The sequence below is a fragment of the Aotus nancymaae genome, unplaced genomic scaffold, assembly GCF_030222135.1.
Source record: "Aotus nancymaae isolate 86718 unplaced genomic scaffold, 86718_ANA_hifiasm-v0.15.2.pri h1tg000058l, whole genome shotgun sequence".
Lineage (NCBI taxonomy): Eukaryota > Metazoa > Chordata > Mammalia > Primates > Aotidae > Aotus > Aotus nancymaae.
In genome coordinates this window covers 7,915,427-8,059,605 of record NW_026988472.1, presented here as the reverse complement: position 1 = coordinate 8,059,605, position 144,179 = coordinate 7,915,427, and the positions used below count along the sequence as shown (strand labels likewise).

The window sequence follows — 144,179 nt, the reverse complement described above, 5'->3', positions numbered from 1 at the left end:
GTTGATAGCGTTCGGATCATAAATTCCATGAAACTGTGTCGGAGAGAATGTTGGTGGATAATTAAGCTGACAATGGCCTATGCTGCTTACTCAGCAGTCTTTGTGGGCTTTGGCATCATATGACTGTGGGTGTCCATCCTAAATCTGTGGCAGAGCAGATTTGGGCTATCTTTTCTAACTTCCCTGGTCTCAGTTTTCTCATCTTGAAAAATGGAAATGCTATTATGCATTCTGAGTTGCTTTACGAGGACTGGATGAGAGAATACATATGAAGTGTTTAGTAGTGTGGAAATCTAGTATTTATTTCATTCTTATTTCATTTTAATAAAAAGAATGAAGAATAAATAAAATAATTATTTGAAGTGAATTGATTTAAGTAATTTAAGGAAATTTTTCAATGAAAAATGTAAAAAAAAAACCTTTTAAACATTTTTATTTATTTATTTATTTTTGAGATGGAGTTTCACTCTTGTTGCCCAGGCTGGAGTGCAATGGTGCAATCTTGGCTCACTACAACCTCTGCCTCCTGGGTTCAAGCGATTCTCCTGCCTCAGCCTCCCGACTAGCTGGGATTACAGGCGTCTGCCACCACGCATGGCTAATTTTTTGTATTTTTAATAGAGATGGGGTTTCACCATGTTGGCCAGGCTGGTCTCAAACCCCTGACCTCAGGTGATCTGCCCACCTCGGCCTCCTACAGTGTTGGGATTACAGGCGTGAGCCACTGCGCCGGGTCTGTATTTCTTTATGAAGTTATCTTTCCTACCCTGATTTTCCACTTTTATAGTTACATATGTTATTTTAAATTAATTTCAATTTTATGTAATTCTGTTTCACAGAAAATATTTAAAAAAAAACAGCACAGTCTATGGCCACACCACCCTGAACATGCCTGATCTCGTCTGATCTCGGGAGCTTAGCAGGGTCGGGCCTGGTTAGTACTTGGATGGGAGACCACCTGGGAATACTGGGTGCCGTAGGCTTATATAAAAAATAAATAAATAAAAAATATTTAAAAAGAAAAAAGAAAAAAACAGCACAATGATATCTATAATTGTAAAAAGTCTTAAAAGTGGTGAATGCATTACTGAGTTCTGAGAAATGTTAACCCAAGTTATGTCCTGTGGTTTAGACTGTGCTAGCTACGATGAGGGGTGACACTGAAAAAATGAATCAGAATTCCCTGCTCCCTCAGTACCTCATATGCAATGGAAAACTTTACTTGGCATCTAATACAAAATATTGAAATTATGGTACCTACTGTACTAATCCCATATTGGAAGATAGTTTTCTTTTGCTATGAGTAGCACAGTAAAATATCAATTAATTCAATAAACACTCAATAATGCTTACTGTATTTCAGTCTAGATCTCCTGAGGTCTAGTGGGTAAAGGCCGATGCATACCCAGAACATAAAAATGGCTCTATACGTGATGAATTACAAGTCTTTGCCAGCCGGGCCCAGTGGCTTATGCCTATAATCCCAGCACTTTGGGAGGCCAAGGCAGGTGGATCACCTGCAGTCAGGAGTTCAAGACCAGCGTGGACAACATGGCAAAACCCTGTCTCTACTAAAAATACAAAAATTAGCTGGGTGTGGTGGCACGTGCCTGTAATCCCAGCTATTCAGGAGGCTGATGCAGGAGAATCCCTTGAACCAGGGAGGCAGAGGTTGCAGTGAGCCGAGATTGTGCCATTGCACTCCAGCCTGGGCGACAAAGCGAGACTCTGTCTCAAAAAAAAAAAAAGTCTTTGTCTGGCACATCAAGAAGACAACTACCAAGGAGAAGAAAAATTCAAATAGATTGAAAAGGAGTTACTGCAGGAGTATGAGGAAAATCAGGAAAATCATCTCCTTGTGAGTGTGAAAATGTTCACTTATGTTGGCAGTTTCACCAGTCATTGGATTCACATATTTAATTCTGTCAAAATGATATCTACGAATTTAAACTCTGACATAAATTAATACAATTGCTAGGCTTGTATTAACTCAACATGTTTGTCTCTTCCAACAATATTTATTAAAGACTCATTGTGTATCACAGTTTGTATTTGAGAAAGTTTTAGTAAATCATCTAATGGGCTCTCACCCTAAGGCCAGATCAGGAGTAAGATAATAATGAGTTGACCAAGATTCATTAAGAGGCACATACGTTAGGTGTGGAAGGTCTGGAGGGTTCTAAACACGGGGTATGGACGAAAGGCCCAAATCCCCCTCTAAGTGAAGAAAAGTTTGAATGTGGTGGTGGAATACTAGTTATCCTTTACTGAGGAGTGGGTCACACAATAAACATTTACTGAACATGACGGCTTTTTGGACACGGGGAAGATCCAAGCCAAGGCTACAAAGCGCTTTTAGTCTAGTGGGCAGACAGTTATTCAGAAATGTAATTGCCAAACATTTTGATGTGAATGCTGACAGAGCTGAGAAGATGAGTCACTGGAAACACAGAGGAAGGCCTCTAAAAACCAGGGTGAGGGTGCGTGGGTGTGATCAAGCTGTACAAAAGCTTAACTTGGTCAGGGACACAGAGCTAGGTAGCAGTGTGATCAGTTTTTATCACTGGATCAGCCTGAATCCAATGCTCTGTGCCCTTTCTTCCAATTTCATGCCTACAACAAACCCGTCTGTTTTCTTTTGGAACTTAAAGGTGCACTTCCCCTGGCTCTGCTTTCACTTTCCGTCATGATTCCTTCTTCTTTCAGACTCGCTATAAAGTGAAATAGTTGACCCCAGGCTGCTGGCTTCAGAGCAGCAATTTTGAGTTCTATCCTAGCACTTTACGGATGCTCTTTTCTGCTGGGTGCTGAGATTTTTCAGGCATGAACCCTATTGGAAGCATCACACATGTCTCATCAGGAAGGGCAGGTATATTTCAGCAAGAACAATATACGTGAAGTGTTGTCATAGTGACTGGATAGAGATCTGGCTTTGGAGACAGACAGATCTGGATGCAAAACCCAGCTCCATACCTACTACCCAAGTTACTGAAGAGGGTAGTTACTGAAACTACCCTGTTTCCTCATCTGTAGAAAGCAGAGAAGGTAGGAATTGATAAATGTCTCTCAGGGTAGGTTGGGAAAGAAAAATATGCACTCGTTGAAATTATCTGTTTATGTTTCTGCCTGTTAGAGTATAAACTCCCAGAGGACAGGGATACTGTCTGAGTCATCTCTGTACCTTGAAAACTCCAGAACCACGTCCAGCCAGAGCAACCTCAGCACACTTTTCTTGTGTAGAGCTGAATCAGGCCTCAGCTGCTTCTGCTCCAAAGTGATGGGGCTTATTCTGAAGATCCTTTCTTGCATCCTACAGGTCTATGGATACTACTCGTGTGCCAAAGTTGATGGGAATCTCCACAGAGGAAGGTAGATTTTGCTCCATTGTGACTTTTGCCATGTCTGTTTCCATTTGAATTTTTGAGCTACACTTGGATGCTGCTGAACCAGAAATAATCCCTTGCTCTCTCTACCATGTTAAATTTTATACACAAACAATTCAAGAGCCAGGTCTCGGGCCTTTTAAAGGTATAAGGTTTTATTGGCAGAAAGACTGGAATGTGAACAACAAAAGCTTTCCTTACTGTATGTACAAATAGCAAGCCATAATATGTCTATTTTAGCCCTAATCCCATTGTGCTGTAAACAGTGGTAACATGTTTGTCTTATTAACTGAACTGTGAGCTTCCGGAGGCCAGGAAATGTATTTATTCTTGTTTATTCCTCTTTTTATTCCCAGCACCCATGCCAGTGCCAGGCACATAGAGGACATTCGATAAATGCTTCTTGAGTAAATGAATGACAGCATTTGTGACTTTTATATAAGAAACGTACAGAGGAGGTGGCAGGCTAAGAGTGGTTCTAATGCAATCCTGATGTCACAAACTTGCAAGTGAGGGAGGCAGAAGCCTCTAGATCTGCTTGAATCCAGACGCCTGCAGTCTTAGTCATATTGGCCTTACTAGACTCTGGGACTCCCCGCAGCTTACCTTGGCTACTTTCCATGGTACTCAGAATTCAGAAAGGAGCCCTGTTTAGGATGGACTTTGTGTCCAAGTCTGGTTCGTAGATTAGATTATTCCTGCAAGTAGTTACTATTCACTTAATATGATTAGCTATCCCTCTAGGTGCTGGGGATTCAGCAGTGAGGAAAACCGACAGTGTTCCTTGAGTAAATGTCCCTGCTCCATGACAGCCTGCATTCTAGTTCAAAGAAACAGAAAACAAACAAACAAATGCACGACAAGGCTCACTAAACAATGTTGTATGAGAATTAATTATTGTAAGATAAGAGCTTAGCAAATTGAAGAGGAATTAAATACATGAAAGTAAACAACATAATATCCTCTTATTTATCTTATGCATGTAATTAATAGCAAGTGGTATTTTGGAATTAAATATGTGATTATATAAGTAAAACAGTATAAAGATTATTGAGTTTTCGGAACAAATATCTGATTAAATAGCTATTGCTTCAAGTCTCTTTCACCAACTCACACAGCTTCTGACAACAGAAAAATACTTCAATGGCAAGAACGTCTGAGTGACACATTCCTTCTCTAGCTGTGATATCATTACAGATTCAGCCTTCTTCAATTATATAGAATTTTAAATGCAAACTGAGTCCTTGTAAACTAGTCACCAGGTATTTTATGCATACTTATTATGGGGTTAACATTAAATTGGGTACCAGAGGTACGAGAGAATGCTAAATCATTCTCTGCCTTCAATGATCGTGTAGCTCTTTTGGGAAGATGAAAAGTATTGACCTTTCGTACTGGTAGAACTCAAGACAGTTTGAATTACAGTGAAGGGAATGGGATCTAGACTCATAAATACCCTCGATCATAACTTACTGGTTTTGTGACTCTGGATATGATCTTGCACTCCTCTGAGCTTACTTACTCTTGTGTAAATTAGAGATAATGAAATCCATCTTTTGGGGTTACCAGGAAGATGATAAATGACTGCCGTACACAGTAGAATCACAGTATTATTAATCTTGTACATTGTGTGAGCATCAAAGATTAGCATAGAGCTATTGGTATAGATTAGGCATTATTACTCATCTATACTTTTATGGTCAGAAAATCGGAGTGGAAAATAATTAAATGCAACCTGATCCACACAAACAAGACAAACAGAAATCCTTACAGTACGTTAAATAGTGGTCTAACAATGTGATGGTCTAGCTAGCACCGGGAAACATGCAGTCTAGCAACACAGTAGATTGGGAAGGTGTTAGCTGCTAGCGTCAGAAATAATCTTTGTTAGGATGACAGGCGTGTGTCTGAGGGATGGCTATGTTTCAACACCTATTTTAATGCATAGAACAACATTATAAGGTAGATAGTGTTTTATGCGCCATTTACATAGAAAGTAACCTGAGACTCAGAGGCTAATGAAATTGCCGAGAAATACCCAGCCAGAAAGAAAGAGGTTATGATTCAAATTTAGGCACTCTGATTCCAATACTTAAGACCTACCTGGGGCTACTTTCCTAAATGTTTCACATGTACTATCTAATGTAATCCTTACAGTTACATAATTCTTTATTAAAAAGTACAGTTTGCACTGAGAAAGAAGGAAGGATTTGCATACAAAAAATTTCAAGTCCAGAAATGCTAATATTACAGGTGCCGGGAATAGTAACATCCAGCCCTACTTCCAGCCTTTATCTCTCTCTCTCCTTCTTTCCTTTTGTTTCTCTCTACCTCCGTCTCGCTGTCTCCCTCTCCTACCCTGCCTCTTTTTTTCTCTTCCCTTCCCTCCCTCTCCATTCCTCCCCATTCAAATCCAGGCAATAGAATATTACCAAGGGCTCCTTTAACATTCTTCTGCCATGAAGTTAAAAAAAACTGCTCCTGCAGAGGAAAGGGTTAATTAAGACCACAGAGAAGAACAGTTCACCAAGCATACTAGAATTTCTGCCCTGGTAAAACATACCCAAAGATGATGGTGACTGGCTGGAGCCAGGGATTCCTGGAAACTAAGAACTTTACGTTTAGGGCAAGAGTCTTGAGATTTAAAGGAAAGGAAATGTTAGGGAAACTGAGCTGTAATTTTAGTCCTGAGGTCAGTTGGAAAAGGAGTAGAGAAGGTAGGGTCATCTTTGTGATGGACTGGTTCGGTTCTGTCTCAGGGTTACATGAATCTGTGGAGAGAAGGGATCAGGACCAGCAGTGTGCTGTAGGCAGCTCATACCAACTCGCTAGAGCTAATGATTAAAAATAAAATTATAAACTGGGTGCGGTGGATCACGCCTGTAATCCCAGCACTTGGGAGGCCAAGGTGGGGGGATCGCCTAAGGTCGGGAGTTTGAGACCAGCCTGACCAACATGGCAAAACCCCGTCTCTACTAAAAATACAAAATTAGCCGGGCGTGGCAGCGCATGCCTGTAATCCCAGGTACTCGGGAAGCTGAGGCAGGAGAATCTCTTGAACCCGGGAGGCGGAGGTTGTGGTGAGTGGAGATCGCGCCACTGCACTCCAGCCTGGGCAACAAGAGTGAAACTCCAGCTGTCATAGTGCCTTTTCTCACACTAGTATGCCAGGTACTTAAGTAGGCTCCTGGATATAGACATGAGCAAGGCGTCGCTGACCTCAGTCCTTGTGGAGCTCACGGTGTGTTGAGGAAGACAACGAAACAAGGAACTACAGCAAACATGATCAGTGCTCACAGCAGTAGGGAGATTCTAGATGTCCTGACAATGTATATCAAGACGGGGCAAGATATAGCCTTTCAAAGGAAGAGACACACCATCTAAGATATAACAAATAAATAGGACTTAGTGAAAAGCAGAATTAAAATTTTCCAGAGAGTGGAATAACATATATGAGGTCTTAGAAGCTGGAGAGAGTGTGACATAGATGAGGATCAGACCTCTATCCTGGCCCCAATATTAGATCATAAATTATATTTCTTTAATTTCTGTTTTCTGTGAGATATTTGAGGGTAAGGACACTACCCAATTCTTTCAAAATCCCAAGTGCCCTGTACATCATCTGACGTATTATTATCCAAAAAATACTCACTATGCACCAGTCACTGAAGTAGAACTGCTATTGGGTTTTAATAACATCCAGAATTATACTTATTTAGAAAGCATGTAACATAAAACTATTTCCTGCCAATAGTAGGAAATGCTGACCAAAACGTATTTATGGTTTGAGAAAAAAGAAGTGGGGTAAACTGTTAGCCAGTGTTTTTGAAATATTTGGAACATCCATTACACATACACGTTAATATGTCTATGAATTAACCTGTTTAAAAATGAATAAATAAAATTGATTAAATCGATTGTAGTTATGTGCTTTGCCTATTTGTGTACATACACGTACAAATGTATAACCTTGAATATGCATGGATTTTGCATTGAGGTTTGTAAAGAAACACATTCTAAGTAAACATTAGCTATATATTCTCACACATGTGTACCCATAGAAATGGCCTAGCTCCTCCACCCCTTCATCACATCCCCAGTTTGCCCTTTCCCATTCCCTGCTTCAAGGCCTTATGTCCCATTTTCTCTAACCATCCCTTCCGATGTCACTTGCAAAGTTCACTGCTCTGGAACCACTTGTCGGTGCTAGGAGACCAGGTCATTTGACGTACGTGGGATGCGGGGGGAGTTGAAGGTATTGGCCAGATATATACTGATAAATACCTAGCAAGTATCTCTCCGAGTGGAGTTCTAACATGAATTTTGGGTTTTAACTTGTTTATGTTAACAAATAAAGACTCAAACAACAAAGAACCATACAGAACTTCATTTATTCATCAACAACTTCACTTATTCAACAATGACTCTAGTGACTTCCTTGGCAAATTGAACAATGGTCTTTAAATACAAAAATAATAGTTTCTCAATTTTGTATGCTAATCTATTCACAATGTAATGGCTACAGACACAAAACACATGAAAGTTTAATCAGTATTATTAACATTTCCTACATAATTTCATGAATTCTAGCCAATCAACATAACAACAAATGAAGGCCTGACTTCTGGGTGCTGTAAATTCCCCCACCATGGTTTACTTCAAGCTACCAATGTGAAGTCACTGAATACACGCCTGAGAAGAGATGAGCAGGGCCACGCTATTCCACAAGACTTCCACAGTACAGATGAAAAACACAGATACCTTCAAGAACATAGATAATAGTAAAATGTAACAAGAGAAATAGGAATCCATTTGTTTTGAGTATTTTATCTTTGTTGTTAATATAATTTATTTTATTGTAAGTTCATCTATCACAGTCAAAGCTGCATGATTGGACACGACTAGACGCTGGAAATTCACTGATGTAGGTTCTATTGTTAATATTCTAAATAGTCCAAGATGTCATTTAGCACAAGAAAAGAAAACTGGAAATAAAACTTGGGAGCAATGATTTTATGAAAGATGTCCTATTTCATAAAAAGGGCACAGGAAAAAACAGTGACTCTTCCTCTCCTTGATTCTATTCTTCCTGGTTGTAATTCCTAGAATGCTTATTATAGAGGAAAGCATCCTAACTACTGGGCTTCTTTCCCAGAGACTCTGAGGAAGCAAGCGTCACCCCATTCCCTTTGAATTTCTCAAGTGTTAACAGTAAATCATCCAACAATGTGCCATTACTTATAACGTCCACTGGAGGGCGATATACTACTGCTGGTACCACCTTCTATAGCCTAGCCTGCGAGGACTAACTTTAGTTACCTAATAATGTAATTATAGGTCTTCATAGCGCGGAACACCTAACACATAAAAGAAGCCTTTTCAGTAGATGTGAAGAGATTGTGGAGAAGATGGAAATGGCACCAACCCTGCCTCCACCTCCCATTTCCTTACCTATGGCCCCAGGGCAGACCAGATTCCCAGGGTTCCTGTGATGCTTCCCCTCCGTGCTGACATGTGACTAACACAGGACACAGAGCTAACGGTTTCACCTAGAACGTGGCTGGCCTCTTTTATTTTTATTTTTATTTTTATTGAGATGGAGTCTCACTCTTTCGCCCAGGCTGGAGTGCAATGGCGTGATCTTGACTCACTGCAACCTCTGCCACCCGGGTTCAAGCAATTCTCCTGCCTCAGCCTCCCAAGTAGCTGGGATGATACGTGCCTGCCATGGCGCCCGGCTAATTTTTGTAGTTTTTAGTAGAGACAGCGTTTCACCATCTTGGCCAGGCTGGTCTTGAACTCCTGACCTTGTGATCCACCCGCCTCCTCCTCCCAAAGTGCTGGGATTACAGGCGTGAGCCACCATGCCGGGCCATGGCTGGTCTCTTTAGGTTCCTGTGTATCTCATCCTGGAGAGACGACAAGATTAGGAGATGAGTGTTATTATCGTAACAATTTTAGAGAGGAGGACACCAAAACTGAGGCCCAAATAAGTTTATTAACTGGCAAGAGAATAAACTTATTAACTGGCCTCTCCTCTGTGCTCCCACGGCACCCCACTTTTTCCTAGTCACACTGTTTGGAGGCTGACAGTTCTCTTTCTCATCCACTAAATGGAAGTGATAAGGGCCTAGAGACTGTGTTTTTTGTTGGCCGCTCTATCTTATCATGAAAACCAGTGCCAGGCACCTGGGATGCATAAAGTGGAGGAAAGCTGGGCAGAGAACAGGGTATGAGGTGGGAGAGGATGAGGTTCCCCTTCATCACCAGCAAGGATGAATGAGGACAGGCAAGAAAGAGTGGATGTTGTCTGATATATCAGTTAGGAGGAGAAAGATCATGCAGCACCCTATGGACTTACTTCCTGTTACTCCTACCCTGCCACTGGATTGATCTAACTCTCACTTTAAGTGCCAAAAAAATAGCACCTGAGAGGATATCCATGAAAGTGTCTAAATCCTAGGATTGAGTTCAATCATGACCCTTGGTTCTATTCCTCAGTGTCCTCACCTAATAAGAGCAACCATCATAGGAAATTCTTGAGTGTCTGCTGGGCGCCAGCCACTGTGCCAGCAGATTGCACACACATCCTCATTTCATTCTCACAATGAAGATGAGGGTGGTGTTTTACAGATTTTTTTTTTTTTTTTGAGACAGAGTCTCGCTCAGTTGCCCAGGCTGGAGTGCAGTGGCGCCATCTTGGCTCACTGCAACCTCCACCTCTAGGGTTCAAGCAATTCTCCTGCCTCAGCCGCCTGAGTAGCTGGGATTATAGGCGCCCACCACCACACCTGGCTAATTTTTGTATTTTTACAGATTTTACAAAACTGGACAGCAGTATGTAGAAGAGTTGGGTTTTCAGCCCAGGCTCAAATGCCAAGCCCTTGCTCTTTCCTTGAAGTAAGAGATGCCTGAAGCATGGCTCACTGGCCACTGTCATTCATGACTCACAAATATTCATTTACAACTTTGAAGTGTAGAACATACTTTGGTGCAATAGAAAAAGGACAGCTAACACATAAAGTAACATTAACTTTAAAGCCTCCTTTGGAAATAGCAGGAAAAACACTACTTCCTGCAGCCTGCGATAAAACCCCGCAAAGACTCCCTTAAACACCTCTTCCTTTCCCCTATATTCCTTGCTGGATCCAAGGTGTTCGTTGCTTTTCTTTCTCTTCATTTCTTTCTCAGTCATCCCCTTCACCAACAGCTTGTTCTTCCTCAGGGTTTAGCCCCCCTCCCAGTCCTCCTCACCAGTATGGCACTTAATTGATCTGTTTTCACTTTGTTGACAAGGTTAACCAAGTTCAACAATTCTAATGAAACATGTACCGAGGAGACACAGACAGCAAATAAAATATGGAAAGATTATCCAGGCAGTTTTACCCGAGTGTTACAACAATGCAGACATTTATTTGAAGTTTGGGCCTTTGAACTATTATTATTACACTGAAAGTTGGAAAAAAGCTAAACATCCATTGGAGAAGGTTGATGACATAAATTATGAAAGATCCATATTTTTTAATTCTATGAAGTCATAAAATGATAATATTGATATGTATCATTGAACCCACCACTGAGGTTTGATAAAAATTTCAGATATCAAGAATTACATATAAATTAGAGCTGATTTTGTAATATACAGCATAGAAATACATACTTTTCTATTTATTAAATGTTTACTAATTTCTGAATATTTAACACATGTATAAGATAGGCATTTAGAAAGATTAAAGAGGGCATACAGCACATAGACGTTTCTCATTCCTGTCTCCCACCTCCCTTCCCAGAGACAGTTTCTAAAACAAAACAGAGGAAAACACTAACATCATTTGTTTAATAAGAGCAATGAGGTATGCAATACTAATGAATCTTAAAACATATCATGTTAAAAACACTAAATAACTGGATGTCTAAGTAGTGAAAACGTGAATGTCTGTCTAAAACACACACAGACGTCCTGGCAACATGTTTACAAACTGTTTGTGTGTTGCTGTCCTACACACCAGACGCAAAGCGCTGAAAACAAGAAGCCTGTTCACAATAGCACCAGGAACGTACAGTACACGGGAATCATCTGCAGGTGATTTGTGACAACTGTATGCAGAACAGTAAAAGCGAGAGATACAATCAACGGATGGCTGGAAAAAGCAGAGACACTCTTCTTGCTTACGGGATTGCAAGGTTAATGTTGTATACAAGATTAACGCTGGGTTCAAGGTTTGGAACGTAAGCGAGTTCACTGAAAACTAGCGGAGGGGAAGGGCAAACCCTGGAAGAGAAACCACGGTTTGCCCAGGCCAGAAACACCTCGTTCACAGCGTGTGATCTGTGCAGGTAGTCGGAGGCTCCGCGCAGGGCCACCCGGCCGGTTTCGGGCGTGCTTGCGCTGTTCCTCTCTGCGCGGACAGTCACTGTCACTGTTCGCGGGGACGGGCAGGGGCTGACTGGGAGGACGTCTTGCGGATGGCCTTATGCTCCTCGGCGTCCTCCTTCCCCGGGTCGCCACCGCCGACCTCTTCGATGACCACGCTGCGCACAGTGCCCTCGTCCAGGCAGTGCGGGGCGACGCCGTACACGCGGGGGTCAGAGACGGCGGCGTGGAAGCTCTGCACCCCGCACCTGCTGCAGAAGCTGTGCAGCGCCGGGTGCGTGTCGGAGCGGTAGGTGACGATGCTGTCCGCGCCCTGGAGCAGCGTGAAGCGCGAGGCCGGGACGAGGAAGTGGCGGTGCTGCTTCTTCCTGCACAGCCTGCAGCTGCAATCCACGACGCGCAGATCTGCGGGCGCCCAGACCGCAAAGCGGACCGCGCCGCAGTGGCAGCCCCCGGTGTGATGCACGAGGCCCGGGTACTCGAAGGTGTCCAGCAGGACCTTGGCGGCGCCCTCGCAGCTGAGGCCCCACAGCTTCCTGAACTTCTCCCAGCGCTCCCGCTGCGCGCCCAGGTCCAGGTCCTGGGGGGACGCGGCTGGCGCCGGCCGGTCCGACGGTGGCATGGAGGGCAGCGGGTCTCTGGGGCGCTTCTCCCGGACCTGACGCCACCGGCGCCTCCGCCGCGATCTTCCCAGCCACTTCCTGGCCGCCAAGTGACTCACGACTCCGAATCTGACACGGGGGCACTGCGAGCGGCTGGCGCCCATGACAGCGACGGCCGCGCAGGCGGCGGGAGGATGCCCGGGCCGCTTTCGCCTCCGCTGCTGAGCGCGGTTCCTGACTCTGCCCATGGCGCCTGCAGCCTCCGGAGCGCGTGCCCACTCCCCTACCCCCATTTCCTCGTCAGTCACTGAGCAGCCTCCTTCTCTGCGCCAGCAGGATTGGCCACTTGTTGAATGTGATGTAAAGAGACCCTTCCCTTGACCCTATCACAACAGCCTTTGCTGGCCTGAAATTCTGACTGAGCCTATCGGTCGCCCCTTCTCCTAAATGTTATTTTCTATTGTTGATTCAAATCATCAGCCTAATCTTAACATATTGAATACACTGAAAATACAGTAGATCTTTTAGCTAGCATGCAGCAGTAGGTAGATCAGCTTAAGAAAAAAGAATTATTCATCTACTATAGAAGAGGCAGAGTCATACATAAAGCCTTGGGAGGTGAGAATGTGTGGTGTGTAAGTAGTTGTACCAAAGTTGAGTGTAGTAAAGATGACGACCCACAGTAGTATGTTCCATCAGTGAACCCAACCAGAAAAACTGAGTGTTAACCTCAATACAGACGAAAAAAGTCACGTGTTTAAATCCATCTTCTAAGGACAAGAGGTAAAAGAAGAAACCGTACATTTATTTTTGCATCTGTGCCAAGAGCAAATTAATAGCTCTGGTAGGTATGAATATGAAGGGGAGACTTTGTTCTTTGGAGTTTGATTTGGTTGATCGATGGGCACGGTCAGAAGAGAGACCCCACAAAATGAGCACAGATCCTCTTTTCTAGGGTGCAATGACCACCTTGGAAAACAGTGAAGAGTCTTAGGAAAGCTGCTTCTTGTCAGCTAAGTAGTAACATCCACACACATGGGCTTTAAGCAGAGATACATCCATCTACCCACAACCTAGATTCAATGATGTCGTATGTATCTATATGCATGCATATGTGCATACATTTGTTCAAAAACATTTAAAGTAAGATACTTACATTAATGTCATGTCTCAATTTTTCAGCACTCACATTCTAGGAATAAAGACATTATTTCTCTTTTTTGAAGCTCAAGATGATTTATTTACCTATTTTGATAAGTTCGGTGGTACATGTGCAGATTTGTTACATGGATATATTTGTGTAATAGTGAGGTGTGGGGTTCTAGTGTATCCATCTCCCAAAGAGTGAACATCATACTCAGATGGTACTTTTTCAACTCTCATTTCTCTTCCACCCTCTCTGCTTTTGTAGTCCCCATGTCTGTTATTTCCTTCTGTGTGTGCATGTGTCCCCATTGTTCAGCTCCCACTTAACGGTGAGAATTTAATTTTCTGTTTTTGAGTATTTTATTCAGGATAATAGCTTCGCGCTCCATCTATGTTGCTGCAAAATGCATGATGTCATTCTTTTTTTATGGCTGTGTAGTATTCCATGGTATATATGTAGCCTATTTTTCTTTCTTCAATCATCTGTCAATGGACACAAAGTCCATGACTTCACTATTGTGAATAGTGCTGCAGTAAACATATCAGTGCAGGTGTCTTTTTGATGTAACCATTTCTTTTCCTGTGGGTAAATACCCAGTAGTCAGATCGCTGGGTCAGACGGTAGTTCTATTTCTAATTCTTTAAGAATCTCCATACTGCTTTCCATAGAAGTTGTACTAATTTCCACCAAAAGGATATAAACGTTTTCTTTTATCTGCATCCTTGCCAACGTCTGTTATTTTTTGGCTTTTCAATAGCCTTTCTGACTGCTGCGAAATAGTCTCTCTCTCCTTGTGGTTTTAACTTACATTTCTCCCATGATTAGCAGTGCTGAGCATTTTTCAAGTATTTCTTGGTCATTTATATGTCTTCTTTTGAGAAATGTCTGTTCATGTCCTTTGCCCACTTTATAAATGGGGTTATTTGAGTATTTTTTTCTTGTTGATTTGTTTCAGTTCCTAATAGATTCTGGATATTGGTCCTTTGTCAGATGCACTGTTTGTGAATATTTTCTCCTATTCTCTAGGTTGTCTGTTTACTCTGTTGATTGCTTCTTTTCCTGTGCAGAAGCTCTGGAGTTTAATTAAGTCCCATTTGTCTATTTTTCTTTTTCCTGCATTTGCTTTTCAGGTCTCAGTCATAAATTCTTTGCCTAGGCCAGTGTCCAGAAATGTTTTTCCTAGGCTTTCTTCTAGGATTTTTATAGTTTCAGGTATTATGTTTAGGTCTTTTAATCTATCTTGAGTAATTTTTGTGTGTGGTGAGAGATAGGGGTCCATATTCTTCTGTGTATGGTGCTAATTTTCCCAGCATCGTTTATTGAAGAGGGTGTCTTTTCCCCATTGTTTATTTTTCTTGCTTTTGTTGGAGATCAGTTGGTTATAGCTATGTAGCTTTACTTCTGAGTTCTCTGCTCTGTTTCGTTGATATGTCTATTTTTGTACCCGTATCATGCTGTTTTAGTTACTATAGCTTTGTAGTTGTAGTTTGAAGTCAGGTAATGTGATGCCTTTGGCTTTCATCTTTTTGTTTGTGACTGCTTTGGCCATTCAAACTCTTTTTTGGTTCCGTATGAACTTCAGAATTTTTTTCAAATTCTGTGAAAAATGATATTGGTAATTTGATAGGAATTACATTGAATCTGTAGATTACTTTGGGCAGTATGGTCATTTTCATGGTATTAATTCTTCTAATCCATAAGCATGGGATGTTTTTCATTTGCTGTGTCATCTGCAATTTCTTTCAACAGTATTTTGTAGTTCTCTTTGTAGAGCTCTTTCATTTCTTTGCTTAAATGTATTTCTAGGTGTTTTATTTGTGTGTGTGGATATTGTTAATGGAATTGAGTTCTTGATTTTATTCTTAGCTTGAACACTATCGGTGTACAGAACTGCAACTGATTTTTGTATGTTAATTTTGTAACCTGAAACTTTACTGAAGTCCTTTATAAAATCTAGAAGTTTTTTGAAACAATCTTCAGGGTTTTCTGGGTACAAATATCAAGACACAATTTGTTATATAGCCACAATATTATTTTCACACGTACAAATCAATAATGATTTCCTGATATTATCTAACTCCCAATAGATGTTTAAATTTCCCCAATTGTTTTCTAAATGTGTTTTATAAGATGATTCTTCCCCAAACACAGAGTCTAATTAGTATTTACACATCAGATTCAGTTGATACGTCTTTTTAGTCTCTTCAATCTAGAATAATCTCACCAACATTTATTTTAATAGACCAGGCCAGTTATCTACTGATTTTGTCTGATTGTTTCCTGTGTCATTAGATTACTCTCCTATTTCCTATACAACTAAAAGTCACATCTAAAGGCTTACTTAAATTCAAGTTACACAGTTTGGCAAGTATGCCTCATAGGTGGTATTGCATACTTCACATTTCATCACATCAGAGGTTTGTGATATCAAATTATCCCAGTAGTAATAAAACTAAATGTTATCTCTTAACTAAAGTGGTGATTGGTATATTTTTCTATTATGAAAGCATGGTCTTCCCTTTGCAATAAGCAAGTAATCTTGTTGCAGGACAGGCAAACCCCAAATTGGGACTTAACCAAAAAGGGTTCTTGGCTTCACCCAGGAAAGATTTCAAGGGTTGGCTGGTAGTGTTACCTAGCAATCTTCTATTGAACATACTGCTCCTCTCAGAGAATAGCTATCTCATAGGCAGTGCACTCAGAGTCAGCAAAGTATGATGCTCTTGGCAACTGTATTTATACTTACACGAACCCACTTTCAATTACCTGCAAATTAAGGGGCAAGTCAATGCAAACTGAGGGGTGAGTTATTTAAAACTTTCTAGGGAAGAGGTGATAACTTCTGGATTGTTGCCATGGCAAGTGTAAACTGTCATGGTGCTGGTGGGAAGGTCTTATGCTAATGAGTAGTGAGGGCAGCCAGGGATTGCTTTCTTCGCTTCATCCCATCTGGAGCAGATCCTGTTTTGGTCAGCAGGATTGTGACCAGAAAACAAGCCCTATTGGTCTCCCATCTCAATCTGAGGGATGTTATTTTAACACAGTGTAAGTATCTTGTTCCTTTACGATATTTTTCCTGCTGGTTTTGGAATCTGTCAGTAATCTTTGACGACTCCAATTATTTCACTGTTGTTACATTATGAAATGATGCTTTTCTAATTCTGAATTTTCTTATATTTTATTAGCTGGTATTCACCCATAAAGATGAGCTTTTCCTCATCAACTGTGGATGGACTATTTTTTCTCCCCTAAAGGCCGGGTATGTGCTTAATTATTTCCCTTTAATTATCAGTTTGCTAAGAGTTGGAGTAATAGAAATCTCAGATTATGAAACATTATTATGAAACATTATTCTCCCTCTATCTTTATTTTTCTCTGGGTATAACTTTGGATTCATGGATTTTTATTCATTTAATAATTTGCAATCATTAAGTAATCAAATTATCCCAATTTTGACCCATGGGATTTCTTTCAAACTGATTCCTGTATCCATTTGCATTTCTCCATTAATCTTTGGGCACATCTTTGTTTCCTGGAACAACTGGATGCCCCAGTATCTCCTTGTACTTTTTACTCTTGCCATCTGATTCCTGGAATCACATATTCCTCCAAAGACCTCTGGCTCCTTTTAGTGGAGCATGATATTTAGAACCATACCTGGGCACATCATGACACATTATTTATTATCAAAATTTTTATTGAATAATTGTAGACATGCATACTGTCGTAATATATAATACAGAGAGATCTCTTGTACCCTTTACCCAGTTTCCTCAATAGTAGCATTTTGACAAACTATAGTAAGGCAACTTGTATATTTTTATTGATAAAATCCACCAATTTTTTCAAACTTCCCCAGTTTTAAATATATTAATCTGTATGTGTGTGTGTGTTTGTTCTATGAAATATATGTGATATACATGTAATACATATATGTATATATGTGATACATATATATGTGTATCAGATGTATATCATATTTCATAGAACACACACACATACATAGAGATATGTGTATCACATGTGTGTGTATATACACATATATATATATATATATATATATTGCTTTTATAGGTTCATGTCCCATCATTACAATCACTAATCACTGCTACCACAAATCTGTCCAACATTTCCAATATTTTGTCATTTCTAAAATTTTATATAAATGAAATCAAACAGTAGGTAACTGTTTGGAATTGGCTTTTTTCTCTCTGGGTATCATCCAAGTCGTTGAGTGTATTGATAGTTCGTTCTTTTTTATTGTTGAGCGGTGTATGTGTACTATAGTTTGCTTAAACATTTACCTGTTTAAGGATATGTCCCAGATTTTTAGCTATGACAAATAAATATTCCACGGACATTTGTGTACAGGTTTCTGTGTGAACATAAGTCTTCATTTTGCTAAGATGAAGAATGTGATTGCTAGTGCATATCATAATTGCATATCTTGTTTTATAAGAAACTGCCAAACTATTTTTCAGAGTGACTGTACAATTATACATTCTCACCAGCAATGCATGAGTGAGCCAATGTCTCCATATTCTTCTCAGCATTTGGTGTTGTCACTAATTTTTATTTTAGCAATTCTGATAAGTATGTAGTTGAAATCTCATTGTGAGTTTAATTTGCATCTTTCTCATTGTTAAGGATGTTGGGTACCTTTTCACTTGTTTACATGCCATCTGTGTAGCCCCATGTCTTTGCCCATTTTCTTTCTTTTTTTTATTGCATTTTAGGTTTTGGGGTACATGTGAAGAACATGCAAGATCGTTGCATAGGTACACACATGTGGCAATGTGATTTGCTGCCTTCCTCCCCTTCACCTACATCTGGCATTTCTCCCCATGATATCTCTCCCCGACTCCCCACCCCCTGCTGTCCCCCCCACTGCCCCCCAACAGACCCCAGTGTATAGTGCTCCCCTCCCTGTGTCCATGTGTTCTCATTGTTCAACACCCGTCTATGAGTGAGAACATGCGATGTTTGATTTTGTGTTCTTGTGTCAGTTTGCTGAGAAAGATGATTTCCAGGTTCACCCATGTCCCTACAAAGGATGCGAACTCATCGTTTTTGATGGCTGCATAATATTCCATGGTGCATATGTGCCACATTTTCCCTGTCCAGTCTATCATCGATGGTCTTTGCCCATTTTCTAATTGGATTTTTGTTGGCTTTTATTTGTTTATTTGCATTTTTACTGTTGAGTTTGAGAGTTATTTATATTCTGAATTGTATTTCTTTGTTAGATACATGGTTTGTAAATATTTCCTTCTAGTCTGTACTTAGTTTTTCATCCTCTTCACAATGGTCTGAGAACTTTTTGAAATCATACAGATTTTCTCATTTTTTTTTCTCAAAGTTTTAACATGATCCACTTTCAATTAATTATTATTATTATTACTTTTTTGAGACAGGGTCTGGCTCTGTCACCCAGGCTCGAGGGCAGTGGCCCAATCTCTGCTCACTGCAACCTCAGCCTTCTGGGGCTCAAGTGATTCTTCCACCTCAGCCTCCCAAGTAGCTGGGATTACAGATACACACCACCATGCCTGGCTAATTTTTGTATTTTTTATAGAGGCAGGGTTTCACCATGTCACCCAGGCTGGTCTTGAACTCGTGAGCTCAAGCAATCCACCTGCCTCAGCCTCTGAAATTGCTGGGATTATAGGCGTTAGCCACTGCACCCAGCCCAGTTTCAGTTAATTTTTATATAAGGTGTTAGGTTTAGATCAAGCCTTTTTTTTTCTCTTCTTACTTCCTGGATTTTTCCCCATAGGAATGTCCAATTTCCCCAGCACCATTTTATTGAAAGAGTTATCCTTTCTTCACTCTTGTAATTGCTTTTCCACCATTGTAAAAAAATCAGTTGAGCATATTTATGTCAGTCTATTTCTGGATTCTCTATTCTGTTTCATTGATCTGTGCATCCATACCTGTACCAATACCACACTATCTTGACTAATGTAGCTATATAGCAAGGCTTATTATGAGATAGCATAATTCCTCAAATTTTGTTCTTTTTCAAGATTATTTAAGCTATTCTAGGACCTGTGTCTTTCCATGCAAATTTTAGAATAAGCTTTTCTGTGTCTCCAAAAACTTCGCTGGGATTTAGATAGGAATTGCATTAAACCTATAGATCAATTTGTGGAGAACTGACGTCTGTACTGTATTGAGTCTTCCAATCAATGAACAAGTGTACTTTGCCATTTATTTACTTCTTCTTTGATTGTTTTCATCAGTATATTGTAATAATGTTCAGCATACAAATACTATTCATGCTTTGTTAAATTCATACAAAATCACATAGCCTCGGTGGCTTAAACAATAGAAATTTATCTTCTCACAGTTCTAGAGACTGGAAATCAGAGATCATGGTACCAGCATTGCCAGGTTCTGGTGAGAGCTCTCTTTCTGTGCTCAGATGACTTTCTCTGTGCATGCACAGAGAAAAGGTGGGAGAGTGTGTGTGTGTGTGTGTGTGTGTGTGTGTGTGAGAGAGAGAGAGAGAGAAACAGAGAGAGAAAGAAAGAGAGAGAGAGAGATCCCTTTCTATTCCCATAAACCCACGAATCCTATCAAATTAGGAACCCATCATTATGACCTCATTTAACCTTAATTATCTCCTAAAGGCCTCATCTCTAAATATACTTGCATTGGGGATTAGGGCTTCAACATATGAATCTGGTGGGGAGATGACAGAATTCAGTCCATAGCACGAAGTAATTTGTTTTCTTTACAGTAATTGTAAATGATACTGTGTTTTTAATTTGCTTTCCTCATGTTCACTGTTACTATAAAGAAATAGGATTAATTTTAATGTGTCGATCTTTTATCCTGTGACATGGCTGAATTCACTTACGCTAAGTACTAGAATTTTTCTCTTTATTGATCCTAGGACTTCTTGCTAGACTCCTTGGAAATTTATACATAGACAATCATGTCATCTGCAAATAGAGGTAGTTTTATTTTTTTCCTAATTTGTATAACTTTTTTAAAATCTTGCTGAGTAAAAGTGGTGAGATCTTAAACCCTTGCCCTGTTCCCAATCTTAGGGGAAAACATTTAGTCTTCATCGTTAAGTGTATTAGCAGTTTTCTTGTAGATGTTCTTTAGCAAGTTTCAGTACTTTTGGCTTTTGTCAAACTTTCTTCATCTATTGACAGGATTTTTCTTTATTTGCTTTGGTGTGTTGAATAACACTGATTGACTTTTGAATGTTGATCCAGTAGCCTTGAAACCCTGGAATAAATCTCACTTTGTCATAGGCATATTTTTAAATATATTTTTGGGTTCATTTCGTTAGTGTTTGTTGAGGACTTTTGTATCTAAATTCATGAGAGATATTAATCTATAGTTTTCTCTTTGCATTGACTTTGTATGGTTTTGGTATCAGGGTAATACTGGCCTCATAAAATGTTTGGGGAGTTTTTCTTCCTTTTCTATTTTCTCCAGGAGATTGTGTAAAATTGGTATTAATTTTTTTTAAGATTCATAATATTCCAGTGAATGTTGATTATAAGAAAATGAAACAATATGGCTTTGGAGATTCCTTTTTATCAGGAGCTTTTAATAAAAGATACTTCTTTTTAATTGTTAGGGCCCTTCAGATGATCAATGGCACACTGGCGAGTGTTGGTAATTTGTGTTTGAGGAATTTGTCATAAATTACTTAATTATCATAATATCCATTAATTATACTCTTTGTATAGTTTGCAAAGTGGTTACTCTGGATTTGCATGCTTTATAGTGATACTCCTATTTAATTATTGATATTGGTAATTTGTGTGTTTTTTTTTAGTTTTTCATTCAGTCTGCTAAAGGTTTATCAATGTCGGTGATTTTTTTGAAGAACCAACTTTTTGTTTCATTGATTTTCTCTATATTTTTATGTTTTCAGTTTCATTTACTTGTGTTCTTGTCTTTATTTTTTGTTTATTTATTTATTTATTTGAGACAGAGTCTCCACCACCCAGGCTGGAGTGCAGTGGTGTGATCTTGGCTCACTGCAACCTCTGCCGCCCAGGTTCAAGCAATTCTTCTGCCTCAGTTTCCCAAGTAGCTGGGATTACAGGCACATGCCACCATGCCTAGCTGATTTTTGTATTTTTAGTAGAGAAGGGGTTTCAACATGTTGGTGAAGCTGGTCTCAAACTCCTGACCTCAGGTGATCTTCCCGCCTTGGCCTCCCAAAGTGCTGAGATTACAGGTGTGAGCCACCATGCCAGGCTGGTGTTCTTGTCTTTATTATTCCTTTCCTTCTGCTCATATTTTAAATTATACTTTGCTCTTGTTTTTTTACTTTCTTGATGTGAGATCTTAGGTTATTTTAAAAAACATTTTCTTATTTACTGCTATAGATTTTCTCAGCATTTCTTTGGCTGCATCCTACATATATTCCTATGTTGTCTTTTATTTTCATTGGTTGTATGTATTTTATTTTTAATTTTGAGGCTTCTCTTTGGCCCATTTAATACTTAGTAGTGTGTTGTTTAATTTCTACATATGTAGAGATATACCTGTTTCAAAAAATTGGTTTGATGATTGATTCCCTTATGGTTGCCTATTCATTCTGTTGACTGTTTCCTGGGTTTTTTTTTTTTTTTTTTTTTGGCTGTGATTTTGGTGTCATACCTATGAAATCATTGCCAAAATCAACAGTATAAAGCTTTTTCCTTATGTTTTCGTCTAGAAGTCTTAAAGTTTGGGGTCTTATGTTTAAGTCTTTAATCCATTTTGAGTTTATTTTTGTACATATTGTGAGATAAGAGCCCAATTTCATTCTTTTGTATGTGAATAGCTGGTTTTCCCAGTACTGCTTTTTGAAGAGATCATCATTTCCCCATTGTGTATTCCTGGCACTCTTGTTGAAGATCACTTGACCATATATGTCTGGTACTATTTTCGGGTTCTCGATCCTGTCCCTTTGGCCAAATTTGTCTGTTTTTTTATGTCTGGTTTTGGGTTTCATTCTGATTTCCAAACAGGGTCTCACTCTGATGACAAGGCTAAAGTGCAGTGGCATAATCACAGCTCATTACAGTCTTGACTTCCCAGGCTCAAGCGATCACCGCACCTCAGCCTCCAGAGTAGCTGAGACCAAAGGTGCATGCCACCACACCTGGCTAATTTTTTTACTTTTTGTAGAGATGAGGGTCTCTCTATGTTGCCCAGGCTAGTCTTGAATTCGTGGGCTCAAGTGATTCCCCCTGCTTTGGCCTCCCAAAGTGCTGAGATTACTGGCATGAGCCTCCACACCTGACCTATATGTCTGTTTTTATGCCAGTACCATACTGTTTTGATTACTGTTGCTTTATAGTACATTATGAAATCAGTTTTGTTCTTCCTTCTCAAGATTGATTTGGATATTTATGGTCTTCTGTGGTTCCAGATGAAGTTTAGAATTATTTTTTCTATTTCTGTAAACAAACATGCCATTAGGATTTTGATAGTGTTTACACTGAATCTATAGATCGCTCTGTGTATTAGGGATATTTTAACACTATTAAGTCTTCAGATCCATGAACACTTGTATTTGTTTGTTTCTTGTTTAATTTTCTTCGTCAATATTTTGTAATTTTCTGTATACAAGTGTTTCACCTCCTTCGGTAAGTTTATGTATTTTATTGTTTCTGGTGTTCTTGTAAATAGGTTTGTTTTCCTAATTTCCTTTTTAGATAATTTGTTATTAGTGTATAGGAATGCAATTGATTTTTATATGTTGATTTGTATCCTGCAATTTTGTTGAATATATTTATTAGTTCCAACAGTTTTTTAATGAATCTTTAGGGTTTTCTAAATATAAGAGTATATCGTCTGCAAAAGGGACAAATTTACTTTTACTTTCTGATTTGGTTCCCTTAAATCATGATTATTATTATTTTTTGCCTGATTGCTCTGAATAGGACTACTAGTGTTATGTTGAATAGAAGTGGTGAAAGGGGCATCCTTATCTTGTCCTGATCTTAGAGGAAAAGCCTTCATTTATTCACTATTCAGTATGATGTTAGCTCTGGACTTTTCATATATGACCTTTATTTGTTGAGATAATTTCCTTCTGGAATGCCCATAAGTCATATATTGGATTGCTTGACGGTGTTCTATGTGTCTCTTAAGCTTTCTTTACTATTTCATTACTCTTCTGTCTCTGCTTGAGCTCCTGCTAAGCAGGAAAAAAGAAGGTGCTTCCTTTTGCCTTTCAAGTGTCATAAAGCGAGTTATGGAGAATCCAGAGCAATGGGGCAGAAATTGTTTCTCCTGATTGTTTTCCAGCCACTCCCGCCCCGCCCCATCGCTAGTGAAACTTTCCACTTTATCTCTGGCAGTGCAGACAGGATTGGGCTGCCTTCTGCCATTGTGTAGAGGAGCAGGAGCCATGAATCTGGGTGGAAGGGCAGCAGACCCCAGCCCAGTTCACATACTGCCACTGGGTAAACAGGAGACACCAGGCCTGGATTGCCTTAAGCCTTTGGGATAAGGCCAGGACTCACTGGATGTAGGTAGCTGTCTGTCAATGGGTAGAAGATCAGGATACGCTGGCCTTAGGCTGCCTTCTGCAGTTGAGTGGAGTGCTGGAAGACACTGGGCCAGCTGGCATTAGCATTTTAGATAGAAGGGCTCATCTCTGGCCTCCTGGTATGGGGCAGAGAGTATGTTGACCTACCTGGGTCCCGCTGTTACCGCTGTGGGCAGGTCTGATCCTGTCATTGCTGCTGGCTGGGGTAGGTGTGGGGGATGGGTTGGTCTTCTCTCCCCCAGCTTTGCTGGTACAGCTACTGCCAGCAGATCAGCCAGCTGCTGCCACTGGATATGAATCTCCCTGCTAAGCACCTGCTAAGCTTTCCCTTTCCTGAACCTTTGTTCAGAGAAAGCAGGCTTTTCTTTTGCATTTCTTTATTTGTTTGTTTATCTATTTGTGGTCTAACCTATTGACAGTTTCCGGGTTGCACACCTCCCAGACACCCAGTCTGGGATATACGAGTACTATAAAGAAAACCTGGGGAACTCATTGTGGCTCCTATCCAGTCTACCTTCTTCTTCCTATATTTGAGAAGCTGTTAAATTACTTTCAAGATATTTAGTTATATTTAAAGGGAAGGTACAAGGAAAAGGAAACCTACGCCATTGTCCCAGAGCCAGACTAAAACAACTAAGTTTTGACATACTACAATTTAAATATCTTTATTTTTTCCCCTCTATGTTACATTTCTGGTTACAGCTAAGAAAGTTTTGAAAAACTGCTTTTTAGACAAAATAAGCTCTTACCCTCAAAGGCAACTTGCTCCTGAAATGCAAGCAGAAATCAGTGGTAAGTCATACAGCAAATATCTAAAGCATTTTAGATATTTGGTTTTAGATAGTTGTCCAGGGTCTGCTCTACTCACCTGCAAGAAAGAAGGTGTTTCCTTTTGCCTTCCATTTTAGCCAATTGTCTAGGGTCTGCTCTACTCATTCCAGAAAAATTGGAAGCCAAGGTTCTACTAGTTCTTTAAGTATTATTCTGGAGCTAGTAGATTTTTTTTTTTTTTTTTTTTTTTTTTGAGATGGAGTTTCGCTGTTGTTACCCAGGCTGGAGTGCAATGGCACGATCTCGGCTCACTGCAACCTCCGCCTCCTGGGTTCAGGCAATTCTCCTGCCTCAGCCTCCTGACTAGCTGGGATTACAGGCATGCGTCACCGTGCCCAGCTAATTTTTTGTATTTTTAGTAGAGACGGGGTTTCACCATGTTGACCAGGATGGTCTCGATCTCTTGAGTTCGTGATCCACCCGCCTCGACCTCCCAAAGTGCTGGGATTACAGGCGTGAGGGAGCTAGTAGATTTTTATTCAAACACTTACAGTTCCAGGACATAGTAAGGCAAGAAACACAGAACATAGTAAAATGTGTTATCTCAGTTGCAATGAGAATTTCTAACACCCAGATAATTGTTTCTAAGTATCATTTCACGATGAAAGGAGCCAGGGGTCCTTGGACAAACTATTGATTCCAGGGATAAGGTATGGAAAGCGTTAAGGTTAATGTGGAACATCTTTATGGGATAGAAAGTAAGGCAGCACTCAAAAAATTGCATAGACTTGTCAAAAGGATATAGAACCAGCTTGAATGGGGCTCACGTTGCCTAGGAAATTTAAGCTTTAGAATAAATAATTGTAACAATGAGTTATAAAAAACTGAATAAAATAAGAATCCACTAATCTGCACTATAAGTGAACGAAGGAAAAGCTCTTGCTTACAGTAGAATCCCATCTAGTAAGTGTAGAAGAAATGATGCAGTTAGAAAAACACTGTTTTACAACTATCATATAATAAGTGTCTAAGACCAGAATCATTATTGGACACTAAAATTAGTGGATGGAATCTTTGTGATTAATGGGATATTTACACATTCTCAATGCATCTTCCACAAAATAGTTAATAATTACAAAGGAAAAATAATCAATTTGCATTGGAGTAAGCTGGTAGACACCACTTTAACCACGTGATCAGGTTGCCAGAATCAATATTGGGACAATCCATATCATAATCTGGCCTTTATGATGTAACGAGAAGGACATGTGTGGTGTTCATGCCATATAGCCTAACTTAAATAAAATCACGACAAAACAATCAGATAAACCCCAAATGAAGGGCACTCTACAATATAATTAGCCAAAACTAGCAGAGTGTCGTGGCTCATGCCTGTCATCTTAGCATTTTGGAAGGCCAAGGCGTAGGATTGCTTGAGCCCAGGAGTTTGAGACCAGCCTGGGCAGCATAGTGAGACCCTGTTTCTTAAAAAAAAAAAAAAAAAAGAAATACAAAACTTAGCCTGGTGTGGTGGCATATGCCTGTCATCTCAGCTGCTTGGGAGGCTGAGGTGGGAGGATTGCTTGAGCTCAAGAGGTTGAGGCTTCAGTGAGCTATGTTCATACCACTGCACTCCAGCCTGAGTGACAGAGTAAGACTCTGTCTCAAAAAAAAAACTTATCCCAAACTGTTGAAAAACAACCAGATGTAAAAGAATAAGAAACCTGAGAAACTGTTTTGGAATGAAATAGACAATAGTGACATGACAATTACATACAAGGCATGATGCCGAAATAGACCTTTCATCAGGAGAAAAACGCTATAAAAGGCACTATTAGGAAAATTGGTGAAGTTCATATAAACCCTGTAACTTAGATTTTTCATCAATGCAAATTTTCTCATTTTGATAATTATATTTATCCTTAAGAACCATAATGAAGTATTTAGGAGTGAGACTTAAAGTCTGCAGCTTATTCTCAAATGGTTCAGGAAAAAGTTACATGAGTGCTTATTTGTGTGTATATATGTGTGTATGGAGAGAGAGGGAGAGAGAAAAGGAGAGATAAGATAATAAATCAGAGGTAAAATGTTAGCAACTAAGGAATTTGAGTGAAGGAGTAAAGGGTGAATGTGAATTTCTTGTATTATCCTTATAACATTTTTATGTTTGAAGTCACCCCAACATAGAAAGTTCAAATTTTTTTTTTCTAATCATACATCAGAGACCGCCTGGATGGAGCATATGTGTACACAGACATGTGTGCGCTTGCACACCCACGTGCGTGCACGTACACACACACACACACACATGCACAGGAGTTTCAGGTAATTAAATGCTGGAACTATGAGTTCCAATTTGGTGATGCTATGCCAAGTAAACCATGATGTCTGAAACTTCTGAGCACAGATTTCAAACCAATTAGCTCCAAACCTATATACACATGAATTTAAATAATAACATCACCATTTTTGAGCACGTATAATATCCTTGGCACTGTTTTAAGTGCCTAAAATGAATTATCTTAGTTTTTACAAGACCATTACGAGGTATCCTCTGACATGAGATAGTTGATATGATTTTCCTAATTCCACAATAGAAGAAGTAGAAGCACTTGCTGAGGCATTTCAAGTAATGTGTTGAAGGTCATATTGCCAGCAAGGGGTGTGGTGGGATTTGAACCCAGGTGGCCTGACACTGTGCCTGTGCTCTTTACCTTACACTAAGCGCATGGTGCCCTCATACTTTTGAAGTGGGGTGAGGCAGGTAAATCCATATCCTTTGCAATCTGCTATGGGGGCCAGGTGAGAAACCAGTTCCTTGAATGCCCCATGCGCTCTCTGGCCCACAGGACCTCATCATGCATGCTGTTCCTCTGCCTGGACAACTCTTCATACACCTTCCACTCAGCTAACTGCTGCTCACCCTTCACATCCGAACTTACTGGTCAGTCACTTGGGGAAAGTGTATCCCATAAATAAGATTACAATTTCCTGCCACATCCATCAGAGTCCACTGAATTCTGCCTGTTGCACAACATATCCTTCACAGTTGAAGATTTATTTGCTCATCAGTCTCCCCGAGCAGACTGTGAATTCTCTGAAATCAGGGTCCATGTCTGCCTTGCTCAGCCCTGAAACCCCAAATCCCCACTGCACAGAAGTGTGAGGCCCACAGATCTGAGAGATGAAACCAGGGAGTTATTATGGGAATACTGGGGTATATAGGAGTAATTCATCGACATCCTTTTTCTATTCATTCAAGTCAGGCTAAAATGGATGAAAAGGATTTTCATTGCCCTGGAATGAAAAATGATAGAGGATAAGATTAATTAGCCTGAATGAATCAAGATCATATTCAGTATTAGGGAAAAGTAAGGGAAAACAAAATTTAAGGGCAAGGTGTTTATGGGAAATGTTTCCTCATTCTTAAAAACAAAAACAAAAACAAAAACAAACTGCACTAAAGAGAATACCAGCCACTCATTCTGTTGGACTCTGCTGTGCCTGGATATGGTATCTGAAACTGTTACTATAGATGAAAGTATCAACCAGATGCCAAGGACTTTCTTCCTGTGCCATATGGAGAAAAGAATCCGCTGCCTGCTGACTTCTGATCCTTCTCCCTGATTCTCATCCATGCCTTTGGTGTCTGCAAAAGATTCAAAACTGCAAAGAGCTATGTTTGTTCCTACGAAGTTCTACTGGAGGGCGCAATATTATTAATGCAACCCACTAATAGAACGTGTCCTGTTAGGGCTAACATGAATAATTTACAGCTCATTTTTATAAGCTCTCTTAGGCCACCCAAGAGAGAAAACAGTTTTGTGCCGTAGATGAAAGGACAACACATGAAATTATAAAAATTGCAACAATCCTTTTGTTCACCATCCCCCACGAGTCCTGGTTGCTTCTTCTGCAAATCAGTGATGGCTTATACAAAGAACGGTATTAAAGATTCTGCGGTCGTGAGCGGTGGCTCATGCCTGTAATCCCAGCACTTTGGGAGGCCGCAGCGGGTGGATCACCTGAGGTAGGGAGTTCAAGACCAGACTGGCCAACATGGTGAAAAATACAAAAACTACAAAAAATTACCCGGACGTTGTCGCTACTAAAAACACAAAAAATTACCCGGGTGTGGTGGTGGACACCTGTAATCCCAGCTATTCAGGAGGCTGAGGCAGAGAATCGCTTGAACCCCAGAGGCAGAGGTTGCACTGAGCTGAGATCAGGCCAATGCACTCCAGCCTGGGTGACAAGAGCGAAACTCCGTCTCAAAAAAAAAAAAAAAAAAAAGATCTTGCTAACCTGTGGCAGATCTGTTTGAGTCTTTCTGTATTCTTTCCTAGGAAAAGCATGAGGATTAAGGTTGGGTCATAGGGCCTCATTCCTCCAGGAGTAATGGAACACCAGCTGCAGCGGCTCCGGTGTGTAGCAAGGGCTCAGAACTTGTCCGTAACAAGGTCTCGAAACCCGTCTTTCAAGAAAAGCCAGGCTTGGCTTGTGGCTCTGCCTGCCCATGAATTATTATCATCTGCCAAATACCATCTAGTAGTTGATCAGGGGACAACTTCCAGGAAAACACAGCTGCAAGTCTCTCTGGTATTTCATGGTTCTTCACCCAGAGGTGAAAGACAGCCCTAGAGGTGAAAGTTCGGAGGCAGGCTTCCCCCGTTTCCAGGTAACTGTTATTTCTGGGGAACTCTTAGTATACTCCACCTAGTGTGCAGGAACACATAGGGAAGCAGCAACCTTGAGCAAAGCATCCCGGAGTACGGGGCTCTGATGTAGCTGCCACTTTCTAATATGTCTGATGTAATTACGTGTATACATTATTCTTCTTTACAATAACCAGTATAATACAGTATGCTTTCTTTTGCTTCACTCTGAGCTTGGGCAAGTCACTCACCCTCTTTGAGTCAGTTTCCTCATTGCATAGTGCGTGGAAATGTCACCTATCTCACAGTCTACTGGAATTTGCCACGGTACCTACACATTTGTAATAGTCATATTTTATTTCTCTCAACAATATCTTTCAGGTACCAACTATGTGCAGGACACTATTCTATGCACTTGAGATACAGCCGCAAATAAGAAAGACAAGATTCCTGTGCCCATATAGCATACATTTTAAGGGGAAGAAAGAGAGACATCACATAGTTTAAATATATGTATATTTCAGACATCGATAAATGTTAGGCAGAAACTGAAGTCACATAGCAGAATGGACTGTGAGAAGGTGTGAAAAGAGCTGCTTGAGATAGAATGTCCTTTAAAGACCTGTCCAAAGAAGTGACACTGAATGATAAGGATCCAGTATGTGAAAATTTGAGAGATCCATGTTTCAGCAAGTATAATGGCCCTGAAGTGATTTGATTGGTGTGTTTTAGGGACTAAAAGAATTTCAGGCTGATTGGAGAATGTTGGATGAGAGGAAGACTAGTAGGAGAGGAAGCTGGAAAGCTAATGAGTGGCCAGTTCACATAGTATTGTAAGGACATTTGAATTGTATTTTATTTTCAATACTTTGAGGAACCGTTAGAGGAGTTTGAAACAACAGAGGGATGTGATTTGATTTTCATTCTAAGAATCTCATGGGTGGATGAAACTGAAGGGTCAAAACTATTTTCTGAAAATACTAAAACATGATTTGCCATTTTCTTTATGTTGTCATTTGCACTAATGGTGCAAAAGCAATGGTGGGTAAAACTGCTAGGGTCAGCACAAATCAAGGTAGTGGCAGTGGCTGAGCCCCACCCTACTGTACTAGTTGTCAAATTCCTCATTGCCACATGAAAAGAAACACACACACACATACACACACACCCCATCTATACATATATATGTAATCAAATCTCAACCCTTGAGTACACATCTTTTTTTTTTAATTTTATGCAGTGCCTTTTTTTAATTGCATTTTAGGTTTTGGGGTACATGTGAAGAACATGCAAGATTGTTGCATAGGTACACACATGGCAGTATGATTTGCTGCCTTCCTCCCCATCATCTATATCTGGCATTTCTCCCCATGCTATCTCTCCCCACCTCCCCACCCCCCACTCTCCCTCCCCTATTTCCCCCCAACAGACCCCAGTGTGTGATGCTCCCCTCCCTGTGTCCATGTGTTCTCATTGTTCAATACCCACCTATCAGTGAGAACATGTGGTGTTTGATTTTCTGTTCTTGTGTCAGTTTGCTGAGAATGATGGTTTCCAGGTTCATCCATGTCCCTACAAAGGACACAAACTCATCATTTTTGATGGCTGCATAATATTCCATGGTGTATATGTGCCACATTTTTCCTGTCCAGTCTATCATCGATGGGCATTTGGGTTGGTTCCAGGTCTTTGCTATTGTAAACTGTGCTGCAATGAACATTCGTGTGCATGTGTCCTTATAGTAGAATGATTTATAATCCTTTGGCTATATACCCAGTAATGGGATTGCTGGGTCAAATGGAATTTCTATTTCTAGGTCCTTGAGGAATCGCCACACTGCCTTCCACAATGGTTAAACTAATTTACACTCCCACCAACAGGGTAAAAGTGTTCCTATTTCTCCACATCCTCTCCAGCATCTGTTGTCTCCAGATTTTTTAATGATCGCCATTCTAACTGGCATGAGATGGTATCTCAATGTGGTTTTGATTTGCATTTCTCTAATGACCAGTGATGATGAGCATTTTTTCATATATTTGTTGGCCTCATGCATGTCTTCTTTTTTAAAGTGTCTGTTCATGTCCTTCGCCCACTTTTGAATGGGTTTGTTTGCTTTTTTCTTGTAAATCTGTTTTAGTTCTTTGTAAATTCTGGATCTCAGCCCTTTGTCAGATGGGTAGATTGCAAAAATTTTTTCCCATTCTGTTGTTTGCCAATTCACTCTAATGACTGTTTCTTTTGCCATGCAGAAGCTGTGGAGTTTGATTAGGTCCTGTTTGTCTATTTTGGCTTTTGTTGCCATTGCTTTTGGTGTTTTGGTCATGAAGTCCTTGCCTACACCTATGTCCTGAATGGTTTTGCCTAGGTTTTCTTCTAGGGTTTTTATGGTGTTAGGTCTTATGTTTATGTCTTTAATCCATCTGGAGTTAATTTTAGTGTAAGGTGTCAGGAAGGGGTCCAGTATTTCTGCTTTCTGCACATGGCTAGCCAGTTTTCCCAACACCATTTATTAAACAGGGAATCCTTTCCCCATTGCTTGTTTTTGTCAGGTTTGTCAAAGATCGGATGGTTGTAGATATGTTGTGTTGCCTCCGAGGCCTCTGTTCTGCTCCATTGGTCTATATCTCTGTTTTGGTACCAGTACCATGCTGTTTTGATTACTGTACTCTTTTAGTGTAGTTTGAAGTCTGGTAGTGTGATGCCTCCTGCTTTGTTTTTTTTTTTTTTTTTTGCTTAGAATTGACTTGGCTATGCGGGCACTCTTTTGGTTCCATATGAAGTTTAAGGTGTTTTTTTCCAGTTCTGTGAAGAAGGTCATTGGTAGCTTGATGAGGATAGCGTTGAATCTGTAAATTACTTTGGGCAGTATGGCCATTTTCAAGATATTGATTCTTCTTAACCATGAACATGGAATGTTTCTCCATCTGTTTGTGTCCTCTCTTATTTCATTGACCAGTGGTTTGTAGTTCTCCTTGAAGGGGTCCTTTACATCCTTTGTTAGTTGTATTCCTAGGTATTTTATAATCTTTGTAGCAATTGTGAATGGCAGTTCGTTCTTGATGTGGCTCTCTTTAAGTCTGTTATTGGTGTATTGGAATGCTTGTGATTTTTGCACATTGATTTTGTATCCTGAGACTTTGCTGAAGTCGCTTATCAGTTTCAGGAGTTTTTGGGCTGAGACGATGGGGTCTTCTGGATATACAATCATGTCATCTGCAAATAAAGTTAATTTGACTTCCTCCTTTCCTATTTGAATACCCTTTATTTCTTTTTCTTGCCTGATTGCTCTGGCTAGAACTTCCAGTACTATATTGAATAGGAGTGGTGAGAGAGGGCATCCTTGTCTAGTGCCAGATTTTAAAGGGAATGCTTCCAGTTTTTGCCCACTCAGTATGATATTGGCTGTTGGTTTGTCGTAAACAGCTTTTATTATTTTGAGATACGTTCCATCAATACCTAGTTTATTGAGAATTTTTAGCATAAAGGGCTGTTGAATTTTGTCAAAGTCCTTCTCTGCATCGAGATAATCATGTGGTTTTTGTCTTTGGTTCTGTTTATGTGGTGAATTACGTTTATAGACTTGCATATGTTGAACCAGCCTTGAATCCCTGGGATGAATCCTACTTGATCATGGAGGATAAGCTTTTTGATGTGCTGTTGTAATCAGCTTGCCAGTATTTTATTGAAGATTTTTGCATCTATATTCATCACGGATATTGGCCTGAAGTTTCCTTTTCTTGCTGAGTCTCTGCCAGGTTTTGGTATCAGGATGATGTTGGTCTCATAAAATGATTTGGGAAGGATCCTCTCTTTTTGGATTGTTTGGAATAGTTTCAGAAGGAATGGTACCAATTCCTCTTTGTATGTCTGGTAGAATTCGGCTGTGAATCCATCTGGACCTGGGTTTTTTTTGGATGGTAGGCTCTTAATTGCTGCCTCAACTTCAGACCTTGTTATTGGTCTATTCAGGGTTTCAGCTTCTTCCTGGTTTAGGCTTGGGAGGATGCAAGGAGTACACATATTTTTAGTGTCCTTTAGGATGAACAAAAAAGTGAGAACCTACTTGTAAAGGCCTTCTGTTCATTACCAAACTCAGATGATTGTCTCAAGGAAAAGAACTTATGTGATTATTTGAGTTGCTAGCTTAACCAGGGGTCCCTAACTCCGAGGCAGCGGACTGGTACTGGTCTGTGGCCTGTTAGGAACTGGGCCACACAGCAGGAGGTGAGTGTAGGGCAAGCAAGCATTATGGCTGAGCTCCACCTTCTGTTAGGTCAGTGGCTGTGTTAGATTCTTACAGGGGCGAGAACCTTATTGTGAACTGAGCATGTGAGGGACCTAGGTTGCGTGCTCCTTATGAGAATCTAATGCCTGATAATCTGAAGTGGAAGAGTTTCATCTTGATACCATCCTTCTCCCACAACCCCATCCATGGAAAAATTGTCTTCCACGAAACCAGTCCCCAGTACCAAAAAGGTTGGGGACCACTGAGCCAAACTAGCTGGGCTTTTTCTTTTTGGAATTGCATTTTTACTTGAAAGGACCAATGGCAGACAAACTGGTTATTCAGATGTGAGTATCTGAAAGATGTTGTCTTGAAAATAAACAAAGGGAGCTTTGTTTCAACAAAAACACAACTTACAGCATTTACTGCCAATGATAAAACTGGAACTTGAGCAAAAATTAGAATTTTTGGAAAACATGAATCTGCCGTCATAAGCTTGATACCTGCACAATACTAGAGACTATTCTGATGATATCAGGGCTATTGTTAATGAATGTGATTTTAAATTAGCTTGTATAATTCTTTTTAGATTTTTATTGTGGTAAAATATATATAACATACAGTTTACCATTTTAACCATGTTAAGTGTAGAATTCAGTGGCATTACGTACACTCCTGTTGTTGTGCACCATCACCTCTATCAATACCCAGAATATTTTATCAAACCAAACTGAAACTCTGTTCCCATTAAACAGTATCTCCCCATTACCCCAGCTCCTGGTAGCCACTATGCTGTATTCTATCTCTATGAATTTGATTGCTCGAGGTGACTCACATAAGGTAAATCATACAATTTTTTGTGACTACTTCCTTTCATTACGTTTTAAAGGTTCATCCATGTTGTAGTATGCATCAGAATTTCATTCCTTCCTAAGGCAGAATAATATTCTATTGTATGTATAAACTACGTTTGATTTGATTTTTATTCTAAGAATTCATGGGTGAATAAAAATAAAGGTCCTATTTTTTTCCTTATTACTCAATTTTTAAGTTGTGTTTTATGGTTTTTGGTTTGTTTGTTTTTTTGAGACAGGGTCCTGTTGGCTCTGTCACCTCAGGCTGGAGTGCAGTGGAGCAATCGCAGCTCACTGCAACCTCTGCCCCCTGGGGTCAAGTGATCCTCCCACCTCAGCCTCCCGAGTAGCTGGGACTACAGGTGCACACCACCATGCACGGCTAATTTTTGTATTTTTTTCTTGTAGAGACAGGGATTCATCATGTTTCCCATGGTGGTCTCGAACTCCTGGACTCAAGCGATCTGCTGGGATCTCAATCCTCCCAAAGTGCTGGGATTACAGGCATGAGCGACTGGGTCTGGCTGCTTATGGGTTTTTAAAATTCAATTTTTCTTTTGGATACAGGGAGTAGATGCACACATTTGTTACATGGGTATATTGCACCCAGTTAGTGAGCATATTACTCAATAGATAGTTTTTCAACTCACAGTCTTCCTCTGACCTTCCCCATCTAGTAGTTGGTGGTGTCTACTTTTCTCACATTTATGTCCATGTGTGCTCAATGTTTAGCTTCTACTTATGAGAACATGCAGTATTTGGTTTTCCGTTCCTGCATTAATGTGCTTAGGATTATGGCCTCCAGCTCCATTCATGTTGCTGCAAAGGACATGAGACATGACTTCATTCTTTTTATTACTGCATAGCATTTCATGGTGTATATGCACCATATTTTCTTTCTTTAATCCAGCATTGATGGGCCCCAGGGTTGATTCTACATCTTTGCTATTGTGAATAGCACAGCAATGAACACATGAATACATGTGTCTTTTTTGTATAATAATCTGTTTTCCTTTGGATACCATATTAGTCTGTTCTTACATTGCTATAAAGAAATACTCGAGACTGGGTAATTTATAAAGAAAGGAGTTTTATTTGGCTCATGTTTCGGCAGGCTGTACAAGAAGCATAACACTGGCATCTGCTTCTGGGGAGGCCTCCAGATCTTACAAGAACTCCCTCACTATCTCAAGGACAGTACCAAGAGGGATGGTGCCAAACCATTCAGGAGAGGTCCACCGCCATGATCCAATTACCTCCCATCAGGATCCAGCTCAAACATTGCGGATCGCATTTCAATATGACATTTTGGTAGGGACACATTCAAACTATATCAGCTATATTCCCAGTAATGGGATTACTGAGTCGAATGGTAGCTCTGTTTTAAGTTCTTTGAGAAGAGATCCTGTTTTTTAATCTATCTGCTGAAGCAGGAGGGGCAGGGAACAACCACCGAACTGAAGAAGGAAGTGGCTTTTTATTTGGCCGGGACCTGTGGGGGGCTAGAGCCTTATTCACCGAGTTCCCCAAGCTGCAGCTTCTCTCCCCCTTTATAGGCTTACAACGCTAAAGGAGAAACTGAGGCGGAACTATGTCATTGTCCATTTGCTGGACATACGACCTTGCAATCTTTTGGCTTCATTGATTTGCTAATTCATATGCAGAGTGAGCGGGGACCAGCAGGGGAGGGTGCTTACAGAGACAAGACAAAAGCAACAAGCTGTTTGTTGGCAGAGGTGTTTCCAGGAGGGAGCCTGGTCTGTGGAGATGTGGGAGTATGAACCAGTGCCAGGATTCAGCCAGCAGGGATAACATTCATTTGCAGCTCTTTCAAGGTTAACAGATAGCAGAGACGCTGGGAACTAAAAAGGGAGTCATTTTCCCAGCTCTTTGGTATTTTACTTGTTTTTTTTTCTTCTTCACCCTCCTTCCCATCTGGAAGGGAGGGGAGGGAGGAGGTGAAATTGAGGGAGGCGAGGGGGTCCCCCTCTCACTGCCAGTCTAAGTCCTTTCCTTGACAAGTTTGATCCACTTACATTTTAGGTAATTACTGATAGGGAAAGATTTAGTAATTCAATTTTTACCTGTTTTCGTATGTCTTACAGCTTTCTGGTCTCTCATTTCTGCCCTTACTGCCTTTTTGTGTGTTTAATTGATTTTTTTTGTAGTGATACATTTTGATTTCCTTCTGACTTTCATTTGTGCATATTTTGTAGATATTTTCTTGGTGGTTATTAGGGGAATTACATAAAACATCCTAAAACTATAGCAATCTATTTTACATTTATGACAATTATTTTAAATAGAAGTGTGTTAAATCCCACGAATTTGCCCCCTGGAGATGCAGCCTTGTGACTTTTCACATTTATTTTTACTGGCTTCAACTGTTATCAGAAATGTTCTCAGTAGTCTATCAATTCTCATTTTCTACCAAATATAAGAAAGACTTTAGCTTACTGTTTTTAAAGTGGTCAGCTAGATTTTGAAAATACTGCCTTACAGGACAGCTCAGTGAAATGGTAAGAGTGTAGCTACTATGGCTTAAAATTCTCTGGGTGTATTATTAAAATCCTAACCAGGATAGGATTCATTTGAACCGAGTGCTCATTGTGTGCCAATTTTAGAAGCATAGAAAATATATTGATGGTAATGGTGGCCATGTCGGTGTTGATTCAATTATTTCTGAAGCAATAGATGTTATTTTTTATTTATTTATTTTTTTTGAGATAGAGTCTCCCTCTGTCACCCAGGCTGGAGTGCAATGATGCAGTCTCTGCTCACTGCAACCTCCACCTCCCAGGCTCAAGCGATTCTCCTGTCTCAGCCTCCCAAGTATCTGGGGTTACAGGTATGTGCCACCACGCACAGCTAATTTTTTTTTTTTTTGTATTTTTAGTAGAGACAGGGTTTTATTGTGTTGGCCAGGCTGATCTTGAACCCCTGACCTCAGGTGATCCACCTGCTTCAGCCTCCCAAAGTGTTGGGATTAGAGGTGTGAGCCACTGCGCCCAGCTGTGTTAAAATTTTATGCAAACAGGTTTTTTATTAAACTATCTGACACATATATATTGTTTAAATATAGTTAGTGAATGGACAATTTTATGCAGGATTTGCTTATTGAGTCAGCATTTATGAAACATATAATATGTGCCTGAAACTGTCCTGGGCACGCAGAATTCACAAATTATATTAGACAGGTTTATTACTTTTCATAGGCTTATAGTCCAAAGGCAAGGTCAGCCATCTAAACACATATAATCATTCCTTCATGTTCACTGTAGTACCCAGGATATCATACGTGTTGTTCCTATTTCTTCTGTGACAATTCTTACCCCTTCTCTACACAGATAACTTCTTCTGATTCTTAGGTTACAGCTTACAAATCACTACCTCCATGAGGCTTTAAAATCTTCCCCATTACCAAACCAGAAGAAATTTTCATCCTGTCAACTGTCAGGAGATCCTGAATTCCCCTATCATAATCATTTATATCAGTTTGTTGCAATTTCTTATGTTGCTTCGAATACATAGTGAGCTCCAGAACATTCTACCTCACTCATTATCTTATCTTACTACTTATCTCAGACCTTAGTACAGAACCTAATATAACAGGTGTGAGGAAAGACACTACCATAGCTAGATTTTTCAGGCCATAGAATGGGAAATAAAATAGATCCAAAATAATCTGCCAATATCATCTAATCATAGATGAGAAGGCACAGTTAAAGATTTTGCACTTTTACTGAATGGAATATATTTTAAATACCTTTACTGAGATATAATTGACATACCATAAACTTTACATGTTTAAGTTGTCAATTTGAGAAGTTTTGAAGTTTGAATGCATGTGTGAAAACATCACCAAAATAAAGGTAATAAAGACATCGATCATCACCAAGAGTTTCCTCATGGTTCTCTACAGTCTATACCCCTCACCTCTATTTCTAGCCGGCTCTGATCCGAGCCTTAGATAATTGCTTACAGGCTCTTCGTCTGTATAAATTGGTTGGCATTTTCTAGAATTTTATATAAATGGAATCAAGTAGTGTGTCCTCATTTATCTGGCATCTTTTCCTCACCATAATTATTTTAATGATGTTGTTCCATGTAACAAAAGTGTATTCATTTTATTTTTGAGTAGTATTTAATTGTACAGATGTACTACATTTTCCTCCCTCATCTATTGCTGTTTCTAGTTTGCGGCTACTAAAAAGAAGCTGGTATGAGTATTTAAATATACATGCTCTGTTCTCACTCATAGACGGGTGTTGAATAATGGGAACACATGGACACAGGGAGGGGAGCACTATACACTGGGGTCTGTTGGGGTGTAGTGGGGGGGACAGTGTGGGGTGAGGAGTTGGGGAGAGACAGCATGGGGAGAAATGCCACACATAGGTGAAGGGGAGGAAGGCAGCAAATCACACTGCCACGTATGCACCTATGCAACAATCTTGCATGTTTTTCACATGTACCCCAAAACCTAAAATGCAATTAAAAAAATAAATAAAATAAATAAAATATATAAAATAAATAAATATACATGCTCATTCACATAGTGAATATGTGCTTTCATTACACTCGCATAAATACCCAGAGTTGTAAAGACTGGATCATATGATAGATATTTGTATAACTTTAAAAAAAACTGCCAAACTGTTCATCAAAGTGGTTGTAGCATTTTACATTTCATCAACAATGTATGAGAGTTCCTGTTTCTTCACATCCTCAAGAACACTTGGTGTGGTCAGGATTTTTAGTTTGAGATATTCAAATAAATATAGAATTGTATATCTTTGTGTTGTAATTTCCATTTTCCTAATGACTAATGATGTTGAGCATTTTATGGGCTCATTTGCCATTCACATATCTTCTTATGTAAAGCATCTGTTCATTTTTTTCCCCATTTAAAAATTGGCTTGCTTGTTCTCTTGTTATTGAGTTTTGAGAGTTCCTTATGCATACTAGACACAAGCCATTTGTTAGGTATGTGATTTTCTAATATTTCCTCTAGTTCTGTGGGTTACCCCTTCTTTCATTTATTGATGTCTTTTGAAGGACAGAAATTTTTAGTTTTAATGAATTCCAATTTATCACTTTTCTTTTATCAAGTTTTTTGAGTTTCATATAAGAAATTGTCGCCTACTGTATGGTCACAAAGATTTTTCTGCATTTTCTTCTAAAAGTTGTATAGTTTTGTGTTTTCATTTACATCTGTGACCCAATTAATTTTTGGATAGGATGTGCTGCATAGGTACAGATAGCCAGTTCTTCCAGCACTGCTTATTGAAGAGACTATCCTTTTTCACTGAATTACCTTTGCACCTTTGTTGAAATACAATTGAACATATATGTAGAGTCTATTGCTGATGTCTACTCTATACATTTTTGCCTATATTTTTGCCCATATTGGTACCATTGCTATGCTATCTTTATTAGTGTAGCATGCTACTGTAAATTGTCCAAATTTGTTCTTTTTAAAAGTCATTTTGGCCATTTTGCATCCTTTATAATTTCATATGAAAGTTAGAATTAGCTTCAAAATAGTCTTTTGGAGTATTTATTTAATCTGTGTTTATGGATCAATTCAGGGATTAACAAACTTGAGTCTTCCACATGAATATTACATATCGATCCATTTATTTAGATCATCCTCAAAATCTCTCAGTTCAATTTTCAGTGTATAGATTTTGCCACCTTTTGTGAAATTTATCCCTAAGTATTTCATGTTTTTAATGTTATTATCATGTTGGTATTTTTATTTAAATATCAAATTGATTGTTACTAGCATATAGAAAGGCAAGTGACTTTTGTAGATATAGTAATCTTCATAGACTAAAGAGACAGTTTGACTTACTCCTTTCCAAGTTATTTTTTCTGACCCTTTTATTAACATTTTTTCTTGTATCATTGCACTGGTTAGATCATCCAGTGGACAACATATTTGTCCACTTTCTTCTTCTTTTAGGAGGTAAGTACTCAGTCTTCATTACTACATTTCAAGTTACCTGTAGGTTTTTCATAGATGCCATTTCTTTATCAAGTTGAGGAAGATTGCTTCTGTTTCTAGTTTGCTAAGAGTTTTACTAGGAATAAAATGCTAGATTTGTCAAATGATGTTTCTGCATCTATTGAAATGACTTAAAACAATCTGTTAATATTGTGAATTCCATTGATTTGTGTTTCTAAGGTTAAACTACCTTTGCATTCTTTGGTCATGATGCATTACCCTTTTCCCCAGGTGATGCTGGCCTCATACAATGAGTTGGGAAATATTCCATTTCTTTAATTTTCTGGAAAAAAATTGTGTGGGTGGCATTATTTCTTCCTTATGTGATTAGTAGAATCCACAAGTAAATCTATTTGGGCCTTTAATTTTCTTTTTGGAAAGTTTTAAAGTATACACGTAATGTACTGAAGAGTGTTTTAATCACCTCCTATTTACCCCATTAGTGAGGGAGGGATTCCTGCCTAGGTTTATGGAAACAGCTGGCATATGACATGTGCCAGATGACACTGATAGCAATTTATTAGTAACATATACTCACAATCTGAGAGAGGAGGATATCATGCACCATACAGTGACACATGAAGTGATGCACTCAGAAATAAAGTTGAAAACCAGTGCCTGTGAAAGGCAGAGTTTGTCGTATTGTTAAAGTGCCCCAGGCTCACATGGGAGGATGTGATTGGGCCGTTTCAGTAACTCTAAAGCCTGACAGAGAAATAAGACCTGCTACTCAGAGATAAGCAGGAGCTGCATCTGGTCTGCTCCATAAGGAGGATTGTTTGGCTAGGGAACCTTATCCATGGGAGCAGAGAGGGAAGGGAACTTGCGGAATCACCATTCAAGATCCTCCCAATTTCACCAGATGTCAAGGTAACACATAATATCAGACCTTAATTTTACAGATCTTAATGGATACAGAGCTAGTCAGATTATCTATTTCTTCTTGACTAGCTGTTGTCTCTCAATGAATTTCTCTACTTTATTCAGGTTATTAAGTGTGTTAAAGTATGTTTTTTTAAAAATAATATTTCTCTATTTTTTAATATCTGTAAAATCTATGGTGATGTCACACTTCTCATTCCTGATCCTGATAATTTTTGTCTTCTCTCTTACTTTTCCGATCAATCTGGCTAAAGATTAATCAATATTTTGATCTCAAAAACCTAGCTTTTGGTTACATTGATTTTCTCTGCTGCTTTTCTGTTATTTCACTGTTTTCTTATCTGATTTTTACTATTTTTTTAATACTCCTAATGATGTTTTATTTGATCTTTTTTTTTTTTTAATGGAGTCTTACTCTGTCGCCTAGGCTGGAATGCAGTGGTGCGCTCTTGGCTTATTGCAACTTCCATCTCCTGGGTTCAAGTGATTCTCCTGCCTCAGCCTCCCGAGTAGTTGGTATTACAGGTGTGTGCCACCACACCCAGCTAATTTTTTTTTTTTTTTTAGTATCAACAGAGTTTCACCATGTTGGCCAGGCTAATCTTGAACTCCTGACCTCAAGTGATCTGCCCACCTCAGTCTCCCAAAGTGCTGGGATTACTGGTGTGAGCCACCGCACTGAGCCTTTATTTGATCTTTTTATGGCTTCTTAAGATGGAACTTGATGTTATTAGTTTGAGACTTTGTTTAAATAACATCAAGTGCTGTAAAATCTCATCTAAGTACTGCTTTAGCTGCATCCCACAAATGTAAACATGTTTCGGATAAATTGTTATTCACTTCAAGATAATGTGTGATTATCCTTTTAATTTATTCTTGTGACTCATGGGTTATTTAGAAGTATGTTGTTTAGTTTTCAGGTATTTGTAGACTTTCACAGTATCTTTTTGTTGTTGATTTCTGATTCAATTCCACTTCAGTCAGAGAATATACTTTCTGCTATTTCAAAACTTTTTAATTTATTGAGACTTGTTTATGACTGAACACATGGCCTATTATTTTAACATTCCTTGTATGCTTGAGAATAATGAGTATTCTGCTGTTGTTTGGTACAGTATTGTAAAAATGTCAATAGGTTAGGTTGGTCGATGGTGTTGATCAAGGCTTCTACATCCTTCTGAATTTCTTTGTACTTGTTCTATCAGTTTTTTTGAGAGAAAGTGTTGAAATCTCTATTATTATTGTGGACTTGTCTATTTTAATGGTATAATAGATTTGTCAGTTCTTTATGTACTCTGAGTTCTGTTATTAAGTACATATTTAGAATTATTATATCCTCTTGAAAAACTGAGCTTTTTTTTTTTACTTTTTAAATGGTTTTATTTTATGTGCAAATAATGAATAGATGTTGTACCCATAAATTCTACTTTCCAAAAACAGGAGCTTTTTAAAAGAAAACCGCGTAATTTTTAAAAGGCACTGGGATTTCTTTGCTTCTAGATCATTGCTAGGCTAGAAAACTAAAGTTTGTTCTACCAGGAATCACTGGAACTGGAAATTCTAGACTGTAGTGTCGCCCCAGACAAAGATTATTCCCTTCTCATCCCCAACATCCATCTACTTATCAGAAGGGTTAAACCAGGTCAAAACAGTCCAGCATAATTAGGTTTCATCAAACAATGTCATTGTGCTGTTCTAAAATGTAAATAAACCAAAACGGGAAATATTAAAATGAAAATAATATTTGACTGCTGAGACCAGATCGGTCGTGGAGACCACAACCCAGGCAGCGCTGAATGAATTAAGAAACAGACACAGAGATAGAGAGCAAAAAGGTATGGTATGGGACAGACAGGTGGGGCCTCAGCATTGCCAGCTAAGAGCCTCGAACAGAGTCTGATCCACATATTTATTGACAGCAAGCAAATATTAATCATCTTTTTAACCAAAAGCATTTTCCGTAGGGAACAAAGCATTCTTTACTGGCAAGAAACAGGCTCTGGGGCGCTTATCTGCTGCAGCTGAAACATGTCGTTAAGGCACTTGCCGCTATTGTTTATGGTTCAGAAGCCCCCCAAGCGGTCTTCCGCCCAAGGGCGGATTAGGTCTTTCTTTCCCGGCTCCAGTAAACCAACAACCTCTAGCAATGTGCGTCACTGCCATCACGAGGACGTCACGGTGCTATTCTGTTTATGGCCAGTTTCTTTAAGGCCTGTTTATGCCAGGCTTAAGGCCTGCTCTCAAATGCTCCCAACATTTGACACTGTCATACAAATTATTAGTTCCTTGTTGTATCCTTCTTCTGTAACATTAATAAAGAGAATATTTTACTGCAAAGAATATTTTATTTTATACATCACTAACCGTGAATTTTTGCCATTAGTTATTACACGAATGCTGCCTAGCGCAATTATCCAAATGGCATGACCATTTTACATCCACAATTCACCTCTATAGGTATAAGCAGAATTTTCATAACTTACATAAGTACATCTATCAGTGAACATTTAACACTGAGATGCAATCTAACATCTGTAATATCTGATGTTTTGTAGATGGCAATGTAGGAAAGCTACATTTTAATCACTTTTCATTTAAAAAGCTACATTTTAATCACTTTTTATTTACCTATGTAAAAAATAAACTAATAATTTAGGAGTTCCAAGTCTCCAAAGGTCATTTTCAAATGTACATAAAAGTAATGGTTATGGAGATTTTTAAGAAGCATCTTCAATATCCACTTCCTCTTGTAACTGCTGTACCATTTTCTCTTCCAACTGCTTCCCTTTGCTGCGGGCTCAGATAAGATGGATGTTTTGCTTGACTTCTTTGATATCTTGAACTTTCTGTGGCTCTTTATTTTTCTTCAATCTGTTCATTATAAATTTAGCTTGGCATTTCTGTTTGATCTCTTCAACTCTTTTCATTGGCATCAGTAGTTTTATTCCATAGTTCTCACTGGTATTTGATAGGTTGATTTCTACATTTTTCAAATTCAAATGAATTATCCACTGTAAGCTCTTTACCAACCGCTTTCCGAAATGCTTTCGTCTACCTAACTTTGTGAGGATTGCACTTCTTTTTAAAGTTTTTATGACATTTAGATTTACAAAATCTGAAGAACTTCCAGTTGTTGGGGACGAAAATCATGTCGTGGCCAGGGTAGACGGGCTGAAAAATTAAGCTCTTTATCATGATGAAATGACTTTCCTTATCCCAGATAATATTCTTTGCTCTAACATCTTTGTTTGAAATTAATATAGTCGCTCCAGCATTATTTTGGTGACTGATTGCATGATATACATTTTCCATTCTATTACTTTTAACCTTTTATATCATTTGTAAATTAAGTGGATTTCTGTAGGCATCATATTATCAAGGTTTCCTTTTTTTCAATCTTACAACAGTCCCAGTCTTTTAATTGGGATATCGATATCATTTAATATGCAATACTATTGATACGTTTGGTTTAAATTATCCATCTTGCTATTGGTTTTCTGTTGTTTGTATCTACTCTTTGTATTCTTTCTTTTCTTATTTTTTACATTTTTGTTTGTACAAAATGGTTGTAGATATTTATGGTATACATGAGATATTTTGATATGTGCATGCAATGCATAATCATCACATCATGGAAAATGGGGTGTCTGTCCCCTCGAGCATTTATCCTTTGTGTTACAAACAATCCAGTTATACTCTTTCAACTATTTTTAAATGTACAATTAAATTATTATTGACTATAGTCACCCTCTGGTGCTATGAAATACTAGGTATTATTCATTCTTCCTGACTACTTTTTTGTACTCATTAACAATCGCCACCTCCCCGTACCCCTTTACTACCATTCACAGTCTCTGGTAGCCATCCTACTCTCTATCTCCATGAGGTCAATTGTTTTGATTTTCAAATCCCATAAATAAGGGAAGGCATATGGTGTTTGTCTTTCTGTGCCTGATTTATTTCACTTAATAAAATGACCTCTAGTTCCAACCATTTTCAGAATCTCGTTCTCTTTTATGGCTGAATAGTACTTCATTGTGTAAATGTACCACATTTTCTTTATCCATTCACCTGCTAATGGACACTTAAGTTTGCTTCCAAATCTGGGCTATTGTGAACAGTGCTTTAACAAACGTAGGTGTGCAGATATCACTTTGATATACTGATTTCTTATCTTTTGGGTATATGCCCAGCACTGGGATTGTTGGTTCATATGGTAGCTCTATTTTCAGTTTTTTGAGGAACTTCCAAACTGTTCTCCATAGTGGTTTACTAATGTATATTCCCATCAACAATGCACAAGGGTTCCCTTTGCTCTACATCCTTGCCAGCATCCATTATTTCCTATGTTTCAAATAAAAGCCATTTTAACTGGGGTGAGATGATATCTCATTGTAGTTTTCATTTGCAGTTCTCTGATGATCAGTGATGTTGAGCACCTTTTCATATGTCTGTTTGCCATTTGTATGTCTTCTTTTGTGAAATGCCTATTCAGATCATTTGTCCATTTTTAAATTAGATTATTAGATTTTTTTCCTACAGATCTGTTTGAGCTCAATATATATTCTGGTTATTAATCCATTGTCAGGTGGTTAGTTTTCAAATATCATCTCCCATTCATTTTGTGGATTGTCTCTTCACTTTGTTGATTGTTTTCATTTCTGCGCAGAAGCTTTCCAAGGATTCCCAGGGTGAGAAGAAGGGATGAATTGCTGGAATGTAGGTGATTTTTAGGGCAGTGAAACTGCTATTCTATATGATAGTGTAAAGGTGAACAAATATCCTACTTTTGTCAAAAGCCATAGAAGGTACAACACAAAGAGTCAATTCTAATGTAAACTATAGACTTTAGTTGCCAATAATGTATCAATATTGACTCATCGAGTGTACAATATTAATGCAAGTCATTAAAAATAGGGGAAATTGGTGAGAGTAAGGATACATAGGAATTCTGTGTACTTTTTCTCATTTTTCTCTGTACACCTAAAACTTCTCCAAAAAATTAAATCTGGCTTTGGCAGATTTGAACGGAGTAGTCACAGTCGCTGGTGTGACAGGTCAGATGAAGATGATTGGTCAAACCACTTCCACCAAGCGAATGCTTGGAGCAGGAACTGTTTTCTGAAGGAAATACAGGGATTAACGTTGAGAAATATGATGATATACCAGTAAAGGCAACTGGCAGTAACTATCCTCCACATATTGAAAATTTCAGCGATATTGACATGGGAGAAATTATCATGGGCAACATTGAGCTTACTCACTATACTTGTCCTACTCCAGTGCAAAAACATACCATTCCTATTATTAAGAGAAAAAGAGACTTAATGGCTTGTGCCCAAACAGGTTCTGGGAAAACTGCAGCATTTCTTTTACCCATACTGAGTCAGATATATACAGATGGTCCAGGAGAAGCTTTGAAGGCTGTGAAGAAAAATGGAAGATATGGGTGCTGCAAACAATACCCCATCTCCTTAGTTTTAGCCCCAACAAGAGAATTGGCTGTACAGATCTATGAGGAAGCCAGAAAATTTTCATACCAATCTAGAGTTCGTCCTTGTGTAGTTTATGGTGGTGCTGATATTAGCAGATTCGGGACTTAGAACGTGGATGCCACTTGTTAGTAGCCACTCCAGGACATCTAGTGGATATGATGGAAGGAGGTAAGATTGGATTAGACTTCTGCAAATACTTAGTGTTGGATGAAGCTGATAGGATGATGGATATGGGATTTAAACCTTAGATACTTTGTATAATTGAACAAGATACTGTGCTACTAAAGGGCATTCATCACACCATGATGTTTAGTGCTACTTTTCCTTAGGAAATACAGATGCTTGCTCGTGACTTTTTGGATGAATGTATCTTTTTGGCTGTAGGCAGAATAGGCTCTACCTCTGAGAACATCACACTCACACAGAAAGTAGTTTGGGTGGAAGATTTAGATAAATGGTCATTTCTGCTTGATCTCTTAGGTGCAACAGGGAGGGATTCACTGACTTCAGTGTTTGTGGAGACCAAAAAGGGAGCGGATTCAGTGGAGGATTTCTTATACCATGAAGGATATGCTTGTATTAGTATTCATGGAGACTGATCACAGAGAGATCAAGAGGAGGCCCTTCACCAGTTTCACTCGGGGAAAAACCCAATTGTGGCTACAGCTGTGGCAGCACGAGGACTAGACATTTCAAATGTGAGACATGCCATCAATTTTGATTTGCCAAGTAATTGAAGAATATGTGCATCATATTGGCAGTACCAGATGTGTAAGAAACCTGGGCCTTGCCACCTCATTCTTTAATGAAAAGAATATGAATATTACAAAGGATTTGTTGGTTCTTCTTATAGAAGCTAAACAAGAAGTGCCTTCTTGGTTGGAAAATATGGCTTATGAACACCACTACAAGAGTGGCAATCGTGGACGATCTAAAAGATTCAGCGGAGGATTTGGTGTTAGAGACTATCGACAGAGTAGTGGTTCCAGCAGTTCTGGCTTTAGGAGTAGTGGTGCAAGCAGCAGCCGCAGTGGTGGAGGTGGTTACAGCAACAGCAGAGGATTTGGTGGAGGTGGCTATGGAGGCTTCTACAATTGTGATGGTTATGGAGAAAATTATAACTCCCAGGGGGTTGACTGCTGGGACAATTGAATCTGCTTTGCAGCAAAGTCACCCTTACAAACTAATATGGAAACCGCATGTAACTTAGCCAGACTATATTGTGTATCTTCAAGAACTTGCAGTACATTACCAGCTGTGATTCTCCTGAAATTCACGGGAGCTCAAAGTCACAAGAAGAAAAATGAAAGAAAATAAACAGCAGCCTTATTCAGAAATTGGTTTGAAGACTTAATTGCTGTAGTTTGGATTTAACTCTTCCCTCCTGCTTTAGTCACACCACAAATTGCATTTATAATTTTGTAACTAGGGATCATTTGTTTGTTAATGTACTATGACTTTAACTTTAGACAACTTACTGCTTTGATGTCCTGTTGGCTCAGTAATGCTCACAATACCAATTGTTTCGACAAAATAAATTTACTAAACTTGGCCTAAAATCAAACCTTGGCACAGAGGTGTGATACAACTTTAACAGAAATCATCAGTTCATCCATAAATATAAAAAGAAAAAAAAAACTCCAGGCAGTAGCCTGCAATAGGACTGTTTGACTCTTGCAGACTTGTGGATTGGGTGAACATCTTAAAGCATCAAAGCATAGTTTTTTATACGGCCAACCTGTACTAAGTTCAGTTCTGACTTCCTCACTCTATCCTGGATAGGCACTTAGAAATTTATACTCTTTAAATAAGCCATTCCAGTCATGATGAGGTGGACTGTATCAACATACCCACTAATATTTTTGAAAGAGCTCTTTAAAGTTAATTCAAGTAAATACTGCAATTTGTCATTTAATGTTAGGCAGTTTATTCTAAGCTAGGCAAATGTGGGCATACTATCACAGGAAAGGTTTAAAGCTTTGATAAAATGTTTGGGGGAGATTTCATTTAATTAGTTTTTTTAATGCCTGCTATAAAAATGTGAAACGTTAGAATGGCTGACCATGGCAATGACCAGGCCTCACCATAGGCTTGGTTGGATTCTGGTCTTCAGTGCATACTAGTGTTGATGTTTTTTGGTCAAGAAGGGGTTTAAGCAGGAAGGATTATGCAGCAGGCTTTAATTTAAATGTAGATTCATATTGCTCTGTTAAAGCTGCATTGAAATGTTAAAATGGCTTACACTTGTAGACTTCATAAATCTAAGACTAACAGAAATCCTTGAAATCACACAGGTTGCAAATATGTACTAAACTGCACAAGGTGTGTGTTCTGTATGTGCAGTTTTAGTTACTTTAGTTGCATAGGTTTCCATTGTATTTATAGTTTCTTGTGCTAAATTTGGCCAAAGATGATTGTCCACCACTAAAAATGCCTCTCCCACTTGGAATTTTGTACTGATTTTGTGACCAGAATGCAATGATCTTTAAAAACAAATATTTTCAGTGGCATAAAAAGTTGGCAAAAATTTCTTAAAGTACAATAGATTTTCAGGTATATTGTGCCTTGTTCTAAAACTTATAAGTAAGTGCACTTGACAGTATTGAGGTCATTTGTTAAGGTGCTATTTCAATTAGTGCAGGTTTAGACTCTTGTACGTTTTGCCCATAACTTTTTACAAAGTACTTATTTTATTGCACGTTCAGAGAATATATATATATATATATATGTCTTGTGTGTGTGTCCTCAACCTTCCAATCTTATTTTGTCTCTTGGAGATTGTTAAATGCAGTCAGTCAAGAAGTAGATTCTAAAATTTTATTTAGGACCATGGAATGATAGTTGAGAAGAAAACTATTTGGACACAACAGATTTTGGATACTTTTTGCTACTAGTTGTGTAATATTTATTGAATATTTTGACAAATATTTATTTTTGTAAGCCTAAAAATGATTCTTTGAAAGCTTGAAGAAAGTTGACCAAAAGACAGTACAAAAAACACTGGCACTTGAACGTTTAATGTCACCATATGTGAAATAATATATTTCGGGGTAGTGTGAGCTTTTAATGTTAAGTCCTATTAAACTTGAGTCAAATTTAACATACCTGGCATTGGCAATGTAGCTATAATTTTCTGACAAAATTTAAGACAAAATTGTCAACTCGAAATTAAAACATATCAAGGCTTTGATATACTTGTCTTAAGATATTAATGAAACACTTCTGAACACTGATATGAAGTGTCCACATCCACAAAGGTTGTCTGAATTGTGTTATATGTTTTGTTTTGTTTGATTTTTAGTGATTGTCTGGCATATTTACAGTCCTCAAACATGTAGTTATTTTTGTGTATTGCTGTAATCAGTGACTTACATTCAGTTTTATCAGCCAGCAATATCTTCAGTAAATAAAGAATGGATCTCCTTTCAAGCCCTAAAAAAAATATAAAAAAAGAATGGAATTGCTGAATATAACCGTTGAACCTCTAGTCACTGTAAGTTTAGTAATTGCTTATTGCATTAATTTTAGATGCTGGCACTGCATGTGCTCTGTTTATTCTGATTTTACTAAAATAAAAAGTTCAAAATCTTAAAAATAATAATAAATGTATTACTTTTAAAAATTACATTGAGCCATGGACTGGAAATATAAAACAATAATTTCCAAGGTATTGGATATGAAGCAATGAAAGAATAATCTGAAGAGATGGGAAACAAATTGAGTGACATGTATTTAAAAATTCTGTTAAATATTCTCGACTTCTCCTCAAACTTCTTGAACATATGGAATAGTGATAATAACCATTTAATATCCTTGTCTAGTAATTCTACCATTTGTGTCATTCTTAATTTGTTTCCATTGAATGAATTTTCTCTGCATTAAGAGTTGTATTTTGCTCTTTCCTGTTGCGGCCGGCGTGGTGTCGGCTCGTGGGTTTCGGAGACCCGAAAATTAAGAGCATTTTTACACCCCAGGGGCTCCTCGTGGCGGCTCTGCGGCCATCACCATGCCACAGAACGAATATATTGAATTACATCGTAAACGCTATGGATACCGTTTGGATTACCATGAGAAAAAGAGAAAGAAGGAAAGTCGAGAGGCTCATGAACGTTCAAAGAAGGCAAAGAAAATGATTGGTCTGAAAGCTAAGCTTTACCATAAACAGCGCCACGCTGAGAAAATACAAATGAAAAAGACTATCAAGATGCATGAAAAAAGAAACACCAAACAAAAGAATGATGAGAAGACTCCCCAGGGAGCAGTACCTGCCTATCTGCTGGACAGAGAAGGACAATCTCGAGCTAAAGTACTTTCCAATATGATTAAACAGAAACGAAAAGAGAAGGCGGGAAAATGGGAAGTCCCTCTGCCTAAAGTCCGTGCCCAGGGAGAAACAGAAGTATTAAAAGTTATTCGAACAGGAAAGAGAAAGAAGAAGGCATGGAAGGTGGTTACTAAAGTATGCTTTGTTGGAGATGGCTTTACAAGAAAACCACCTAAATATGAAAGATTCATAAGGCCAATGGGCTTGCGTTTCGAGAAAGCCCATGTGACACATCCTGAACTGAAAGCCACCTTTTGCCTACCAATACTTGGTGTAAAGAAGAATCCCTCATCCCCACTGTATACAACTTTGGGTGTTATTACCAAAGGTACCGTCATTGAGGTAAATGTGAGTGAATTGGGTCTTGTGACGCAAGGAGGCAAAGTTATTTGGGGAAAGTATGCCCAGGTTACGAACAATCCTGAAAATGATGGATGCATAAATGCAGTCTTACTGGTTTGACAGCAATTTAACATATAATTAGAGGACTACACACCAATTGGAAAAACTGCCATTACTGTAACGTTTCTGAATACTACCGAACAGCCATACATACCTGCAATCAAGAGATTTATTGTAAACATTAAAATGGTCCTATTGTATATAAAAAAAAAAAGAGTTGTATTTTCCTGCTTGCTTGCACGCTTGATTATTTTTTATTAGATGCCAGATATTGTTCGTTCTAATTAGTTGAATAATAACTATTTTTGTATTTCTGTAGTTTTCCTTTTTGTTCTCAGATGTGGTTAAGAAATTTAGAATCTATTAATATTTTGTCATTTCAGGTTTTATTTTTATGCTGTATTAGGTGTGATCAGAGTGATGTTCACTCTGGGAATAATTTTCTTCCATTCTCAAAGCAAAGCCTTTTGAGTACTTTGCTTTATGCTCTATGATGCTCTGTGATGTGTGAGCTTTTCCACTGTAGCTGATGGGAGTCACATTCCCCACCCTGTGTGAGCTTAATGCTATTTAGTCCTTTCAGATGGCTTTTCCCCTAACCTCTAGTAGTCTCATAGGCAAACCTCTGTACCACTTACTTAAATACTCAAAGGGAAATCTCTACAAAGCTTCAAAGTTCTCCCTCTGGGCAGCTCTCTCTTCTCAAACACTCTACCTTGAAAACTAGAGCCACCTTGACTCCTCTACGATGTACTGCACATAGGGAAATCACCAAGCTCTGCCTGGGTTACCCTTTCCTACAGTAAACTGAGGCAGACATGTTACTCAATTTGTTTTTGTTTCTCATCTCTTCAGATTACTCTTTCATTGCTTTATGTTCAGTATCTTGGAAATTACTCTTTCATGTATGCTGCCTAGATTATTTCATTGCTTCGGGGGAAGGGTAAATCTGGTAGCCTTTTCTCCATCTTTACTGGAAATACAATCTCATGAAACATAATTTTTAATATCCCATATTTAGCAAGATCTTATTCAGGCTAAGAAAAAGAAAATGGGAAAGAAAATCTTCATCAAAGTATTTCTAGAAAAGATTTTCAAATACCCAAGAAGTTATACTCACGTAAGACAGTCACTCTTTTTCTATTGGACACTGTTGTACTTGCATATGATCCTGAAACACTTTTTGTAGAGATGCCAGTCCTAACTGGGATATCTCTCTGATGCTGACGGCAAGCTCTTGGGGCCTTCTTCAGGTAGGAATCTGATGAGGGTTTATCTCAGAGACCATGATGTCATAATTTGGCTTTCCCCAGTAGGTACCTTCAACTCCCCTGGGCTGTTGACAGTTCCTCCAATGTCCACTCATGGTTGTGAAGGTCCATGCTGGTTACATCTCTTACAGCCTGACCCATAAGAAGAGATTTAATTCACTTCAGGTCTATTATTATAAGGGAGAGACAGGAATGACATCAACTCCTGCAACCTCATACCTCATGCTTGTTCTCCATGCTTTCTACATTTGGAAGAGCATGAAGACTGCGATAGTGTCTCAAAGCTAAGTCTCAGAGACTGTGAAAGAATCTCTAAAAGCGTGCCATTCAGAGAAAAACCTTGATTTTCTTATCACAATGTGGGAGGGAAAAGGTATCAGGCTAACTAACTCATTGACAGATTTACTGCTGAGTCCCAAGCAGAACCGATAAGGTCTGGGGTTTTTTGGTCCAAATATCTGGGTATAATTACATAAGTTACATTAGTAATGATAGGTGACATTTGTTGACAATTTGACACATCAGGGCATGGAGCTCTGTATTCTTCCAGCACGTCACTTAAAATGCTCAAGAAATTAAAAGATATCTGCTTCTATAACCATTTTACAGATGAGAAAACCGAGTCCCCGAGTGGTTGATTGACTTGTTTGACAATGGGTTCCTCACCTGTGTGCTCCTGCAGGGTCCTGTACTTTGCCTCCCTGTGCTCCTGTCACACAGTGTTGAATAGAAAAGGCTATCTCTGTTTCTCACACAATACACTGGGAGATGGTAGGATCTAGGGAAAGTAGGAACTTAATAAAGAATCAAGAAGGCTATATTCTTCTCCCCTCCTACCTTTTTATACCTATGTGACCTTAGCCACCGAATTGCATTTTTACTAAGTTTTAATGGCAAGGAAATGTGGGGGACGGTTCCTGAGATAGTGGTTCTCAAACTACTGCCTACACCTCAAGCTGTGTACAGTTGAGACAAAAGCTGCCTTTGAATTTTTGCTCCAACAGCAAAAGAAAAAAGTAAAAAGAGCTCACATGCAGTAAATGCTTATTGTAGGCTAGGCTGTATTTTTTTTAAGTGCATTGCATCATTCAAGCCTCACAGAGACAACGAGTGCAGGTTTTTAAACGTGTTACAAATTCAGATAACAATAAGTGAAAGATTTAAGGCACAAATCAAAGTAAATAAATGTCAGTTCAAAGCCCCTTTGTTCAAAATAAGCGTTTCCCAAACTGAGATGTGAGGGTCATAGTAATTCTATACATTTAAACCTGGGGTAAAATATAAAGTTTGTTTTTTAAAAGCATGTTGGTATCACGTTGTAGTAGTTTCAGTTATCTTGAGGCTCTCTAGATAGCTATGCCTTCAGACACAAAATGTAATTTGCTTTAAAATTATTTTTTAAAATAGCTGACTTCTTCCCAGAACTTGGGGGAAAAAAGCCATATAAGTATAGATTCAAGGAAATAAGTGAACCCCAAATTGGGTAATCCAAAGTAATCCATGCCAAAGCACATATATTTTAACTTCTGAAACTTCAAGACAAAAAAAAAAATCAAGAGACCAAGCACACAAATATGATACATTACTTATAAGGGAACATAAATTCTAGTGACAGCAGATTTCCCATTTCTGGCACGGAGGAAAGAAGGAAGTGGCATGATATTTGTTCACGTTCTTTTTTTTGAGATGGGGTCTCTCTCTGTCGACCAGGCTGGAGTTCAATGGCTTGATCTCGGCTCACTGCAACCTCAACCTCCCGGGTTCAAGCAATTCTCTTGTCTCCGCCTCCTGAGTAGCTGGAATTACAGGCACGCGCCACCATGCCCAGCTAATTTTTGTATTTTTAGTAGAGACGGAGTTTCACGATGTTGGCCAGGCTGTTCTTAAACTCCTGACATCAGGTGATCTGCCCTCCTCGGCCTCACAAAGTGCTGGGTTTACAGGCGTGAGCCACTGCTCCCAGCCTCTAGCAATGTCATTTTAAAAGATACTACAAAAGGTCAAAATATTTTGAAAAAATAAAAAGAGAGTGCATAATAAGATTTGGATGTGTGTGCCCACTCAAATCCCATGTTCAATTGTAATCCTCAGTGTGAAGGTGGAGCCTGGTGAGGTGTGACTGGATCATGGGGGCGGAGGTCTCATAAATGGTGTAGCACCATCCCCACGGTGCTATTCTCCTGGTAGTGAGTTATCAGGAGACCCGGTCCTTTAAGTGTGTAGCGCCTCCCCCTCTCTGTCTTCCTCCTGCTCCAGCCATGTAAAAGGTGCCTGCTTCCTCTTGGCCTTCAGTCATGATTGTAAGTTTTCTGAGGCATCCCCAGAAGCAGAAGCTCCCATGCTTCTCGTATAGCCTGTAAAACCGTGAGCCAATTAAATCTCTTTCTTGAATGGAGGAATGGGAAGGTGGGGGGATGCTTCCGGGGTGCCCCTGTGCTTTGTCTCTGGCTCTGTTGACTTGTAGGGGCAGCTCTCCTCAGCGTGTTTTCAAGCACTGGGGTTGGGGGTGGACGATGGCCATTGTCTGGAGACTGAGTGCAGGGGAAATTGTCTGGAAACTGAGTGCAGGAGACGCTAGACGATTGCTCTGGCTGCTCTGCCTGACTCCTGAGGAGCAAGGCACTGAGCTCAGGGACAGACAGCAACTCTGGTAAAATGGGGAGATTGCCTCCTAGGGCTCACATCCAAGGAGAGGCCTGACAGGGACAGGAGGGATGGGCACAGTTTGAAATCCTGGCATCAGGCCTTTTTGAGCCTTGGACACAGGCGTGGGCACCCGTGCATGTGCGTTTACTGTGGTCAAAGGTGCCTTCTGGAAGGGGTGGGGCACTGCTCCCTCAGCCCACCCTGAACAAAGCCTCTCTGCTGTTCTCTGCATACCTGCAGGGAAACAGTGTCTGTCTCTGCCTTCGTGTGGTTACCTTATAGCCCGGAGGGGACATGCTCATTCATCGAAAATTATGTTTGTGTCTCCCGTTCACGTCTCTAACACCCAGAACAGAGCTAATTTTATGAATGAACAAAGTAATAGTTTCACACGCAACTCAAATTTTAATCGATGTATGCAATCAGAGTTGAAAACCCAACATAATGTTATGTTGAAATTGTACTACCAGCTAAGCCTATTCAGTGCTTGCTGTGTGGCAAACACTCTTCCGCGTGTTTCACTGTGGCGTGTGATATGAAGAACAGGCACCTAGGCTGCCATAACACGGTGACCTGACCTAGTTTGAGGAGTCAGAGAAGAGTGCCCCAAGAGTGGCATTTACAATATTGTGCAAAGACACTTAACATGAGATCTACCCTCTTAACAGACCTTTAAGTGTACAAGAGAGTGTTAGCTATGGGCACAATCTTGTCCAGAAAGGCTCCAGAGCTAATTTTTCTGGCATAACTGAAACTTTACACTCACTGATGAGCAACTCCCGGTTTCCCCCACCCCCTTCAGCCGTAGGTAACCACCATTGTACTCTCTACTTCTGTGAGCTATTTTCTATTTCTCCTTTCAGGGGAATCACCTAGTATCTGTCTGCGACTGGCTCATTTTGACGGCACTCTTCACAATAGCCAAAGTGGAGAAACATATTAAAGGTCTATAACTGGGCCGGGCTGCATGGTTCACACCTGGATGGCTTGAGGTTAGGAGTTTGAGACCACCCTGGCCGACATGGCGAAACCCGTCTCTACTAAAATGACAAAAATTAGCCAGGTGTGGTGGTGCATACCTGTAGGCCCAGGTACTCAGGAGGCTGAGGCAGGAGAAAAGTTTGAACCCAGGACTCGGAAGTTGCAGTGAGCTGAGATTGTGCCATCGCATTCCCGCCTAGGTGACACAGCGAGGCTGTGTCTCTACAAAAAAAAGGAAAAGAAAGAAAAAGGAAGAAAAGAAAGAGAGAGAGAGAAGGAAAGAGAGAAAGAAAGAAGGAAAGAAAGAGAGAGAGAGAGAAAGAGAAAAAGAAAAAAGCAGTCTATGACTGGATGAACGGATTAAGAAGATGTGGCATACACAAACAGCATGATGCAGCTTTTAGGAATGAAACCCTGCAACGTGGAACAACATGGATGAACCTCGAAGGTTTTATGCTAGGGAAAATGAACTGGGCTCCGAAGTACATAGACTGTAAGATTTCACCTCTGTGAGGTCCTGAGAACAGGCAAATGCATGGAGACAGAAGGCAGAATAGAGATCACCAGGGACTGTGGGAAAGGGGAGAAAGGGAGTTACGGTGGGAGGGGTACCAAGCTTCTTTTGAGCAGATGAAAACTTGTGCAAATGGATAATGGTGAGGGTTGCACAACAATGTGAACGTACTCACACGCCAGGGACACGTAAACTAAAAAGGGTTAAAATGCCAAATGTCGTGGTGTGCGTATTTTACCTCAATAAAAAAAGATGCCATAAAGAAAAACTCACAGGACAACTTTGTAGCGTTTGCATTTGCCCTTGCTCCACCTGCTTTCCGATACAGTGTTGGCATTGCACCCAGCAGCCTGCATCCCCTCTGAGGAATCCCGGTACCTGGTTCTGGAGGGAGCAGAGCTCTTTCAAAGGTCACGGTTTTCATGGGTTCTAACCTGTCTAGCGGCTTCCTGAAGGACAGAAGCAAGCTGCTCCTCTCTGACCTAACGGGGAAGTCAGGGCGGAAAAATGCTGGGCATTTCCTGAAAACCTTATAAGGCAAACAGAAAAACTGCAGCTGCCGGAGGCAGCAATTACAATGGAAATCTATAACAGATAACCCAAAATCTGGGAGACATGCTGGTGGACAGTCCATTTGGGAAATGAGAGCATTCGGAAGCAGTCCCGTACCTCAGCAGCACGTTTTCCAGGCTCACGTGTGTTATGGCATGTATCAGTATTTCATCCCTTTTCATTGCCAAGCCATACTCCCCTGAATGGAGAAACTAAATTTCACCCATGCGTTCATCAACCGATGGACGCCCGCGCCACTCACAACCTTTCACCGCTAGGAATAAAGATACCACGTATGTTCGTGTACAGGTTTTGTTGGGACATAGATTTTCATTTCTCTTTTGTGGATACCTAAGAGTGGACCTCCTGGGCCATATGGAAATTCTGTTTCTAGTACTGAGGGGCAGCCAGATTCTTTCAAACCCAGCTGCCCTCTGTTATATTCCCACTAGCAATGTACCAGGACTCTAATCCCTCCACATCCTTGTCAGCAACTGTTATTGCCTGTCTTTTTTATTCTTGTCATCCTACTGAGTGTGAAGCCATAGCTCATTTGGTTTTGATTTGCATTTCCCTACTTGATAATGCTGAAGGTGGGGTGGGGGGGTGGATTTTCCTGTGCCTATGGGCCATTTGTGTACTTTCTTCGGCAAAAGGTCTATTCAGATTCTGTGCTCGGTTTTGAATTAGGTCATCATTTGACTGTTGATTTATCAGAGTTCTGCATATATACTGGATGCATCGACCGTCAGAGAGTACAATGCAAGATATTGGACCTAACGCCTGCCTCAGCTTACTGCCGGGAGGGGGAACTCAGGCGGAGTCTCGTCCACTCCCTGAGCTGTGGAGTACGTGGTAGGAACTTCAGTCATTAAAAAGGAAAAAACTCCTGCCACGTGTGACATGAGTAAACCTGGAGCACATTAGGCCAAGTGCAATAAGCCAGGCACAGAGAGACAAATGCACATGATCTCACTTACATGCGGAGTCTCAAAATTGGAACTCATACATGCAGAGAGTACAAATGGTGGGTACTGGAGGGTACGGGTTGGGAGCTGTAGGGGTGTTGGCAATGCATACCAGTGGTGTTGTCAAGTCAGAAGCAATAGAGACAGTCGGTTTTTCTGGTGGACACCCTCGTGCCCGCCTAGCATACCTGGAACACTTATTTTAGAGATGTGAATCCTAACCAACTGTCTCTGGGATGCTGGGAGCAGGCTCCCCGGGTCTTCTGGAGGCAGGAATCTGCCACCTTGTGATGAGGAGGCTTTATCTCAGAGACCCTGAGGTTATAATTGGATTTTCCCCAGCTGGAACACCTGCAGCTCCCCACAGCTGTTGACAGTTTCTCCAATGTCCACTTGTGGGCATGAAGTCACTGATGCTTGCATCTTTTATAGGCTGACCTTTGAGAACGGCCTTCACTCACTTCAAGTCTACTATTGAGGTGAGAGACAGTGATGACATCAACGCCACCAACCGCACACCTGACATTGGGGAGTGCATGCAGACTGTGATACTGGCTCACAGTCAAGTCTCAGAAATTGTGGTGGAGTCACAAAAATTGTGCTGCCATTCCCAGAAAAACCTTCATCCTGCTCATGATGGAGGAGGGGAAAGGTATTAGGGTAACTCATTGAGGCATTTACTTTGGAGGCCGAGGCAAAAGCAATAGGGTCTAGGTCCTTTTGGTCCAAATAGCTGGGTGAAATAACGTAAGTTACATTAGGAACCATAGTTGTCATTTCTTGACCATTTGACACATCAGGGCATGGAGCGCTACATTCTCTTTCCGGCACTTTACTTAAGATGCTCAGTAAATGAAGAAATGTGTAGTTCTGTCACCATTTTACAGATGATGAGACCAAGGCCCAGAACAGCGTGCTGACTTGTCTGACAAAGGGAGCCCTACTGCTCTGCTCCTGCCGGACCCTGCACTCGGCTGACCGGCGACCCGTCACACAGTTTTGAATGGAAAAGGCTGTCTCTGTTCCTCACGCCACACATTGGGAGACGACAGGGTCCAGGGAAACTTGGAACTTGATAAGCCACCAGAAGGCCTATTTCCTTCTGTCCTCCTACCTTTTTGTAAATGAATTGCTTTTACGCTCAGTTTTCACATCAAAGAAACGTGGATGACGGCTCCTGAGGCAGTGGTCCTGGAAGTACTGCCCACACCTCAGGCTGCGCGCAGTCGAGACAAAAGCTGCCTTTGAATTTTTGCTCAAACCACAACAGGAAGAATAAAAAGGGCTCACATGCAGTAAGTGCTGACTACAGGCTAGGCTCCATGACTCCTTCATGGGCACGCTCTCCTTGAAGCCTCACAGAGATGGTGAACGGAGCTTCTAAAACTGGTTGCCAGTGTAGGCAGGCACCAGTAGCAGAGCTGGGACACAAGCAGAGGTGGATGTCCCTTCAAAGCCTCTGTCCTGAAAATAAGTGTTTTCCAAAGTCTGACGTGCGGGTCATTTGTGGCCATACACACAAGTACGTCGGCACGTAGGCGAACAACGTGGGGGCTCATGAAACAGCAGAACGTGTGATCTATGGTCATGTCAGATTTTGACAGGAGGCACGCATCATGGTGGCCTGTACTGGGCAGCTGACCACAGGATCTCGGCCAGGGCCGAAGAAGAGCTGCTTTTGATGGGAGCTGGAGATAGGGTGACAGGCGTAGAGAACTGGATCCATGAAAACAGAGACGGGCCAGGTTGAACGGGGCAGAAGTGCCTGAGAACTACTTTTTCTCCAGTCTTTATTGACCGTGGTATCCAACAGCCGTGGCTCTCCACCTTCTCCCTGCCACCTGCTCCCTTGGCATCCATGGACTTGGACCTTCCATTGTCAGAGTCTCAGTTTCTTCCTCCACCAATTGAGATGAACAATAGGTATTCTGAAAGATTTTAGCGCCAAGTAAATAAAGGAGTACAAATGAGACATTTGTCAGAGAGAGAGAGAGAGAGAGAGTCCTTAGATCTATTTCATCTTTTTCTTTTTCAAAAGTACATCGACAAGTGTTGTGTCACACCTGTAATCTCAGCACTCTGGGAGGCCGAGGCAGTCGGGAAGCTTGAGCTAAGGAGTTCGAGACCAGGCTGGTTCACGTATGGTGAAATCCCGTCTCTACAAATCATACAAGAGGTTAGCGGGCTGTGGCGGCACGTGCCTGTAATCCCAGCTACTGGGAGGCCGAGGTGAAAGGATCACTTGGTCAGGGGAGGTGGAGGCTGCAGTGAGCCGGCATCGCCCCACTGCACTCCAGCCTGGGCAACAGAGCCAATATCTGTCTCAAAATATAAAACCAGATAATAAAAATCATGTATAACGACAAACATTTTCAATACGTCTATTTCTAATTACATTTTATGACCAGCGATATTGTTTTCCATTTGGTTCATGATGGGAATTTTCCTTTTAAAACACGTTTCCAGGTCTTTCCTTGACGCTTGTCAGGAAACAAATTCACCTTCTAGTCTGGAGTTCATCCTGAGATGACATCTGAAGAGCCGGCATACAAACAAGCCACCTCCGTGGATCAGGTGCCAGATGCGCTCTTCCTTTCTACTGAGAGAGGGCTGCTTCCATTCCCTTCCCCGTGGCATTCCACGGAAGAGCGGAGCTACATTCTGAGAACCTCGCCTGAGCATCTTCACCCAACTCCACTTTTGTCCATAGCCCTAAGTCCTTCTCACTTTCTGTTTGAGACATTCCGGACCCACTGTAAATGCTTGTGGAATGGATGAATGAATGAAAACAGGGATTTAAAACTGAGAGAGGAAGGGTCAGTCAGTGGCACGGGCTAAGGCAGGCCAGCATATGCAGCTAGCAGGAAGTTACCTATTTCCGGTGGGGTCCGAAGTACCTACGGTCCCGAAGATAAGAAGACTTCTACCCTGGACTGGGTTTGCCGTGGCCATGGTGAGCTCCAGTACTGAACAGGCAGCCCCCTTCTGACTGTCCTCTTCCCTCCGGACCTCCGGTTGTTCATTTAGTCTACTCTCGGTCTTGCTCAGAGGTAGGAGTCAATCACCTGTTTTGTTTCCTGATTATGTCCGGAATCATCAACAAGCGTGCACAACCTATATGTGACCCGTTAAACACATCGGAGCGGCCACCATGTGGGAGCGGCCACCAGTGAAACATAACCAACTCCCTAGGAGCCCACCATGACAGACTACATGGCAACAACAAGATCTGGCATCTCTCATGCTGTGATGAAAGCTGCCATGTTCACAGCGAGACCTGCGATTTACTCCGCCTCCCACGCTCCAATCTGAAAAGGCTGTGACTCACCTCTAATCAAGTGTATGACACAGGAGTCTTGCTTGAGGGAGGAGATGCGACCTTCACCATGGATACAGAAAAGTGCTGCTTGGAGCCTGAGTCATGTGGTCGGAAGCCTGAGTACGGGGAGACCCACGCCGCTGTGAGGAGGCCAAAGGCCACGGAGTGGTAACACGGAGGCCCTCCGCCCCCCAGGCCTAGTCTTCCACTCCTCTCCATGCAGGCAACAGGGATGTCAGTGAATGAGCCTTCAGATGGTTCCAGTCCCCAGCCAGTTGGGCTTCTGCAGTTGAGGTCCCAGACTCAGACGGGAAGCAAGTCATATCCACTGTGCCCATTCTGAATTCCTGCCTCCAAACTCCCACACATATGATAAAATGGTCGTTATTTTATGGACTCACTGTGGGGCCATTTGTCATACAGCAAGAGGAACAGGAATGCGGGACATATGCCCTAACCAAAGCCATTCCTCCTCCGTAGAGTTAAACCCTAATCCGATGCTGGCTTAAATCATTCCACTGCCAATTCTTCATGGTTCTCCCAACTATATAGACGCCCTTAAACAATGCAGTTTCATATCCTCTGGGTGCCTTGACGGGAGGAGTTTGGGGGACCTGAAATCAAGAAAACAAGCACTCATGGATCAGGTAGCCAAGGCAAGGCACTGTGTTGACCCTGAGAACGCTCTGTTAGCTGTTAACATTCTTGAGGAAAGAGGAAATTGAGGAATCCAGTTTAAGCTGCATGATGCCAGTTATATAGCTGTATATGACAGCAGGTCCAGGATTCAAAGACAGATAGTGTGTCCCCAGACGCCAGATGTGTAAACCCTCTGCTAATTCCCCTCATCAAAAATGTAGGGAACCCTGTGGAAGTATTCTCTACTACAAAAGGCAGAGTCACCAGCATCTTCTGAAATAATCTGAGACCAAGTACTTTGAAAAACCAAGCCTTGCCATAGCCAAGTCGAACTTTACAGACACACCAACACACATAGATTCCTAAAAGGTGTTTACTGATTTCTATATACTTAACACATGTACAAGACAGGTCTTTCAAAAGATTAAAGAGAGCATACAGTGCACAGGTGTCTTTCTCATTCCTGTATCCCCATCTCCTTGCCCAGAGACACTTTCCAGACGTCAGTAAGGAAAACAGTAACAGCTTTTGGTGATTAATAGTAATGAGGTATGGAACACGACCAAATCTTGAAGCATATCACTAACAACCCAGTAAATAGCATGACCCGAATCTAAGTAGTGGCAATATGAATGTCTACCCAAAAGTCACAGGTGAGGGCGCGCACCGCACCATAACCAGTGGAAGACGTCCTGGCAACATGTTTACAAACCGTTTGTGTGTGGCCGTCCTACACACCAGACGCAAAGCGCTGAAAACAACAAGGCTGTTCACAATAGCACCAGGAACGTACAGTACACGGGAATCATCTGCAGGTGATTTGTGACAACTGTATGCAGAACAGTAAAAGCGAGAGATACAATCAACGGATGGCTGGAAAAAGCAGAGACACTTCTTGCTTACGGGATTGCAAGGTTAATGTTGTATACAAGATTAACGCTGGGTTCAAGGTTTGGAACGTAAGCGAGTTCACTGAAAACTAGCGGAGGGGAAGGGCAAACCCTGGAAGAGAAACCACGGTTTGCCCAGGCCAGAAACACCTCGTTCACAGCGTGTGATCTGTGCAGGTAGTCGGAGGCTCCGCGCAGGGCCACCCGGCCGGTTTCGGGCGTGCTTGCGCTGTTCCTCTCTGCGCGGACAGTCACTGTCACTGTTCGCGGGGACAGGCAGGGGCTGACCGGGAGGACGTCTTGCGGATGGCCTCGCGCTCCTCGGCGTCCTCCTTCCCCGGGTCGCCACCGCCGACCTCCTCGATGACCACGCTGCTCACGGTGCCCTCGTCCAGGCAGTGCGGGGCGACGCCGTACACGCGGGGGTCAGAGACGGTGGCGTGGAAGCTCTGCACCCCGCACCTGCTGCAGAAGCTGTGCAGCGCCGGGTGCGTGTCGGAGCGGTAGGTGACGATGCTGTCCGCGCCCTGGAGCAGCGTGAAGCGCGAGGCCGGGACGAGGAAGTGGCGGTGCTGCTTCTTCCTGCACAGCCTGCAGCTGCAATCCACGACGCGCAGATCTGCGGGCGCCCAGACCGCAAAGCGGACCGCGCCGCAGTGGCAGCCCCCGGTGTGATGCACGAGGCCCGGGTACTCGAAAGCGTCCAGCAGGACCTTGGCGGCGCCCTCGCAGCTGAGGCCCCACAGCTTCCTGAACTTCTCCCAGCGCTCCCGCTGCGCGCCCAGGTCCAGGTCCTGGGGGGACGCGGCTGGCGCCGGCCGGTCCGCGGGTGGTACGGAGGGCAGCGGGTCTCTAGTGCGTTTCTCCCGGACCCGTCGCCATCGGCGCCTCTGCCACCACCTTCCCAGCCACCTCTTGGCCGCCGCGGGGCTCCGGACCCCGACTCTGACCCGGGTGCGCTTCCGGCGGCTAGCCCGGGTGACCCGAGACGCCGCGCAGGAGGCGGGAGGGTCCCCGGGCCGTTTTGGCCTCCGCCGCTGAGCACTGGCCCGCTTCCTCACTCTGCCCATGGCGCCTGAGGCCTCCAGATCCGGTGCCTACCACACTACCCCCATTTCCTCGTTAGTCACTGAGCAGCCTCCTTGTGTCCGCCAGCACGATTGGTTACTTGTTGAAAGTGATGTAAAGAGACACTTCCCTTGACCCTACCGCAGCAGCCTCGCTGGCCTGAAAGTAAGTCATGAGGCATTCAACAAACACCTGCTGGGCACCAGGTACCCCACCTGGGCGCTGGGGTGTGGAGATGCATCCGGCTTCCCAAAGCACTCACATTCATTTAGGATCAGGTGTATGCAAATACAGTCCCCAAAACCATGGGACCTTTGCTCTGGCAGAAGTGAGAACCAGGGGCTCTGGGAACACAGAGGAACGCCCACACACTGGAATCGGAGGGGCGGGTGGGAGGCGCACGGAAAGACTCCTCTAAAGTCTTCTTGGGGGGTTGATTCTTTTATTCGGGTGTAGTGTTTTGTCTTTCTATCTCGTAATTTTCGTTGCCGTGAAGGCCTCTTTACCTAATGCTGACATACCTACTTCTGCTCTTTTAGTTAATGTTTACCTGATGAGGCTTTTCCCACCCGTCGTATCCTCTTCATTTACCCAGGGCAACTGAAAAGCAACTGAGTTTCATATAAACGTGGAAGAGTCAGGCTGCGTTCCTCACTGACTCTGCCAATAGCTACGTTTTCATACATGGTTTTAGTTCATTTCCACGATGGCTGGGCTAGTGCTTAAGTCCACCAATTTATTATTTGTTTTCTTTCGTTTCCTCCCTGTCTCGGCTAACCGTTCCTCCCGTTTGGCCTTTCTGTGGCTTACGTGGACACTCTGCAGGGTTTATCTTGGTTCCTGAAAGGGTTTTCAACTGGTTGTCTCAGTGCTTGCTCTGGGATTTGCAGTGTGCACATGTGACTTACTGCAGGCTCCTGGTAGCCACTCCTCATCACTTCCACTGAAGTGTGGAAGCATCGGCCCCTTTCGGCCCCTCTGCCTTCCTGCTTATGGACAATCTTGTCTAGGGTATCAGATGGCTTCATACGCTTTGCTTTAATCAACAAACGTGATTTCTGCAATTCACAAGGAAAAGGGTGGCTTAATGTTTGACCCCTAAGGGTGTTTTTTCTGTTAGTCTTGACTACTTTCTGATACTCCCGGAGGCCATCTTTTATTCTTTCCTCTTTTGCTTTAAGCACCTACTCTAGCCATTCTTTAACCGTGGGTCTCCTCTGACAAAATGCTTTCCTTTACCTGAGAAATGTCTTGATTTCCCCTTCATCCATGAGGGATGGTATCACTGGATACAAAATTCACAGCTGACAGGACTTTTATTCAACACCTGAAACATGTCAGGACACTTCCCCAACGGCCCCCGCTGGTCTGAGGAGACATTTACCCTCATTGAAACTGGTGTTCTCCTATTATCAATGGGCCGCTTCAGTCTTGCCGCTTTCAGCGTTTTTATCAGCTTCAAAAACCGACTATGATGTGCGTGCACCGACATGCGCGTTGCTTTGTGGTTGTCTCTCTGCAGTTTGCTTTTTTGCCAGAATCTCTGGGTTCATGTTTTTCTCTAAAATTTGGACGTTTTCAGCCTTCTTTTCTTATACTAATCTTTGAGTCCACTCTCTAGTTTTGGTACTAGGGATGTTGGAACTTTGTTACTGTCCTAACTTCATTGAGGATCCATTCAGTTTCCAATGAGTCTGTGACCTCTCTGGCGGGCTCAGGTGTTCTCAATCCTTCTTCTTTCTTGTTTTGGAAGAGTCTCACTCTGTCACCCGGGCTGGAGTGCAGTGGCAGGATCTCACTGCAACCTCCGCCTCCCAGGTTCAAGCGATTCTCCTGCCTCCGCCTCCGAAGTAGCTGGCATTACAGGTTCCCGGGACCACACCCAGCTAATGTTTGTGTTTTTAGTAGAGACACCGGTTCCCCACGCTGCACTGCGGTGATCCTCCCGCCTCAGCCTCCCAAAGTGCTGCGATTACAAGCGTGCCCACCACACCCGGCCGTCAAGACAAGCCTATTGATTGGCCTCCATTACGATGATGGTATCTTTTGTCATCACAGGTCTCTTACGGAGTGAATCCAGCGATGTTTCCAAATTCTGTTATTGTTCTCATTTTCTGTTCCATCATTTCTTTTTCATACATCTACTCATTGCTGAGATTTTCCATTTTCTAGTCTGGTTCTAGACTATTTGCAATTTAATAATGAAGCATTTTTATGATGTTTGCTTTAAAATGTTTGTCAGATAATGGCAACATCTGTGTCGTCTCTATGCTGCCACCACTGGATTGCATTTCCTCATTCACACTGTGCTATTCCTGCTTTTTGACACGGTGGGCTATGCTCTATGGCATACGATATATTCTGCTTATTACTTTAGCAGTCTCTGGACATAAGACAAATAGTGGGTGTTAGAAGTCAGCTACTTTCTTTAGGTTAAGCATGTAGATTCTGGTGTCCGTTTTTAGGTTCTGGGATTTTTTTTTAAAGTTTATTTTCGGAGCATTTGTGATGCTATTTTTGTGCGTTTGGTTTTTCTGCTGACACAGAAGCCCCAACTGTTCCCTGCTCGTGGGTTTTGAGAGGCAGAAGAAACTAAAGTCCACACTTTATTCCAGGTTTCCTGCTTCTTACCAAATATCCTTTTTTTTTTCCGTTCTAAGATACCATGCAGCCTACCACACTACATTTAATCGTCATCATCCTGCCTTAGGTTCCTCTTGGCTGAGACAATTTCTCAGACTTTGCTTGTTTTCATGACCTTGAGAGTTTTTAGGGTTACTAGTGAGTTATTTTCTACAATGTTATTTTTTCAAGACAGGGTCTCTTGCTTTGCCTCCCAGGCTGGAGTATGCAATGGCAATGGTGGGATCTCAGCTCACTGCAAACTCCACATCCCAGGTTCAAACCATCCTCCTCCCTCAGCGTCCCAAAGTACGTGAATCAACCATCACACACTGCACGCAGCTCCAAGTGTGGCCGTGGTTTTAAAACTGGGTAGTTGGCGTAGGGTGGAAGAAATCTGAGCTGCACAAGAAAGAATGCTTAAATCGCCTTGGGAAAAGCCTTAATTGCCATGGACAGAAAGTTAGTAGAAGTCTGACTTTTCAGGACACTGCTGATGAAGGTTCAGAAGGATGGAGGGACATGTCATTGTAAACTGGAGAAAGGGGGATCCCTGCTAAGTAGTGGCCCAATGTTTAACAAGATTGTTGCCTGCAATTTTGTGGAAAGAAGAAAAATATAAATGACAAACTTGGGTGTATGGCCGAGGCAGTGGGTGGAGGCTGACAGGGTTGGGGGAGGCTAAGAGAGAAAGTAAGTTTGCCTTGAGCAGACTGTCGGTATAAAATCTGGAATTTCAAATCTCTTCTGGTAGGAGCTCTACAACAATCAGGAGAATTTTCGGCAGACCCTACGTTGGCTCTGAGAAGGCCAAAATCACAGTGTACAGACTTCTGGTACAAGTGTGGACTTGGAGGTTTCTGACTGTGAGGGCTGCAGAAGCAGTGAGGAGCATGTTACGGGAAACTACGGGAAGGGGGAATGTCACCAGAGAGTGGCAGAGTGCCTGGCAGGATTGCATTCTGTGGCTATGGGGAAAGGGGCAAAGCTGAACTTGAAAATGATGAAGTTAGATTTATTATATTGTTGAGGACACTTGCAAGCACATTGCGGAAGGAGTGGCCTGCTTACTTCTTGATGCCCATATGGAAAGTGAAAGGAGAAAGAGAAATTAGGGGGACAACTGATAAAAGGAATCAAGACGGGATGATTTGGGAAATTCTCAGGCTATATAGATTTTGGGGAGTTGGGACTTCAGGACTTATGCCGGTGGCCTCGTGGATTCTCAGACCTTCAGCTCCGGGCTGAGAGTTATGGCTTCGGCTCCCTGGTTCTGAGGCTTTGGGACTTGCACTGAGCCATGCTAGAGGCATTCCTGTGGGAGTAGGGGGTGGGGGCACTAGATGAAGGGTTTGCTTGTGAGTGTGTGGCCTATGGAGAACTCAGAGTGTATGGTTCAAGGTTCAAATTTGCTGAGAGCTCGGTAGGGTCAACAGTCCAGAGTATTCAGTCCCACAGAAACCCCTTTCAAGAAATTAAAGATGTGCCTCAGAGATTGTCTCAACTATACAGCAGACCTCTGGGAAACTTAACGGTGCTGTCCCTCCATCATCTGCGAAACAACCTCAAATGAAGAAGGGAGTATCTTGAACAAGTGGATGATGTGGCTTGTGTGTAATAGAGTGAATGCCAGTAAAATCCACACGAGTCACTCAAGGTTCTTGAGAAACATCAGGCAGCAGAAACACTGCCAGCCTGGACCATCTGCATTATCCACTATTGACATTTTGGGTCAGATAATTCTTGAGGGAGGCTGTCTTGTGCTTTCAGGGGGTTAAGTCTCATCCCTAGCCTGGATCCACTGGATGCGGATCCACTGGCCTTAAAGAGAAAGGGGCTGTGGGACCCCTAAGATGCTACAGGCGGGGAGCAGGCTGATACGACTACTCAGATGCACACACCTGCTACCATTCATGAGAAAGGAAACATGACCCAGAATGAAGAACCAAGGACCCACAGGCAGAACCGAGAGGTGCTGAGGATGTTCCAGGCTTTGAAACTTTATCAGAGAATTCTGGTGTTTTCCCAGTTGGATTGCCAGTCTGCTTTAGAATGCTAACACCTTCCTACCTGCCCTCATTCCCTTCCCAGGCATCAAACCAGGATGTTCACAGCTGTTACCCTAAGCCTCTCCCATCATTGTATTTGGGAGTGTTAGAGGAAGAAAGCTTGTCACTTTAGTGTCACTGGCCCAGAGTTGGAGAGGGACTGTGTTCCCAGAGTTGTACTGAATAGATCACACCCAGGAACGCCATCCATGCCTGATTTAGATGGTGGAGATGAGGAGAGTCTAGACTTTGAACTGATAAGATTTGGATGAACTTCAGGAATTGAGCTGATGCTGGAATATCAAGAAAAATCTGAGATGGGGTGAAGGTATCTTGTATGTGGGACAGATGGATCCCTAGGGGCCAGAGGGCAAACTGTAGTGGGGAGAATTCCAAGGTTGACCCCAACTAACCTTGACCTTGTATAACTCCCTCAAACTGAGTGTGAGAAGAACCTGTGAATATGATGAGATATCACTCATGTGATTATGTTACATTATGTGGGGAAGTAAATGTTGCAGCGGTATTAAGGTCCCGATCCGGAGACTTTCCCACAAGGAGATTATCCTGGGTGGGCCAGACCTAATCAGGCAAGCTCTTAAAATGGCCTAGGCTCGCTCTTCCTGAGACACTCAAGCGTGAGAGGGTTGTACAGGGTGGTTGATGTGGCAAGGACCTGCGGGTGGCGCCTAGGAGCTGACAGCATGATTGAATTCTGCCCATAACCTGAGTGAGCCTCCGCAGAGAAACGCAGCCTGGCTGATTCCTGATTTCACACTGTGATACATGGAGCGGAGAATAATTCCCTGCCCCATATGGACCTCTGATCTACAGAACTGTAAGCTGGTAGAGACACACTGTTTTCAAGCCACTAAGTCTTGGCAGCTTGTTATGCAGGAATAGACAACTAACACAGAATTGCTGGCTTATAGAAAATGCACATGTTCAGCTTTTGTAGCTATGGCCAAACAGGTTTTCAAAGTGCAGGTACTGGTTTTCACTCCTGCTGGCCATAGAGGGCTCTTCCACCTCCCCATGAAAGCTTCAAGTTGTTGTTGTGTTGGCTCTTCTGTCGGGTGTTTGGTGAGATCTCACTGGGACTTTAGCTGGCTTCTCCCTGGTAACTGAGGTTGAGCTGTTTGTCTGTTTGTCAGTCTGCTGAATGTCCTGTTTTGTGAAGGTGCTTTTCAAATATTTTGCCAATGTTTTATTGCACTATGCTTTTCCCTTGATTTTAGGGATTATTACATTCTGTGCATCAGATATTTGTGGTGTATACATATGTATATTGCAAATATCTTTCTTCCATCATGAGATTTATCTTTTGATTCTCTAAATATGTCTTTTGAGAAACAGACGTCCTTTCTTTCAATAAAGTAAAAATTATCAATGTTTTCCTTTATTGTTAGTGACTCTGTGTCCCGTTTCAGATATCTTTGCTTACCCCTAAGGTCATGCAGATATGCTACTATTATGTACAAGCTGTAACCTCTGGAGTTAATTTTTTGTATGCTGTAACTTGGCCAAAGTTAATCTTCTTCCATATGGATATCCAATTAGTCCAGCTCCAAATATTTAGTAGACCATCCTGCCTCCAGAGCATTGAGGTAGCACTTTTGTTGGAAATGAGAGTGACCATATATGTATGTGTGTCTGTGTTTGTGGAAACCTCTCTTTGTTCTATTGGTCTATTTGTCTATTATTGTGCATGTACAATGCTTCCTTAATTATGACACCTTTGTGGTTGGTATTGCTATCTGGCTGTGAGGCTCCTAAAAAGTGTTCTTGCTTTAGAAGGCCTTGGCTTTTCTTGGAATGTTTAACAAGATTGTTATACAACATCCTTATAGAACTTAGAAGCAGAATGCCCAATTTCCTTTTCAGAAAAAGAACCGGGAATTTGGTTGGGGTCACATTGAATCTATAATTCATTTTCATTAGAATTCTCTTTTTGATTTACTTTCATAACATTATCATCCAATCCATAAGTGTGATATAGCTCTGATTTACCTAAGTTTTCTTCAATGTTGTGTAGACTTCTGGGCAGACATCTTGGGAATCTTTGCTAGATTTGTTCCTAGGCATTTTACGTGTTCGGATGCTATGAAAAATGACATTTTAAAATTTTCTAGTTTTCTCTTTACATGTTTAATGCAAGGATATACAAATCCAATTGAATTTTGTGATATTGACCTCATACCCAGCAATATCACACTAAATTCATTTGTTAATTATAATCCTAGATATATACATTCTTTTAGACTGTGTGTGCATGCGTATATGTATGTGTGTGTGAACCATCTTTTGTGTCTCTTCTATATCTTTACTAGCTGAGAAAACATTTTTCTAAGACTGTAAGCCAACAAGCATCCATATCTCGTGGATGGCAATTGGGAAATGCCCATTTCAAAACCAGTCACTGGTGGGGTAATGGGATTGGTTCGACTCAGTTAGTAAACCACACTGCTCTTTATAGATCACATGCATTGTGGTATGAGGCACAGCTTTTGCTTACCTTAATCAAATATATGGAAATGATACCCCTGCTCAGAGAGGTGAAAATCAGGAGATAGGTGATGGTGGATTGATACTAGTAGAATACCCCTCCAATGTAAGTCAGCTGAAATTACAAATCTTACAGGACATATGTTCTTAAGCACAGACTAATATGTGGAATATGTGAAAAACACTTGTAGATTGTGGAGGAAGAATTAACCTTTGAAATGAAATCGTTTCCTCTGACCATAGTCTTTTGGTGGTTATGAGGTACAAAACTGTAGTGGAAAATTTAACATATACACATATCAAACCTTTAGCAATAGTTAAAGATCACTGGCAGGATTGCATATGAGTTAAATTTTGTTTTAAAGTTTTCTGAGTTATCTAAATACGACAGCAGGGCTTGCCAACATTGACACTATTGACATTTTGGACCAGATAATTACTGTGCAAGGCTGTCTTGTACTTTCAGGGAGTTAAGTAGTTAATTAGCATCACTAGCCTGGATTCACTGGATGCCAACAGCACCTCCTCTTTCCCCCAATAATGACAAACAAAGATGTCTCCAAACATTGCCAGATGTCCCATGGGAGGCAAAATGCCCCTGGATGAGAACTGTTCCTCTACAGCAAATGAGATTTCCCCCAGTTTTATTGAGGTATGACTGACAAAACTGCGTATATTTAGGGAGTACAATGTGATGTTTAGATATGTGTATACTTTGTGAAATGATTACCAAGATCAAGCTAATTAACATATCCAGCATCTCACACAGTTATCCTTTTGTGTGTGATGTGAACACTGGAAATCTACTCTGTTAGCAAATTTCAAGTATGCAATGCATTATTATTCACAGTAGTCACCATGCTGTACATTAGGTCTCCATTACTTACTCATCTTATAACTGAAGTTTTATACCCTGTGACCAGGATTTCCCTTATTTCCCCAAATTCCAAGCCCTGGCAATCACCATTTGCCTATCTGTTACTGTAGGTTCGACTTTATTTTTAAGATTCCATGTGAAAAAAAAGATTATGCAGCATTTGTCTTTCTGTGCCTTGCTTATTTCACTTAGACTCATGTCCTCAGTGTTCTTCCATGTTTTTGCAGATGGCAAGATTTTCTTCAAAGTATGTAGAGAGCTAGGTATATACAAAGATGTATAGCTAGACAGACAGACAGACAGATATATGTAAATATAAATCAGTATATTCAGTACACAGTGATTTTTATTTGCACAACAAAGCCATTTTCCAATGACATTGAAAGTTCTTCAAAAAACATTCTATGAAGTCTGCGTAAGTTTATTCTATGGATCAGCAGTATCCTACTGGAAATTTAGGTTGTTTCAACTGTTTAAAAATAATTAACAATATAACAGTCACCTTTGAGCATATAACATTGTGGCTTCATGTAAATATTTGTTTAGAATTAATACCTAAAGATAAGTTATAAACCGGGCGCGGTGGCTCACGCCTGTAATCCCAGCACTTTGGGAGGCCGAGGCGGGTGGATCACGAGGTCAAGAGATCGAGACCATCCTAGTCAACATGGTGAAACCCCGTCTTTACTAAAAATTCAAAAAATTAGCTGGGCATGGTGGCGCGTGCTTGTAATCCCAGCTACTCAGGAGGCTGAGGCAGGAGAATTGCCTGAACCCAGGAGGCGGAGGTTGCAGTGAGCCGAGATCGTGCCATTGCACTCCAGCCTGGGTAACAAGAGCGAAACTCCGTCTCAAAAAAAAAAAAAAAAAAAAAAAAGATAAGTTATAGCATCAAATATGTTTCATGATTATGACATTTTCTATGTATTGTCAAATATACATCTGGCAAGGTGCTATAAATGTATAACTCATCTAACCATAAACCACTTGTACTCCAAAAGCTACTGAAATAAAAAAAAAAAGAAGATGTGCCCAATTGATAAATGAGGAAACTTGCGATCCCAGTTTAACTAACTTGTCCAGGATTACACAGTGGGTACATAGAAACACCAAAATTAAAACCAAGGAATTCTGACTCTGGAATTAAGCTGTACTAGCAATGAATTATCAAAGGTCACAAAATTTCTCTGAGCTTCATTTCCACATCTGTAATATGGGAATAAAGGTAGGCTCTCCATCATTGGAAGGTTGTAAGACTTGCTACAGTAATAAAGTCTACTTCCTGTTCTAGTCTTCAGACATCTGCAGAATTCTTTAAGAACAAGTAATATGACAATAGCAATAGCTTTTAAAATATGTGTTCCCAAAAATATTTCCTTTACTTGCAAACATTTTTAATGGCATACCCCATAGGATTTTGGTCTCTTTCCTGAATTTAATTTTTTCTATTTTAGTCTGTTAGTGCAGATGATGGATCCCTTTGTGTTCTTTCGGTAATTACCAAAGAGAGGACTGTAGACCTTACTTGTCATCACCACACATTGGGGAAATATTTTTCTCAGTGAAGGAAATAGTGGCACATTTTTCAAGGGATAATAAATAACACTTGGTGATGGAGATTCTGGGAAGATGACAGCAGCAGAGGATGCATACTTGTTAAATTTCTTCTGATACCCACATACAAACAGAGAAACTAGAGCACACACACACACACACACGCACAGATAATATTTACAAAATTTCTAGGTTACAATTTATCTCCACAAACACCAAAATTCAAGTAGACAAGAAAAGATGACCGCCAACAGCCGTATCACTTGCATGGTATCTGTATTGGTGTAAGAGAAAAACAAGAAGCAATAGCACAGTGTCTGATTAGCTTCATAATTGTAGAACAACATCCATACCAGATTAGTGCAAGGGGCACCCTCTCAGGAAGTAATAAAGGTGCTGAGACAGCATAGCCTGGGTGAACTCTCCAAACTGAAACCACAGGGCTGTCTTCTCAGACAGGAGCCCACAATTATAAAAACTGCTGGAGGTGGTATCACAAGTCAATAGGAAATGAACAAGAGGGACTAAGGAAGAGAGAAGATCCAAACCTGTGCTGTATGCACATGCCCACACATGTAGCTATGGAACACTTGAAATGTGTCTAGTCAGAATTGAGATGTGCTGCTGGGCACAGTGGCTCACGCCTGTAATCCCAGCACTTTAGGAGGCTGAGGTGGGCCAATCACTTGAGGCCAGGAGTTTGAGACCAGCCTGGAGAACAAAGTGAAACCCTATCTTTACTTAAAAAAAAAAAAAAATAGCCAGGCGTGGTGGTATACTCCTGTAATCCCAACTACTCAGAAGGTTCAGAAAAAAACTAATTGAGATGTTCTGTAAGTATAAAACATACATCAAATTTCAGACTTAATAGCACAAAAAGTGACAAATATCTCAATATTTTTGTATTGATTCCATGGATAAATTATATCTATATCCATAGCTCTACCTATCTATAATTAGTATGCTATGGTGGACACAACCTAAATGTCACCTCCTTGGTGCTTAAATAATGGGTATTTCTGTTTTCTCAGTTGTGGAGGCTATACGTCCAAGATAAGGTGCCAGCAGGGTTGGTTTCTGGTGAGGCCTCTCTTCCTGGCTTGCTGACAGCAGCCCGCTTGCTGTGTCCTCACGTGGCCTTTCCCCTGTGCACTCATGGAGAGGGAAGGAACTCTGGTGTCTCTTCCTCTCCTTGTAAAGACACCAGGTCCTATCAGACTAGGGCCTCACCCTTATGACCTCACTTAACCTTAAAGCTCTCTATCTCCAAGTATAGTCACAGTGGAAATTAGGGCTTCAACATATGAATTTGGGGGTACATAATGCAGTCCATATTTTGGAAAATAATTATATATATAAGAATATATAAAACACCAGAGTTTTCTGATAAAGTTTCAAATCCTGGAACATCCTCGGCACCTCTTGGTTCTGCCTGTGGGCCCTTGGTTATTCATTCTGGGTCATGCCTCCTTTTTCATGAATGGTAGCAGGTGTGTGCATCTGAGTAGTCGTATCAGCCTGCTCCCTGCCCGTAGCATCTTAGGGGTCCCACAGCCCCTTTCTCTTTTTCTTTAAGGCCAGTGGATCTGCATCCAGTGGATCCAGGCTAGGGGTGAGACTTAACTCCCCGGGGTCCCTTGTGCATGTACTATCTTTTCCAGATTTTGGTATCAGGCTACTTTCAGTAAATAAATTTGGAAGATTTCTATCTTTGTTTCCAGTTTCTAACTCAGTTTAATGAGGCTTAGGGGTTTGTGTTTTCTAAAAAGAAGTAGATGAGTGTATTTATCTCTACTTGTTTATTGTATTTTTTTTCAAAGATCAGATGAAAGAAAAGAACACCATTATCTGATGAAGCTGTGACAATTCAAAATGCAGCCCACCTTTGGACAGGCAGACAGGTATAACAGAAAGAACATGGATGCTGATAGCAGACACAACTGGGGAGAGTGTCCCAGATCCACCACTTACTTAGTGTATAACTTTCAGCAAGTTACTTAATCTCTTTTAGCCTTAGTTTCTCCATTTGTGAAATGGGGATAAGGTCCCCTTCTACATCATTACCGCCTCATGATTTTACAGAGGCCAAGTTTTACATCTTCACCTTGGCCAATTAGTGTGCAAAGCTGCTGTGATCCTAGGCAATGCATGCATAGTGAGGAACAACACTGACAACTGACATCAACCAGCAAGCAAGAGGTAATAACAGCTTTAGTAATTGTATGCATTTGGGGGGCATTTAGCTCATCTTCAAATTATCTTTACAATTTCTGTGCATTCTTTCATGTAAAGTTTCTAGACAATTTGTACATAAAATGCATCATCCATTATTTAATTTTCTCAAATCATATATACATGTAGGATTTTAAGAGTTAAATATTCATACAGTTTAGTAATTACATTGCTAAATGATGTAATAGCAATTCAATGAAAACAGAAATCATTTGGTTCTGAATCCCTCCCACCCCCGCTACACACACCTACTTCCCTGTAACAACTACTTTAAACTCATATCTGCTTCTCCTAGTACTTGGGATGATATTTGCAAACCATAGACTTATACTGATGTGACATGTTTCAAAAATGGCCACAAATGAGACTTCCAGTTTCAGCTCCACGTGTAAATAGACAAGAAATGACCAATCCCATCCTTACAACAGGAAAATGCTGGATTCTCAAGGTCACAGGACACAATCACTATATTGATGACGACTGTTTAGCTGCATATGATGAGTGAAAAATGAGAATTTGATTTTTTTTAAGTTGCTCTTTACAAAGTAACTCTACCTATTAAGTACTTAGGTCTAAATCTAAACGCCAGGCATAGGATCTGCTTGTAGAGACTACAAATATCGATCAGAAAAAAATAAAAGAAGATCTAAATAAGTGGAGAGAGATGTCGCATATATGGACTGGAAGATTCGTAATTGTTAGAAGATTTCAAATCTTCCAAGATTGATCTATAGTAACATCAGGATCCCAATAAAAATTACAGCAATCGCTTTGTACATATCAACATATTGACTTGAAATTTTGTATTGAAGCACAAATGTGCTAGAATAGAAAAATCATTCTAAAAAAGGAGAACAGAGCTACACAAGTTCATAAGATGTGATTCTCAGACATACTACAAAACAATGTAATCAAGACAGGGTGGTATTTGCTAAGAATACACACACTGTTCAATGCAACAGACTAGCAAGCCCAATAATTGAACTGCAGAAATATTTCTCTACTGATCCTTGACAAAGGCATGTGCACAATACAATGGAAAAAGGATAGTTTTTCTATAAATGGTGCTGGGAAATTTCGGGTCCATATGGAAAAAAAATTAACTTAGACCAAGAATTTTAACAAAAATTAACTCAAAAAGGACCAAAGTCCCATATGTAAAATTCAAAATATAAAACACAGAAAATATAAAAATGTAAAATATAAAAAGAAATATAGAAACATGAAACACAGGGGGGAAAAAACGCAGGAAAAACATCAACACGTCTTTGTGTTTCCTGATGGGGTTGTAGTCACAAAGCCTACCACAGAGCCCGTGAATATAAAAAAGTTATTCGGATTTTATTAAAATTTAAAACTTTCTGCTCTGTGGAAGACATTACTGTTAAGAAAGAAAGACAAACTAAGGACTGAAAGAAAATATTTCCAAACAGGTATTTGCGAAAAGACTTGATTCCAAATATTCAAAGAACTGTTAACACTCAAAAAGCAAACAACCACAAATAACCCAATTTAAAAATGAGCTAAAGTTCTGAGCACACACCTCACCAAAGATGTGGAAGTGATAAATGAGCATGTGAAAGAATGTGTACTACAATTTGGCATTGATAGAGAAATGAAAATTCAAATAATAATGAAATGATACTACACATCTAACAGAATGGCTAAGACCCGAAACTGACAAACCAACTGCTGCCTCGGTTGCAGAACAACAGGAACGTCCATTCACGTAAAGCGGGAAGTCTATATCTTCCAGCAAATTTGGAAGACAGTCTGCTTGGTTCTTAATGAGGTTCATCAGAGTCTTGCCACACCGTCCAACATTCTTCCTATTAAGTATTTGCCCAGTTTGCTTCAAAATGTATGTCTTGTCAAACAAAATACAAATCCAGGATTAGCAAAGAGAAATTTTATTCAAAAGGATGAGTAGAAGGAGGCAAAGTAAGTGGAGGGGACTTTCGCAGGAGGACATGAGTAGGCAAAGCACAGGTAATGCTTTAGAGCAGTGAAACTATCGTGCATTATAGACCGGATGTTTGCTTCCCACCCAAATTCACCTGTTGAAGCCCTGACCTCCAGTGTGATGGTATTTGCAGGTGAGGCCTCTGGGAGGTAATGGGGTTTGAGGTCATGAGGTCATGAGGGTGGGGGCTCTCTGATGGGGTTTGTGTCCTCAAAAGAAGAGGAAATAAAAATAACTCTCTCTGTGTGAGGAGAGGGTGAGGTACAGGGTGGTTGTATGAGACAAAGCATTTGTCAGAATCCATGGAAATTGACAGGACACAGAAGGAAAGGTAATGTGTTTAACCTTTTAAAACATCATTATGGAGGTTGGGAAATATCAGGCTGAAATGCAGAATGTGACAAAAGAATCTAACCTTACCAATGGATGAAAAGCTTCCCTGAAGACTGACAAGTACAAAGAGCTAATCTAAGCAACCTTGGAAATGAAAGAGGTGTGTAAGGCTAAAGACAAAAGAAATTGTACAAATGAAGCACACTCGACTAGACAAACCTGTTGCCAGTATGGACACACGTTGAAAACTCTGACAGCATTCTGCATGTATACTGGAACCAACAATTAGTAAAGGGATGGTGGATGGTGAGAGGCAGGTTTTTGACTACAGGAGAGGAAGGTGCAGATTGTAATGTGGCAGGGGCAAGAATGATTTGTGCTGTGATGGAGTAGAATTGAAGACATAGGAAGGAACTCATATTCAGCTTATTATAGATCCTCATGATCACGTATCAAAACATATATAGAAATGTGTATATACATAGGTTAGTACACATACATATGTATTTCCTTTCTGTTTCAGCAGAGAGGGCCTAGAAACCACTAGACTCTGGTAGCTACGAGAACAGCTAGTAGCCATACTTGACTCCTGATAACATTTTCTGATAAAAGGAAACAAAGATCCTTAGAGAATTGGCTGATTCTAGGAGCTAGAAAATAGACCAGACAAGCCTAGAACATATGCAAGACAGAAATGTGCAGGATGTGCCAAAAAGCAATGAATTACACAAAATGGAACCCCAAATAATGGGAGCATACCAACGGGACCTAAGGGTGAACTGAACGTGCACTCACTGGCCGAAAATGCAAAAAAAAAAAAAAAAAATTAAAAAAAGAAGTATTGGATTATAATCTAAAGTATCAAATAAATATCCATGAAAGTATTGTGATATGTCAATGATCGAATAAGGAAATAAATGCAGAAGCATAGATAGCTGTGCCATGAAGGAGAACTCCAAAGAATGTATGTACTCTGCCTCAAAGAAAAAATGTATAACTTAGTACCAGTTAGGGGTGATCTTTTCTTAGTGACTTCCTTTCAAAGAGCAGCGTGTGGACAGGGGTGAAAAGAGTAAATTTTCATGGGAGCACCGTCCAACACTGCTTCTGCCAGGTGATCAAGGTCAACTAACACAGTCAAAACTAATGTTGATATTATCTACCCTTCATGCGATCACATGAAAATAGCTCTTTACCTTTGTGGAGATTCTCCAGTAGCTCACAACATCACTCTAATCATGAGAAAACCATTAGAAAAATCTGAGAAGAAAAATATTCTAGGAAGGCCGGATCCAAGAGTTTGAGACCAGCCTGGGCAACATAGCAAAACCTTACCTCTACAGAACACACACACACACACACACACGCTGGACATGGTGGTGCATGCCTGTAGTTTCATGTACTTTGAAAGGCTAAGGGAAGAGGATGGTTTGAACCCGGGATGTGGAGTTTGCAGTGAGCTGAGATCCCACCATTGCCATTGCATACTCCAGCCTGGGAGGCAAAGCAAGAGACCCTGTCTTGAAAAAATAACATTGTAGAAAATAACTCACTAGTAACCCTAAAAACTCTCAAGGTCATGAAAACAAGCAAAGTCTGAGAAATTGTCTCAGCCAAGAGGAACCTAAGGCAGGATGATGACGATTAAATGTAGTGTGGTAGGCTGCATGGTATCTTAGAACGGAAAAAAAAAAGGATATTTGGTAAGAAGCAGGAAACCTGGAATAAAGTGTGGACTTTAGTTTCTTCTGCCTCTCAAAACCCACGAGCAGGGAACAGTTGGGGCTTCTGTGTCAGCAGAAAAACCAAACGCACAAAAATAGCATCACAAATGCTCCGAAAATAAACTTTAAAAAAAAATCCCAGAACCTAAAAACGGACACCAGAATCTACATGCTTAACCTAAAGAAAGTAGCTGACTTCTAACACCCACTATTTGTCTTATGTCCAGAGACTGCTAAAGTAATAAGCAGAATATATCGTATGCCATAGAGCATAGCCCACCGTGTCAAAAAGCAGGAATAGCACAGTGTGAATGAGGAAATGCAATCCAGTGGTGGCAGCATAGAGACGACACAGATGTTGCCATTATCTGACAAACATTTTAAAGCAAACATCATAAAAATGCTTCATTATTAAATTGCAAATAGTCTAGAACCAGACTAGAAAATGGAAAATCTCAGCAATGAGTAGATGTATGAAAAAGAAATGATGGAACAGAAAATGAGAACAATAACAGAATTTGGAAACATCGCTGGATTCACTCCGTAAGAGACCTGTGATGACAAAAGATACCATCATCGTAATGGAGGCCAATCAATAGGCTTGTCTTGACGGCCGGGTGTGGTGGGCACGCTTGTAATCGCAGCACTTTGGGAGGCTGAGGCGGGAGGATCACCGCAGTGCAGCGTGGGGAACCGGTGTCTCTACTAAAAACACAAACATTAGCTGGGTGTGGTCCCGGGAACCTGTAATGCCAGCTACTTCGGAGGCGGAGGCAGGAGAATCGCTTGAACCTGGGAGGCGGAGGTTGCAGTGAGATCCTGCCACTGCACTCCAGCCCGGGTGACAGAGTGAGACTCTTCCAAAACAAGAAAGAAGAAGGATTGAGAACACCTGAGCCCGCCAGAGAGGTCACAGACTCATTGGAAACTGAATGGATCCTCAATGAAGTTAGGACAGTAACAAAGTTCCAACATCCCTAGTACCAAAACTAGAGAGTGGACTCAAAGATTAGTATAAGAAAAGAAGGCTGAAAACGTCCAAATTTTAGAGAAAAACATGAACCCAGAGATTCTGGCAAAAAAGCAAACTGCAGAGAGACAACCACAAAGCAACGCGCATGTCGGTGCACGCACATCATAGTCGGTTTTTGAAGCTGATAAAAACGCTGAAAGCGGCAAGACTGAAGCGGCCCATTGATAATAGGAGAACACCAGTTTCAATGAGGGTAAATGTCTCCTCAGACCAGCGGGGGCCGTTGGGGAAGTGTCCTGACATGTTTCAGGTGTTGAATAAAAGTCCTGTCAGCTGTGAATTTTGTATCCAGTGATACCATCCCTCATGGATGAAGGGGAAATCAAGACATTTCTCAGGTAAAGGAAAGCATTTTGTCAGAGGAGACCCACGGTTAAAGAATGGCTAGAGTAGGTGCTTAAAGCAAAAGAGGAAAGAATAAAAGATGGCCTCCGGGAGTATCAGAAAGTAGTCAAGACTAACAGAAAAAACACCCTTAGGGGTCAAACATTAAGCCACCCTTTTCCTTGTGAATTGCAGAAATCACGTTTGTTGATTAAAGCAAAGCGTATGAAGCCATCTGATACCCTAGACAAGATTGTCCATAAGCAGGAAGGCAGAGGGGCTGAAAGGGGCCGATGCTTCCACACTTCAGTGGAAGTGATGAGGAGTGGCTACCAGGAGCCTGCAGTAAGTCACATGTGCACACTGCAAATCCCAGAGCAAGCACTGAGACAACCAGTTGAAAACCCTTTCAGGAACCAAGATAAACCCTGCAGAGTGTCCACGTAAGCCACAGAAAGGCCAAACGGGAGGAACGGTTAGCCGAGACAGGGAGGAAACGAAAGAAAACAAATAATAAATTGGTGGACTTAAGCACTAGCCCAGCCATCGTGGAAATGAACTAAAACCATGTATGAAAACGTAGCTATTGGCAGAGTCAGTGAGGAACGCAGCCTGACTCTTCCACGTTTATATGAAACTCAGTTGCTTTTCAGTTGCCCTGGGTAAATGAAGAGGATACGACGGGTGGGAAAAGCCTCATCAGGTAAACATTAACTAAAAGAGCAGAAGTAGGTATGTCAGCATTAGGTAAAGAGGCCTTCACGGCAACGAAAATTACGAGATAGAAAGACAAAACACTACACCCGAATAAAAGAATCAACCCCCCAAGAAGACTTTAGAGGAGTCTTTCCGTGCGCCTCCCACCCGCCCCTCCGATTCCAGTGTGTGGGCGTTCCTCTGTGTTCCCAGAGCCCCTGGTTCTCACTTCTGCCAGAGCAAAGGTCCCATGGTTTTGGGGACTGTATTTGCATACACCTGATCCTAAATGAATGTGAGTGCTTTGGGAAGCCGGATGCATCTCCACACCCCAGCGCCCAGGTGGGGTACCTGGTGCCCAGCAGGTGTTTGTTGAATGCCTCATGACTTACTTTCAGGCCAGCGAGGCTGCTGCGGTAGGGTCAAGGGAAGTGTCTCTTTACATCACTTTCAACAAGTAACCAATCGTGCTGGCGGACACAAGGAGGCTGCTCAGTGACTAACGAGGAAATGGGGGTAGTGTGGTAGGCACCGGATCTGGAGGCCTCAGGCGCCATGGGCAGAGTGAGGAAGCGGGCCAGTGCTCAGCGGCGGAGGCCAAAACGGCCCGGGGACCCTCCCGCCTCCTGCGCGGCGTCTCGGGTCACCCGGGCTAGCCGCCGGAAGCGCACCCGGGTCAGAGTCGGGGTCCGGAGCCCCGCGGCGGCCAAGAGGTGGCTGGGAAGGTGGTGGCAGAGGCGCCGATGGCGACGGGTCCGGGAGAAACGCACTAGAGACCCGCTGCCCTCCGTACCACCCGCGGACCGGCCGGCGCCAGCCGCGTCCCCCCAGGACCTGGACCTGGGCGCGCAGCGGGAGCGCTGGGAGAAGTTCAGGAAGCTGTGGGGCCTCAGCTGCGAGGGCGCCGCCAAGGTCCTGCTGGACGCTTTCGAGTACCCGGGCCTCGTGCATCACACCGGGGGCTGCCACTGCGGCGCGGTCCGCTTTGCGGTCTGGGCGCCCGCAGATCTGCGCGTCGTGGATTGCAGCTGCAGGCTGTGCAGGAAGAAGCAGCACCGCCACTTCCTCGTCCCGGCCTCGCGCTTCACGCTGCTCCAGGGCGCGGACAGCATCGTCACCTACCGCTCCGACACGCACCCGGCGCTGCACAGCTTCTGCAGCAGGTGCGGGGTGCAGAGCTTCCACGCCACCGTCTCTGACCCCCGCGTGTACGGCGTCGCCCCGCACTGCCTGGACGAGGGCACCGTGAGCAGCGTGGTCATCGAGGAGGTCGGCGGTGGCGACCCGGGGAAGGAGGACGCCGAGGAGCGCGAGGCCATCCGCAAGACGTCCTCCCGGTCAGCCCCTGCCTGTCCCCGCGAACAGTGACAGTGACTGTCCGCGCAGAGAGGAACAGCGCAAGCACGCCCGAAACCGGCCGGGTGGCCCTGCGCGGAGCCTCCGACTACCTGCACAGATCACACGCTGTGAACGAGGTGTTTCTGGCCTGGGCAAACCGTGGTTTCTCTTCCAGGGTTTGCCCTTCCCCTCCGCTAGTTTTCAGTGAACTCGCTTACGTTCCAAACCTTGAACCCAGCGTTAATCTTGTATACAACATTAACCTTGCAATCCCGTAAGCAAGAAGTGTCTCTGCTTTTTCCAGCCATCCGTTGATTGTATCTCTCGCTTTTACTGTTCTGCATACAGTTGTCACAAATCACCTGCAGATGATTCCCGTGTACTGTACGTTCCTGGTGCTATTGTGAACAGCCTTGTTGTTTTCAGCGCTTTGCGTCTGGTGTGTAGGACGGCCACACACAAACGGTTTGTAAACATGTTGCCAGGACGTCTTCCACTGGTTATGGTGCGGTGCGCGCCCTCACCTGTGACTTTTGGGTAGACATTCATATTGCCACTACTTAGATTCGGGTCATGCTATTTACTGGGTTGTTAGTGATATGCTTCAAGATTTGGTCGTGTTCCATACCTCATTACTATTAATCACCAAAAGCTGTTACTGTTTTCCTTACTGACGTCTGGAAAGTGTCTCTGGGCAAGGAGATGGGGATACAGGAATGAGAAAGACACCTGTGCACTGTATGCTCTCTTTAATCTTTTGAAAGACCTGTCTTGTACATGTGTTAAGTATATAGAAATCAGTAAACACCTTTTAGGAATCTATGTGTGTTGGTGTGTCTGTAAAGTTCGACTTGGCTATGGCAAGGCTTGGTTTTTCAAAGTACTTGGTCTCAGATTATTTCAGAAGATGCTGGTGACTCTGCCTTTTGTAGTAGAGAATACTTCCACAGGGTTCCCTACATTTTTGATGAGGGGAATTAGCAGAGGGTTTACACATCTGGCGTCTGGGGACACACTATCTGTCTTTGAATCCTGGACCTGCTGTCATATACAGCTATATAACTGGCATCATGCAGCTTAAACTGGATTCCTCAATTTCCTCTTTCCTCAAGAATGTTAACAGCTAACAGAGCGTTCTCAGGGTCAACACAGTGCCTTGCCTTGGCTACCTGATCCATGAGTGCTTGTTTTCTTGATTTCAGGTCCCCCAAACTCCTCCCGTCAAGGCACCCAGAGGATATGAAACTGCATTGTTTAAGGGCGTCTATATAGTTGGGAGAACCATGAAGAATTGGCAGTGGAATGATTTAAGCCAGCATCGGATTAGGGTTTAACTCTACGGAGGAGGAATGGCTTTGGTTAGGGCATATGTCCCGCATTCCTGTTCCTCTTGCTGTATGACAAATGGCCCCACAGTGAGTCCATAAAATAACGACCATTTTATCATATGTGTGGGAGTTTGGAGGCAGGAATTCAGAATGGGCACAGTGGATATGACTTGCTTCCCGTCTGAGTCTGGGACCTCAACTGCAGAAGCCCAACTGGCTGGGGACTGGAACCATCTGAAGGCTCATTCACTGACATCCCTGTTGCCTGCATGGAGAGGAGTGGAAGACTAGGCCTGGGGGGCGGAGGGCCTCCGTGTTACCACTCCGTGGCCTTTGGCCTCCTCACAGCGGCGTGGGTCTCCCCGTACTCAGGCTTCCGACCACATGACTCAGGCTCCAAGCAGCACTTTTCTGTATCCATGGTGAAGGTCGCATCTCCTCCCTCAAGCAAGACTCCTGTGTCATACACTTGATTAGAGGTGAGTCACAGCCTTTTCAGATTGGAGCGTGGGAGGCGGAGTAAATCGCAGGTCTCGCTGTGAACATGGCAGCTTTCATCACAGCATGAGAGATGCCAGATCTTGTTGTTGCCATGTAGTCTGTCATGGTGGGCTCCTAGGGAGTTGGTTATGTTTCACTGGTGGCCGCTCCCACATGGTGGCCGCTCCGATGTGTTTAACGGGTCACATATAGGTTGTGCACGCTTGTTGATGATTCCGGACATAATCAGGAAACAAAACAGGTGATTGACTCCTATCTCTGAGCAAGACCGAGAGTAGACTAAATGAACAACCGGAGGTCCGGAGGGAAGAGGACAGTCAGAAGGGGGCTGCCTGTTCAGTACTGGAGCTCACCATGGCCACGGCAAACCCAGTCCAGGGTAGAAGTCTTCTTATCTTCGGGACCGTAGGTACTTCGGACCCCACCGGAAATAGGTAACTTCCTGCTAGCTGCATATGCTGGCCTGCCTTAGCCCGTGCCACTGACTGACCCTTCCTCTCTCAGTTTTAAATCCCTGTTTTCATTCATTCATCCATTCCACAAGCATTTACAGTGGGTCCGGAATGTCTCAAACAGAAAGTGAGAAGGACTTAGGGCTATGGACAAAAGTGGAGTTGGGTGAAGATGCTCAGGCGAGGTTCTCAGAATGTAGCTCCGCTCTTCCGTGGAATGCCACGGGGAAGGGAATGGAAGCAGCCCTCTCTCAGTAGAAAGGAAGAGCGCATCTGGCACCTGATCCACGGAGGTGGCTTGTTTGTATGCCGGCTCTTCAGATGTCATCTCAGGATGAACTCCAGACTAGAAGGTGAATTTGTTTCCTGACAAGCGTCAAGGAAAGACCTGGAAACGTGTTTTAAAAGGAAAATTCCCATCATGAACCAAATGGAAAACAATATCGCTGGTCATAAAATGTAATTAGAAATAGACGTATTGAAAATGTTTGTCGTTATACATGATTTTTATTATCTGGTTTTATATTTTGAGACAGATATTGGCTCTGTTGCCCAGGCTGGAGTGCAGTGGGGCGATGCCGGCTCACTGCAGCCTCCACCTCCCCTGACCAAGTGATCCTTTCACCTCGGCCTCCCAGTAGCTGGGATTACAGGCACGTGCCGCCACAGCCCGCTAACCTCTTGTATGATTTGTAGAGACGGGATTTCACCATACGTGAACCAGCCTGGTCTCGAACTCCTTAGCTCAAGCTTCCCGACTGCCTCGGCCTCCCAGAGTGCTGAGATTACAGGTGTGACACAACACTTGTCGATGTACTTTTGAAAAAGAAAAAGATGAAATAGATCTAAGGACTCTCTCTCTCTCTCTCTCTCTGACAAATGTCTCATTTGTACTCCTTTATTTACTTGGCGCTAAAATCTTTCAGAATACCTATTGTTCATCTCAATTGGTGGAGGAAGAAACTGAGACTCTGACAATGGAAGGTCCAAGTCCATGGATGCCAAGGGAGCAGGTGGCAGGGAGAAGGTGGAGAGCCACGGCTGTTGGATACCACGGTCAATAAAGACTGGAGAAAAAGTAGTTCTCAGGCACTTCTGCCCCGTTCAACCTGGCCCGTCTCTGTTTTCATGGATCCAGTTCTCTACGCCTGTCACCCTATCTCCAGCTCCCATCAAAAGCAGCTCTTCTTCGGCCCTGGCCGAGATCCTGTGGTCAGCTGCCCAGTACAGGCCACCATGATGCGTGCCTCCTGTCAAAATCTGACATGACCATAGATCACACGTTCTGCTGTTTCATGAGCCCCCACGTTGTTCGCCTACGTGCCGACGTACTTGTGTGTATGGCCACAAATGACCCGCACGTCAGACTTTGGAAAACACTTATTTTCAGGACAGAGGCTTTGAAGGGACATCCACCTCTGCTTGTGTCCCAGCTCTGCTACTGGTGCCTGCCTACACTGGCAACCAGTTTTAGAAGCTCCGTTCACCATCTCTGTGAGGCTTCAAGGAGAGCGTGCCCATGAAGGAGTCATGGAGCCTAGCCTGTAGTCAGCACTTACTGCATGTGAGCCCTTTTTATTCTTCCTGTTGTGGTTTGAGCAAAAATTCAAAGGCAGCTTTTGTCTCGACTGCGCGCAGCCTGAGGTGTGGGCAGTACTTCCAGGACCACTGCCTCAGGAGCCGTCATCCACGTTTCTTTGATGTGAAAACTGAGCGTAAAAGCAATTCATTTACAAAAAGGTAGGAGGACAGAAGGAAATAGGCCTTCTGGTGGCTTATCAAGTTCCAAGTTTCCCTGGACCCTGTCGTCTCCCAATGTGTGGCGTGAGGAACAGAGACAGCCTTTTCCATTCAAAACTGTGTGACGGGTCGCCGGTCAGCCGAGTGCAGGGTCCGGCAGGAGCAGAGCAGTAGGGCTCCCTTTGTCAGACAAGTCAGCACGCTGTTCTGGGCCTTGGTCTCATCATCTGTAAAATGGTGACAGAACTACACATTTCTTCATTTACTGAGCATCTTAAGTAAAGTGCCGGAAAGAGAATGTAGCGCTCCATGCCCTGATGTGTCAAATGGTCAAGAAATGACAACTATGGTTCCTAATGTAACTTACGTTATTTCACCCAGCTATTTGGACCAAAAGGACCTAGACCCTATTGCTTTTGCCTCGGCCTCCAAAGTAAATGCCTCAATGAGTTACCCTAATACCTTTCCCCTCCTCCATCATGAGCAGGATGAAGGTTTTTCTGGGAATGGCAGCACAATTTTTGTGACTCCACCACAATTTCTGAGACTTGACTGTGAGCCAGTATCACAGTCTGCATGCACTCCCCAATGTCAGGTGTGCGGTTGGTGGCGTTGATGTCATCACTGTCTCTCACCTCAATAGTAGACTTGAAGTGAGTGAAGGCCGTTCTCAAAGGTCAGCCTATAAAAGATGCAAGCATCAGTGACTTCATGCCCACAAGTGGACATTGGAGAAACTGTCAACAGCTGTGGGGAGCTGCAGGTGTTCCAGCTGGGGAAAATCCAATTATAACCTCAGGGTCTCTGAGATAAAGCCTCCTCATCACAAGGTGGCAGATTCCTGCCTCCAGAAGACCCGGGGAGCCTGCTCCCAGCATCCCAGAGACAGTTGGTTAGGATTCACATCTCTAAAATAAGTGTTCCAGGTATGCTAGGCGGGCACGAGGGTGTCCACCAGAAAAACCGACTGTCTCTATTGCTTCTGACTTGACAACACCACTGGTATGCATTGCCAACACCCCTACAGCTCCCAACCCGTACCCTCCAGTACCCACCATTTGTACTCTCTGCATGTATGAGTTCCAATTTTGAGACTCCGCATGTAAGTGAGATCATGTGCATTTGTCTCTCTGTGCCTGGCTTATTGCACTTGGCCTAATGTGCTCCAGGTTTACTCATGTCACACGTGGCAGGAGTTTTTTCCTTTTTAATGACTGAAGTTCCTACCACGTACTCCACAGCTCAGGGAGTGGACGAGACTCCGCCTGAGTTCCCCCTCCCGGCAGTAAGCTGAGGCAGGCGTTAGGTCCAATATCTTGCATTGTACTCTCTGACGGTCGATGCATCCAGTATATATACAGAACTCTGATAAATCAACAGTCAAATGATGACCTAATTCAAAACCGAGCACAGAATCTGAATAGACCTTTTGCCGAAGAAAGTACACAAATGGCCCATAGGCATAGGAAAATCCACCCCCCCACTCCACCTTCAGCATTATCAAGTAGGGAAATGCAAATCAAAACCAAATGAGCTATGGCTTCACACTCAGTAGGATGACAAGAATAAAAAAGACAGGCAATAACAGTTGCTGACAAGGATGTGGAGGGATTAGAGTCCTGGTACATTGCTAGTGGGAATATAACAGAGGGCAGCTGGGTTTGAAAGAATCTGGCTGCCCCTCAGTACTAGAAACAGAATTTCCATATGGCCCAGGAGGTCCACTCTTAGGTATCCACAAAAGAGAAATGAAAATCTATGTCCCAACAAAACCTGTACACGAACATACGTGGTATCTTTATTCCTAGCGGTGAAAGGTTGTGAGTGGCGCGGGCGTCCATCGGTTGATGAACGCATGGGTGAAATTTAGTTTCTCCATTCAGGGGAGTATGGCTTGGCAATGAAAAGGGATGAAATACTGATACATGCCATAACACACGTGAGCCTGGAAAACGTGCTGCTGAGGTACGGGACTGCTTCCGAATGCTCTCATTTCCCAAATGGACTGTCCACCAGCATGTCTCCCAGATTTTGGGTTATCTGTTATAGATTTCCATTGTAATTGCTGCCTCCGGCAGCTGCAGTTTTTCTGTTTGCCTTATAAGGTTTTCAGGAAATGCCCAGCATTTTTCCGCCCTGACTTCCCCGTTAGGTCAGAGAGGAGCAGCTTGCTTCTGTCCTTCAGGAAGCCGCTAGACAGGTTAGAACCCATGAAAACCGTGACCTTTGAAAGAGCTCTGCTCCCTCCAGAACCAGGTACCGGGATTCCTCAGAGGGGATGCAGGCTGCTGGGTGCAATGCCAACACTGTATCGGAAAGCAGGTGGAGCAAGGGCAAATGCAAACGCTACAAAGTTGTCCTGTGAGTTTTTCTTTATGGCATCTTTTTTTATTGAGGTAAAATACGCACACCACGACATTTGGCATTTTAACCCTTTTTAGTTTACGTGTCCCTGGCGTGTGAGTACGTTCACATTGTTGTGCAACCCTCACCATTATCCATTTGCACAAGTTTTCATCTGCTCAAAAGAAGCTTGGTACCCCTCCCACCGTAACTCCCTTTCTCCCCTTTCCCACAGTCCCTGGTGATCTCTATTCTGCCTTCTGTCTCCATGCATTTGCCTGTTCTCAGGACCTCACAGAGGTGAAATCTTACAGTCTATGTACTTCGGAGCCCAGTTCATTTTCCCTAGCATAAAACCTTCGAGGTTCATCCATGTTGTTCCACGTTGCAGGGTTTCATTCCTAAAAGCTGCATCATGCTGTTTGTGTATGCCACACCTTCTTAATCCGTTCATCCAGTCATAGACTGCTTTTTTCTTTTTCTCTTTCTCTCTCTCTCTCTTTCTTTCCTTCTTTCTTTCTCTCTTTCCTTCTCTCTCTCTCTTTCTTTTCTTCCTTTTTCTTTCTTTTCCTTTTTTTTGTAGAGACACAGCCTCGCTGTGTCACCTAGGCGGGAATGCAATGGCACAATCTCAGCTCACTGCAACTTCCGAGTCCTGGGTTCAAACTTTTCTCCTGCCTCAGCCTCCTGAGTACCTGGGCCTACAGGTATGCACCACCACACCTGGCTAATTTTTGTCATTTTAGTAGAGACGGGTTTCGCCATGTTGGCCAGGGTGATCTCAAACTCCTAACCTCAAGCCATCCAGGTGTGAACCATGCAGCCCGGCCCAGTTATAGACCTTTAATATGTTTCTCCACTTTGGCTATTGTGAAGAGTGCCGTCAAAATGAGCCAGTTGCAGACAGATACTAGGTGATTCCCCTGAAAGGAGAAATAGAAAATAGCTCACAGAAGTAGAGAGTACAATGGTGGTTACCTACGGCTGAAGGGGGTGGGGGAAACCGGGAGTTGCTCATCAGTGAGTGTAAAGTTTCAGTTATGCCAGAAAAATTAGCTCTGGAGCCTTTCTGGACAAGATTGTGCCCATAGCTAACACTCTCTTGTACACTTAAAGGTCTGTTAAGAGGGTAGATCTCATGTTAAGTGTCTTTGCACAATATTGTAAATGCCACTCTTGGGGCACTCTTCTCTGACTCCTCAAACTAGGTCAGGTCACCGTGTTATGGCAGCCTAGGTGCCTGTTCTTCATATCACACGCCACAGTGAAACACGCGGAAGAGTGTTTGCCACACAGCAAGCACTGAATAGGCTTAGCTGGTAGTACAATTTCAACATAACATTGTGTTGGGTTTTCAACTCTGATTGCATACATCGATTAAAATTTGAGTTGCGTGTGAAACTATTACTTTGTTCATTCATAAAATTAGCTCTGTTCTGGGTGTTAGAGACGTGAACGGGAGACACAAACATAATTTTTGATGAATGAGCATGTCCCCTCCGGGCTATAAGGTAACCACACGAAGGCAGAGACAGACACTGTTTCCCTGCAGGTATGCAGAGAACAGCAGAGAGGCTTTGTTCAGGGTGGGCTGAGGGAGCAGTGCCCCACCCCTTCCAGAAGGCACCTTTGACCACAGTAAACGCACATGCACGGGTGCCCACGCCTGTGTCCAAGGCTCAAAAAGGCCTGATGCCAGGATTTCAAACTGTGCCCATCCCTCCTGTCCCTGTCAGGCCTCTCCTTGGATGTGAGCCCTAGGAGGCAATCTCCCCATTTTACCAGAGTTGCTGTCTGTCCCTGAGCTCAGTGCCTTGCTCCTCAGGAGTCAGGCAGAGCAGCCAGAGCAATCGTCTAGCGTCTCCTGCACTCAGTTTCCAGACAATTTCCCCTGCACTCAGTCTCCAGACAATGGCCATCGTCCACCCCCAACCCCAGTGCTTGAAAACACGCTGAGGAGAGCTGCCCCTACAAGTCAACAGAGCCAGAGACAAAGCACAGGGGCACCCCGGAAGCATCCCCCCACCTTCCCATTCCTCCATTCAAGAAACTTTCCCTTTCTCTAGGAGGTGGGTGGTTCTGCTTTGGTTCTGTCAGATGTCGCACACAGCCAAAGCACGGGAGAAAACGGGACAACTGAAGGGATCCGGTAGCAGCAGCCAAAACTCAAGGGAAACATGATAGGGTGCTACGGTGGGGAGGTGCCTAGTCTGCGTGTCACACTCTTACATAACTTGCCACTTCGGTGCAGTCACATCTGCTCTCCTACCCTGAGTTTTCATCTTTCGAATGTGGTAATAACCCCATACTGTTGAAATCCCATGAGGCTTCAATACCCTAATGGACGTAAAGCGCTGAGCAAACAGCCTGGGCCCAGAGGAAACTTGTACTATTGAAAATTTAAACTTGGCACGTTACGTCATTTTCCTTTATTTTTTCTCTAAAATAGTCCTTCCTTTCACTAATGAACCCCTCCACGAAGCGTCTCTTCTCTCTCCCTCCCTTCCCGGCCGGGCCTCTTGAAGAATGGGTGGGTGCTCTGCCCCCATTCCTCCACCTGTCTCTCACCTGTCAGCCTGCACGTGACCTTCACTCCGGCACCCCCCGCCTTGTCTTCCATTGACTAATATCACCCATGACCTCTGGGTTGCTACATGTAAGGCCAGTCGCCTCACCGGGAGCTGAGACACACCCCCTCCCTCTCTGGGAGCTCGGACACGCCCACCCCCTCACACAGCCTAGCCCTCCCTTAAAGAACGCTGCCAAAATGCAAAAGAAGTCTTGTAAATCTACCCAATAGCATTCGAGTCTTAGCTACCCAATAGCAGTTGAGTCTTGTAAATCTACCCAATAGTATTCAAACCCTGCCTACCTGCCAATAGCAAGCTTGCCTGCTCCCTATAAAACCCCATGTCTGAGAGGAGTTCGTGCGACTTCTCCGGCCCCTCCTGTCAGACCGCAGAACCTTACCCAGGCTGAATAAATTCGCGTTGGATCTTCTTGTGCTGGCCTCAGTTTCTTCATTTTAAACTCGGCAAGAACCCAAGGACCCTTACACTACAGGTAATGAAAATTGTCCAGGCTTCAATTGCATGACTTTCCTCCTTCCTCTGATACCACAGAGCACTGTTTCCTCCTAGAAACACCCTTATCTCTCCAGTCCTGTGCCACTGCTTTCCCGATGTTCTTCTTCCTTTCACCAGAGCTCCCATTCACCTAGCTCCACCATAAGCTCTTCCTCCTCTACCCTAGCGTTGCGGATTTGACTTTCTCTGGGCTTGGTCCTAGGACCACTCATTATAGCTCCATGCTTTTCCTAGGCAACCCCGATCGGAGCCTCACCTCTAACTCACCATCTATAAGTCACCAAGGATATTTCTTTATGAGTCCACACTGTCAGCACACTTCCAGGCTAGAGTGACCAACTCTATGCAGTATATCCGATCGTGTTAAAGACACCTCTGACTCCACAGGACCAAAGACAAATGCGTGCATTCGGTTCCTTTCCAGTGCTGTCATCCCATTCAATGGAATCAGACTCTCTTCAGTGGCACACACCACCAGTTTAGGCATCATGCTTGTCACCCCTTTCTCCCTTACCTGTCGTGTGGTATTCTCGCCAGGACTTAGAGATTTCTCTCCTACATATCCATCAACGTTCTCCCTGTTTTTCCATCTCCACTACCACCATTGTGTCCAAGTTCTCATCATGGGATACTTTGACAATGTGAAGTGTTTCCTAACTGGCCGTTACCCACATTCACTCCAGCCTCTCTCCAATCCAAATGTGCCCAAATGATATTTGCAAGAACAGAGTACCACATACACACGCACACACACCCCGCTCACTCCACCTGGTTACAACCGTAAGAGCTCTTCCGGGCTCTTAGGGTAAAAACCAAAATCTTTAGCATGGCCCAAGTGTTCTGACCTCTCCCTGAGGATCAGGACTAGGGTGCAACAAGAGAGGCACTTGGGATGCAAAATTTAAGGGAATGTTCTCAGCCAGAGTCGTGCCAGTGGAGTGTGGGCATCAGGGAATGGGTGCGTGTTGCAGTTTTGCACCCGTGAGGCCGCTCTTGCTTCATCCCTGCTATCCTTGCCCATCCACCATACTCACAGTAATAACTGCTCACATTCACTCAATGACTGACTGCCACTGGTCATCAGAGTTGATGGTTCTGTGCGCTTTACAGGCACAATGTCACTGAATTCTCACAAGTACTCCGTAAGGTAGCTTTCTCATCATCCCGCAGGATACGAGTAAGGCCCCACAAGGTTCAATTACTTGTCCCCTGTTACAGAGCTACTCATGGAGAGAGCTTGGGGCCAAATGCAGGCCATCTGATTACACAGACCCAGTCGTCAGCCTGAGTGGCACTCAGCCACTTTCCGTCTTTGCCTCCGCATCTCACACCGCTCCCCTATTTGTGGTTTTCACTCCAGTCACATGAAGTTTCTTCCTTTCCTTGGACTGCTTACAGTTATGCTGATCACAAGGCCTTTTTACATGCTGTGCCCTCAGTCAGGACTGAATGGCCACCACTGCTTTTTTTTTTTGAGACGGGATCTCCGTCGCCCAGGTTGGAGTGCTGTGGCTGAGTTTGGCTCACTGCAACCTCCACCTCCTGGGTCCAAGGGATTCTCTCACCTCAGCCTCCAGAGTAGCTGGGTCTACAGGCGCCCGCCACCAGGCCCTGTTAAATATGTTAAACATATTTTTTGTATGTTTTAGTAGCAACAGGGTTTCACCATGTTGGCCAGGCTGGTCTCAAGCTCCTGACCACAAGTGACCTGGCAGCCTCAGCCTCCAAACTGCTAGGAGTACTCTTGTGAGCCACTGTGACTACGGCTTTTTAAGGATGTGCCAATCATCCTTCAGACTTTGGCTCTGCTGCCACTCCATTGGGCCCCACATCAAAGTCCAGGTCAGGGTCCTATTATTATGACCCACATAGAAATGTGCTTCTTATCATTAGGGTGCTGTCATTACAGATCGTACACTCATTAATGTGATGTTTGGTTCATGTGATCTTATCTGCAGACCTGTAAGCAAGAAGAAAGATAGCACCGTGTCTGGTTTTGCTCCCCACTGAATTCCCTGTAACTCACACAGCGCCTGGCACTCGGCAAATATTAGACGCTTATTGTGGAATGAATTATTTAATTAGTTAATGAATTGGAGAAGTTTCATGTAGGGCCACAGGATGAGGAGAACAGTTTTCTAGGCAGAAGGAACTGTATGTGCTACACCATTTATGAGACCTCCGCCCCCATGATCCAGTCACACCTCACCAGGCTCCACCTTCACACTGAGGATTACAATTGAACATGGGATTTGGGTGAGGACATACATCCAAATCATATCATATATAAGGATGTTTAGCTTTTATATTCTCTTTGTAAAAGATATTGCTAGCTTTTTTAACAGGTACATTGCATGTGATATTTTCATGTGTTATTCTGAAACAAATTTTTTTTGAAATTTACCATTCTCAAATTATTCTTGTCTAGTTTCTCTGTCGAGGTTCGCTTAGTAAAACACAATGGGTAGTGTACTTGCTACCTCTGTTCTCTGAAAATGCTGTGCAGTATCAGAGTGATCTCTTACACAAACATTGACAGAACTCATTTATGAAGCCATCTGGGATTAGAGATTTTTTGTCAAAATTATTTGATTACTGATTGCATTATTTTGTATTTACAGTCTAAATCATGTTTTTACATCTTTTCTCAGGTTTCAGTATTTTAAGTATTTTGCCGTTTGTCTGATTCCTCTAAATTTTCAGTTTATTGGCATGATGGTCTCTAGTGATGTGCTCCCCAGTTTTGATTCCTGATATTACCAATTTGTGTGTTTACTCCTTTTATCTTCATAAGTCTCATCCATGATTTATAAGTTTTACAGACTTTTCATTTTTTGCTTTTCGTTTTTGAGACAGAATCTCGCTCTGGTGCCCAGGCTGGAATGCAGTGGTGCAATCTTAGCTCACTGCAACATCTGCTTCTGGAGTAGAAGCAATTTTCCTGTCTCAGCCTCCCGTGTAGCTGGCACAACAGGCACGCACCACCACACCTGGCTAATTTTTGTATTTTTAGTAGGGATGGGATTTCACCATGTTGAACTCCTGTGCTCAAGCGATCCACCCGCCTCAGCCTCTCAAAGAATTGGGATTACAGGAGTGAGCCTCTGCACCTGCCGAGTTTTTACAGACTTTTTTAAAGGACCGGTGAAGCCCTTTGTTAAAACTCTCTATTGTGTGTTTGCCTTCTTTCTCATTTCTTTCTTTATTTGATGATTCTTTGTGTTTATTTTGTTGTTATTTTTGTAATTTCTCTAGATGGATGTGTAAGTCATTTTCAGCTATTCTTCCTTTTCAATTATATGCCTTTAAGAATATACGTTTCCACCTAGGTTAGCTGTATTCCCCAGCTCTATCTGTGATATCTGCATTGCCATCCAGTTTAATGTATTTTATAATTTGCACCCAAGTGATGCAAAATCAGGCTACAAATGACAGCTGACTTACTTATGGTTTATTCCTCCTGACTCAGAAAGTGACAGCCATTGGGGTCTCAGCTAAAAGTGAGGAGGTGGTTTACCAACATCACCACATTTGGTCAGCTCTGAGATACGGCTTTCATCTCTAGCGGCGTCACCAAAACACAGCTTAGTTTTACAGCTGTTCCTTTTCAGGTAGGCATTCTGAGTAAAAGCAGTTTGAAGTCCTAGGCTTCATCTGCAGGTCCTGCCTTTCCTTAAGAGATCCTCACTGTCATCTGAGCACTGTATTTGTTTTTGAATTTTTAAACATGATTTCACCCAGGCTTTTTTCAGTTACTTTCAGCAGGAACATTGGCCCTTATGACCTGCCTCCCATTTACGAGAGTTAAAGCCTGAGATCTTGGTGCAGGTGCAGAGTACAATGTGGAGGACTCAGACCTATCTTATTTGTTATTTACCTAGTTCTATGTTATTAATTGTATCCCTTTGATCTGAGATAGCCTATTTCAAATCCTGTATTGCTAATCTGTGTTCGTCTGTTTTTCCTTGAATCTTCTGTATCTTTTTCTTTAGGAATGTTGGTGACATGTTGCTGGTGCACAGTAATCCTGTGTTCTATCTTCCTTGGAAATTGTACTCTTTTGCAATAAAATGTGCCCGACTTTGTCTGTCTTACTGCATTCTAATCTTAATTCATTCTGATTAGATTTTAAGATTGTGAATCACTTTTTTAAAAAGTTATCTGCACTTGTCTGGAATATCAGCCAGGCTATGTTAGGCTTTCTATGGTAAAAAATGAGCCCAGTAAAATTTTCCTTCATGACTGGCTGTGGCTATGGTCCACCTCATTTTCATTCCAGGATCAAGCTTTCTTTTAGCTTGATCTTAAAGCTAAGCTTTAAGATCTTATAAGCCTAGCTCTTAAAGCCTTTTCTTGGACATAGAAGAAAGAATAACACAAAGTTATTTGAAAGACCTAGGAGGGAATGTATCAGATGTATCACTAAATGTAAATGGCAGAATGCGACCTACTTTTAAAAACTTTTATTTTAGATTACATGTGCTATAGACCAAGGTATGTCACAGGGGCATGCCTGAGTTCAATAGATAAATGCAATACTCCCACTGCTGATGGCCACCTCAGAGATTGGCACTTCATATTTTGAAAAGATTGCAATGTATAATATTTAGTATACTTTGTCTTTTTAAATTAACATTTAAGACTCATTTGCTATAGGTAGGCTTTGGGAATACAGTCTAGAGTTGTTTTGCTTTATAATCCAATCAGAATATAGTACAATACATTTCTGAAAGTGGAGTGTTGAAATCTCCACTCCTTTCAGTTCTAGCAGTTTCTGTTTCATGTAGTCGGAGGCTTTGCTTTTTGCTGCAAGCACGTTTAGGGTTGCTATGACTTCCTAGCTGATTCATCCTTATACCATTATGTAACATCCTACCTGTGTCAATTAATTTTATTGCTCTGAAGAATACATTCTCTAATACTGATATAACCATTCCTGCTTTTAAAAAATTAATTTTAGCATGATACAATTTTCCCATCAACCTACTTATAATCTACCTATGTAGTTGTGTTTGATGTGCATTTTCTTGTAGATGGCATATATTTGGGTTACTTTTTAAAATTAATTCTGCCAAACTTATAGAAGCAAAGAGTAGAATGGTGGTTACCAGAGGCTGGGCATTGGGAGGATTGGCAGATGTTGGTCAAAGTGTAGAAAGTTTCCGTTACACCAGAGAAATAAATTTTTTGATATCTATTGCAGAGCATGGTGAGTACAGTTAACAATAATATTTTGTATATTTCAAATTTGCTTAGACAGTAAACTTCAAATGTTTTCATCACAAAATGACTAATATTTGAAGTGATAGAGGTGCTAATTTGCTTGATGTAATCATTCCACTTGGTATTCATAGCCTATAATATCACTGTATACCCCGTAAATAGATATGATTGTAATTTTTCAATTTATAATTTTAAAAATTAAAAAGTTACAAAAATTAACTAAAACCTCTGTTAATCTCTATCTTTAATTGGTGTATTTAGACAATTTACATTTATTTCATTCGTTTATTATTTTAGACAGTGATTAATGTTTTATTAATGATAACCTACATTCGCACTGTGCACTTCTAAAATTTACATCTAAAGCGTATATTGCATTTACATGCAATGAACAGTCCAAGATAACAAATTCAAGCCATGGCTGCATTAAGAGTGTGGTTTGTTTTAAGTTAAAATGAATATATAATACCATTACCACCCCCTTTCATCATGTACAGTACAAATCTACTCTTCCTCCTTTTAAAAAATATAAAATTGCATTAATAACTGCACTGATTAGCAACACTGACATTTGAAATATATAAAATCTGAGCGATAAACCCAAATATGTTTAGGCACTAACATGTCTACATTTGAATTCACATGTGAACCCTATAGTAATACAGATTACTCTGTGGTCAATAGTGCAAAGATCTAGCTGACTCTGGTCAAGACCGACACAGGCTACTGGCTTTTGATGGGAAGCCACACTTGCCCTGGGCAGAGGGAATTACGTTTCCCCAGTCTTCTTGACTTGTACACCGCAGAAGAACAAGGGATTTTGTTGTTGTTTGCTTTTTTCTTTTCATGTATTCTTATTTTTAGGAGAAAAAAATCTTTGACCCATTTAGGTGAGATTTTTACATTCAAAATACACATAAATAAAACATTCAGCAACCACCTCCTTCTACTCCAACAGTTCAGCCCTCCCTCTTGTGCTATGGGAGTGCAGAACACTGAAGGAAGAAAGCCTAACTAGAAAAAAGTAGTCACAAAAATAAATACACGATTTTTTTTTTTTTAGCACAGGGGACTTTATTGATGGTACACAACAAGGTGGGGCTCCCTAGGCCCCTCCCTCTTCAAGGGGTCTGCATGGAAACTGTGAGGAGGGGCAATTCAGTGTGGTGGGGGACTCAGTGTGGCAGGGACTGCCAGCAGTGAGGGCCTCTCTTCGTCTCGTGCTCTCGCTGAGGCTGGTGGTCGAGGGGTCTTACTCCTTGGATGCCATGTGGGACATGAGGTCCACCACCCTGTTGCTGTAGCCAAATTCATTGTCATACCAGGAAATGAGCTTGACAAAGTGGTTGTTGAGGGCGATGCCAGCCCCAGCATCGAAGGTGGAAGAATGGCTGTTGCTGTTGAAGTCAGAGGACACTACCTGGTGCTCAGTGTAGCCCAGGATGCCCTTGAGGGGGCCCTCCGATGCCTGCTTCACCACCTTCTTGATGTCATCATATTTGGCAGGTTTTTCCAGATGGCAGGTCAGGTCCACCACTGACACATTGGCAGTGAGGACACGGAAGGCCATGCCAGTGAGCTTCCCGTTCAGCTCACGGATGACCTTGCCCACGGCCTTGGCAACGCCAGTAGAGGCAGGGATGGTGTTCTGGAGAGCTGCATGGCCATCACACCACAGTTTCCTGGAGGGGCCATCCACGGTCTTCTGGGTGACAGTGATGGCGTGAACGGTAGTCATGAGTCCTTCCATGATACCAAAATTGTCGTGGATGACCTTGGCCAGGGGCGCTAAGCAGCTAGTGGTGCAGGAGGCATTGCTGATGGTCTTGAGGCTGTTGTCATACTTCTCATGGTTCACGCCCATCACAAACATGGGGGCATCAGCAGAGGGGGCAGAGATGATGACCCTTTTGGCTCCCCCTTGCAAGTGAGCCCCAGCCTTCTCCATGGTGGTGAAGACGCCAGTGGACTCTGCCACGTACTCAGCGCCAGCATCACCCCACTTGATTTTGGAGGTATCTCACTCCTGGAAGATGGTGATGGGATTTCCATTGATGACAAGCTTCCCGTTCTCAGCCTTGACAGTGCCATGGAATTTGCCGTGGGTGGAATCATAGTGGAACATGTAGACCATGTAGTTGAGGTCAACGAAGGGATCATTGATGGCGACAATATCCACTTTACCAGGGTTAAAAGCAGCCCTGGTGACCAGGCGCCCAATACGACCAAATCCGTTGACTCTGACCTTCACCTTCCCCACGGTGTCTCAGGGATGTGGCTGGCGATGGGAGACAAGATGCGGCTGTCTGTCGAACAGGAGGAGCAGAGAACCTAAATACACGATTTTTAAAAATGGACAGCTAAGCTTGTCATGACAGCCTGGAGGCAGTGGGAATTTCATTCCAGGATACTTCATTTTTACATTAAATACTGAAGATGACTGAGTTTATGAATGCTTTGTGGTCAATCAAACGCTTTCAATAAGGGCACTCCTATCTGAAGGATAGGCTGAGTTAACATAACACCACACTCGTGACACTTTAGCCAGTTACCAAGATGTCCCAGCATACTGTCTCCATCACCCTCCAGCTCCTCCAGACAGCACAGTGAATCTTCTCCCTCACCAGGTAGGACGAGAAGACAATGACACCGGCATTATGGAGCTGCACTCTCCTTACCATGGTGGGATTACCCTTCCCCTTCTCAAACGCTCTTTCTTGTTCAGTGGCTAATGTTCTACACCCCTTGTTCTCAGTTTGGGCAAGGAGTAATCCTGAGGCACATATTATATGCCATTCCACATTGTATACATGTACTATAATATCACTTTGCATTCCCCAAATATATACAACTATAGTTTGTGAATTTACCATTTTAAAACTGAAAAAAGGCCAGGCACCATGGTTCACGCCTATATTCTCAGCACTTTGGGAGGTCAAAGAGTGCAGATCACTTGAGCTCAGGAGTTCAAGACCAGCCTGAGCAACATGGCGAAACCCTGTCTCCACCAAAAAATACAAAAGATTAGCCAGGCATGGTGGTGCACGCCTGTGGTCCCAGCTACTTTGAAGACTGAGATGGGAAGATCACTTAAGCCCAGGAAACAGAGGTTGCAGTGAGCCAAGATCATGCCACTGCACTCCAGTCTGAGAGACAGAGGGAGACCCTGTCTCAAAAAATTAATTAATTAACTCTGCCAATATCTGCTTTTAATTGGTGTATTTAGGCAATTTACATGTGAAGTAAATATTGAAATGGTCTGCCATTTTATTATTTGTTTTGTTCCCTGTGTTTCTCATTCCTGTGTTTGTTTGTATTCGATTGATCTACTTGAGTATGTTTTAAAATTCAATTTTCACTCTTCCACAATACTTTTGAGCATATCACTTTGTATCTTTTTTTGAACACACTTTTTCTCAAATTTTTGTGGGTACGTAGTAGGTATATTTATTTGTGGGTTACATGAGATATTTTCATATAGGTGTGTAATACATAATAATCACATCAGGGTTAATGGGATATCCATCACATCAAGCATTAATCCTTTACGTTACAAACAATCCAATTATACTGTTTTACTGATTTTTAAATGTACAATTAAATTATTTTTGACTATGTCACCCTGTTGTGCTCACCTTGTACTTTTTTTTAGTGGTTGCTCTAGGTATTACAATATACATATGTAACCATCATCTTTGTTATTTAATGATTTGGCATGAAGCGTTTGCATTACCTTACTTATGAAGTTTGGATAACCTTACGTATGTTAATACGGCTAGGAGTTAGGCTTTGTTTAAAGTTTGTTGTAGCACTAGGATTCAAAGGCTGCAATTTCCTCCATTGTAGTTGTTTTTGTATCCTGTTTTCACTATGGGCTTCTCTAAGTATTCCTTCTCAGAGAAAGTTTTCTATGTTGCAGCTCTTCCAGCTGTAATTTAATGTTATTTTACTGGTGCCTTGTTGTGTTGGAAAGGTGTGGGCATTCTGTAATATTCCATTTAAATCTCAATGGTTTCTCTGGCTTCTGATCTTCACAAGGGTGTGTTTTTCTTTTTGGAGATAGGATCTCACTCTGTCATCCAGGCTGGAGTGCAGTGGTGCAATCACAGCTCACTGCAACCTCAACCTCCCAGACCCAAGGGATCCTTTCACCTCAGCCCCTCAAGGAGAGTAGCTGGGACTACAGGCGTGTGCTACCATGCCCAGCTAGTTTTTTTTGTATTTTTTGTAGAGACAGGCTTTTGCTATGTTGCCCAGGCTGGTCTCAAACTCCCGGGCTTAAGTGATCCTCCCACCTCAGACTCCCAAAGTGCTAGGATTACAGGCATGAGCCACCACACCCAGTCCGTAACTGTCTTCTTATGTATCTTCATTCACTCCTTAGGTGAGAATGTAAAACTAGAGGCCGCTTGAGTAAGAATATCCTCCCCCATGGCTTTGGACAAGGCTCTGTAAAGTGTTCCCCACACTTGGCCTTTGTTATGGAGTAGGTGTTACTGGAAAGGGATCCCAATCCAGACCACAAGACAGGGTTCCTGTATCTCACGCAAGAAAGAATTAGTGGAGAGTACATATAGTAATAAAGTGAAAGCAAGTGTATTAAAAAAGTAGAGGCCGGGCGCGGTGGCTCATGCCTGTAATCCCAGCACTTCGGGAGGCCGAGGTGGGTGGATCATGAGGTCAAGAGATCAAGACCATCCTGGCCAACATGGTGAAACCCTGTCTCTACTAAAAATACAAAAATTAGCTGGGCGTGGTGGTGTGCGCCTGTAGTCCCAGCTACTCGAGAGGCTGAGGCAGGAGAATTGCTTGAACCCGGGAGGCGGAGGTTGCAGTGAGCCGAGATTGTGCCACTGCACTCCAGCCTGGCACCTGGCGACAGAGTGAGACTCTGTCTCACAAGAAAAAAAAAAAAGGCCTTTTGGCTCTCTGAGTGAGCACCATGGTGGCTGACAAGAACAAGCGTGGTTGATCCATTCTAAGAAAGATTGGTATGATGTGAAAGCACCCGCTATGTTCAATATAAGAAATATTGGAAAGACGCTAGTCACCAGGACCCAAGGAACCAAAATTGCATCTGATGGCCTCAAGGGTCAAGTGTTTGAAGTTAGTCTTGCTGATTTGCAGAACGATGAAGTTGCATTTAGGAAATTCAAGCTGATTACTGAAGATGTTCAGGGTAAAAACTGCCTGACTAATTTCCATGACATGGATCTTACCCATGACAAAATGTGTTCCACGGTCAAAAAATGGCAGACAATGATTGAAGCTCATGTTGATGTCAAGACTACCGATGGTTACTTGCTTCATCTGTTCTGTGTTGGTTTTACTAAAAAACGCAACAATCAGATACGGAAGACCTCTTATGCTCAGCACCAACAGGTCCACCAAATCTGGAAGAAGATGATGGAAATCATGACCCGAGAGGTGCAGACAAATGACCTGAAAGAAGTGGTCAATAAATTGATTCCAGACAGCATTGGTAAAGACATAGAAAAGGCTTGCCAATCTATTTATCCTTTCCATGATGTCTTTGTTAGAAAAGTAAAAATGCTGTAGAAGCCCAAGTTTGAATTGGGAAAACTCATGGAGCTTCATGGTGAAGGCAGTAGTTCCGGAAAAGCCACTGGGGATGAGACAGGTGCTAAAGTTGAACGAGCTGATGGATATGAACCACCAGTCCAAGAATCTGTTTAAAGTTCAGAGTTATAGTAGTGCCAAATAAAAAGTCTTATTTGTAAAAATAAAATAAAATAAAATAAAGAAGGCCTGGCCTGGTGGCTCACGACTGTAATCCCAACCCTTTGGGAAGTTGAGGCAGGTGGACCACCTGAGGTCAGGAGTTTGAGGCCAGCCTGGTCAACATGGCAAAACACCGCCTCTATTAAAAATACAAATAATTAGCTGGGCATGGTGGTAGGCGCCTGTAATCCCAGCTATTTGGGAGACTGAGGCAGGAGAATTACTTGAACCCAGGAGGCGGAGGTTGCAGTGAGCTGAGATCATGCCATTGCACTCCAGTCTGGGTGACAGAACAAGGCTCTGTCTCAGAAAAAAAAAAAAAAGTAAAGAAATAAAAGAATGACTACTCTATAGGCAGAGCAGCCCCAAGGGCTGCTGGTTGCCAGTTTTTATGGCTATTTCATAGTTATATGCTAAACAAGGGGTGGATTATTCATGCCTCCCCCTTTTAGACCATATAGGGTTAACTTCCTGATGTTGTAAGCTGTTAAAACACTGGTGGGAGTGTAGCAGTGAGGACGACCGGACGTCACTCTCATTACCATCCTGGTTTTGGTGAGTTTTAGCCACTTCTTTTCTGCAGCCTGATTCATCAGCAAGGTCTTTATGATCTGTATCTTTTGCCGACCTTCTATCTCATCACACAAAGATTTTAAAGTAGCCAATATTAAAACTACTTGAAGAAGTAATTATGGATTACTGTGAAGTAAATGAAAACAAGAGGATATCTGTCAAGTCATAGAAATTATAGAAAAGAACAAAATGGAAATTACAACTAAAAAATATGAGAAACAAAATTAAAAACCTGCTGGACAGGCTCTACAGTAGAATGGAGATGATGAAAAATATAATCAGTGAACCTGATTATATCTTGTTTTTCTCTGCTTTCAGATTGAGTATATCATATTAATCTGTACATAAGTACTGTACTCATGCAGAGTAATGCAGCATACTGTACTCATATACATTAATCTGTACATTAATCCTTACTCATGTACAGATTAGTAGGATATACTCATTCTGAAAACAGAGAAAAACAAGTAAACAAAAATGAACAGAACTCTGGGATTAAAACAAAAGTTCTAACATTTGAATCACCAGAGCTTCAGGAAGAGAGAGTAAGTATTTGGGGGCTAAAGACAATACTCAAGTATTGCTGAGGAACCAGGGAGCTATTCTGACATGTAACATGCTTGGAATTTCTTTGCAAAGAAATTTCTCAAACAGAGGAATTCTTCACACAGAATAAAACACCCATTCTTCAAACAGAATAAATCTGGACAAAATTAAAAATCAATGACTTTTCAAGATCCCATCAGACAACTGAGTTGTCAGGACAAACCACCATCCTGAAATTTGAGAAGTAGATGAATCCAGAGCATCATAGCTAGGTAGATCACAGCTAAGATGTACTTAACAGGAACAGAAACTGGTTGAACCATAGTTGGTAGAATATTCAAACTGTAATTTTGACAAACAGCTTGAGGTTAAGTGTGAATTAGTATCAGGGTGCTCGCCATGACCACAATCCTGTACCCCAAAAAAAACCCAAACTCCACTGGCAGAAGAGCAGAGCAGTGCAGCAGAGAAGGAGAGATGAGAACAAGCGGCTGAATGTCTAGAGGAAAAGAGGCAACTGAGCATCAGAGACTACGATGGATGTGGCTTGACATCAGATGGCAGGACTTTAGGGAGGAGCTCGGCCGGAGGAGACTAGGCTTCAGGGAAGATCACCTTCGTCCTGCACCATCTCCCTTCTAGCTCCCCTTCCACGGAGAGCCACTTCCATCGCTTAATAAAGTCTCTACATTCACCTTCCTTCAAATCCCTATGACCTGATTCTTCCTGGACACCGTGGAAGAACCGGGGTACCAAGAGGGCAGAGTGTAACAGGCTGTCACCTTGACTCTCCACTGAGCTGGTTAACATTTAGCCATCCACAGACGGCAACTGCTAAAAGAGCATTAATTGTAACACACCCTAGTTGCTGCAGTGGGGCCAGAGCTCAAAAGTGCTCACCCTGGCCCAGCAACCGCTCGCCTATGTGTTATCCCCCTCCTGCAAGGGGTTTGAGCTTGATGGCAGAACAAAACGAGCCATCCCCCGCTTCCGGCCTCCAAACACTTTCATTATGTGCACAATCTGATTGATCTTATGGACGTGGAAGGGGAGGGTGAAGGGGTAGGTAAGATTGCTGGGGAAGAGCACTTGAGATTCTTCTAAGACATGCTAAACTAATGCTCAGAGTTTATCACTGATTGTTATCAGGGTACGGCTGCATCACCTTGTCTGACCACACCCAATGCATCCAGGGGCTTTTATCTCCTGAGCATTGAGGACATGGAGCAATTAAAATCACTCCATATTCCGAGAACCTAGGTAGAGCCTGAAGCGTTCCGTGATTTCTGCCCTACTAGGCTTTTCTCCTCCTCACCAGCTCCCATCTGCAAAGACCCTCCGGATGTGAGCAGAGGTCACCTCCCTTCTCAGAGATCTTTGCACAAGCTCTTTTTACGAGACCCTCATGCAGTCTCCTTGTTGAGAAGGCATTCATGGGACCACAGCAGTGTTGCCTGCTCTGCAACCATCCCGAGGTGTTCCCCGGTGTTACTGCGTTCTCGGATGTTCTTTACCTTAGGCCTCCTGTTGCCGCTTGATTTCTAATTAACTGCACCAATAATACAGTTTAGTTCGGTGTATAAACTTCAGTGTACTCTGAGCCAAGCAAGCTTATAATTATTTTGCTAGAATTAACATAGGTCTCCCCTTAGCCATCTTGACCCACAGTAGCTAATATCTATGGCAACTAATACCAATACCAGCACTGTGTGATGGACACTGTCTGGACTACAGTCATTATCCAGAGACAGAATATAGGTGTCACATATGTTCAAATCATTACATGAAATATGCCTCACGCTGTGCTGAGCAAACAATAGACCTCTTTTCCTTCCTCTGTTGGTGTTTCCCATGGTGATTTGGGGAATCTTCAGAAGTGATTATGACCAGTGGCACAGGGAAAAATAATGCCCCATGAAGTCACCAACCAGAATGCGGATTAAACCATGTGGCCCCTTCTAACTGAACTTCTGTTCTAGTCCCTCATACATAACATGGACATAATGCCAATTTTTGCTTTGTAGAACTGTTGTGAGTACTGAACAATGTAGCAGATAAAAGAAGAAAGTTCCCTGGATACAGTATATGGTTTAGTTACTGTGAGTTTATTCCCTTCTGTCCATATTCAATCCTTGCCCCTGACTCTGTTTTTGATCCTAGGAGTTCTCCTTTCTCACTGGCTTTGTCGATTGCTGGCCCAACAGCCTTTCCCACCAATATCAGGTGGTAAACACACTGATTTTGTTCAAGGAAGCAATATGTACAGTCCTGGGGGGCCCCATCAAGATTCTTCTAATCTTGGCTATCACAATCCCCTTTGTCAAACGATGGTTTTCAACCTCCCCTGCAGCTAGTAGTGGACATGGGACCCAGGTGTGTCCAGTGAGATGTACAGGAAATGTCTGGGAGGCTTCTGTAGAAAAAGATGGTTTCTTAAAAAGATGTCAAAGTAAAGAATGCTGATACTCGGAATGCAACAGAGATGCCTGGAGTCATGCTGTGACAAGCAAGAAGTCTTAGAGACAACTTGTTGAAAATGGCGAAGCAGCATGGAAGTCTTGATGTTTTTGTGGGTCTCTGAGCAGCTGAATCAGGACACGTGTACTTTCAGCCTTCTTATCACAAGAAATTAAAAGAATGAGGCCTTGTCGATCTTTGGCTTTAAACTTTAGCTTAAGCACATTTGAAGGTAGTTTTAGAAATACTAATACTCTGGCCCCATATCCAGAAACTCTGAATTCAGCAGTCTATATTGTGATGGATTTGGACATTTTAAAAAAACAATCTATTATAAACATTGTCAAGCAGATACATGACAAGTTATTATATGATAAGGAACCTACATATAGATCATACTCCACTTCAACAATCATAAACTCTTGGTCAATCTTATTCATATATATCCACTAACTTCCCCCACCCCTCCAGCTTAGCTTCGGGGAAATTCCAGACATCATATCAGTTAATCCATATATACTGCTGAATATATCTGTTAGAGAAAAAGACAATCTAAAAACACTACTTAAAAATAAAATATATTCCATTATCATGCTTAAACAATAATGAATAAGTGCCAAATATCTTCAATATTCATTCGCAGCTAATATTTCCCTTATTGTGTCATAAGCACTAATGTTTTCCTTTGAGTTTTTCAACTCCAGACCGCTTTTAGTCTCACGCATTGTAATTGGTTGTTATGTCTGTTAATCTTTAGTAAAACTCACTCTCTCTGTCTCCCTATCTTTCTTTTGAGAAATGAGTCCTTTATTCTATAATGGCTCCCACATGCTGGGGTTTGCTGATTTCTTTTCATTGACATTGTTTAACACACTCCTGTTTCCTTCCTTTCCTGTGAATTCAGAGTTAGATCTAGAGTCTCCATCATGTTTGGCTTGATAATTTAGCAAAGGTACCTCAGAGGCAGAGTTGCATAAATCCATTAGAGGCACATTCTGAATGGTTGTCTGTCCTTTGCAATGGGAGCGGATATTGATGGTCATTGCCTAAATCACGTGTCATTTGAGGCTTACTATGAGGTCTTTACCTCTATGTATCCTTCTTCATTTGTCAGATGGAAGTCTTCTCTGATAAGAAACTTCTCTGATCCCCTACTTGGTTATCAAGTATTATAGCTTATATGACAAACACAGTTAATTGTTTCAATTTTGCCTCAGTTTACCTAATTTCAAAATAATGAATTTGTTCCCTAGCATCTAATATTTTTAGTCATTTTTTTATTTGACATTTTTCTTTATTTTTAATAGCCTAATAAAAATTGTAATGTGTACAACATGCTGTTTTAATTATGTATTCATTGTAGACTGGCTAAATTGGGCTAATTAACATATGAATTTCCTCACTGCTTATCTTTTTTTTTTTTTTAATACGGAGTCTCACTCTGTCACCCACGCTGGAGTGCAGTGGCACTATCTCAGCTCACCGCAACCTCTGCCTCCTGGGTTCAAGTGATTCTCTTACCTCAGCCTCCTGAGTAGCTGGGACTACAGGCGCACGCCAAGCCTGGCTAATTTTTGTATTTTTAGTAGAGACAGGGTTTCACTATGTTGTCCAGGCTTGTCTTGAACTCCTGACCTCATGATCCACCTGCCTCGGCCTCCCAAAGTGCTGGGATTACAGGTGTGGGCCACCACGCCCGACCTATATTCTCTCAGCAATTGTCAAGACCTAGAATTTTATCATGGAGGAAATGATATTTTCTTTTAGAGCTAACTGTGCAGTCAAAATGTACTTGTATTTGAATGTATGTCAGTTATTATTTTATGGACACTAACATTTTCCCCACGTGATGCAAACTTCCCATCTGAATCTGCCTACTAGAACACAGGGGCAGTCACAAAGCAGGTGCTTAGTAAATGTGTGCTCAAAGTATGTCGAATGACTTAGTGAGGTATATTGACATCATACTTGATTGTTTTATTATAACATTACTGTTCCCGTCCTTCCATCACACGTTTAAAACTGTCATTACTTCTTTTCTGTCTCCGGCGTTATTCAAGTATTACTGCATTTGGAGACAGAAAAACTACGACTCACTCTCATTTACTGGATCTTCCTACTTATTAGGGAACAAGTGATCTCAACTAGGCTCATAGATTTAATTATCTTTTGGCTTGCAAAATTCATTTCTTCACATTATCATTAATTCTCATTCACGCTGTTTGCTCTACGCTAGTCTGTGTAGTCATCTACTATTACGCTACTTCCTACAGTCTTGCCCACCTCAAATTTGCTCGTTCCCTAACACACTTCCTCTTTACTGTAGTACCAGCGCTCCTATGGTTGTAATCTGTCAATGAATCACCAAGTTCCTCTCCTCTGCTTCTTAATCTCTATGTTTTTTATTTTTTATTATGGATGTGCATTTTGAGGACTAATGAGTGTTTGGGTCTTGGCCACATCAAAGAACCTTTTGTGACCAGCCTTTTTTTCCTCAAACATCAATTTTCTGATTCCTAACATGGAGCTAAAAGCTTGCTCGCCTGTGTTATTGCATGCAAATTCTGGGATGTGCAAGATATATGTTCACACGTTTACTTGGTGACTTAGTCCATGAATGCTACTATAACAAAATACCTGAGACCACATAATTTATAAAGAGCAAAAATTTGTTTTTCACAATGCTGGAAGCTGGAAGTCCAAGATCAAGGTGTGGGCATTGCAAGAATTGGGGACTGCCTCAGAATGGATGGTATGGTTTGGCTCTGTATGCCTACCCAAATCTCACCTTGAATTGTAATAATCCCCATGTGCTGTGGGAGTGACCCCGTGGGAGGTAATTGAATCATGAGGTGGGATTTTACCATGCTCTTCTCATGATGGTGAATAAATCTCACGAGATCTGATGATTTTATAAAGGGCAGTTTTCCTACACATGTTCTCTCTCTTGCCTATTGCCATGTAAGATGTGAATAATTACCACAGTCATACAGCACAATTGCTTCTCAAGGAGAGCTGCCACCTCTTTCACAGTTGGAGAGTTGAGGAATCAGGAGGCTTCCACTACAACTGCAAGTTCCTGGTGTACAGTACCTTAGTTATCTTCCCAGAAACAGGAAACTCCACCAGAACTGTTGGCTCAAGGGAGATACATTTCCCAGCTAGATCTATACCTCCCAGTTATGCCTGCCTTACCTGACATCACTCTGCACTTAGACTGGCTCTAAATGAAATCTGTCTAGGGAGCATCATATTGACAGAAGGTAAAATGCATTTGGAATCCTAGCAGCAAAACTCTAGGAAATGGAGGCTTAAGCTTTTTAGCCTTTTCAGTACTGAGAAGCATATTTGTGAATGGGGCTGCCACATATGCCAAGAGAACCAATATAAGGCACAGTGTTCTTAACTCTATGTTTACTAGCTCCTTAATATTTTTCTGATATCCTCCTTTCGGCCCACCATATACCACTCTTAGTTAAACCTGGATGAAACTTAAGACTCTGCTTGTGGGCCGGGCACGGTGGCTCACGCCTATAATCCCAGCACTTTGGGAGGCCGAGGCAGGTAGATCACGAGGTCAAGAGATCGAGACCATCCTGGTCAACAAGGTGAAACCCCGTCTCTACTAAAAAATACAAAAATTAGCTGGGCATGGTGGCGCACGCCTGTAGTCCCAGCTACTCGGGAGACTGAGGCAGGAGAATTGCTTGAACCCAGGAGGCGGAGGTTGCGGTGAGCCGAGATCGTGCCATTGCACTCCAACCTGGGTAACAAGAGCGAAACTCCGTCTCAAAAAAAAAAAGAACTCTGTTTGTGCCCTAGGTTGCCCAATGATGCTAGATGTAAGATGGGGAAAGAGAGGAATCTCATAACCTAAAGTATTATGTGCTCCAGTCTGGTGCTGCTTTTGTTTACCTAAATTCTTTTTTTTTTTTTTTTTTGAGATGGAGTTTCTCTCTGTGGCCAGGCTGGAGTGCAGTAGCGTGATCTCGGCTCACTTCAACCTCCGTCTCCTGGGTTTAAGCAATTCTCCTACCTCAGCCTCCCAAGTAGTTGGGACTACATGTGCCTGCCACCATGCCCAGCTAATTTTTGTACTTTTAGTAGAGATGGGGTTTCACCATGTTGGCCAGGATGGTCTCGATCTCTTGACCTCGTGATCCGCCTGCCTTGGCCTCCCAAAGTGCTGGGGTTACAGGTGTGGGCCACTGCGCCCGGCCTTGTTCACCTAATTTCTTTAAAAAATAATTGTATTACTACCAAATCAGCTACCTCCCCAATACCATAAGAGCCTATTGTAACTCTTCCCCTATTCACAATTTTTCTTATTGCAGTCTTCCCTCACAATTTCCAATCTCCTACTTCAGGAAGGAAGCACAAATCCTCATGAAAGAACTACACTGAATTATCCTTTCTCTCTTAAATTTGTTATATTTCCATTCTTTCCAGATGATCTTAAGATTTTACCTTCTCCCTCTATTTGTGATTTAACCCTGGCAAATCTCCCCATTCCTTTCTTTATATATATAATAGATGATACAAGCCAGTGTGGTCTTAGAATCATGTTTTCTGTGTTTGAACTCCAAGTCCACTCTTTATTAGCTATGCAACCTTGAGTAATTCCCCTGGCCTCTCTGAATGTTATTTTCTTATCTGTAAAAGAGAGTGATAAGACTACCTTCTTCACAAGATGGTAGGGAAAATTAAATGAGAGAATCCATATAACATAACTGAAATATGACCTACACTTAGGAAGCACTCAATGAAAGTGACTATCAGATAGATGCAATTCAAGTATGAAATACAGGCAGAGAATACAGAGAGCATTTATGCAAAGAAAAAATGTTTATTTTAAATTATATTGATGGCGATAGTACTGAGACTACTATATGTAAGGTAAGATAATCAAATGAGTAATTACTTTATGTTTTAATTCTATCTATCTTTCCATGTTATCATTGAGAACCAGTATTTCTGGTTTGGCAGAAATTTGTAAAATTGGCCTGGTACATCTTGTCGCACCATATAATAAGAAAACCATCAAGGACTACTAGCATAGTCTCAAAAGCCTTCAGAACTCAACCTGAAGAGGCATCCAGTGACAAATGATCATCAATAAGTATAGTCAGTAAAATTTTTCAAAGTGACTCAAATATATGTAAATCCAATAATTCATAATTATTCCCTTTAAAATCCTTATTTTGTCATCTGTGAAAGATTCTAGGGAACCAACTCATTATTTTTGAAAACTCCTAAATAGCACAAAAGAGCCGGGCGCGGTGGCTCACGCCTGTAATCCCAGCACTTTGGGAGGCCGAGGCAGGTGGATCACGAGGTCAAGAGATCGAGACCATCCTGGTCAACATGGTGAAACCCCGTCTCTACTAAAAATACAAAAAATTAGCTGGGCATGGTGGTGGGTGCCTGTAATCCCAGCTACTCAGGAGGCTGAGGCAGGAGAATTGCCTGAACCCAGGAGGCGGAGGTTGCGGTGAGCTGAGATCGCGCCATTGCACTCCAGCCTGGGTAACAAGAGCGAAACTCCATCTCAAAAAAAAAAAAAAAAAAAAAATAGCACAAAAGAATCAAACACTTTTCCTGCATTTCCTTTACAATCTATATCTCAAAGTAACAGAATTACTGAAAGAAAGTTTTTGGAGCAGCACTCCAGTTAATAAAATAATAAAATAAACAAAGAATGACAGAAGTACAATATTGCAATTTTACAACCTCTAATGATATGTTTCTACACAAGTATCAATGATTGTGGCTAACTGTAAAAAGAGTCACAACCCAACCTCATGTGCCTCTTGATGGAAATAATCAAAATTCCCTTGAAATATTCTTGTCAAAAAATTTTGCCTGAGGTTGGGTGCGGTGGCTCATGCTTGTAATCCCAGCACTTTGGGAGGCTGAGACAGGTGGATCACCTGACGTCAGGAGTTCGAAACCAGTCTGGGAAACATGGTGAAACCCTGTCTAAAAAAAAAATAAAAATTTTTAAAGAAAAAATTTGTATCCGAATCTGGTCAAGCTAAAAGATTTAATTATTGATAAACTGGAAATACAGAGAACAAAGGAACATTGTAAACTCTACCATAGCGATACAGTCAGCAAAGCTGAGAATGAAAAGAAAAGGATGTGAAGGAGCTCTTCAAGGAGAAGTACAAACCACTGCTCAAGGAAATAAGAGAGGGAACTAACAGATGGAAAAACATTCCATGCTCATGGTTAGGAAGAATCAATATCGTGAAAATGGCCATACCACCCAAAGTAATTTATAGGTTCAATGCTATCCCCATCAAGCTATCATCGACTTTCTTCACATAATTGAAAAAAAAACCTTAAATTTCATATGGAATCAAAAAAGAGCCTGCATAGCCAAGAAAATCTTAAGCAAAAAAAAAAAAAAAAAAAAAAAAAAACAAAGCTGGAGGTGTCAGTCTACCTGACTTCAAACTATATTACAAGGCTACTGTAATCAAAACAGCATGGAACTGGTACCAAAACAGAGATATAGAACAATGAAACAGAACAGAGGCCTCAGAAGGAACGCCACACAACTACCCACCATCTGATCTTTGACAAACCTGGCAAAAACAAGCAATATGGAAAGGATTCCCTAATTAATGAATGGCATTGGGAAAACTGGCTAGCCATGTGCAGAAAGCTGAAACTGGACCCCTTCCTTACACCTTATACAAAAATTAACTCCAGATGGATTAAAGATTTAAACATAAGACCTAACACCATAAAAACTCTAGAAGAAAACTTAAGCACTACTGTTCAAGACATATGCATGGGCAAGGACTTCATGACCAAATCACCAAAAGCAAAGGCAACAAAAGCCAAAATAGACAAATGGGATCTAATTAAACTTAACAGCTTCTGTACAGCAAAAGAAACTAACAATAGAGAGAACCGGCAACCAACAGAATGGGAAAAAATTTTGCAATCTACCTATCTGCCAGTGGGCTAATATCCAGAATCTACAGAGAACTTAAACAAATTTACAAGAAAAAAACAAACACCCCATCAAAAAGTAGGCAAGCAACTTGAACAGATACTTTTCAAAAGAAGACATTTATGCAGCCAATAAACATATGAAAAAAAACTTATCATCACTGGTCATTAGAGAAATGCAAATCAAAACCACATTGAGATACCACCTCAGACCAGTTAGAATGGCGATCATTAAAAAATCAGGAGATAACGGATGCTGGAGAGGATGTGGAGAAAAAGGAGCGCTCCTACACTGTTGGTGGGAGTGTAAATTAATTCAACCATTGTGGAAGACAATGCGGCGATTCCTCAAGGATCTAGAAATATAAAGAGCATTTGACCCAGCATTACTGGGTATATACCCAAAGGATCATAAATCATTCTGTTATAAAGACACATGCACACGTATGTTCATTGTGGCACTGTTCACAATAGCAAAGAGTTGGAACCAACCCAAATGCCCATCAATAATAGATTCGATAAAGAAAATGTGGTACATATACACCATGAAATACTATGCAGCCATAAAAAAGATGAGTTCATGTCCTTTGTAACAACATAAATAAAACTGGAAACCATCATTCTCAACAAACTGACACAAGAACAGAAAACCAAACACTGCATGTTCTCACTCATAAAGGGGTGTTGAACAACGAGAACATACGGACACAGGGAGGGGAATATCACACACCAGGGCCTGGGAGGTGGGAGGCTAGGGGAGAAATAGCAGGAGGTGGGGGGATTGGGGAGGGATAGCATTAGGAGAAATACCTAATGTAGATGATGGGGTGATGAATGCAGCAAACCACCACCATGGCACGTGCATACCTATGTAACAAACCTGCAAGATCTGCACATGTACCCCTGAACTTAAAGTATAATTTAAAAAAAAAAGAAAAAAAAGCCTCTACTGGTCACATCATCCACTTTCCTCAATAAATAAATGACATGAAAATGGGGAGGATAAATTAGGTACTCACAGATTAAAAGAGACTTAAAAGAAATATCAAAAAAGGCAAATTGAGCTGTAGTGTCTGAGTATACACATTTGTGTAATAAAACTATACAGAAAATTGTATAGGTTATTACAGTAAATGTCACAATAGAAGTTACATTGAGAGGTGGAGGAAGTCATTTGTGATTGAACAGGGAAGAGGTAGGCCTTCTGGGTTGGCTGGTAAATTTCTATTAACTTAGATGGTTGTTACAAGTGTGTTTCCTTTCTCATAAGTCAATAAGCTATAATTTTTTAATATGACTCTCTGTGTTTGTGCTATATTTTAGAATTAAAAGTATTTTTAAAGGAAGAAAAAGATTGAATTAAACAATGGTTAGATGTTACCTACACTCTTTTTTAAAGCCTTTGATGAGGAAAATTGTCTCATTTACTGATGAACTCTTAGGCAGAGAGACTGGAGACAAGTGTCTCATCACACAAACCAAAAGATTTTTGTCCAAGGCCAATCTCTCTGGAAACAATCTGGTCAGTGCCTCTCTCTCTCTCGGGTTGACGTGGGAACCCCAGCAAAGATGGGTTATGAGGACATTCACAGACTATTTCTCATTTCTACTTTATGATTCTAACAGTAAAGTATCCTCTGTTCTCTGAGATATCACTAAGTAGCAGTCATGCCAATATGCTCATGACCAATGCATTTGACTCAGGTGAAGGAAAAATCCTAGATGTCCCCTGCTTCCCTGCATGAATTACCTTACGTGAACATGACTGCCAAAACCTTGACAGGTTCTCCCAGAAATGTCCATTGTAGGTTCACAGAATGTCCAAGAAGTCTCCAGCACTTGTGTGGAGTATTGTCCAGGGTCTCTCTGCACATTCCACCTCTCAGTTCTTCCTGTTTATTGTAAATTACCGTGCACATTCTCTTTATGTCACTGCAAATAATGAAGCCATAACCGGAGGCAAAAAGAATGAAGGTGTTTGGTATCTAAAGGTTTGGAAACAGTACAGAACTAGTAAAATAGTGGCAGCCCCAGAAAGAAAACATCGAGGGTACAAGTCTGTCTTTTTTTTCTTATCCCTAAAGTCTGGAAAACACAATTTTCAAGTTATAAATCAGGTGCTTGGTTTCATATTTTGCTTTGTTGTTGGATTTATTTAATATCCAACTAAGTCTACTGCCATACCATCCTGAAAGCGCCCGATCTCATCTGATCTCGAAAGCTAAGCAGGGTCGGGTCTGGTTAGTACTTGGATGGGAGACCGCTTGAGAATGCCAGGTGCTGTAGGCTTTTAAAATGATAATAATAATAATAATATCCACCTATGTGACACCATCTTGTACTAGGCAGATTGTTTGGACTGAACAATCTTTTTAGGTGTGTCATAAAACCTGAATTCATAAAAGGAAGAGGTGGCAGATTTGAGTACATACACACTAAAAACAGATTCAGAGGAATAAGTTTATTTTTTCTATCACAGTTTGCACTAAATTAATTCACAAACAAGATCACTGAGGCTTTGGCTCAACTGTTAACACTTTCTGAGAGTGAGATTCTTTTGATTAGGGTCTTAAGGTCTTTGTTCAACTCAGAAGTCCTAATTGGTTTAATTAGGGTGACTCCTACCTCCCTGTCTCATTACCATAAATTGAAGAGGGGTTCAACAGGACACTGATTGTTTCTTAGACCAAAGCCAGCACCAGCAGTGGGTAGGGTTCCAGGCCCCCCGAAATGAGGCAGGAAAACCCGAGGCCTGTGGACGCCGGGCGTACTCTGGGGAGGTGCTGGTGAGTAGCGGAGGTACACCCAGAATGCAGTTGGTCGGTAAAACAAGAGTGATCTGACTGCTGTGCTTGTCTGTGTGATCCACCATTGAATGGCAGGCCAGCCATTGTGCAGGCATCTGCATATGAAGTGACTAGAAGCTTCACTGAAAGAAGGATCTCCTTGAAAATTCTCTCCCCCCACACAGCCAGGGTGCTTAACATGAAAAGAAGTTGTAACCCTATCCTTAAACCCTTAAACTATAGAAGCCATCAGCAGAAGTTACAGGCTTATGGGGGCCCACTGGAAAGGGAAAATCAAAAGGCCTGCGGATTTCAAATTAATGAGTGATCTTAAGTTGCATTTCCTAAGTTCAGCTACAAACTCATATATTTCATGAGTCCCTCCCTACTCATTCCTTATCTCTCCCTTCAGTTGCTGGGTTTCTGGATATCCGTATAGTTAACCCTTATCCTGCCTCCCATTTGTTCAATAGGAATGTTCACTTTTACTTGAATCTTTTTAGTAGAAGTGTAAATCATGTAAATCATGTGTGCCTGTCTAGGTTTAATCATCAGATTTTGGTCAAATTGCTCTGCCAGATCGTGTGAACAAAAAAGTGAATGGAAATTTTCGTTTTAAAAAATAGTACTTTTGGACTTAGTCCCTGGCTGAGAAGTAAGGAGGCCAAGCGTACGGATGGCAGCGAGGGGTCAATCCACCCCCGGCGTTGGGTCGGGGGTGGAGGAGTCGGAAGTGGTTGGGGTTTGGGGGAGGAGATCGGCTCACACACAAGAGGAGAGTGTTGAGCCGCCATATCTGCTGCTGCCGCCGCAGTTGCGAGTGCAGCATCGGCGCTTAGCTGCCTTCACGGTGCCGCTAAGGTTCGCGTCGCTACCCCTTGGCCCTTTGCTCTTGCTGCCTTAACCCCGCCGGCGGAGCCCGCTCTTCCTGGCCTGTTGATCCCGTTCCCTCAGTGCCACACGGCAAGTCTTGAGACCATGGATTCGGGCAGCAGCAGCAGCGACTCGGCGCCCGACTGCTGGGACCAGGTGGACATGGAAGCCCCGGAGTCGAGCGGGGATGGAGTCTTCTCTGCGGTGGCCGAGGCCCGGCGCGAGCCCCTAAGCTCTGCTTTCAGCCGTCAGCTCAACGTCAACGCCAAGCCCTTCGTGCCTAACGTACATGCCGCGGAGTTCGTGCCGTCCTTCCTGCGGGGCCCGACTCAGCCGCCCATCCCGCTGGCCGGCTCCGGCCGCAACGTTGAAACCTGCACCGGCGCGGGATACCCTCAAGGTAAAAGGATGGGACGGGGGGCACCTGTGGAAACTTCCCGAGAGGAACCGTTAGTGTCGCTTGAAGGTTCCAATTCAGCCGTTACCATGGAACTTTCAGAACCTGTTGTAGAAAATGGAGAGGTGGAAATGGCCCTAGAAGAATCATGGGAGCACAGTAAAGAAGTAAGTGAAGCCGAGCCTGGGGGTAGTTTCACGGGACATTCAGGGCCCCCAGAAGAAAGTGGCCAGGAAATGATGGAGGATAAAGAGGAAATAAGAAAATCCAAATCTGTGATCGTACCCTCAGGTGCTCCTAAGAAAGAACACGTAAATGTAGTATTCATTGGCCATGTAGACGCTGGCAAGTCAACCATCGGAGGACAGATAATGTTTTTGACAGGAATGGTTGACAAAAGAACACTGGAGAAATATGAAAGAGAAGCTAAGGAGAAAAACAGAGAAACCTGGTATTTGTCCTGGGCCTTAGATACAAATCAGGAAGAACGAGACAAGGGTAAAACAGTCGAGGTGGGTCGTGCCTATTTTGAAACAGAAAGGAAACATTTCACAATTTTAGATGCCCCTGGCCACAAGAGTTTTGTCCCAAATATGATTGGTGGTGCTTCTCAAGCTGATTTGGCTGTGCTGGTCATCTCTGCCAGGAAAGGAGAGTTTGAAACTGGATTTGAAAAAGGTGGACAGACGAGAGAACATGCGATGTTGGCAAAAACTGCAGGGGTAAAACATTTAGTAGTGCTTATTAATAAGATGGATGATCCCACGGTAAATTGGAGCATCGAGAGATATGAAGAATGTAAAGAAAAACTGGTACCCTTTTTGAAAAAAGTCGGCTTCAGTCCAAAAAAGGACATTCACTTTATGCCCTGCTCAGGACTGACCGGAGCAAATATTAAAGAGCAGTCAGATTTCTGCCCTTGGTACACTGGATTACCATTTATTGCGTATTTGGATAACATGCCAAACTTCAACAGATCAATTGATGGACCAATTAGACTGCCAATTGTGGATAAGTACAAGGATATGGGCACTGTGGTCCTGGGAAAGCTGGAATCTGGGTCTATTTTTAAAGGCCAGCAGCTTGTGATGATGCCAAACAAGCACAATGTAGAAGTTCTTGGAATACTTTCTGATGATACTGAAACTGATTTTGTAGCCCCAGGTGAAAACCTCAAAATCAGACTGAAGGGAATTGAAGAAGAAGAGATTCTTCCAGGATTCATACTTTGTGATCCTAGTAACCTTTGCCATTCCGGACGCACGTTTGATGTTCAGATAGTGATTATTGAGCACAAATCCATCATCTGCCCAGGTTATAATGCGGTGCTGCACATTCATACTTGTATTGAGGAAGTTGAGATAACAGCCTTAATCTCCCTGGTAGACAAAAAATCAGGAGAAAAAAGTAAGACACGACCCCGCTTCGTGAAACAAGATCAAGTGTGCATTGCCCGTTTAAGGACAGCAGGAACCATCTGCCTCGAGACGTTCAAAGATTTTCCTCAGATGGGTCGTTTTACTTTAAGAGATGAGGGTAAGACCATTGCAATTGGAAAAGTTCTGAAACTGGTCCCAGAGAAGGACTAAGCAATTTTCTTGATGCCTCTGCAAGATACTGTGAGGAGAATTGACAGCAAAAGTTCACCACCCACTCTTATTTACTGCCCATTGACTGACTTTTCTTCATATTTTGCAAAGAGAAATTTCACAGCAAAAAGTCATGTTTTGTCAGCTTTCTCATGTTGAGATCTCAGTTATGCCACTCTTGAATTTACCCTCAAGTTTCCTTCCTCTGTACCACTCTGCTTCCTTGGACAATTATCAGTAATAGCTTTCTAAGTGATGTGGACGTAATTGCCTATAATAATGAGAAATTAATGTACTTTAATTTTTCATTTTCCTTTAGGATATTTAGACCACCCTTGTTCCACACAGACCAGTCAGAGTGTGTCAGTGTTTGTACATGTTAAAATGATAACTAACATGTGAATAAAATACTCCATTTGAAACTGTATGGTTATTTGAAATGCTTTTGAATAATGTTTAAATTTCATTATGTAATGCTATTCAATTAGCTTTATTACTTTCTCAAATAGTTGAATATGTTCTATCACTTTTAAAAACTCTTTACCACTTACTGTTTTAAGTGAGGAATTTACAAACAATGCATAAATGTGTATTAAAGGAAAAATTTTAATTTTGAGGAAAACTTATGTTAAGGCTCTTCCCAGTGAGCTTTGTTTTCTCTGTCCAAATCCAGTCAATAAAGGAGTAGTTCTGCTTCCCAACTTGTGATTTGAAAATGAAAGGCTCAGGCTGTATTTATTTGTATAGCAGTAGCTCACTTAACATTATCCATAGGTATACATTGTATTACAATGTACGACATTGTTCAGTGTTGTTTAGTTACAACATTGAGGAGGGGAAAAAATTCATTTAGTTAGGTGTTATTTCACTTAAAATCACAATTTCCAAGAACCAGTGGACAATGTTAAGTGAGGACTTACTGTATTCCATCAGGTCCCATCATGTTGAGCATGGCCAAGTTACAAATATGCCTGGGGATTCAGACCATGTGTTGAAAAGACCTTTTCTTTCTTTTTTTTTTTTTTAAAGACAGAGTCTCACTCTGTCACCCAGGCTGTAGTGCAGTGGCTCAGTCATGGTTCACTGCAGCCTCAAACTCGCAGGCTCAAGGGATCATCCTGTCTCAGCCTCCCAAAGTGCTGGGATTGCAGGTGTGAACCACTGTGCCCAGCCTTGACTAGACTCTTATCTGCACTCCGTCGTCTTAATAAACACAGCTCTTGGTTTTGTTCCTCATGAAACTTGCATATGGGACACAACACAATAAGGGGGTATGGCTATTGAGAAGATAAATGCTTGTAATAAGGTCATTGGTCATCGAGTAAAAACTAAAGGTTACTGACTCCTGGGCTGGGAAATGAGATTATTTCACCCTTGCATCTTTCGTGCTTGGGTTGGCAGGAAAGGGGGAAGTCATTTTTATAATCACATCAGGACCTAGACTTGGGGTCAGAGGCACTGGATATTTCTCTGAACAACTTCTTGAGGAAACCACCAATTATGGATTCTGAGGTGGCTACATTTATTGCCTTATAACCTGCATGTAACTGTTAACAACTAAGGAAACTTCTGTCTTGTTAAGTGGGTGGGTAGTGCCTTAGGCACAGCCGTATACCTGGCATGAGAGACAGTTTGCTTTGTTTTCAAACCTCATACTCATGAGCTAGTTGAATAGGTGTGGAGACTGCTGCCACAACACCGTGGGCTCATTCATGCTCAGATAAAGGCAACGTCTCCTTCTACATTGTCCCCTTTGTGTGCACATAAACCTCCAGGGTGTCTAACCTGTCACAGATAGCCACACTTGCCTGATTGGATCATCAGTATCAGTGCTGTACTGTGAATAGGTTTTCAGAGCACCCATGTGGGAAATGAGGATTTTTATTTTGTCATACATCAGCTAACTGATCCACACGGATGTGCCTCATACATCTCTGAACCAGTTTTTTTAATCATTAGAATGTCTGGTGAGAGTTTCATTTTTATCATAAGAGCTCTATGCACTGAATTTCATACAACATACAAACCAATTCAGTACTTGGTACGTTTTGCCCTAGAAGCCACTTTGTAAAAAACTATTTTTGCTGCTGCATCAATCTCATTGTTTTGTAATTTCAGTAATTTACTAATAGTAATTTGTGGCTGTTTCCACTGATAAGCCAAAACCACAAGCCAGGACAGAACTCTTTGTCTCCATCCAATTTGGATGATTTCCCATCAAAAACTGGCTCCTAAATCTCTTTCTCATTAGCCAATTGTTTAGCAATTTCCCTACCAGAAGTTCTGAACTGTTTAAATATAAATATAAAAACCTTCAGAGAAAAATACACTTAGATTTTAAAAACCAATTATTTGCATTTCAGGGAGAAGCAGATCTTCCAGGTGCTTGGAGACACGGGACTGTCTCTTTAACAAAGTAGATAACGAACTCACAGCAACATTTCTTTCCAACTTCCTGGATACATTTCTTTATAGTTGTTAATATCTGACGGTGTTCTCCAATACTCCAAATTGGGGCCATTCACAGAGTACTAGTTTCCCTAGGGCATCCAACTATTTATAAAACCATGTTCAGGGCAGTTTCCCTTCAGAGATCCCGTATTTTCTCTAATTCAAGTCAGTTTGATTTAAATGTCCTCAGAGCTTCATCTCCAATTCCCAGCAGCTAAGATAATACGGAGTCTTCTCAAATCTGGTTGCATACTGTGAGTACTTTACGAGCTTCCTACTTCACGCTTTCTCAGTGTCTACCTATTTGTTCTTGGCAATATTTTTCCCAATGTTCCTTCTTTATTCCTCTGGTCATTATGGGACAAATCTGAGGAGATTTAAGGAAAGGGGCCAACTTATTCTGTACGTCAGCAAAGACCTGAAAAGGAAAAAAGGGGGAATGCTTGGGCTGGATGGAAGGTAGTAAACCACACTGCTCACTTTCAGCATCTTTCCCTAGTACCTAGGAAAAACGGCCAGTGCTTTTACTATCCACTAAGGCCTCTGTTCCTGTCCTCAAAAGACAAATCCTCTCTCAAAATAGACCCTCCTTTCACAATATCATGATTTTGATTTATTGCAGTGCAAGCACTTGCCTTTTTATTATTTACTTATAAACATTTTGCAGTATACATACTCATTTTAGTAAAATGAAAGTGTAAACAAACTATCCACAACCAGAGAAGTTCTGTCAAAACCTGAGCATTTGAGTTGTTCCAGTGCCTGTTTTCATGTCCAATATTACTCTTTGTATATTTTCTGTTAAGACTATTGCCCTATTTTTAATTTTTCTAGTTTTCAGTTACAGTATCTACTGATTGGCCATTGAGGGGAAGGAGAATTTGAGCCAAGGCTTCTCCCCAGGGACACCACTGGTTACTTCCACAGAATGGGGAATGTAGACCTACCTTAGAATTTGGAAGAAGCTTTTTCTTTCTTTTCTTTTTTTTGTTTTGTTTTGTTTTTGAGACGGAGTCTCACTCTGTTGCAGACGCTGGAGTGCAATGGCACGATCTTGGCTTACTGCAACCACTGCCTCCCGGGTTCAGGCAATTATCTACCTCAGCCTACCGAGTAGCTGCGATTACAAGCACCTGCCACCACGCCCAGCTAATTTTTGCATTCTTAGTAGAGACGGGGTTTCACCATATTGGCCAGGCTGGTCTTGAACTGCTGACCTCGTGATCCATCTGCCTCGGCCTCCCAAAGTGCTAGGATTTACAGACATGAACCACCGCTGCAGGCCAGGAGAGGCTTTCTCAAAGCGCCTCGTGTGTGTATGTGTGTGTATGTATGTGTGTGTGTGTGTGTGTGTTCAGCAAATAACCAAAATCAGCAAGGGAAAGGGAAAAGAAAAGAAGAACCTGCTGAGTAAACATGCCATGTATCAGAACAAACAAGCGAACAAAAGCTTTACTTACATACAGAAGACATAGCTTACAATGTTACACTACAGCTCCTGGAAAATATTGAATATTGGCCCCACACACAGTTCAATCCTGCACTAGACTATGCCAGATGGTTTTGGAGAAAATTTGTCTAAATTCTAGGGAGCGTCTGTTTTCCTACACTTAGCCTTTAAAAATTGTATAATTTCTTTTTATAAATCAGTGTTGATAAAAGCTTCAGGCTCTGAGACTCAGCCATCAGTCAAAAGGGATTTCATTTCTGCAAAGCCCCTTGTTTTCTCCTTAGATTAATATGAAACACTAATATTAAATTTGCATAAACATAATTTGCAGACATGTCTCAGGCCTCTAAAGAAGATGTTTCTCTCTTTGCTGAACTTTTTCCAAAGTCCAAGCAGATAACATTGACACTTGACCTTGGTTTTGGCATACGAGTACAGAAAAAGATTTGTTCATAGTCAGGCTGCTGTACACAATCATGCCATTATGTCTCTCACCTAGTAAGATATATGTACAAAATATATGCATTTGTAGCCCTTCTTTCACATTTGGGGCATTGAGTAAAGGGCCTCCTCTATTTTCTAACAGAAACTTACATGAATTATTTCCTCCCGAGACTGCTTTTGCTTGTTCTATGTCAGTGTAACAGTGAACTTTTGCCAAACCAATAAATTCACAAAAGAAGGACACTTTTGTCACATGGCAAGTGACCAAAAAATACCCCAAATAGCTTCTGCAGATTTAGCTGGCAGTTCCTGGGTTCAGTGTTAGTGTTTGATCTCCGTCCTTGAATTTCTTTTTCCTCTCTTCTTTAATTGATGCTTCTATCACTTTCTAAACTGTATTAATTTATTTTGCCAGTTTGGTAGTGTATAAAGGAATGGTGAAATAAAATGTATCATTACTTTTTTTTTTTTTTTTTGAGCCAGAGTTTGGCTCTTGTCACCCAGGCTGGAGTGCAATGGTGCAATCTCGGCTCGCTGCAACCTCCGCCTCCCGGGTTCAAGCGATTCTCATGCCTCAGCCCCACAGGTAGCTGGGACTACAGGCATGCACCACCGCGCTCGTCTCATTTTGTATTTTTAGTAGAAATGGGGTTTCACTATGTTGGTCAGGCTAGTCTCGAACTCCTAACCTTAGGTGATTCACCCACCTTGACTTCCCAATCATTACATTTTTTAAACATCCAAAGGCTTGGTTCTTGAGTGATGTTAATAACAGAATGCTCCATCTGCAACCACAGTCTTCAGTGCGTGCTAAATTAAAAAAAAACTGTTGTCTGAGAGGGTAGGTGATCCACAAGCATAAATTTAATACATTCAAGAAGTGAAGGCCAGGCACGGTGGCTCACACCTGTAATCCCAGCACTGTGGGAGGCTGAGGCAGGTGGATCACCTAAGGTCAGGAGTTCGAGACCAGCCCGACCAATGTGGTAAAACCCTGTCTCGATTAAAATTACAAAAATTATCCAGGTATGGTGGCATGTGCCTGTAGTCCCAGCTGCTCGGGAGGCTGAGGCAGGAGAATAGCTTGAATCTAGGAGGTGGAGGTTGCGGTGAGTTGAGATCGTGCCACTGCACTCCAGCCTGGGCAACAGAGTGAGACTCTGTCTCAAAAAAAAAAAAAAAAAAAAAAAAAGAGTGAGGCTTTTGAAGGTCAGGAGCTATAGTTGAGGAAGCCCTAACCTTAAAGGACGATGATTGCAGACAGATGAAAGGTGGCTTCATACGATCGTCATGATGAGTAAAATGTCATAGTGACCAAATGTTAAGTCAAGAAGAATAGTTTGCCTCCATGGGTGGCACACTATTCAAGGCCTGGAGGAAAACTGGGAGCAGGAGAAAAATAATATTGATTTCCCAGCAGAATCTGAGCTGAGCTCAAAGGTGGCCAGGGAACGAATGTATGTCAGATTCATTCCATAAGGCAAAGAAGTCAAAGCTGCTGGCAATATAGACAACATGGCAGCCAACTCTGAGGATGGTAAGATTGTCAAGCCTCACCGACTCCCAAGTATGAATGTTAGACCCCACATATCTACCAACACCTGACTTAGTGGCATCCAAGATACCACAAATGACCTGAGTGTGCAGCCTGGCAGTAGCTACAATGAAGAGCAAGTTCTGCTCTGGGCCACCCTTGGGCCCTCAACTCTGCCAGCAGTTCCCACCATCAGACTAGGGGCCAGAATCAAAATACTTTCTCCTCCCAACATGAAATATGCCTAGCACTGTGCTGAGCAAACAACTGACCCTCTTCCTTTCCCTGCTGGTATTTCTCAGGGTGAACTTGGTATCTACAGAAGTGGCTATGATAATAAATGCCCCGTGGAACCACCAATCAGAATTCTGAGCAATGCACTTGGGCCCTCCCCATAAGTCTCTTGTCCCTCATGCATAACAGGGAGATGATGCAGTTACTTGGTTTATAGAACTGTTCTGAGGACCCAACAAGGTAGCAAATACAAAAATTGCCTGGATGCAGTATGTGGCTCAATCGCTTTGAGTTTCTTCCTTTCAGTCCATATTCAGTCCTTACTCCTGACTGTATTTTTGACCCTAGGAGCTCTTCTTCTCCTTTCTCACCATATTTGCTTATTGATTACCCAACAGCCTTTCCTACCAATGCCCAGTGATAATTAAAACTGATTTTGTTCAAAGAAGGAATATGTTCAGTTGTGGGTCAAGGGTGGAGAGGCTCAGAAATTCTCCAATCCAAGCATGGCTATCCTATTCTCCTTGGTTATATGATGGTTTTTCCAGCTTCCCCTAAAGCTAGGGGTGAACATGTGACCCAGTTCTGCCCAATGAGGTGTACAAGGAATACTTTGGGACTTCTGTAAAAGATGCTGTTTCTTAATAAGAAGGACAGATGTGAGAGAGAATGGTGGTACTTGGAATGTGATAGAGATGCCTGGAGCTGTTGCAGCCACGTTGTAACAAACATGAGGTCCCAGAGTAAACTTTATGAAAATGGTCGAGCTGGGATATGGAAGTTGTGGTGTCCTTCAGGCATATTTGAGCAACTGAACCAATGCAAGCATACTTCCAGGCTTCTTATGGGGAGGGGAAAAAGTTAAGGTCCTGTTTGTTTATACCATTGGCTCTAAACTTTAGCTGCACAGTAAACTTATTTGAAGGTAGCATTTAGAACTGCTAATGCCTTAGCCCCATATCTAGAAATTCTGATTTCATTAGTTCGTATTGTGACTCTGTACACTTTTTTAAACTTTCTATTGTAAATAGTATGACATACATGACAAGATATAATATTATAAAGAATGCATTTAGATCTTACACAGCTTCATTAGTTAATAACTCTTGGTCAATATGATTTTATCTAAGCCCTCACCAACTTCTCTCCACCCAAAGATTAGTTTGAAGCTAATCTTAAACATCATATCACTTAATAAAGATTATTTTAGTATGTATCTGTAAAAGATGTAGACACTTTAAAAAATATATGCAGAATAATATTATCACATGTAAAATATTAATTACAGGCTGGGTGTGGTGGCTCATGCCTGTAATCCCAGCACTTGAGGAGGCTGACGTGGGTGGATCTCTTGAGTTCAAGACCAGCCTGGTCAACATGGTGAAACCTCATCTCTACAAAAAACACAAAAATTAGCTGGGTGTGGTGGCATGTGCCTATAGTCCCAGCTACTTGGGAGGCCGAAGTGGGAGGGTGGCTTAAGGCCAGAAGGCAGAGGTTGCAGTGAGCCGAGATTGAATCACTGCACTCCAGCCTGGGCAACAGAGCCAGACCCTGTCTTAAAAAAAATTAATTATAATTCCTAAATATCTTCATATACTCATTCCTAGTTCAAATTGTCCAATTGCTTATAACTATTTAATTTTTGAAATTTGATTTTCAACTCAGGATTCAATTTACTCTCATGCATTATAATTTGTTGATATGCTTTTTGAATCTCTTTCAATCGATAGGTTGTCCCTTCTCTGCTTCTTTTTTTTCTTGCAATGTATTTGTTGAAGAATTTGGGTCCTTTATTCTCTAGACTTTCTTACAGTCTGGCTTTTGCTGACATCCTTCCTTTGTCCTTGTTTAACATGTCCCTCTGTGTCTTGTCTTCTCTGTAAATTGGTTGTTGGAGCTAGAGGCTTCACTAGATTCAAGTTTGCTTTTTTTTTTTTTTTTTTTTTTTTGAGATGGAGTTTCGCTCTTGTTACCCAGGCTGGAGTGCAACGGCGTGATCTCGGCTCACCGCAACCTCCGCCTCCTGGGTTCAAGCAATTCTCCTGCCTCAGCCTCCTTAGTAGCTGGGACTACAGGCACGCGCCACCATGCCCGGCTAATTTTTGTATTTTTAGTAGAGACGGGGTTTCACCATGTTGACCAGGATGGTCTCGATCTCTTGACCTCGTGATCCACCCGCCTCGGCCTCCCAAAGTGCTGGGATTATAGGCGTGAGCCACTGCGCCCGGCGCTTTTTTCTTTTATCGTTTTTTAGTGAGAATATGTACTTCCATCTGTCCATCTGGAAACAGATAGAAATACATAGCACTACCTGGGAAGTGTCTGGTTATCTCCTTTTTTAGCAGACATTGATGATTATTGGCTAGATCCAATATTTCATTACAGATTGTAGAATGAAGATGTTCCATTTATCTGTCTACATTTATTAGCTATTTCTTTCTTTCTTTTTTTTTTTTTTTGAGACGGAGTCTCACTCTGTCGCCCAGGCTGGAGTGCAGTGGTACAATTTCAGCTGACTGCAACCTCTACCTCCTGGGTTCAAGCGATTCTTCTGCCTCAGTCTCCTGAGTAGCTGGGACTACAGGTGCGCGCCACCACGCCAGGAAAATTTTTGTATTTTTAGTAGAGGCAGGGTTTCAGTATATTAGTCAGGCTGGTCTTGAATTCCTAACCTTGTGATCTGCCAGCCTCGGCCTCCTAAAGTGCTGGGATTATAGGCGTGAGGCACCGCGCCCGGCCTAAGATAATTCTTTAAGAAGAATCTTCCCCTCATTGACTATTTGGTGACACAGTAAATAGTTTATATGCAAATACAAGGCTAATTATTTGATTCTTTCCTTGTATTTATTAGTTTTCAAATAATGAATTTATTCCCTAGCACTTTTAGAGATGACCTCAAAGTATATTTTAGAGTGATTATGAACACGATATTTAAACACACTTAATGTGTCTGTTTAAATCTGTTTAGTTGTTATATATGCTCAAACGATTCCATTTTTAGGCATTCAGGCTCTTCAGGTTGGCTCTTGAGTTATTTTTACATGACCCCAGTAGTCTTTGTAGCTTCCCGTTTTCTTGTACGTCAGGTTGTTCAAGTCTCACCTTATACGTTTCCCCAAATCACCTCGTTCATTATGCACTGATTTTTTTTGGTGAGAAATGCTTTTTAGGGAGTAAAATCATGGTGCTTTACGGCATGCCACTGGGTTCATCATGGTTTCTGATGCCTTGTAGAGAACTGAACTAAGAGATACATATTTAAGCAAAATGTATCATGAGTTTATACTCATACTTCCCATTCAAATTTAGGGCTCCAGGATATGTACTTTATGTCATTAGTTTTACTTCGGTATATCCTTTCTGTGAAGCCACAAGCACTGACTCCCAATGATGCCAACAAAATTACTCATTACTGTTATCCACTAATTTACACCTGACAATATCTGAAAAACATGCCAACACTATCATTAAAAATGCTGATTCTCAAAACAGTTTAAACGTTTTGCGTGGTTCTTTTGGTCCTTAGGTTTTATCTCACTAGGAATGGAATGTACAGAACAAATGACTATGTTTATAAATCATTTGAAATAGTTCCACTCTGTGTTGTAATGCCACCAATTGAATATACAATAAAATCAAGTTTGCTTTTCATTGATAGGAATTATTTTATATTATTTAATTAGCTTTTATAAATATGTGGGAAGTTTACATAGCACCAAAGTCAAACCTACAGAACAACATATTTGAGCAAAGTCCCCCTTGTATTCTTGTCCCTCTCAATCTGAGTTTTCTTTCCATCAAGTACATCTTTTTCTAGCTTGTTGATTATGATTCCATGTATGGATTTATTCACCGTTTTTACTAAATAATAATATACTATGCAGTTTTCTCCATCTTGATTTTTTTTTTGTTTACCAATATATCCTAGAGAGTGTTCCAAATCAACATATAGAAACACTTATCATTTCTTTTTGTAGTTGCATAATTTTAAATTATTTTATTTGTCAAGTATTCTATTAATTATTATTTAATCATCCCAGTTTTCTCCATAACATATATTTCCACAATCAGCAACATTTTCATATTTTCCCAGTGTTTCTTTGATTTTTAGAATTGGGATTTATAGGCCAACATGTGTTAATATATGCCAGATCTTGTTAACTCCCCCTCCATAAGAATTTTGCCTTTTGTAGGGAGTTTGCCTTTTGTAGGGAGTTTGCCTTTTGTAAAAGTTTCTCATGTGATTTTGCGGTTCTTCAAGGGTTGAGAACCACTTGTTTAAGTCATTGTTATTGGATTGTTGTTGTTTGTTTTGTTACTGATGCTAAACACATAATAATCTAGTGTAAAATACATAATTGGAATCTTCCTACTATATCCAGTACTAGTAGAGATCAGGGACTGTGCTGTGTTCTTCTCAATACCCACAGCGGCTAGCACAGGGACTAGAACAAAGCTTATTAAATACATGTTGAGCATTAAATGAAGAAGTGAAGTGTAGTGACACCACCATTAATTGATTTCTTATACAAATATATTGCTGTGCCTGCCCCTACATCAGATGTTTCATTCTCTGAAGGCATAAAGTGGGTATTATCCATACATTAATGTAGCAAACATTTATTTAGAATGTACCATGTGACAGTAGTATTCTAGATGATGTAGATAGAATAAAAACAAAACAGGCAAAAATCTATGCCCCTGTGGAGTATTGCATTTTAGCAAACAGAGAGAAATATTAAAGAATATAAGAATTGAACATGGGCCAGGCGCGGTGGCTCATGACTGTAGCCTGTAATCCCAGCACTTTAGGAGGCAGAGGTGGGCAGATCACTTCAGGTCAGGAGTTCGAGACCAGCCTGGGGAAACCCCGTCTCTACTAAAAATACAAAAATTAGCTGGACATGGTGGCACATGCCTGTAATCCTAGCTACTCAAGAGGCTGAGGCGGGAGAATCGCTTTAACGCTGCAGTCAGAGGTTGTGGTGAGCCGAGATCGCACCATTGCACTCCAGCGTGGTTGACAGAGCGATTCCATCTCAAAAAAAAACCAAAAAAAAAAAAAAACACAAAGAATTGAATATGAACAGAATAGTATTTAATAAGAAAATTAAAACAGTGTGACCCATGAGACTAACAGGGATTTTAAGCTGTTGTTAGACTTGCCCATGCCTTTTTAACAGAAACCTGCATTAAATGAAAGATGGCTTCGCATAGAGGGTATCTTTGAATATTTATTGAATAAATGAATACGATTTCCAAGAGAATCTTCTGCCTCTGGCTGTGTACTAGTCATCAGATTAGGGCATCTCTCCCTATTCCTGTATGCTAAGTTTCTCCTTTTCCATCCCCTAAAATGTCCCATAAGAAATCCACCTGGGACAAACTGCACCTCTGGATCCTGAGTGATAAGCTGGGATTACAGGTGTGAGCCACCGTGCTCATCCATAATTGACTTAGATTTAAATTAAATCTTTTTACTTTCACTTATTAACTATGCAACAGATCATTTTTTTCCTTGCTTTCCTTTTCCTTGTTCCTTTTTCTTCTCTTGCAATGTTCTCTCTAAAAATCTATAACATTTTCATATTCTTTAAAACATTTTCATATTCTTTCACCCTAGTCCCCAACTTTGTTTTAGTCCTGAAAACCACAATTCCCAATGAAGACAAAACAGTTATGAATATTTATGCACAAAATAACACATACATATTTTCATAAAGCATAAATTATAGGAGATACAGGGAGGAATATACAAGAACATGTTTGTAACACAACTGTCCAGCTGGGCATGGTGGCTCATGTCTGTAATCCCAGCACTTTGGAAGGCCAAGGTGGGTGGATCATCAGAGGTCAAGAGTTGGAGACCAGCCTGGCCACCATGGTGAAAACTCATCTCTACTAAACATACAAAAATTAGCCGGGCAGACGCACCTGTAATCCCAGCTATTCGGGAGGCTGAGACAGGAGAATCATTTGAACCCGGGAGGTGGAAGTTGCAGTGAGCTGAGATCATGCCACTGCACTCCAGCCTGGGTGACAGAGTGAGACTCTGTCTCAAAAAAAAAACAAGACGAACGAACAAACAAACAAAAAAAAACCACAACTGTCCAAAATAGGCCAAATGAACAAAAAATAAGCAAGGATGTAGACCTAGTTCACGTAATCAATAAGGCAGATCTTCTAGATATATATCAAGCTTTACAACTCGATAATTGAAAAACACTTTCTCAAGCACCCAAAGAATATTCGTAAAACTTTACCATATTCCAGGTCACAAACAAAGTATCAGGAAATTCAATAATGTAAAAAGAACACAGCCAGCATTCTTTTCTCATAATACACAGGGAAACAAAAAGCCTTTCCCTGGGTAAATTTTAAAACTCTCTACTTATAAAATAAAAACTCCTGAGTGAAAGGGGAAATACAAACCAAAACTGCAGTATTAAAAACCAAAACAATGATAATAGAAAGTCTACATAGCATAATATGTGTGATATAGTTTAAGTTATTAGAATAAATCAATACTTAAATATTTATATCAATAACAACCCTTAAAGTTAGGCAAAGATCAAGAAAGGAAACCAAAAGAAAACACAAGGAAGCAATAATAAAGATAAGAGGAAGCATTAAAGAGACAAGAAATGGAAGAGCAATAGAACTAAATTAATCAAAATTCTCTTTTCTTAAATAAATTAACAACATGCTTAATACTTAATATATTACTTAATATAAAAAACCACTACTACTACTTGATATAATAAAAAACCACTACTTAATATAATAAAAAAGAGAAAACAGAGATACACAAAATAAGAAATGAAAAGGAATAACCAATAAAACAAAAAACAATTTTTAAAATAATAATAAAAGACTGTTTTCTCACAATAAATTGAAAACCCAAAGGATAAGTACGATTTCCTAGGAAACAAATAGTTCATCAAAATTGACACCAATAGTGATGAAACTCTTAAGGAAACCAATTTTAATGGAAGAAATTGAGAGATTTATTAAAGCACTTTCTCGGAAACAAGTATCAGGCTTTAATATTTCCACAGGATAATTTTACCAAAATTTAAGCACCAACTAATCATAATGCTACGTATGTTATTGCTTTCAATGCTACACAACATTTTCTAAAGCATAGAAAATAAATAAAACACCAAATTATTATTACAAAATAAATATAACATTGATACCAAAATCTGATAAAGATGATATAACAAAAGAAGTTACAAATCATTTTCAATTTTGAATATTGATGCAAATCTTCTAAATTAAATATTAGTGGACAGAATCTAACATCACATTAAGAAAATAATACATCACAAACAAGTAGGATTTATTCTAGGTGATTGGGGTGATTCAATAATTAGGGAATCAATTAATATAACTCATCTTATGATAGGTCTAAGGAGCAAAAGCATATAAAAATTTCCAGAAATCCCCATAAAGCATTCAGTGAAATTCAATGTTCATTCCAACAAACTAAATCAAAACAAAACAAAATGAAAAAATACTCAATAAAATGATGTGTGCTTCATATATATTATGTATGTGTATATATAACAAGTATATGATATATACACACATGCACATAAAGAAGTACCCAGCATATATCTGTATCACTATGCATGTAAAGACTAAAATTTCTAATGGAAAGCACAAAAGGCATTCCTGCTACGGTTAAAAGCAAGGAAAGAGTTTCCCAGTCTCTCAGCTATTCAAATTTGTACTGGCGATATTAACAGAATTAAAAAACAAACACTACAAAAACAATTATAAGCATAAGAATTGCAAAAATATTGTAGCTCTTTTTGTAGATTACATAATATTTTTACTTGGCCAACTTGAGAAATGTAAAAGTAAAACTAACACAAACAATAAAAGATTTGATAAATTTAGGAGGATATAAATTAATATACAAAAATCAGTGACTTTACGTACACATAAACAATAACAAGAAACAGACAAAACATAATGAAAGAACAAATCTCTGTAATAGCAATAAAGAAGATAACAATCTTAGCAATAACTGTGACAAGTAATGTGGAACACCTGGTATGAGGAAAGATTTAAAGGCTCCTGAATGCTCTAAAAAGAAGGAAAAATATCCCTTCATCTTATTTGGGAAGGTTCATCATTAAGATGTCAGCTAATTTATAAACTTAATGAAATCTTAATTAAAAATATGCCAGCAAGTTTTCTTTTCTCTAGAGAAAGACAAATTGATTCTAAAGTTCCTCCTGAGGGTAAGGGAAACACTATGCAAGAACAGCTACAACAATGTGAAAAAATAATAGCAATAAGGCAAGACTAACCCAACCAGGAATAAAACACGCTATTAAGTCTCAATAATTAAAATTGTATGGTACTGGCACTCCAATGAACAGAATAGAAAAGCATGAAATCACCCATGCGCATATGGAAAATTCATATATAATAAATGTGACAACATATAACTAGGGAAAAGGAAAACATTTTTCATGAACGCTGTTAGGACAATTGGGTAGACATCTGGTAAAAGATAAAAGTTGATGCATAACTGGTGAAAAGAATAATCTCCAAGTGGTTTAGAGATCTGTATGTAAAAAATGAAGCTCTTTAATACTAGAAGGGAATACAGATAGATTCTGTAATAACCTGGGAGTGTGGAAAGGACTTCTATCAAGGAATCAAAATCCAGACACAGCAAAGAAAAAATTGATAAATGGCCCCTCTAGAATAAAGAAGACACATTTTGGCCTAGCAAAAAAGTGAAAACAAAAACAGAAAGAGAAGCAAATAAAACATCATAAAGTTGGAGAAAATATTTTCAAAATATGTTCTTTGAAAAGCTAACATCCTCAATAAATGTAAAGCACTCTTTAAAGTCAAGTAAAAAAGAGTATAAACCCATTACATAAATTGGCAAAAGACCTAAACAAATAGTTTACAAAAAAAAAAAAAGCCACACACACACAAATGGCCCCAAACTACATGAAAAGATGGTCAAATCTACTCATAGTTACAGAAACGTAAATTAAAGCTACTTTGAAATACCATTTCTCACCTATCATGTTGTCTGTTCTCTGTTTCTATCTGTTACGATTCATGCACCGTTATTTCAAACATGTATTATTTTAGGTTTATTATACAGTACACTGAATAATAAGCTACTGCTAATCAAGCTACCTATAAAGAACAAGGAGTAGAATCTACTAGATAGAAAGTGTTCAAATAAGCACCAGCTGTCTTTATTTCACTTCATCCCAGTCATGAATAATATATCACCTGGGTGCTCCTCCAACAGTTTGGGAAACAATTGGTGTGCTCTATCCAGTACACCCCCATTATGCAAACACTCCACATGTGCACACACCTGCTGACAATAATAAAAATTCCAGATCTGCATAATCATCTCCCAATTATGGAAACAAATAACTTATAAGGTAGTGAGGCTCTTTGGGAAAAGAATTCTGTTGGCTCTATTTCCTCACTGAACTGACAAAGAAGAGGATGCTGGCAGCTCAAGAAAAGCTGCCTTTGGTGTGTCAAGTCTGAATGAGACTGGGTCAAGTGTATGAGTTACCATGACAACGACACGATCAGGATGCATCATCTCCCATAGCAACTGCATTGAGGGGGCCTAGTGTCTGAGTCGAAGCTTTCTCTCAGCATCAGACTTTATTTGAATCCACATCTAAAGCTATACCCTGGGGTGCTAGTTAAAAGGATACATGGAGAATATAAAGAACCATAGAGGCTAAAATTATATAACTCATTTCAGCAGCTTCATCATTTTAAACCCGTCACTACTATAGTAAACCCACCGCTACTATAGTAAAGTGTGGGACAGCAGTCTTAACCAGGGCTGAAATGCCTGAAAAAGCTAACCATGGGAATATCAAACCCAGTAAATAGTCCAGTTGTGAGGTTAAAAGCAAAAAAGATGTATCTCCATTGTAAGGCAGTCTTCGTTGTCTGCAATGTCCACACCACACTCATCTAATGCCTCCAATCCCAGGTGACAATGGAACTGCAAAAGCAAAGCTGGCACTATAATCCCACTGTTTTCAGACTAATTCACACACAATTAACATGGAGAATATGAAAAATTCCCTCAAGCGGAATCATTAATCATGCAGCCCTTTTCAATTTCTACCAGTACCCAAAACTGCTACAATAAAATTTAGTGAAACACCCTCAAGAAGAACAGAATTGCCTGATAGTCAAATGCTGGACTAGCCCACCAGAAAGTAGTCTACTTTGGGAGTTAAAAGGTGGAAAGAGTATCTATAAGTTAACATGATGGCAAGCCAATCCCTGCATATACCCTGGCAAACCCTGAAGAAAGTATTGCTCTGTATGGGGTATACAGAACAATAGGATAATAGGGTAAATTCAAGTGATTGTTTAATTCCCCTACATTTAATCCAGCACTTCTTATGTGACAGCCTACATCCAAGTAATCATGGGTATAAATGTCTTACATATCTCATAATTTGCATGCTTCATAATGTGTTCACATGTTTTGTAGAGCTCGTTTCACAATGACACAGAAGAGTAAGCTCCTAGCCTCATGTCAAAAATCAGAAAATTGAAGTTTGAGAAAAAGAAAGGTCACCAGCCTTTGATATGGCCTACACCCAAACACTCATTAGTTCTCAAAATGCACACCCATAATTGGGGGAAAAAAAATCATTGAGAAGCAGAGAGGAGACACATGGTGATTTACGGACAAACTACAGTAGTCCCTTCATAACCATGGGGAAATGGTTCCAGGACTCCCTCCACGAATACCAAAATTCTCAGATGTTCAAGTCCCTGATATAAAGTGCATACTATTTGCATATAACCTACATACATCATCCCCCATACTTTAAAGCGTCTTCAGATGGCATATCACGCCTAATGCAGGCCAAAACATCACTTCATTCACGTGGATTCAACATAGTACTCAGCAGGTGGCAAATTCAAGTTTTGTTTTTTTGAACTTTGTAGAATTTTATTTTTTTTCAAGTGCAGTTGGTTGAGTCCACAAATGCATGTGTAACCCACAGTTACCAAGGGCTGACTGTACTTCCATAAGGACACTCGTTCGATGGTAAGAAGGAGATGTACTAGAGAACAAAAAAATTTGAATTCTGCAAGGCTCAGCAATAGCAGATGACTGCACAGACTAGCGCAGAGCAAACAGCGTGAATGAGAATGAATGGTAATGTGAGAAAATGAATTTTGCAAGCCAAAAGATAATCAAACCCATGAGTCTAGTTGAGGTCACTTGTTCCTTACTAAGTACAAAGATCCAGTAAAGGAGAGTGAGCCTAGTTTTTCTGTCTCCAAATGCAGTAATACTTGAATAACACCAAAGGCAGCAAAGTGGTGATGTCAGTTTTTCTGTTTTGTTTTGTTTTTTTGTTTGTTTGTTTTTTGAGACAGAGTTTTGCTCTTGTTGCCCAGGCTGGTGTGCAATGGCGCAATCTCGGCTCACAGCAACCTCTGCCTCCCAGGTTCAAGTGATTCTCCTGCCTCAGCCTCCCGAGTAGCTGGGATTACAGGTATGCGCCACCACGCCCCGCTAATTTTGTATTGTTAGTAGAGATGGGGTTGGTCAGGCTGGCCTCGAACTCCCAACCTCAGGTGATCTGCCTTCCTCAGCCTCCCAAAGTGCTGGGATTACAGGCATGAACCACTGCACCCTGTCTGATGTCAGTTTTAAGCATGTGGTGGAAGGACAGGCACAGTATTGCGATGTTATAATAAAACAATTCAATATGAGGTGAATACACCTCACTAAGTCCTGTGGTATGCTTTGAGTAACATTTACTAACCACCTGCTTTGTGATTGTCCCTGTGTTCTAGTAGGCAGATTCAGATGTGAAATTTGCATCAAGTGGGGAAAATTTTAGTGTCAATAAGAATAATAACTGGCATGCATTAAAACACATCAAATATGATTACATTTTTGGTCCATAGTAACGCTAAAGGAGCAATGACCTCATGTCTACCATTATAAAATGCTAGATAATGAATTCACTATGTCAAAATTGGGTAAAGAGGGGCAAATAATGAAACAATCATCCTATGTTTGGCATATGAATTGTATCCCTTGGTTATCAAATATTAGATGAAGTTAGTTCTCATTATTAAGAATTCCAGCTAATACATGAAAAAAAATACCAACAGAATTAAAACATCTCAATTTTAAGTCTTAAATGACACGAATGATCTAGGCAATGACGGCAAATATCTGCTCTCATTACAAAAAGAAGAAAAACCATAGTTTGTACCTTCTGAAAGGTTATCGTGACACTGTCTCTGAAGTATTCATGCCAAATTATGAAGCCAATAAATTCCAATTTACAAAAAATGCAGGGGACAAAAAAGAGTGCTAAACAGCACCAGTGAAAAGAAATTAGCAAAATCCAGCATGTGGGAGACTCTGTAGAATAAAGGATTCATTTCTTACAAGAAAGAGAAGGGGAACGAGAAGGTGTATTTTATCAAGGATTAAGAGGCACATCAACCAATTGCAGCACATGAGACCAGATGGGATCTGGAGTTGAAGAAAAAAAAAAAAACTAAGTGAAAACATTAATGATACTATACAGGAAATATCTGTGAATAAATATTGAAGATATTAAGCAACTACTCATTATTGAGGCATGATAATGGTATATATCATATTTTAAAGTAGTATTTTTAAATGTCTTTGAGAGATATATTTTACAGTATATGTATATTAATTGATATGATGTCTGGAATTTTCCTGAAGCTAAGCTGGAGAGGTGGGGGAAGTTAGTGGGTGTAAATGAAATAAGATTGACGAAGAATGCATGATTGTTGAGATGAGGTGTGATCTACATGTGGATTCTTTATCATATAATAGCTTGTCATGTATCTGCTTGACAGAATTTATAACGAAATGGCTTTGTTTTTGTTTTTTTTTTAATGTCCAAAGCCATCACAAAATAGACTACTGAAATCAAAATTTCTGGATGTGAGCCAGGGTTTTATTACTTCTAAGAGCTACCTTCAAATGAATTTAGAGCCAATTATCAACAAGGCCTCCTATTTCTTTTCTTGTAACAAGAATCAGAGATTAAAATACAGGGAGATACACCAGGGGCATACATTCACAGAGGGACAACCCTGTGAAGAGGCAACAGAGGGCAATCATCTGCAAGCCAAGGAGAGATGCCGCAGAGGAAACCAACCATGTTGGCACCTTGATCTTGGCTTTCAGCCTCCAGAACTGTGAGAAAATGAACTGTTTTTAAGCCAGCCAGTCTGTGGATTCTATTATGGCAGCCCAAGCAAACTAATACACTTCCCCATGCTATCCCTGCTGCCCATTCTGTAGAGCCGATTCACACATGATAAGTGGGATCACAGGAACTCAACTGTGCATTGACACAGGAGCTGAAGGCCTGACACTCTTCCTGGGAGGCTGTGAGGCTTGATGATCGTACCATACTCAGAGATGCTGCCATGCTGCTCGTGTTGCCAGCAGGTCTGGCCATAATCGCAAGGAATGAATCCGACAGACATTTGGTTCTATGAGCTCCAGCCGAGCCCAGCTTTTGTCCTGCCAGAACATCAAAGAAAGTTCCTAGAAGGCCTTTCTTATGCTCCACAACTTCCCTTCATGCCAACAAGAGATTGCCATTCATAGAGGCAAATAGCTACTCTTTATTATGTTGATCCCTTACCATGTATTTTATTTTTATTTATTTTTTTGAGACAGGGTCTCACTCTGTCGCCGAGGCTGGAGTACAGTAGCGTGATTTTGGCTCACTGCAACCTCCACCCCCGAGGTTTAAGTAATTCTCATGCCTCAGCTTCCTGAGTAGCTGCGATTATAGGCAGGCACTACCACGCCCAGTAAATTTTTGTTATTTTTAGTAGAGATGGGGTTTTGCCATGTTGGCCAGGTTGATCTCGAACTCCTGGCCTTAAGTGATCTGCCTGCCTCAGCCTCTCAAAATGCTGGGATTACAGGCTTGAGCCACTCTGCCCAGCCTCCCCTACCATGTATTTTATTTATTTATTTATTTTGAGACGGAGTTTCGCTCTTGTTACCCAGGCTGGAGTGCAATGGTGCGATCTCGGCTCACCGCAACCTCTGCCTCCTGGGTTCAAGCAGTTCTCCTGCCTCAGCCTCCTGAGTAGCTGGGATTACAGGCACGCGCCACCGTGCCCAGCTAATTTTTTTTATTTTTAGTAGAGACGGGGTTTCACTATGTTGACTAGGATGGTCTCGATCTCTTGACCTCGTGATCCACCCGCCTCGGCCTCCCAAAGTGCTGGGCTTACAGGCGTGAGCCACCATGCCCGGCCCCCATGTATTTTAAATGCAGAATCTTGTGACTCAATTCTCCTATGTCCTTTGTCTCCATCCTTTAAGACTTGAGTCTCCTGAGATGTGGCTCCTGCCAATAGAACCTTCTTTGTCCCCTTGTTAAAGAGATGCATGTGGCTTGCCAGTATTTGTAGACTAAAGAATTCTTTGTGTGTGTGTGTGTGTGTGTGTGTGTGTATTCTGATGAAGAACATGGACAGGAAGAGAATTTCCATCATTAAAACAACTTGTGATTAAGCCTGTGGGTGTTTTAAATATATACCATTACTTTTTTTGTGTGATGGGGTCTCGCTCGCTCTGTCACCCAGGCTGGAGTGCAGTGGCGTGATCTCAGCTCACTGCAACCTCTGTTTCCTGGGTTCAAGCGATTCTCCTGCCTCAGCCTCCTGAGTAGCTGGGATTACAGGCGTGCACCACCATGCCCGGCTAATTTTTATATTTTTAGTAGAGATGGAGTTTCACCGTGTTAGCCAGGCTAGTCTTGAACTCCTGACATCAAGTGATCACCCGCCTTAGCCTAAAGTGCTGGGATTACAGGCATGAGCCACTGCACCCAGCCTACCATTACATTTTATTCATCTTTTCACATGTCATGTAAACACTTACTGTGACACTATAATCTTGCAAACTTGGCAGTTGACATGTGACTCTTTTGCTTCTTCTGAAACCTACCATAGACTTACTAACCTTTCTATATAGGAAATCAAGGCACTGCAAGGTGAGAACATTTCTGTTCACAGTAGATAACGTAGGTAAGAAAGGAAGCAGAACGGATCATAGGATGCTCCTTGTTTATTAATTAGATTATACTTTGTCTATATTTGCATGCTTGTCTATTAGTTATAAAGTCTGTTTTGCAATAGATGAAGTGAACCACTCAGATCTGAAAATGGGAAAAGAAAAGTAGCGGAGTGTCAATCATCTTGGCATGCAAATAAGCAAAGATGCCACCTCAAGAAATAGAAAGAGGTTTTTTTCTCTCTACCCCGTCTAAGGTGACTGAGCTTCCCTGGAAATGGTTGGGGTGTGTGCAACATCTCTGCTGTCATCTTGAAATAATTCATCCACTAAGGAGGAAATTTCACCACCAAAGGCCCTAGAAATTAGTGTAGATAATATATTGTTTAATTTAATTTAATATTTAGTAGAAAATAAACGATCTGCAATGAAAAACCCTTTTAACTCTTTTCTGTCTGGTAGAATTCAGAACATCTCACTCCCTTATTTATTGAAACGCCGCATCTATTATTTGGCAGGCTTGTCAGTGGGAGAGGAATCCTACTTAATCTTTGCCTCAACACTCCAAAATACCTGAGATGTGACTGAAAATGCATAAAATAAATTATGCGCATGCCTATAGTGGACTACTAAAGGTTGGTTCTAAATTATTCATACCAGCCCTAATGAAAATGGAAAACTCGTTATTTCTATTCTTTCAAATATCTTTATGGGAAGAAAAAGTGTGAATGTGATTAATGCCACAGAATTATACACTTAAAAATGGTTAAAATGGCATAATGTATTATACATATGCAAACATCATAAAAACTCTTTAAAAAATCTTTAAGTTTTTTTTTTTTTTTTTTTTTTTTTTTTTTTGAGACGGAGTTTCGCTCTTGTTACCCAGGCTGGAGTGCAATGGCGCGATCTCGGCTCACCGCAACCTCCGCCTCCTGGGTTCAGACAATTCTCCTGCCTCAGCCTCCTGAGTAGCTGGGATTACAGGCACACGCCACCATGCCCAGCTAATTTTTTGTATTTTTAGTAGAGACGGGGTTTCACCATGTTAATCAGGATGGTCTCGATCTCTTGACCTCGTGATCCACCCGCCTCGGCCTCCCAAAGTGCTGGGATTACAGGCGTGAGCCACCGTGCCCGGCCCGTAAAAAATCTTTAAGATTTTTAACCAAGAACCTGAAACATCTGAGAAGTCCTAGAGCCAGATGTACTCATCTCTAAGGTGACACCTACGTTCTGCCTCTGGATAATGATTACAGAGTCCAGATGAGTGTCCAGCACACAGTGAGGACTCCAAAGATACTAGCCGCCACTTTACCATCTGTCCTTGCCCCTTCTAACAGATGGTGTATCTGTGTTGCCTCAGGGACAAACTTTACATACCTATAAACTTTTCTGCTTGGTCTTTCCCTCCCCTTCTCTCCTGCTGTTTCCAATATTCTGTTAAATTCAAATACATGAATTCTTAGTTTCAGGGTTTGAAATTTTCAGTTCTCCATTTTTTAATGTATGATCAACACGATTGATTTTTAAATTCCAGTTTCTATTGAAATTTAAATTTTGTCATCTATATTTTAATATATTAATTATAATTACTTCATTGTCCATGTCTGATAAGTCCAATATTGAACGGTGGTGGGTATTTTTCTGTTTTTGTTTTGTTTTGTTTTGTTTTTGATGGAGTTTCACTCTTGTCGCCCAGGTTGGAGGGCAATTATGTGATCTGCGATCACTGCAACCTCCCCCTCCCGGGTTCAAGAGATTCTCCTGCTTCAGCCTCCTAAGTAGCTGGAATTATAGGCACTCGCCACCATGCCAGGCTAATTTTTGTATTTTTAGTAGAGATGGAGTTTCACCAGGTTGGCCAGCCTGGTCTAGAACTCCAGACCTCAGGTAATCCACCCACCTCGGCCTCCCAAATTGCTGGGATTACAGGTGTGAGCCAACACGCCTAGCAGTTGTGGGTATTTTTCTTTGTCTTTTTATTCTCTCTACCTGTTCTGATACAGACAGGAGGCAAGGAAATACGGGGTAGAAGAGGGCAGTTCCCCAGCACAGGCCCCACCCTCAAGTCTGGAAACCCACAGCCCTAAATGGAAACAGGCATTCCTGTTTTGGTGCCCAAATGTCACCTTTTTCAAGAGCAAACCCCAAACCCCAGGCTCCAAGAGCAGACAAGTGGAAGAGCAGAAGAGCAGCAGAATGACACAGCAGAGAAGGAGAGAAGAGAAGGAGTGGCCATCCCACAGCCGATCTGCTCTCCAACCATCCCCAGAGGAGTTTGGCTGGAGATGGTTGGAGAGGATATTGGCTGCGGCATGGTGAAACTCCAGGGGGAGACCATCTTCCCACTCCATCCCCTTTCCAGCTCCCCATCCGTCCTGCTGAGAGCCACTTCTATCACTCAGTAAAACACCCACATTCACCACCCTACAAGTCCATGTGTGACCTGATTCTTCCTGGAAGTTCGGACAAGGACCTGGGTACCAAGATGGCAGAGTGTAAAAGACTGTCATCCTGACTCTCCACTGAGCTGGTTTAACATTTTAAACTGTAAAACTGTTTAAACTGTTTGTTAAACTGTTAAACAACTGTTAAACTGGTTTAATCAACTGCTAAAAGAGTATTAATTGTAACACACCCTT

The 144,179-nt window shown here is 41.5% G+C and overlaps 6 protein-coding genes, 1 non-coding gene and 4 pseudogenes across 7 annotated transcripts; 7 read left to right on the top strand and 4 right to left on the bottom strand.

Annotated features, from left to right (window-relative positions):
* Positions 1-864: 864 nt before the first annotated feature.
* On the top strand, positions 865-983 carry LOC135270014 (5S ribosomal RNA; annotated as a pseudogene).
* A 10,817-nt stretch (positions 984-11,800) lies between these two features.
* CENPVL3 (centromere protein V like 3) lies at positions 11,801-12,607 on the bottom strand. The gene has a single exon (XM_012471558.2). It carries the CDS (start codon positions 12,605-12,607, stop codon positions 11,801-11,803), a length of 807 nt encoding a protein of 268 aa, XP_012326981.2.
* Positions 12,608-44,136: 31,529 nt separating this feature from the next.
* Positions 44,137-44,614, bottom strand: LOC105730388 (probable ribosome biogenesis protein RLP24; annotated as a pseudogene).
* Positions 44,615-46,429: 1,815 nt separating this feature from the next.
* On the top strand, positions 46,430-48,066 carry LOC105730386 (ATP-dependent RNA helicase DDX3Y-like; annotated as a pseudogene).
* A 2,743-nt stretch (positions 48,067-50,809) lies between these two features.
* LOC105730385 (ribosome biogenesis protein NSA2 homolog) lies at positions 50,810-51,854 on the top strand. The gene has a single exon (XM_021667560.2). It carries the CDS (start codon positions 50,921-50,923, stop codon positions 51,698-51,700), a length of 780 nt encoding a protein of 259 aa, XP_021523235.2. The 5' UTR covers positions 50,810-50,920; the 3' UTR covers positions 51,701-51,854.
* An 11,823-nt stretch (positions 51,855-63,677) lies between these two features.
* Positions 63,678-64,490, bottom strand: LOC135269939 (centromere protein V-like protein 3). Its single transcript, XM_064364597.1, has one exon. It carries the CDS (start codon positions 64,488-64,490, stop codon positions 63,678-63,680), a length of 813 nt encoding a protein of 270 aa, XP_064220667.1.
* An 18,464-nt stretch (positions 64,491-82,954) lies between these two features.
* On the top strand, positions 82,955-83,767 carry LOC135269938 (centromere protein V-like protein 3). The gene has a single exon (XM_064364596.1). It carries the CDS (start codon positions 82,955-82,957, stop codon positions 83,765-83,767), a length of 813 nt encoding a protein of 270 aa, XP_064220666.1.
* Positions 83,768-99,662: 15,895 nt separating this feature from the next.
* On the bottom strand, positions 99,663-100,978 carry LOC105709544 (glyceraldehyde-3-phosphate dehydrogenase-like; annotated as a pseudogene).
* Positions 100,979-103,392: 2,414 nt separating this feature from the next.
* LOC135269937 (small ribosomal subunit protein eS1-like) lies at positions 103,393-103,969 on the top strand. Its single transcript, XM_064364595.1, has one exon. The coding sequence runs from the start codon at positions 103,424-103,426 to the stop codon at positions 103,967-103,969; it is 546 nt and encodes a 181-aa protein (XP_064220665.1). The 5' UTR covers positions 103,393-103,423.
* A 12,892-nt stretch (positions 103,970-116,861) lies between these two features.
* On the top strand, positions 116,862-116,980 carry LOC135269967 (5S ribosomal RNA). Its single transcript, XR_010338200.1, has one exon. It is a non-coding gene; the product is annotated as a 5S ribosomal RNA (ribosomal RNA).
* Positions 116,981-118,235: 1,255 nt separating this feature from the next.
* GSPT2 (G1 to S phase transition 2) lies at positions 118,236-121,033 on the top strand. Its single transcript, XM_012441497.3, has one exon. The coding sequence runs from the start codon at positions 118,456-118,458 to the stop codon at positions 120,334-120,336; it is 1,881 nt and encodes a 626-aa protein (XP_012296920.1). The 5' UTR covers positions 118,236-118,455; the 3' UTR covers positions 120,337-121,033.
* Positions 121,034-144,179: the final 23,146 nt, after the last annotated feature.

Bases quoted from the DNA above. Each gene is read 5' to 3' on its own strand.
- GSPT2 (XM_012441497.3), top strand. From the start codon at position 118,456: ATGGATTCGGGCAGCAGCAGCAGCGACTCGGCGCCCGACTGCTGGGAC.
- LOC105730385 (XM_021667560.2), top strand. From the start codon at position 50,921: ATGCCACAGAACGAATATATTGAATTACATCGTAAACGCTATGGATAC.
- CENPVL3 (XM_012471558.2), bottom strand. From the start codon at position 12,607: ATGGGCAGAGTCAGGAACCGCGCTCAGCAGCGGAGGCGAAAGCGGCCC.
- LOC135269939 (XM_064364597.1), bottom strand. From the start codon at position 64,490: ATGGGCAGAGTGAGGAAGCGGGCCAGTGCTCAGCGGCGGAGGCCAAAA.
- LOC135269938 (XM_064364596.1), top strand. From the start codon at position 82,955: ATGGGCAGAGTGAGGAAGCGGGCCAGTGCTCAGCGGCGGAGGCCAAAA.
- LOC135269937 (XM_064364595.1), top strand. From the start codon at position 103,424: ATGTTCAATATAAGAAATATTGGAAAGACGCTAGTCACCAGGACCCAA.